This window comes from Vigna angularis, chromosome 3, assembly GCF_016808095.1.
Source record: "Vigna angularis cultivar LongXiaoDou No.4 chromosome 3, ASM1680809v1, whole genome shotgun sequence".
In the NCBI taxonomy this organism is placed as follows: domain Eukaryota; kingdom Viridiplantae; phylum Streptophyta; class Magnoliopsida; order Fabales; family Fabaceae; genus Vigna; species Vigna angularis.
The window spans coordinates 24,643,519-24,787,697 of record NC_068972.1 but is presented as its reverse complement, the minus strand read 5'-3'; the positions used below and the strand labels follow the sequence as shown (position 1 = coordinate 24,787,697).

The 144,179-nt window shown below is 34.9% G+C and overlaps 7 protein-coding genes across 13 annotated transcripts; 4 read left to right on the top strand and 3 right to left on the bottom strand.

Moving 5' to 3' along the window:
* Nucleotides 1-7,622: 7,622 nt before the first annotated feature.
* On the top strand, nucleotides 7,623-20,420 carry LOC108346138 (poly [ADP-ribose] polymerase 2). The gene is made up of 17 exons (XM_017585142.2): nucleotides 7,623-7,824; nucleotides 7,899-8,156; nucleotides 8,506-8,587; nucleotides 9,166-9,401; nucleotides 9,661-9,787; nucleotides 10,024-10,079; nucleotides 10,518-10,591; nucleotides 10,799-10,845; nucleotides 10,994-11,043; nucleotides 11,314-11,376; nucleotides 17,497-17,577; nucleotides 17,834-17,944; nucleotides 18,103-18,178; nucleotides 18,300-18,442; nucleotides 19,519-19,592; nucleotides 19,977-20,082; nucleotides 20,196-20,420. The coding sequence occupies exons 1-17, from the start codon at nucleotides 7,738-7,740 to the stop codon at nucleotides 20,295-20,297; spliced, it is 1,773 nt and encodes a 590-aa protein (XP_017440631.1). The 5' UTR covers nucleotides 7,623-7,737; the 3' UTR covers nucleotides 20,298-20,420.
* Nucleotides 20,421-61,082: 40,662 nt separating this feature from the next.
* LOC108345951 (gamma-tubulin complex component 4 homolog) lies at nucleotides 61,083-75,180 on the top strand. Its single transcript, XM_052875343.1, has 16 exons — nucleotides 61,083-61,439; nucleotides 61,571-61,838; nucleotides 61,899-62,035; nucleotides 62,396-62,494; nucleotides 63,490-63,610; nucleotides 64,225-64,491; nucleotides 64,669-64,749; nucleotides 64,842-64,925; nucleotides 66,056-66,142; nucleotides 66,261-66,316; nucleotides 66,414-66,611; nucleotides 67,278-67,503; nucleotides 73,088-73,176; nucleotides 73,450-73,603; nucleotides 74,477-74,599; nucleotides 74,678-75,180. The coding sequence occupies exons 1-16, from the start codon at nucleotides 61,291-61,293 to the stop codon at nucleotides 74,744-74,746; spliced, it is 2,208 nt and encodes a 735-aa protein (XP_052731303.1). The 5' UTR covers nucleotides 61,083-61,290; the 3' UTR covers nucleotides 74,747-75,180.
* A 1,734-nt stretch (nucleotides 75,181-76,914) lies between these two features.
* On the top strand, nucleotides 76,915-80,616 carry LOC108345929 (blue-light photoreceptor PHR2). Of its 3 annotated transcripts, none has more exons than XM_052875342.1 (4): nucleotides 76,915-78,023; nucleotides 78,121-78,347; nucleotides 78,436-78,537; nucleotides 79,501-80,324. In XM_052875342.1, exons 1-4 carry the CDS (start codon nucleotides 77,079-77,081, stop codon nucleotides 79,511-79,513), a joined length of 1,287 nt encoding a protein of 428 aa, XP_052731302.1. In that variant the 5' UTR covers nucleotides 76,915-77,078; the 3' UTR covers nucleotides 79,514-80,324. The 3 variants fall into 3 exon arrangements, with proteins under 3 accessions (XP_052731302.1, XP_052731301.1, XP_017440275.1); XM_052875341.1 differs by lacking the exon at nucleotides 79,501-80,324 and adding an exon at nucleotides 78,942-79,478; XM_017584786.2 differs by lacking the exon at nucleotides 79,501-80,324 and adding an exon at nucleotides 80,367-80,616 and having other exon boundaries at nucleotides 76,917-78,023.
* Nucleotides 80,617-114,894: 34,278 nt separating this feature from the next.
* Nucleotides 114,895-120,578, bottom strand: LOC108343913 (magnesium/proton exchanger). 4 transcript variants are annotated; one of them, XM_017582356.2, is made up of 10 exons: nucleotides 120,406-120,578; nucleotides 120,211-120,324; nucleotides 119,571-120,028; nucleotides 118,787-118,962; nucleotides 118,271-118,389; nucleotides 118,007-118,164; nucleotides 117,745-117,872; nucleotides 116,601-116,817; nucleotides 116,356-116,485; nucleotides 114,895-115,425 (listed from the first exon to the last, which is right to left on the bottom strand). In XM_017582356.2, exons 3-10 carry the CDS (start codon nucleotides 119,929-119,931, stop codon nucleotides 115,128-115,130), a joined length of 1,587 nt encoding a protein of 528 aa, XP_017437845.1. In that variant the 5' UTR covers nucleotides 119,932-120,028; nucleotides 120,211-120,324; nucleotides 120,406-120,578; the 3' UTR covers nucleotides 114,895-115,127. The 4 variants fall into 4 exon arrangements, with proteins under 4 accessions (XP_017437845.1, XP_017437844.1, XP_017437846.1 ...); XM_017582355.2 differs by having other exon boundaries at nucleotides 120,211-120,311; XM_017582357.2 differs by lacking the exon at nucleotides 120,211-120,324.
* An 11,205-nt stretch (nucleotides 120,579-131,783) lies between these two features.
* On the bottom strand, nucleotides 131,784-133,444 carry LOC108345090 (pentatricopeptide repeat-containing protein At3g62890). Its single transcript, XM_017583660.2, has one exon. It carries the CDS (start codon nucleotides 133,362-133,364, stop codon nucleotides 131,886-131,888), a length of 1,479 nt encoding a protein of 492 aa, XP_017439149.1. The 5' UTR covers nucleotides 133,365-133,444; the 3' UTR covers nucleotides 131,784-131,885.
* A 2,295-nt stretch (nucleotides 133,445-135,739) lies between these two features.
* On the bottom strand, nucleotides 135,740-137,212 carry LOC108345968 (60S ribosomal protein L22-2). The gene is made up of 2 exons (XM_017584847.2): nucleotides 136,914-137,212; nucleotides 135,740-136,060 (listed from the first exon to the last, which is right to left on the bottom strand). Exons 1-2 carry the CDS (start codon nucleotides 137,126-137,128, stop codon nucleotides 135,916-135,918), a joined length of 360 nt encoding a protein of 119 aa, XP_017440336.1. The 5' UTR covers nucleotides 137,129-137,212; the 3' UTR covers nucleotides 135,740-135,915.
* Nucleotides 137,213-137,264: 52 nt separating this feature from the next.
* On the top strand, nucleotides 137,265-139,997 carry LOC108345967 (outer envelope pore protein 16-4, chloroplastic). 2 transcript variants are annotated; one of them, XM_052875340.1, is made up of 6 exons: nucleotides 137,265-137,486; nucleotides 137,563-137,614; nucleotides 137,721-137,752; nucleotides 137,849-137,882; nucleotides 137,965-138,032; nucleotides 139,224-139,637. In XM_052875340.1, the coding sequence occupies exons 1-6, from the start codon at nucleotides 137,415-137,417 to the stop codon at nucleotides 139,356-139,358; spliced, it is 393 nt and encodes a 130-aa protein (XP_052731300.1). In that variant the 5' UTR covers nucleotides 137,265-137,414; the 3' UTR covers nucleotides 139,359-139,637. The 2 variants fall into 2 exon arrangements, with proteins under 2 accessions (XP_052731300.1, XP_017440335.1); XM_017584846.2 differs by lacking the exon at nucleotides 139,224-139,637 and adding an exon at nucleotides 139,644-139,997 and having other exon boundaries at nucleotides 137,328-137,486.
* Nucleotides 139,998-144,179: the final 4,182 nt, after the last annotated feature.

Below are 144,179 nucleotides of genomic sequence, written 5' to 3'. Positions count from 1 at the left end.
GTGGGGGAGATGAATTGGCTTGTTAATAAAAATTGTACTTTTAAAATATTTTTCCTTTTTTAAGATCAAAGTTTAATTAAAATTCTTTCCTTTATAATAACAACAAATTATTTAAAGAGTATAGGGAAAAAGATTACACAAGGTATTTTATACTAGTTCATATCAAAAGACTTTACGTGCAATTGTTAATCTCTAAAGAGGGATTAACTCAAACACTAAAATAAACTAAACTTATAACCATAGTGGGAAGAGTTCAAGGGTTAGAGAACACCTCTTTTGAAGACACGAGATATGAAAGACACCTTCCTTGAATCATACATGGAATGAACCACCTCTTTTTAGTCACACAAAGGATGAACAACTTCTCCTAACAATAACAACAACACTCAATCACCCAAGAACCTACTTGGTGAAAGTTATCGCTCTACCCACACTAGATTTTTCAAAGCCCCTTTTCACAAACACAAAGAGTTTCTCTAGCAGATAAAAAGTTATTTTGGAAAATAGGGTTCCCAAAAATATATAAACTTCTTACTTGAAATCTAGGTCATGAATCTAAAGAGTTAAGTCACAACTGCCATTGATAATTGATTATTCATAGAGATAATCAATTATCACAAAAAATCTTTTGAAAACATATTTTGGTATGAAAATTGATTACTAATAGTGATAATCGATTATCACAAAATCTCTTTTGAAAAACGTGATTTTAACTAGATAATCAACTATTACTAGTGAAAATCTGTTATCATAGAACTTTTCTGAAAAAAAGAAAAAAAAAATTTCGTAGTGATCTTCGTGCATGCTGCTTTTGTGACTTTCTAAGCTAAGTTCTACACACAAAATATTTACTAATATATTATTTATTACAAAGGCTTGATCATATACATAAATAAATTACAAGTTGATGGCAACTCCTTTAACGACTTTCCATCCAAAGAAGTATCAACTTAGCACTAAGGCTAAGAAAGGGAAGCAAGACTTTAAAAGTTCTTTATTGTTTTCCTTATCTAAGTCTTAGAAAGATTCACTTTGCTAAATACATTTGCATTCTTTTGTAGGTCTTAAATAAAGGTTGAAGACCATGGACAATCACCCAAAGAAGCTTGGTGAGCCAATGGAAGCAAATGAGTCAAAGAAGAGAAGGAAATATGTGTTTTCCGGATTGAAATTGGTAGCTTCCGGATTAGGATAACAAAGGCAGATGGCTTCCGGATTGTGTAGGGCACCCGGCCACCAACACCATGAGCCCAACCATTTTTGACAGCCTTTACACATTTAACATGTTTTTAATGTTTTTGCATGGAATTTGTAGCCCAAGCTTAGTAGCGTCTTAGATACTCTTCTTTGGTGATCTTAGAAGCTTTGCACATTCAGATTTAGAGCCCTCTCTTCACCTATAAAAGAGAGGCTTTTCTCCATGTAAAATCCAACTTGAAAGATATATTGAAGTATTGTTGACATTGCTCCAGACCTCTATACTTTGAGTTCACCTTCTTGTGCTTATTTTGCACTCCCTCCTCTAGCTTCCTTCCCTTTTGGAAGACCTTCTGAGCTTGAGACACCTTACACACTCACCAAACCTCCATTGAACCTTTCATCAAACACTTGGTGTGCACTAGAGAATTCATTCATCCTTCCATTCCGCTGCTCGATTCTGATGTGCGTGGTTGCTCTAGAATAAAGTGTGGAACTGCTTCCTTCACAAGTTTTCCAATATCTTTTGTCATTACTTTAAGTTCTTGACTTGCTTTTATCATCATCAAAATTTGCTCTTAAAGAATTATTTCCATCATCGTCTTATTTTACAAACAATTTTCATTTTTTTGATGATGATAAAAAAATTCTTTTAAAGCCTTTTGTAGTAACCTGTAAATATACATATTAAATAAGAGAAAATATTAAATAGTCATAAGATAGAAGCTTTATTTCTTCCCCTTTTTTGTATCATAATAAAGAAATGATCTCATGATTAAAAAGCTTCCTCTAAATCAGATAAAATGGAACTCCCCCTTAATTTGACAATCCATACAACAAAGAAACACAAAAAGAGATACCCATTTCGTCTTGTCTCAAGAATATTAAGGCCACATATTGGCGACTAATGGACAAGATCTTTCATCACCAAATTGGTTGATGCATGGATGTTTACGTGGATGACATGGTGGTTAGATCTCGATTAGTAGAGGAGCACATCAAAGACTTAGAGGGGATCTTTGATCAAATCAGACGCTACAACATGCGCCTAAATCCCTCTAAATGTATGTTTGACGTTATAGCAAGTAAGGTCCTATGCTTCATGTTCACCACACGAGGCATCAAGGCAAATTTGGAAGAGTGCGCGACCATCCTGAAGATGAAGAGCCCATAAAATCTCAAAGAGGTGCAGCGGTTGATGGGTCGTCTGACATCCATTTCTCGATTCATCCCTAAGCTAGTTGAGATAATAAAGTTTGTCCTAAAGACGATGAGGAATAGCTCTCCCACTAAGTGGGATTAATAGTGCGAAGGTAGCCCGTTCGTCATGGCACAAACAATAGTAAGGAATGAGTTACAACTCTACCCGGGAATCTCATATGAAGTGATTAGTGCAAATTTGATCCAAGAGGCCCTAAGCCAAAACTAATATATTTTGTTAGCTTTGTAGAATCCTAAGACATGTTATTAGCATATTGAAAGGGTGGCGTTGGCGATACTAACAACAGCCCGTAAGTTGAGGTCATACTTCCAAAGTCATCAAGTGGTCGTCCATACCCCACCCAATTGCGAAGATCTTGAGGAAGCTTGACCTAGATGGATGCCTAGTAAGACGATTTGTAGAACTTTCATAATTTGACCTTCGTTTCTAGTCGTGCGGCTAAGTTAGAGGAAAATACCTCAAAAATTTATTGTGGAGCTCCCATGACAAGACGACCGCCTAGATCCAACTTGGAAGCTATACGTTGATGGGTCATCTGATAAGAAGGATGGTGGAGCTAATGTCATGCTCAAGGGGCCAAACGGTACAATTATTGAACACTTATTGGTGTTTAAGTTTAAAGTTTCCAATAATTAGGTCGTGTGTGTGGCCTTACTTGTAGGTCTAATCTTGGCCAAAGACGTGGGAGCGCGACAAGTAGATTGTCGGACGAACTCCCAACTGGCGGTCAACTAAATGAATGGAACCTTCCAAATTAAGGACAACCAACTCCTTTAATACTTTTACAAGGCTATTAAGCTTATTAAGGGATTTGAAGTTGTGGACATCAAGCAGATTCCCCAAACGAAGAATGCACGACTAACACCATCTTTAAGCTTGCAAATGACAAGGAGAAGAGACAATTGTCCACCATAATAAGAGAAGTGTTGACGAAGCCAACAATGAATTGTATGACTACATTCGTGGCCAGACAAAAAGAGTGGAGAGAGGATGTCAAGGTGTTGATGAGGAAGCAAGATGAGGGCGATGCCATCAACTCAGCGGACACGAGGGGGTTTGATCGGTTCACCTTTGTGGGAGAAGATTTTTACAGAAGAAGGTTCTCCACTCCATTATTAAAGTTCCTCTTAGAAGAATAATCCCAAGATATGGTTAACGAACTGCATAACAGCATGTGTGGTCTCCATACTGGACGATGAACATTTAAAGCAAAAGCCTTGCGAGTAGGCTACTATTGGGCGATTATGGAGGAGTATTGCAAAATCTTCATCTACTAATTACCAAAAGATTTATGCATCAACACATACTTAATTCGTCAAGGGGAATGATACGAAATCCCATAAATTAGTTGCAACAATGGACACCCATCTCCACTGAGTAGTGATCCCATGGAATAAAGTTCAGTGGTAACAATGAAGTTGTTGTTGACTAAAGTACATCAGATGATATGAAACATGTTATGTCTCATTCTTATGACGAGGTGTACTATAAATTGTGGCAATAATAAGGCTAATGTATTTTTATTATTATGCCTAAAATACCTCTTAATAAACTCAATGAAAATTTTTGTAAGGGTGTGAGCCACAAACCACCCTCTGAGGGTTTACCTAGTGAGTGTGATGATGGTACCACCATTGTGAGACATAGACAAGTCTCTAAGTGACACTCATGAAACAAGATACATGCACATGGCCATAAATTGCAACCATTGATTCAAACATAAAATGAACACTAATATTGTATGTGTTATTTACTAAGATTCGATTATAGGGATTGTAGCTTAAGATAATTAAGTCTCATTGTTTTCTCAGTGAAAGTTTATAAGCACTAGGTGTAAGGCTGAAGCTCGAAAGGTTCCTTACACTAAAATACAATATTTTGTTTTTAAAAGATGATATTTTATTTTGTTTTTTTTTAAATTATGTAAGGATTGTTGGAAATATTTAATATAATTTAAAAAATAAATAATTAAAATAAAATCTTAATGTTGTTAATATTTTTATGTAATATTAAATATAAAGGTAAATATTATTTATGGCTGATAAAAAATTTAAACTTTATTACCAATTAATATTTTATTTAATCAGATTTATTATAATTAATTCATATTCCATTTCCTTTTATCTCATATTACTATTTGTACAAGGAAAAGATGCAACAAACAATCAATTTATAAAAAATATTTTTTGTCTTTTATTCTATATTGTCTTTAAGACATTGGTGTTCATAAGGTTTATAGATAGTTGGGAAAAAAATCAACAACTTTATTGTCCTAAGATGGTAGGTGTCCAAGATGAGAATAAGGGTTCTCTAGGTTCGGTTTTAAAGCTTGTGGTGGATCCTGTGGAGGAGCCTATGTTGAAGCCTATAGTTCAGTCTATTATGGTGCCTTCTCTTATGATACCATTTGTTCAGTCACGACATGAGCCAAATCATGATAATGTTTGTGTTGTGAAATGTATATTATATTATTAAGACTTTAGAAGTTTCTACTAGTGGTAGTGTGCTAGTAGATTCTTATTATTTGGTTAATATGTCTTTTTTTTAAGGATGTCACTTCTATTGTCAATAGTTTGCATGATTTACAACATCTCGATTCACTTCATAGTAATTATGAGACAACTCCTAATTTTTTGACTTTTAAGAAAACTGGTTTTGTTAAAAATTGAAAATTGCTTCCAACTAGACTAATATAGTTGATGAGATGGATGATTCTAATACCAAAGATAATGATGAACTAGTTCAAATTATAAGAAAATTTAATAGGATAGTTTAAAGAAAATTAATATTAAATCTTCTCAAGGATTTCTAAAAAAGTGTGTTATAAAAATCTTTTGGAATGTGAAAGAGTTAGCTAACGACAAATCTTGTGATATGATGATGAATTTGATTAATGATTGTTTAGTGTTGCATTGGTTTACAACTTTTCATCAATGCACTTACTTAATTTTTCTTTTTATAATAAGTATTTTTTCTTATGGGTGCAATGTAATTGATAGATTTGTTTGATTCTCCATGTTTTTTTTTAAATAAAATTTTTATGCAATAACATTAATATCAAACATGAATCTATTTAAAGAAAACAAAAATATTAAAATTATAAGTTTAAGAATTATATGTAATTAATACTTGAATTTCAATTAATAAAATGTGAACTGAAACTTATTGCTATACTTATTTATAAAAATATATCGTAATATCTTATAAATTAATGATTAATGTACCAAATCAATAAATTAATTATTATTTTTTAAATACATTTGTTACTAATCTTTTTGTCATGTTATTTTTAATTGAAGACTAAAAACCTATATAAAAACATCACCTTTAAATAAATGATTATTCATATCTTTAACTCATACTCATTTTTTTATATTATCAATATCACTCTTTTTTAAGTAGCCTTCAACAAGTATTCGAACGATCACTTTCAAAGTTAATTTTCTATAAATCTATAGCTTGATGTAAAGATTTTTTAGCATTCAATAGCTCATGCAGCAAGGCTCAAGGATGTAAGTAATAACAGTACATTTTGAAATATATTTATTTTAAAATGCTTCTGGAAAACTTAACTCAAACGTTTTTAATACATTCCTAACAACAACTTTTAAGCAGTATATAAATTTTAAAGTTATTTTCGTAAGTATAACATAGAGTAGGAAAAAAAATATAGATGGAGATCAAAATATCACCAGAGGCTTTTACTTCCTGCACACTTTAATTTCTTTGTACATAGCCTCAAACTTATGAAATGCCCATTTTACCCTCTGAAAAGTGAATAAGATTTTGAAAGCTTTTTGAAATTTTCGTAACAATAATTTCAGAACGAAATTTTCAGAACATTATTTCCGAAATAAAATTTCTGAAATATTTAAATTATGTTTCAGAATACATTTTTCAAAATAGAATTTTTGAAAAAAGCTTTTAGAAACTCAGAAAATGTATTCGTGATGAGTGTTTCAAAATATTCATATATATATATATATATATATATATATATATATATATATATTTATTTATTGAATATATTTTGAAAAAAGCTTCACGAAACAAATGGATGTGTTATGGAAAAAACATTTTAGAACAAGTTTTTTTTTCTCTCTTCTTCCTATGAATAGTGTTTAAGTTGTTTTCTAATATTGTGGGGCTGTAGTTAGTATTTGTGAGAGTGCAGAAAATAACAGCCCGATGGGGAACTTGAAAAGCCCGAAGGTTTTTACACTCAGAATCTACAAGTCAATTTCGATATTCACAGTCGAAAATACTACTGACGAAATTTGTTTCCGTGATTAAAATACTTCTTTGTTTCGATGATATTTAGTTTTACACGATGGTTAATAAAAATAAAAATGACAAAATATAATTTAACTGTTTTATACCCTTAATTTACCATAAAGTCTATGATGAAATGTTCACTCATTCTCCTGAATCTATTTATTGGTCTAGTAATATGTTAGGTCAAAAATACTTTAAAACAAACGCAATGTCATCAAATTTTTATTTAAATAATTTCGTTTTATTGATTTTTTGGAACAAATTGAAGTTTCTAACATATTATTTCAGAAACAACAAACTCACATTTTTCTTATTTTTTTATGAATTCATTATTGTTTTTAATACAGAGGATCAGAGGGAGTATCAATATCAATTAAAATCAAACTTATATTTTATGTTAAATTTTAAAAATAATAACTAATGTTTTTTTTGTTAAAAAGTAACATAATAATTTTCAAAATTAACGTAATAATACTTTTAAAATAAATATTCTTTCATTTCTTATTTCTATATATTTTAAAATCTCATTTCCACAATTATCTTTTCTTTCGATCTATTTTCTCTCCTTATTTCACTTTTAATCCAAACAAAACACTCATATTAAAAAGTAATTACCTTGAGTTTCTTAAAGTACACTTATAATTTATTAATTTTTTTTAGAAGTAAGAGAGCAGCATATCAGTTGAAATTTGACACTTCACCCACAAATTTTTCTTTAAGTATGTTTTTAATTACAAAATAATAAAAATCTCTTTCATTATTTGTTATTAACTTTTTCTAAAGTACTAATAAAATGAATCACGTTGTTGAATTGGACGAGAAAGAATCACATTGACCACGAACTTCAACCTTTTCTTTCTGAAGATGATTTGCAGTTTAGGCCTTGAATTTATTTGTATTTACATATTATTCCAGCGTGCGAAGCACACCTCATATGTCAAGCGCTGGTATAAAACCGGCGTCGTACGCTAACCATGGTGGGAAGCTTCAAAATTCAAAGCTGAGTGAGTAAAATTACGCTAACCATTCCATTTCCCTCTAAAATGGCGTCAAGTAAAATGAGGGTGGATGAGCTTCGAATGGAGCTTCATTATCGTGGACTCTCCATCACCGGAACAAAACCCACTCTGGTACTCTCTAACTAAAATCACACTCTTTCACTCTCTCTCTCTCCTCTCTCTCTCTGATACTTCCATAATTCCAGCTGCGTAGACTTGAAGCTGCTGTTCGCAAAGAAACTCGAAATGCGACGAGTGAAGCTGATGCTAGTTCCCCTCCTAGAACTAGAAAGAGAGCTAGGGATTCTCAAAATCATGATTCTAATCACTCCCAAGAAATCGAGATTGCAGAGGAGGCAAAAGAGGAAGCGGTGAAGATGGTGACCGCAACCAAAAAGGGCGTGGCAATTCTCGATCAGTATCTTCCGGATTCTGTGAAAACGCACTATCATGTTCTGCGACTGGTAAGTTTAGTAACAATTGTGAGGCTCAGTTGTTCTAACATCCACTAAAATTTTAGAGTAAAAACATATTTTTGACATCACTATTTCCTTGAACAATGTCTTGCTTCAGGATTAAAAACGTATTTTTTTAAAAAATGAGAATATATGTCTTTTTAATTTACGGAGCCAAATACGGTTTATTCAAATTTCAGATGTTAAAAACATAATTAAACCTGATTGCAATATTAACTTAGCAAAGTTGTTTTTTTGTTGTTATTGTCGTCTGTCATGTGCTATCATTTGCTGATTGGTGGTGGTTTCTTAGTGTGTTTGGGGCTCACGTGTTTTGGTACGCTTTTGAACAATGCAGGGTGGTGATGTCTATGATGCCATGTTGAATCAGACAAATGTCAGGGACAACAATAACAAGTTCTATGTGATTCAAGTTCTTGGTTAATTTCAATTCCATCTGCCTATTGATGATTTATGATAGCTTTTTGTTGATGCGTTGATGTATTGCATTTGTTCTTTATAGCTGTCGAATTTTGATAAACTTCTTTATAAGCATTTGCAGGAAAACAAAATTAGAAGTAAAATGTATTGAGTTTATCCATGAACTAAAAGCTCCTTAGTAACCTTATCTTTTCAAAAGTTAAACGAAAATGCTTTTATGAAAGTTAAGTACGTTATTTGATTTTAGCTTATGCAACAGTTCAGTTCATTTTATTTCTTATTCTCTTCCAGTGCAAGTGCTTACAAAAAATTTTATCCTAACAAAGCCAAACAATAGTTTGCAGGAGCTTCTCTCTCCCCCACAATTGTGGGATTGCTTTTTATCTTTCATTTTGGAATATCAGATGATTACTTGAGAGAGATATGAAAATTTGATATCAGTTATCTCCAACTCAACTAGTTATGAAAATTTGTTGCTTGAGTTGTAGAAGACTTGCTTTGTATAATGCTTAACCAGCAGCCTTTTCTGTTTATTGCACTGGTTCTTCTGACTGTGTATATCAAATTATTTTTTCAGAATCGGATAGTGGCGGTGAATACCTTGTTTACAATAGATGGGGAAGGGTAGGTGTAAAGGGCCAAGACAAGATACATGGTCCTTACAAATCATGTGAGAGTGCCATTCAGGAGTTTGAACAAAAGTTTTTAGCCAAGACCAAAAATGCTTGGTCCGATAGGGATAGTTTTGTTAGCTATCCTAAAAGTTATGTTTGGATCGAAATGGACTACAGTGGCAAGGAAAATGAATCTACTGTGAGTATGGGACTCTATTCCTCTTGCTGTATTTTCTTTTGCTTCATATAACTTTGGTCCACTTGCTACTGATAGTGAAGTTAGTTCACCGTGTCTTGTGTATAAAGGCATTTGTATAGACTAAACTTCCCTTTTTTCATTCTATGGTAAATTGTACTAAGTATTTTGTTTTACTTGGAGTGTTAATGGTGGATTGGGACCAAAAAGAGTATAAACTAACTTGATCGGTCATTTTAAACACTTTGGATCTTGTTTTTAGGTTACTGAAAATCCTGGTCGTGCTTTAGGAAAGCAGCCTACGGAATCTAAACTTGAACCACGTGTTGCAAAATTTATATCTCTTATTTGCAACGTGAGCATGATGAATCAGCAAATGATGGAAATAGGTTAGTTAGTTATTGCTTCTTTCCTTCAGGTCGGATGAGTTACGCCATATGATTCAAAAGCATGCTTGATATATTCTGTTGATTAGTTTAAAGCAATGATATGGTTTCCTTTGATTTGTTAAACAATTGACGGTCAACACTCATTTCATGCATTTGAATTCTTCATTCTAGAATTGTGATATAGCCTCATTCAATATTCTTGACGTGCATTATTAACTGTGACATCTTTTCATCAGGGTACAATGCAAACAAGTTGCCCCTTGGAAAACTTAGCAAATCAACAATTTTAAAGGTAGGCCTTTGGGCATGTAGTATTTGTTTATTTCATTTCATATTCCTATTAAAAGTCTATCACACACACTCATTTCTACTTTTGGCATTGTCATGTTGTTGGAATCAATATTTGTTAATATCGTTGAGCTTTTATTATTTTTCCTTTTATATTTGGGTAATTCAAGGTATTCATTTGTACAACGATCCTCAATTTTCATATATTGTTATTAAGAAGCCTTTGGACTTCAATTCGCTACATTTTTGCTTTTTAGAAACTAATAAATACTAAGAACATACAAAACACAAGTTCATTTACATCTTTACACCTTGATCATAGTGCAAAGTTCTCTTGGGCTGGGATTTGGTTGTTTTCATCTTTTTGCGAACTGCTACAGCATTTCAACTTTCATATCTTGTCTTCTTCAGAGATTAACTGTATATTTTGTGAACTATTAAGGGCTATGAAGTTCTGAAAAGACTTGCTAATGTGATTGATAAAGGTGACAGGAAAGTTATGGAGCAATTAAGTGGGTACGGAATTTGATGTTCGTTTTTATTTTCCTCGATGTCCTATGCTTTACTTTTCCTTTGGATGCTTGCATTTTTTATTTACTTTTGAATGAGATGTGTGCTGTTTACCTATAATATAATTCATTTTCTATTACTTGAGGTTGGAATTTCTTGCTTTAAAAATATTGGAAAACTATATTTTATAATTGGTTTATTTTCTTGTTGCAGAGAATTCTACACTGTAATTCCACATGATTTTGGATTCAAAAAAATGTGTAAGCTGTCTCTCTCCTTCTCATTCATCTTAAGAACATGTGCAAAGGTTTATTTCATAATGTTGCTAAATCATAAAAAGATCCTCTTGGTGGCTATGAACTCTCTTTTTTTTAGAGGAATACTAACATGAAAATATGAATATGGCAGCTGTTTTTGTAATTGACACCCCTCAGAAGTTGAAACGCAAGTTAGAAATGGTAATCCTTTTTTCCCAGATGCATTTGTTGATCTAGTTATTTTAGTTGTCTATAGATTATGATAATTATTTTCTTACATTTTGGATGGTGGATTCTCTTACAAGGATTGTTATATACATAAATCATGTACTTCCATTTATGACATTCCTTGGTACCTTCCTCTTGTCCTCTTAGGATCAACTTCTATCAACTCCTTACAATTTTTCCAGAAAAAGAAACTTATAACTTTGTTTGTTTAACCATTGACATTAATTGATTCCTTAATCAAAGGTTGAAGCTCTTAGTGAAATTGAGGTTGCCACAAAGCTTTTGAAAGATGATGCAGAAATGCAGGTATCTCTATTTAATTTTCTTCTTGTAGTTGTCCATATCTGGAATTTTTTAAGTCTTTTCAGTGTTTTTCCTGGGATGCTTATGTTAGTTATTACAGTTATGTTAGGCAATTAAAGGTGTACGTGCGAAAGAATAAGAAGAAGGGAGGAAATAAGTAGCGGGAAAGGTGGTTAGTTGTTAGAAGAGAGAGAGGGAGTATAAATAACAAACAGAATAGGAGAGAGGGGTATCAGATATTTTACTTTTGGGAATAGACTGGTTGTTAGAAGAGAGAAAGGGAGTATAAATAACAAACAAAATAGGAGAGAGGGGTATCAGATATTTTACTTTTGGGAATAGACTGGGCATTTTCCAGTGGAGGAAGGGAGGCTTCCTTGGGGATACTTACCTGTAAATTCTGTTTTTCCATACCTTACAGAATTAATGAAATACATTTACATTCATCTCTTTTCTATTGTTAGAGTGTTGTGAGAGAGGAGATTCTTCTGTTAAGGTTCCCTGCATAAAGGAACCTAACAGATTTGGTCCGACCTGCCGGATAAAAATCGGAAGAGTAATCGTAGCGCGTGAAGAAGAAGAATGGAGGGGAAACTGAACACACTTGAAGGAAGGATAGAGGGACGAATGGTGGCTATAGAGTCGACCCTGGAGGAATTGAAGGCAGGGATGCGAGCGATGACTCTCTCGTTTCAGCGAACTTCAGGACGACGATCCAGGAACCATGATCGGAGTTCCGAAGGAAGTCACGACTCCATCAATGCTGAACGAGAACGACGACCACTAGAAAGTTCGGAGGATGAAGAGGAAGATGACGGAGGAGACGTGCAACGAAGCTGGATGAAGTGCGTCGAACTACCAACGTTCGAAGGAACGGATCCCATGGGCTGGATAGCTAAGGCCGAAAATTTTTTTGATATCCAGAACGTAATGGAGAGGGAGAAGATGAAGTTGGTATACATCTGTATGGAGGGAGGCGCCAGTTATTGGTTCCGCTTCTGGCGGAAGAAGACCCGACACCCAACTTGGAGCGTGTTCACTGCCGCCTTAACGAGGAGGTTTGGGGGAGTAAACAGGGGTTCCGTTTATGAGAAACTGGCCGCTGTGCGACAAAGGGGAAATGTCGACGAATATATACAGGAGTTCGAATTCCTGGTGGCACAAGCAGCTGGAGTAAATGAGGAACAATTATTGGGTTATTTTTTTGCTGGATTGCAGGATGGATTGAGAAATCTAGTGAGGCCACATGACCCACGAGATCTGTTGACAGCGATGGAGCGAGCTCGCGATGTCGAGCAGGCGGGATTGGTATCGCGAGGTAATAACAAAACGGGAGGAAAAGGAGGGACGGCTTGGGGAAGATATGCTCCGAGTTTAGGTACTGTCGCGAGGAAGGAAACTTATCGCGGGTCGACGGAGGGGTCGGTGAATGCCGGTGGCGGGTCGGGAATGAAGAAAGAAGGCGTTTCCAGTAATTTAGTCTCCCGAGCAGGCAGTAGCGAAGGAGGGAATGCCCAAGGAAGAGGAGTAAGGACCTTGCCTTATCCTGAATACATTAAGAGGCGCGAAGAAGGGCGTTGCTTCCATTCCGGAGGTCCTTACAGCCCGGGCCATTGGTGTGCTGAAAGGAGTATGAGGGTGATGATTTTAGCAGAAGAAAATGAAGGAGAAGAGGCTGAAGAGAAGATCGAAATGGAGCAAACAAATATGGAGTTTTCGGTTTTCTCTGCAGGAGGATTGACACAATCTAATATCATGAAGTTACAAGGCTGGGTACAAGGAAGGAAGGTTTTGGTATTAATTGATAGCGGAGCGAGTTACAGCTTTATAGCCACTAGATTGGTGGAGGAATTGGGGTTGGAAAGCATCGATACACCTCCTTATAAAGTGTGCTTGGGAGATGGGCAGAAGAAGGTGGCCCGAAGGTGTTGTTTGGGAGTTCCAGTGATGCTGGAAGGTCTGGAAGTCAGAGATAAGCTGTATCTCTTTGAGTTGGGTGGAGTGGATGTGATATTGGGAGTAACGTGGTTAGCTTCCCTGGGAGAGATTAAAGTGGACTGGGGAAAACTCATCATGAAGGTGGAGCAAGGAGGGAAGGAGATGGAGATAAAGGGGGATCATATGTTGACGCGACGTGTAGTGACTCCAGAAGCCCTTTTCAAGGAAAAGGGAATTGAAATAATGACTCTAGTGTGGAGTTTAAGTAACACATAATTGATGGAAGGGGAGGCAGAGGAGAGCGCTTTAACTCGGGATAAAGAGGTGATGCTGAGGTGAATTCTGAGCGACTTTGAAGAGATATTTCAAGATCCTCAAGGGTTGCCACCAGAAAGAAGAGTAGATCACATAATTCCTTTGAAGGAAGGTACTGAACCTATAAATGTAAGACCATATCGCTATCCTCATGGGATGAAAACAGAAATAGAAAGGCAGGTGGAAGAGATGTTACAGTTGGGCCTTATTAGACCCAGTAATAGCCCCTACTCTAGCCCTGTAATTTTGGTGAAGAAGAAAGATGGGGGCTCGCGGTTTTGTGTAGATTATAGGGCATTAAATAGAGTGATCGTGGCTGATAAATATCCCATACCAGTTATTAAGGAGTTGCTGGATGAACTTCAGGGAGCATCCTATTTCTCAAAAGTGGATCTGAAGGCTGGCTATCATTAGATTAGGATGAGGAGTGAAGATATTCATAAGACTGCCTTTAGGACACACCAAGGCCATTATGAATTTCTAGTTATGCCTTTTGGGCTCACAAATGCACCGGCCACTTTCCAAGACATGATGAACTCGGTTTTAAGACCTTTTCTGAGACAGTTTGTATTGGTGTTCTTTGATGATATCTTGGTCTATAGTAAGACATGGGAGGAGCATTCACAACACCTAGTGCAAGTCTTGAAAGTGTTAGCTGAAAACACACTCTTTGCCAACCAGAAAAAATGTGAATTTGGCAGAAGACAAGTGCGTTATTTGGGACACAAAATATCTGCAGGAGGAGTGGAAATGGATAGAGAAAAGATTGCAGCAGTGTTAGACTGGCCGAAGCCAAAAAGTATCAAAGAATTGAGGGGGTTCTTGGGATTGACTGGTTATTATAGAAGATTTATCAGAAACTATGGGAGGATGGCAAAACCCCTTACGGAATTGCTTAAAAAAGGAAGATTTAAGTGGATTGCAACAGGAACCGAAGCTATGTAGCAGCTCAAAGAGGCTGTAACTACAGCTCCAGTGTTGGCCTTACCTGATTTCAATCAATTGTTTTGTGTGGAGTGTGATGCTTCAGGCTCGAGGGTGGGAGCTGTGCTGTCACAGAACAAAAGGCCCATACCCTTCTTTAGTAAGGCTTTGTCCGAATCCTCTCTTGCTAAGTCCATCTATGAAAAAGAATTGATGGCTTTGGTGCTTGCTATCCAGCATTGGAGGCCATATTTAGTGGGTCAGAAATTTGTTATCTACACCAATCAGAGAAGCCTAAAATATTTATTGGAGCAACACATTACTACTCAAAGCCAGCAAAATTGGCTAGCTAAATTGCTGGGGTATGAGTTTGAAATTAAATACAGAACGGGAGCTTCAAATCATGTGGCAGATGGTCTCTCTAGAAAAGGGGGCGAGTGGGAGGAAGAAGACAAGGTTCTACACCTGATATCCAAACCCTATTGGACAAATTTTCAGGAAATCATGGAAGAAGTTGAGAAAGATAAGGCTTTAAAGAAAGTGATGGAAGACATACGGGCAGATCCGAACTCCCATCCTGCTTATACCTGGAACATGGGAGATTACATTACAAGGGGCGGCTTGTTTTATCAGTACAATCCTCCTGGATACCGCAATTATTGGCAGAGTTTCATAACACGGTTACCAGAGGGCATTCAGGGGTCTATAGGACTTATAGAAGGGTGGCATAGTCTTTATATTGGCCCGGAATGAAGAAGACAGTCACTGACTATGTGGCTGCCTGCCTAGTATGTCAGCAACATAAATACTTGGCATCCTCACCACAAGGTCTCTTGCAACCTTTACCTATTCCAAAAGCCGTATGGGAGGATATAAGCATGGATTTTGTGGTAAAGTTACCTAAATCGCAAGGCTTTGATACTATATTAGTGGTGGTGGATAGGCTTAGCAAATATGGGCATTTCATTCCCATTAAACATCCGTATACAGCAAGATCTATAGCTGCAGTGTTTGTGAAGGAGGTGATTAGATTACATGGCATACCTCTGACCATTGTAAGTGACAGGGACTCAACATTTTTTAGTATATTTTGGCAAGAGATTTTTAGATTGCAGGGCACACAACTTAGGATGAGTACTGCTTACCATCCTGAGACAGATGAACAAACGGAAGTGTTAAACAGGGTGCTAGGAACCTACTTGCGCTGTTTTAGTTAAGAACAGCCCAAGAGTTGGAGTTTGGTGTTGCCCTGGGCGGAATACTGGTACAATACCAGCCATCAGGGGCCTCTAAGTGCACACCCTTTGAAACAGTTTATGGCATACTTCCCCCCACACTGACACGTTTCATTTCAGGGGAAACAGTGGTAGAAGCAGTCGCTCAAGACTTGCAGACCCGAGACGAGGCTTTACAGCAGCTTAGATATCATTTGACCAGGGCCCAAGCACAGATGACACACTATGCCAATAAGAAGAGAGTGGAGGCACAAATCAAGGAAGGAGATTGGGTATTTTTGAAAGTCAGACCTCATAGGCAAACATCTATGCCTACAAGACTCCATCCGAAGCTCTCAGCAAGATATTATAGTCCGTTCCTTGTGGAGAAACAAATAGGTCCAGTAGCCTTTCAACTGCAGTTACCAGCAACATCCAAAATACACCCTGTCTTCCTTGTGTCTCAGCTGAAGTTAGCTATTGGAACGCATACAGTTGAAGGTGATCTTCCTACTGAACTGCAGGATGACAGCCCTCGATATACCCCGGTGAAGGTGCTACAGCAGCGCAGGAACCAGCAATGCCACGGGGAGGAGATAACCCAAGTTCTCATACAGTGGCAGGAGAGTGGTGTTGAAGGCGCTACTTGGGAGGAGGAGCAATATATCAAATAGCAGTTTCCTAACTTCAACCTTGAGGACAAGGTTGATGTTGGGGAGGAGGGTAATGTTAGGCAATTAAAGGTGTACGTGCGAAAGAATAAGAAGGGAGGAAATAAGTAGCGGGAAAGGTCGTTAGTTGTTAGAAGAGAGAGAGAGGGAGTATAAATAACAAACAAAATAGGAGAGAGGGGTATCAGATATTTTACTTTTGGGAATAGACTGGGCATTTTCCAGTGGAGGAAGGGAGGCTTCCTTGGAGATACTTACCTGTAAATTCTGTTTTTCCATACCTTACAGAATTAATGAAATACATATACATTCATCTCTTTTCTATTGTTAGAGTGTTGTGAGAGAGGAGATTCATCTGTTAAGGTTCCCTGCATAAAGGAACCTAACAAGTTACCATATCCGTGTCTCTTTAAGCTACAAGGATAAATTAAATATCTAACGAGCTCCATGCCTATGATATAGGCTGTAGCTGAAGTTTAGTTATGGAAGATAATATACTCATCTTTTTTGCTAGCAATATAGGAGTTATTATTTATTATTATATCGTATTCAGAATCAAAACATAAATGTGTACTGCTGAGAAGAATTTTCTTAGGCGATTCCAAGTATTCAAACAAAGATTTCAAGTGCTATAATGGGTGCTGAAATTATGATGGAAATTCTAATTCTTTAACATCAAGATTAAACTAATTTACAAAGTATGATTAGGATATATTTGATTTGTCCTCGGTACCACATATTTTGAACAAGATATTTTATAGTTGTATTTTTAGATTTGGTGAAACGGCGACTGATGTCCAATATTTATCACATCAAACAACCTTTATGGACTTGCTTTCTCTGGAAAATATGTATTTGCAGTTTTGCACCCATTTCATGAATTTATAGATGTAATGTATTATTTAGCACAATTTTGTATATCCAGGAAGTGCCCTTTTGCAAATAATATCCACTTCGCCAATGAATGAAAGGCATTCTTGTTTTGTTTGTGCTAAGTATTTCCTTCAATTTTAAAAAGCCACCGTTTTAGGCTCATTATTGTAACTCTGGATTTGCTGTAGGGAGATCCACTGTATGCTCATTATCAATGCCTTCATTGCGAACTGGCACCTGTTGAATTTGGTTGCGCTGAATTCTCCATGGTAAACAACTATGCCGTCTTAGGGCTTTGTTGGAAAAATTAAAAGGTTATTCCTATGATATAAAAAAGCTGAGAAAGGAAAAGTGAATTCTAAATGGTGATATAATTTCTTTCCATCTGACATGAAATATATTTGTGTTCCTTAGCGTAAAAATCATTCTCCAAAATTGCTTACTTCAGTCCTTAAATTTGACCTGTTGCTGGCGCTTTAGTTCTTGATCCTGTCAATATCATCTTGTCCCTTTTGATGTCACTAGATTGAAGAGTATATGAAGAACACTCATGCAGAAACACATTCAAACTATACTGTGGACATTGTTCAAATATTTAGGGCATCAAGGGAAGGCGAGGCTGAACGATACAGAAAGGTGACACTTTGGCTAACGATACAGAAAGTTGTGGATCTTTCTCAAATTTTTTTCTACTAGGAATATATTTTTTATTTAAAAGTTTGTTTCGGTTTATGATATAACGTCTATATTTTGACCTTGTGCATTGAGAAAATTGCTTTTTGATTGTGTGACAGTTCGCTAGTACAAAAAATAGGATGCTTTTGTGGCATGGTTCTCGGCTCACAAACTGGACAGGAATTTTATCTCAAGGTCGTTTCTTCTCTTATTTGTACAGTAGTTCTTTGGTTTGTGAGCATGTGCATATGGAGTATGGATGTTATATGTTTTGATGCATCATTATCTGAGTCTGAGATGAACATACCATTGTCAGGTTTACGCATAGCCCCTCCTGAGGCACCTGTAACTGGCTACATGTTTGGAAAGGGGGTGTACTTTGCTGACATGTTCTCAAAAAGTGCAAATTATTGCTATGCTACTCGTACGGCTAAAGATGGCGTGCTCCTTTTATGTGAGGTTGTTTCTTGTTTAATGAAAGCGTTGCTACATTACTAATATATATGCTCCCAGAAAAGAGGACTGAAACTCCAATAATCAATTTAACCAATTGTTGTTACTTGTCAAACATGATTTGACAATTATAACAGCCCAAGTTCGAGAAATTTGCGCTCTTTTTTATGGTATGTTTCTGGAATATAATGAGAATATATGCAAGGTTCTATTTAGAAGATCAATCTTATAATATATTTACCATGACTTAATTAGCAATTTAGTCCTTTTATCCGAGGCTTTTGAATAGTTTTAGTCTCTATATTTGCTTTTGACTCCTAATATTTGTTAAATAGAGTCAACGTGATCCCTTTCATTAATTTGGTTTTAACGTTGTTTGAAAGATGACCACATGGCAGTCTAATAAAAGGCTTAATTTATAATCTGATTTCTATAATTAGGCCTATAATTCATTTTTTTTCCTATGTTTCTCTTTTTACTCAATTGAATCCGCAGATTGTTTAAATAGAGATAATGTTGTTAGTTCCTTGAAATCAACCTTAAGGAGGTGATCACATGTGAGTCTAAACCCTCTTCTCTCTCTCCAACACCTTCTTTGGTGACACAATTCTACCAAGATCATCTCCTTTATATCCAAGTTTTTGTTTTTGTCTACTGCATCGTAGGAGAGATGGACATATGAACCCAATTGTGGTTTTTGGGTTCATTCTTAAGATCTCACGCTGATAGAAAAAGGACCACATTGTTTTTATGTAAAAAATATAGGGATTTAATTGAGTTAGAAGAAAAATATATGAACAAAATTACTGTGTAAGCCTTTTATTGGACTGACACGTAGTCATTGTCGAAACGATAATAACGCCAATTTAATGGAAGAGACCATAATGACTTTATTTAACAAATGTAGGGACCAATTTGAATCAATGGTCTAAATATCTGAATCAAACTATTAACTATGCCTATTTACTATTGATCAACTTCTTCAAAAAGTTTGATTTATATTAACTTCTTTACTGTGCTGCAATATGTCAATATTGATCCAATTATCTAGTAAATATTCTCTTATTTGCTGTATTTTATAGGTTGCACTGGGAGAGATGGCTGGGCTTCTAAATGCCTGCTATGATGCCGATCAGTTGCCTGAAGGAAAACTGAGGTTTGTTCTCCAATTTTTCAACTATCACTCCTCTCTCATACAGGCACATTTATTATTATTTATTAAAATTAGTTTAAGATCAACTAAATTGATTATAAGACCACTAAATAGGGAGCGGTACCCACGACTTTCGATGAGGCTGGCATGGATTTCAATCAATGATAGTGTGTAACAAACATTTTTCATTGTAATTCAATGACAAAATCTATATTGATCAATTGGCTTATGTAGTTGACCAAAATAAAATGAATATTTATGCCTTCATCTAAGTTCAGTTAGTATAACAAGTTTCCAGGGATCCTAGATCCCTTTTGACCCCACAATAAATGCACTACTTTTTGCTTTACTAGTTAAGTTTATATACTTTGCAATCTCATCCTGCAGCACAAAAGGATTAGGAGCTACTGCTCCTGATCCCTCAAAAGCACGGGAACTTGAAGATGGGCTCGTAGTTCCCGTAGGAAAGCCAGAAAAAAATTTATGCCTCAAGGTATGCACTTTAACATGAAAGTTTTTTTTCTTTTTTATTAGCGGGGAGGTTTGTTGTTGATGATTGTCATGATTTAATGCTTCATATTTATTCTCTATCACTTTGTATTGCAGAGCGAACTACTGTACAATGAATACGTTGTTTATAATGTAGAGCAGATTAGGATGCGATATATTGTTCACGTAAATTTCAATTTTAAGAATAGAAGAAGTTAGCGGCTAAATGATTACAATGTTGTTTGTGTATTTTATCATTTTCTGGTTCGCCTAGCCAATCAACAATCATTATTGATGTAAATTATTCCGAGTCAAAGGTTAATTGGTCGCTCCTTTCTTATCTTTAGTAATAGTTTAAGCCAAAAGAATCAAATGGAAATTAGGATGACAAAATTAAGAAAGGTAAGGGATACAAATAAAAACACTAAATAGAGACAGGTAAGGGATTCTTCAATTTCTTTGCCAGTTTTAGTTATTGTATTCTTTTTATAAATAATATGCTATTGGGTGATGATGTACACCTCCTTTTCTGTCATAAAAATACACGCTTTGCTTCTATCTACTTTTTTACTTTACTATGTACAACAACTTTCTACTCTTACTAATTGTTTATCCTCACGTGCATAACATATCTACCACATTTATATTATATACTAGACATGGCATTTTGTTATTATATATGTTAACTTCTTTTTGTACACTACACAGCTAAGATATTAATTTAATCCTATAAAAGACCTTTTTTAGGATACTACATAAGCAAGCTAAATATTAATAGACAATAATAATTGCTTTTATTTTCAAAACTTATTTAATATGTAGATTTTCAAAGGGTGAAGTTGATAATGTATTTTTTTCTCCATATATACTCACTTAATTTTACTCATTTAAGTTTGTAATATTTAAGTTTGCATCTCCTTTGAATTGGTATTTGGAAAAGGAAAATTTTTAAATCAAGTTTTGAATGACTTTCTTATTAACTTTATATTATTAAACAATACTTTACATGAACCGCGGTTTGAATTGTTCTTACAAAACAAAAATCTTCAGACGTTGATGATTATTCAGACATAAACTTTAACCTTTGTAATTTGTGCTTTTCTGATTGTTCATCTTTTGTAATGAGATGAAGTATTTTTTTCTTAGTTCTAATATTTCACAAGTTCACGTCTCGTTTAAGTCTAAACCAAACCCTCCAAAAAAAAAAAAAGTGGACTTTAAGTGAATGAATAATGTACTTTTGCGATCGTTCAACAAAGTTCCACAGTCAATTAACATTTTTATTATACTAAATTCATTTTTCAATTATTATAATTACCTATTATTTATATTCTACATTGTAATGTAATGGTTTCTTAAGGGAAGGTAATATTTACACCCATTAGAAATAATGGTAAAAGAAATTAGTTTGAAGTTGAGTATTTGCATAAACACGTTGGTAAATGACAAAAAGAAAATCCGATAAAATATTTAGCATAAGATTATAATATTTACTTATATTCGTCTTTTCATTTTTCCAAGTACTTGATTAATTTAATGTTTAAATATCCTTATTTTAATATCTGAATATCTATATTTATTAAAAGTTTCATTTCATAGTCTAATTTTTATTATTTTAAATTTGTGCTGGTATCTTGGTGTATTTAATTGATATTTTAAAACATTTATTTTATAAAAATGTGTTGTAGTATTCAATTGCATTTTTTAAATATTAAAAATTATTTATGATATTACTTTTCTTTTAGAAAATTAAAACGACGGCATTTAATTGAACTTTTAAAATACTTAAAAAAAATAAAAATAATGCAAATTTCAATAGATAATATTGTTAATTGAATTTTTATAAATTTAGTGTCTTTCTATTTGTGTGTATGAAAATCTTTCCAATAAAACAATTGTTATTAAAAATTCTATGAAAAATAACAAAGGAAAAGGAAAAAAATAATAGAAAAATATGTCAATTATTTTTGTTTTTATTTTAAAAGTAAAAAATTGTCGATAACTTCATTCTTTTAATGGATAAGAAAATGAGTGTAAAAATTTGTACGTGAAAATTCTTATTAAATATTTACATGAAAATAAATCAATATATAAATTAAATTTTATAAAGCAACTTTTAAAATTAAAATTTATAAATATGTTTTTATTAATGATTTGATTAATACTTTTTTATTTTTTGTTCATATGCGTTAGTAATGTCCTTATTACTTTTGAAATATACGACCTGCCTTTTGATTCTTATATGAAAATAAAATTTTCATTATACTTTTTCTATATCTCCTCACATATAATATACAACCCATTCATCTTTTTCTTTGATAGTTTGAGAATCAACTTAGTTACTAGTTATTATAAACATAGCCACTCAAACAACTTTTTTCTAATTTTTCGGTGTCACTTTTTTTCTAGTTTAGTGAAATTGTATTATATATAGTTTAGTGTAAAACACATCTTAAAAGTCATTTATTGAAGATTACGTGTTGTTTACCAAGAACTATGTGTTGTCTATAAGGACTAGGTGTCACTTATAGAGAGTTATTTGTTGTCTACTAGGACCATGTGTCGTCTATTAGAGTTAATGGTGAACCACCTACTAAGTGGCCTAGTCGAGTACTTATCGATCTATTTGACTACTAAACGGTTTGTCTGACTATTTGTTGGCATGTAGACTTGTCCAACCACTTATCGACCTGTCTGACCACCACTATCCGACTACAAGCTGGCCCGTCCTACTATCACCCTCCAACCACAAGCCAGCCCGTTCGATTACCTCTTAGACTACCAAAGCTAATGAAGTACTAATATATAACTTAGTAAGATCTAGGTCAAACAACTCATGAGACAAATGAGCCACTGGGCCGACTCAGACCCATCTAGGTGATGACCCACAAACGTCATAATTATCCTATAAATAATACAATCGCCGAGGAACATAATTTACGTTCATTATTACAACAATAACTATTATTTGACTCACTCGTCTATCTTGGATGTAATGTCTTTTACGGACACACCTTCTCTCGATCTTGAAGAGATTAGGACCTAGAGCATGTTGGCTTCAAGGTCTGAAGTTGGAAGCACACCCCTTCTCGGTCTGAAGTTACCTCCAAGTCTTAGAGCAACTCAATTTGAAAAGTAATGAATTTTTGCTAAAAATAGTTCAAAAGGTCTCCAAGGAAGTGTACTCGACATTGTAAGAACAATTTGTTATAATTATTTTTGTTTAATTCATTATCTATTGATTTTATTATTTAAAGGATACGTTGATTGTAACTCTCGTAATTGACATGGTAATTTATTTTTCCACTTATAATTTGCATATTAACGTGCCTTTTATAATTTTATACACCATTATTTTTATAAATAATTTATATAAAAGGAAAAATAAGCAACTTACATTATAAATGTAATTTTCTTCATCAAGAAGATACATGTTTTAAATGGAATTGCAGTTAACTTCTACTATTAAAATCAATTTGATCAATTTTAGTGTGAGTTTGGAAGAGTTAATATAGAATTAGAATTTTCTTTTAAATTGTGTTGTTCATCTACTTTATCTTTATAATTCATTGGACATCGATGTTGATGTAGTAAAAATATTAGTATTGTAAAATATAAAGCTGGTAATAAAGAGAAGAAAGAATGACTAATTTTTTGTGTCAACTTAATAAGAGATAAAAAATTCAATCAAAAGGATACAAATACAGGGTTACACATAATTAATAGAAATAATTAAATTTCATAAAAACTAATATGAGTAACGGTAGAAAAATTAATTATTAGAGAATATGTCTAGTTAAAACCTTAGTAGGAAAAACCCTTTGAAATAAAAATCTATAAGGAAATATGTATCATTTTTATTATAATGGTCATCAAATATTTTATTTCTCCTCCTTATCTAAACTCACATCATTAAATCACAGAGTCCAATCTTGTGAACCAATTACTCAAAAGTTCTCTTTGGTAAAGACTTTGTAAATACATATGCCAGATTTTCGTATGAATGAATCTTTTGAATCTCTATATCATCTTTTCTTTGAAGATCATGAGTAAAAAAGAATTTTGAGAGAATATGTTTTGTTTTATCTTCTTTAATATACCTTTCTTTTAATTGAGCAATACATTCTATTGTCTTGATATATGGTTATTGATTCCAGTTTTCCAACGATAAATCACAAGTTTGTTGCACATGTTAAATTATAAACCTTAACCTAACACATTCATGACTTACCTCATGTAATGCTAAAATTTCTACATGATTTGACAATATTGTTGTTATGGTTTGTTTCATAGATCGCCATGAAATCGTTGTGTCACCACATGTGAACAAATATCCTATTTATGATTAATCCATTAAATCATTATATCTGATTTTGAATCATTTGGATAAAATATAAGCTCATATTCTCTGTACCTTTAAGATAACGAAGGATATGTTTTACTCTAATAGAATGTCTTGTTGGTGAACAAGTATATCTTGCTAACAAATTTATAACAAATGTTATATCAGGTCGAGTATAATTAGCAAGATACATTAGTACTCCTATAACACAAAGATGTGACACTTACGTTCTTCATTCTTTTCTTGAGGTTTAAAAGAGTCATTTTCAACATCTAATGACCTCACAACCATTGGAGTGCATAATGAATTTGACTTGTCCATATATAAGTTTGTTGATGTATAAAAACACCTTTATTGAAATACTTAGTTTGTAATCTCGAACGAAACTTTATCCTTCGAAAATCTTTCATCTCGAACGAAACTTTATCCTTTGAAGATCTTTCATCTCAAATTCTTTCTTTAAGCAATCAGTTACCTTTGTGAGCTCATTAGAAGTTTCAACTATTCTTATGTCAACTACATGAACAAAAATAATGGAACATTCATTTTTGATCTTTTCATATAAATATAAGGACAAATAGGATAATTTCTATACCCTTCTTTTAACAAGGACTCACTAAGAGGATTATACCACATACATCGTGATTGTTTTAATCTATAAAGGGTTGTTCAATTTTATTAAATAATCCTCTTACGAATTTTCATGGTTGGCCAAATTAAATCACTCAGGATGTTTCTGTTGGGTCTATCGAGGAGGAGGTTCCTTGTGGGTTATACAAACACCAATGGATTCCCAACAGTTTCATATAAATATCATTCTCAAGATAACCATACAAATAGGTTGTAACAACATCCATTAGATGTAGACCTTCTTGTGCAATCAGGCTAATAAAATATCGAAATGTTGTTGCATCTAATATTGATGAATACGTCTCTTTAAAATCAATACTAGGTCTTTGTGAAAAATCTTGAGCAATTAACTGTTCTTTGTATCTAACAATTTCACCATTCTCATTTTGTTTTTGTACCAAATTTCATTTGTAACCAATGAGTTTTACACCCTTAGGTGTGCGAACTACAAGTTCAAAAACCTTTTGTTTAGCAAACGAATTTAATTATGCTCCGATTGTATCTTTTCATTTTGGCTAATCATTTCTTTGTTGACAATCTTCAATGATAATTAGTTTTTGATCATCATTGTCACTCATAACATTCACCATTATATTATATGCAAAATCCTCTTCAATTTTAACTTTATTTTGTTTCCATATTATCTTATTTATGACATAATTTATTGAGATCTCATCATTTTTTTAACAATTTGAGGTTCTCTTGCAACCAAATCATTAATTATATCAAATAAATCTTTTAAGATTCCCACCTCCTCAATTAAGTTAGCTTTCCTTTTAGATCATTTTCTCATTCGAGGCTTTTTATCTTTGGACACTACAAACGTGTAATGATTAATTCATTCCAACATATATCCTTTTTCCAATCTTTACTTTCTCCCCTTGATGTTAGAAAAACTAATTCATCAAAATGTTAGTCGACAAATCAAGTTGTAAATAAGTCTCCTATTGATGGTTCAAGATATTTTATTATTGATGGATAATCATATCCAACATATAATCCTAATCATCTTTGAGGACTCATCCTAGTCTTTTTTGGTGAAAAAATTGGAACATATAGAACACACTTAAAAATTCTTAAATGAGGAACATTAGGTTGTTGACCAAAAACCAACTATAGAGGAGTGCATTTGTGATATCTTGTTAACCTGATGTGAATCAATACTGTAGCATGCAAAATTGTATCTCTAAGTAGCCATTAGAAGATTAGCTCTCATAAGTAATGTTTTTGCTATCAACTTTAGATGCTTTATTAATGATTTTGCAAGTGCATTTTGAGTATGAACATGTGCTACTCAATGTTCAACTTTAATTCCAATTGACATACAATACTTATTAAAAGCATGAGATGTAAATTCACCATCATTATCAAGACGAATATTTCTTAATTGGATAATTTCGGAAGTGAACTATTAACTTGATTAATTGAGCTAATAACCTTGCAAATGCCTGATTGTGAGTTGATAATAAACAAATATGCGAGCATCTAGTTGATCCATCAATTAAAACCATGAAATATCTAAATAATCCATATGATGAGTTTGTTCTAAAAATGAGATTGACTTATATCTTAATTTTTCTGATGATGGTCTTATTATAAACTTTCCTTGTGAACATGAAGTACATGAAAAATCATTGGACTGAAGAAATTTTTTACTCTTAAGTGAGTTTTCACTTGAGTTTTCAACTATTTTTCGCATCATGATAAATCTAGGATGACCCAACCGATCATGCCAAACAAGAAATTTTGATTCTTAAACTTGTGGTTTACAATGACATTTGAATATCCTTGAAACTTAATAAGATTCTATTATACTTAAGAGAATAAAATTTACTTTTAATGTGCAACCTTGTACCTCTTGAAAGTATCGTATCCCTTCTAGTCTTTAATTATATTTATAGTACCCAAAATAATGATAACATTCAACATTTCTTGAACTTCCAATTATATTTGTAGTACCAAAATATAAAACCAAGAAGAAGAAAAGAAAAAAAGAAAAAAAGAGAAATAAAGATTAATTTTCTGTGTCATATTACTAAAAGAAAAAAAAATAGTATTTATAGATATAAAACATAATATAAAATATGCAACTCAAAATTTTCAAATAATTAATATTGTATAGTATCATTGTCTGGTAAGCCACTAACCAAACGGTCAATGGCCTGTGGTCCCATATGAGCCGGTCGGTGAACCGGTCGATCGGATTACAAATATAATTAACGTCAAGAATAATTACATTAACCATAAGCTAGATTATCACTGTTTGGACTGTAATTATGGTAATACTAATAAAAAAATTATCCCAAAATCTATAAATATAAATTTAATATTCAGTCAGTTTGTTACATTGATTGGACATCTATTACCAACTATATCAGACAAACACTCACTTTAGCATTAAAATGCTTTCTGTATAAATAATTAAATTTCATATAATTGATACTTAACGTAGAAAACAATGAAGAACCATTCTTTTATAAGAATTAAAATCCTTTTTAACGTACCAATCAGAACATTCAACCATACATTGATTACATACTATTGTCTAGTATTCAGGAAATTCATACCTTATGATTAGTTTCAGCATGGACCCATGGTTGGCCAAATGGCCCACAATCATGAACCATTTTTAATTCAAGAGAATTATTCTTAATCACATTAATGAATCTAGGGTTGGGGGAATGAGAATAATTCAAAGCATTAAAATCACAGTGGTAATAAATGTGATGTTTTCTTAAAAGAAATATAAATCTTTAGGGTAGTAATAAAATTAAAGAGTTTAACATGAGGTTTTTCTTTTTTTTATTGAATCCTATTTGAAAAATTTACTAATTTAGCTGGGTTGAAACATAACATTATGTGATATTTGGAAAATTTGATAACTTTGGTACTCTATTAAGAAATTCCGTGTCTATCTCTTTGTTAATATGCTTAATATATTGACCAAAAATTAGAATAATTATTTTTAAATTTTTAAATAATTAAGAAAATGTGTGGAAGTGTGGGGGTGAAAAGGAAAATAAAGGATGAAAAAAATGAGATTGTTTTACATTTTATTGGAAAATTTAAAACACTCTCCTTTTTGCTTCTATAAAAGTTAGATCAGAGAATTATAAAAGTTAGATTGTTTTGTTTTGTTCATAAAAAATAACCTAAACTAAAATTGCTATTGAAAAACAAAATGAAAAAAATCCCAGAAAATGGTATTTAATATACATCTATTTGCCTGATTAGAAAAGAATCTGAATGAAAAAAAAATTAGCAATTTTTATTTATATGTTTATATTCATATTATGATGCTTTTTCCTAGTTGGTTTTGGTAAGAAAATGAAACCTTCTGAAAGAGTTTGTCGTTGTGTTTGGAGCTGGAGATAGACTAAGTTGTAACCTGTACTTATGCGTGATGGAAGTGATAAGATAGAGCAAAGTCTTACCTATTGATACATAACCTTCCTTAAACGATATAACTATGAAGATAGGTCTGAAACCTTACGTATGATGAGTAGTGTAGGTATTAATTCCATACCTGCAAATTATTGAAGAAAGGTGTTTCACTCCCACGTTGAAACATTTGATCATGTCCGAAACATAAAGGGTAAATAAGGAATGGCTTGTTTTGTTATGTTGCTGTTCCTTTTTCCGAAGCATAGTCAAACACATACATCAAGTGCAGTAGAATTTTAGCAGCTCAGGAGCATGATTGGGTTTCAAAAACCTAAGAATAGTGGTAGTGCCTCACCAAATAAAGCATTTACCACATACCAAGTGCAGAGTGCACACGCCAATATTAAAGTCTGTTACTTAGATTTGATAATTACCTCATCCAGAATCTATGTTCTTCTCCCACAAGATATAGATAAAAGCATGGCCAATTTCTTAAGCCATAACTGCTCCAATCCCCCTACAACCACTTCATTGCTTATTCAATGCATTAGACATTCCTACATGCAAAATTTAGAAATCCACTCTCACATACCACCCTGTTTTACTTTTCCCTTCAACCATTCTGCATAATTAATTCATTTGACCCTGCAGTGAACCCAACAGCAAAGAGTAATGATGGACTGCGTAAGTGTGACCTATGGAGAAACTCATCTAGGATTTAAACCATTGCCGCACGCCAAGGTTCTCGCATGCTTTTCGCTAGACTTTCTAATGTTTCAACTTCCTCCCCCTAAGGCTCAAAAGCCTCTCATAACAGAGCTTTTAGGATTCTTTCCTGTGAAAACTAAATACTTTTCTACTACCTTTTGATCCACCGTCAAGTGCTAAAGACAACACAAACTTTGTTATGAATTCAGGATGGTTTTACTTATGTTCTGTCTGAAACCAAGTTTAAATTGAAAGTCATACCAAGGTTATTTGTGCAAGCTCAGAACACAGATGCAAACTAAACAATCTGAACATGTTCTAAATCATTGTTTAGATCAGGCTTTTGAGGTACGGCATTGAATTTGAAGTACTATTACGACTCATGCTTGCTGAATGCAAGCTTATTATCAGATAAGGAAGTTGTGTAGGACTTTTGTCAGTCGGGTAATGAATAAGTTCTCAGTATCATGTCCTTGATGGGCAGTTAATGTTAGCCATTGAAATTGGAGTGTAGGGTGTGTTAATTAAAGGAGCTAAGAGCTTAGGGAAGAAAGGGTAAGGGTCTATTAGGTGTAGGGAATGATACCAGGCTAGGAAGCTCCCAACTTTCTCTAAAACTCACACATGGCATGCCATGCCATCCCATACTCAAAAACTTGCGGCCAACACGCAAAGCCTACGTGCACTCATACATTATTCTTCTCTATCTCCCTTCTTTGCAAACCAAAAGGGTAACCCAACATGGGGGTGCCCCATATGGATACATGTGGGCCCCAACACTCTGGATCCAAAGCCTGCCATTAGTACTACTCTCTCTGCTGCAGTGAACCTCAAATGAACAAAGGGGTTCCTCACTTTTTTATGAAATTAAGGCAGACAACACTCCAATAGCCTTTCCTTCGATATCCCCTTCTTTGAATTTCTGTGTATACACTGCCACGGTTTCCACTGCCACACTTCTTTTTCTTTTCTTCATTTTTCATCTCCACTCCAAATCACATCATTACGTCATTCCCTTCTGTCGTAATCACAACTAATCTTTTCATAACATGCAATACAAAGCTTTTACTTTTCGAGGAAAATGTTATCAGTTCTCTCATACAAATTGAAAATTTTCACATGAATATTAAGTATAGGACTATAAACATGTAATGCTATGTTACGTCCAAATTAGGATTGAATCACCTTCTGATGTCTTTTACATTCCCTTGTTGCTCATGCCACGTTGCATACATAAATCTCTTCTGTCTCCCTCTTTCTCTCTCTCTCTCTCTCTCTCTCATACACACACACATGCACTCAAGTTGCTACCTATAAATAGTGAGGCTCCACTACCACCCTTTCATACTCACTCAAGGTGTGCAGTAATTTTCGTTCATTGGGTGAGAAGCTCCTTGTTGGAGAAGCAGGGCACGTGCAAGTGTGCAATTCTTGGCTCTCCTAAACGCCATTGAACCAATTTGCACGTGCTCCCCTTCTCCAACACGACTTCCTCACCCTCCTTGCTCCTCTTTCTCTGTCACTCAACTGAACCTACCAACACTCACAAGGTAATTGCTTTCCCTCTGTCTTCTTTGTTAATTTCCCACGTAAATTTAGTCCCGAATTTACACCATGATTCTTGTTGTTATTGGAAAGTGTGTGAAGGATATCAATGCAACACTGTGATCTCAATGAAGGAAAGATTAGTTACCGTTTCATCTTACTACCCTATAAACAGTAATTTCGTTACATCACCAAGTTATCATACACCATCATGCTGAGGAGTAATAACTAGAAAGTGTAACTCTGGATGTTTAAGAAAGAACTAAGAAAAGATATTTTTCCTGCTACAAAGGGTGTGAATTAATTTATATCTTGAAAGTGGATGTACATTATCTGCGCTTGTAAGCATTTTGTGAAGTTGATCATATATATTTGGTTTATTCAACACTGTTGAGTCTGTGAGTGAAACTTATCAGGAAAATGTAACTGAGGTACCTGACACAACAGCGGGGCCATGGAGGAGGAGGTTGTTTTGAGTGTAATAGAGGAAAGTTATAATTTGCAAGGCTTGTATGTAATCCGAAATGATGAAACATGTTAATGACTCGGTGGTACGACAGTCTAGTTGTACAAATGTTTTCGCTGTCAAAGAATCTTTTATGATTTATTTAGGCTTATGGTTTGGTTTGTTTGGAAGATCTTAAACCATGCATGGAAAATTTGATAAGAATGAGGAGTTGAAATAATAAAGTAATGACTATTTGGTGTGAAAAAAGATTGAAGTAGTATTGAAGAACAAGTAGGGGTAAGTAGGGGCAGGTAAGTGGATGGTTCGACCAGTTTAAGATTTGGTAAGTCTTTCCAAATGAGACAGATAAGTCTGATATGTGAAATGCATTTTAAGTCTTGTACATAAACTAAACCGATTAAAAAAAAATTAAAATATCTTTTTCTATTAAAGTGTATCAAAGAAATGTTTTTTTTTTCTTTTATTTTTATAGCTAAAATTTCTCGTTCTAAATTATTTATATTTTTAACTGAAATATATCATAATTTTTAATATCAAAATTGAAAATCAGTATCTTCTTTTAAATAGATATATTATCTACCGTCAAGTGTAAGAAATATGATTAATTAGGTCTGGGTCAACTGTTTTGTCTTGTGCCTGCGCTATTCATTTGCAGGAAAATTCTTCTGGAAAAACAACATGGCTACAAGGTTCGGAAACCACACTTCTGACTGAAGATAGGAATGATTTCTTATGGTTATGTGAAAATGTGCATGTACAGTGCCATTTCTTTCTATAGCGTGAAATAAATAAAAATAAGAAGACGAGTGTAGGAAAATATAAATGACCATTAAAAACAGATAAAATATTCATGACAATATTTATTTGTTTTTATCTGTTTTTAATACTCGTAATCTAAAATAATATTTTTTTTTCAAATGCATTAAAATGTAAAAAAGAAAGTTATAATTTTAATTGATAACTAGTTGTAAGTCTTAACTTGAGCATCACGACTAAGTCCTTTCCATATTTATACCTCATCTTTTCACATCTTTATGTCTTTATGTCTTCTGCTGAAATATGAAAATATCCTTAAATGTTTTTTTTAAACAACAATTTATATGTATTATAAGACTAACATATCAATAATACACTTTATATTTTTATATTTTCAAAATCATCACTAACGCGAGATATGACTAAATATTATTTCAGAATTCACTAAGAAATGAGAGAAAAGATTATATTTTTCTAATATGCTTTGGTTTTCAATATCGAACAAGTTTAGAGAGCTTTCAGTGTATCAGATTTATAAATTCTTTTATCGTCACTAAAAAGATCAATGTAAAAAATATTGATAGCTTTGTAAATAAATTGAGAAATTAGATATAGGAGTCGTCTAGTAACCCACGTCATATATATTTTGGACATCAATTTTATGGATTCACCGATGTTATATATAATTTTGAGTTGTCGAATTTATTTTGTCAAGCTATCGAGCTTGGACTATTATGTAGAACTTATCCTATGATGTTCCACGGTGAATAGACTGACATCATATTTCATTAGACATCGAATGATAAGAGGGATCGACGTCTAATGTTATTTAAATCATTAAAAAACTTGATCGAAAAGACATGTTCCTCTACAATATGACGTCAGAAAGTCTAGGGATCAACGTTATATTGTATTAGACATCGGATAGTCAAAGGGATCGACATCTAATTGTGTTTAAATTATTAAAAAATACAATGCAAAAGTCATTTTTCAGTATCCAATAGACGTCACCTCCCTACTTGTTTGACATCTAATTAGGTATGACATTGACACTCCAAGGCATCTGACATCATATGTTATTTTATGAAGTAAAAAATCAGTGCAAGAGACCATTTCCCTTCAAATGTTTCTTCGCATTCTCTGTTTTTTGCCTTCAACGACTTTTGCGACCACCATTAAGGGTAATTTTTCAATCATTTAATGCATATGCATGTTTGAATGTTGCTTTGGATATGATTTTATAACGTTTTCACCAATTGTTTGTGTTTTGAACACCTTTAAGCACGACACAAGTTCTCTTTTCTCCTTCATTGGTGACGACTGCTCCATAGCGGCGACAACATCACCCCTCTACTTCGTTCAAGCTTTTTGGTTGGATACACAATTAGTTTTTTGTTTCCAATATACAATGCATAATATTTGTCTCTTGATTGGTTCCTAGATGTGATTTTGATGTTTCCCATATACTTAGCCAATTTTGAAGATAGAATAATTTTCATATACTTAGTCAAATTTTTTAGTTCCTATTGCACTTTGTTTCTTGTTCCTTGTATGTGGCATTGATTGTTTTATCTTCACCATTATGTTACCAATGTGGAGCATTGATGTCATGAAGATAATAATTTTGATGATGTTACAAGTGAAGAATATGAAGACCCTTGTTGTCTTAAGTTTAAAAAACACTCTTGTATGTTGGTCCACGAGGAAAGGGAACAAGAGCCCAGCTGCAAATCGAACGATGTATAATAGTTGAAGACTGAACGGTCACAAACACATTTGAAGACCGAACAACGTATAGCAGAAGAAAGCCAAACACAGTTGAAGGCTGAACATAGCAAAAAGGTTGAACGGTAGCAGTTGAAAGCCGAATAAGACAGAAACACAACACATGTACATGACTGAGACTAAGTAAGGTATGACCAAGACCGAGCGGTTAGGACCGAGAGTGGAAGGCATGAACGAGACCAAACGGTTGCACAGTGAAGTGGTGGTAGGAAAAATTGAGTCCTGACAACCGAGCAAAGGCATGATTGTGACTGAATGGTCACTAATAGATGAAGGCTGAACGCTAGCTGAACACAAGCCGAATGATATTAAGTCCAACTAACATTGTAGAATAAAATGTTAGAAATTGGAAGGCGCAGAGAAGTTTAGCTGAACGGTGGACAGCGATAAGAAAGAAGAAAAAGAGCACCGAATGATGGAAAGTTGTGAGAAAGAAGAAGAAGGAAGCCGAATGACAAGAGGCTGTAAGGGCTAAAGCTGACCGATAAAAGGAATTGAAGAACTGAAGCTGACTGGTTTGAAGAGTCATTATTCAAACTATTCCAAGTCTCGCAGATAATCGATTATCACTTACAATAATCGATTATCACTGGCAGTTGTAATATGACGTTTCAGTTTCAGACTGGTAGGCTATATACACTCTTTACAAACCCTTCGAAATTAACTTTGTGATTTTGAGAATACAGTGCAATCTGAGGAAGTTCTCAAGTGCTAGTTCTTGCTCTTGTCAAGTCTTGTGAAAAGGAGAAGCTCGCGCTTTGTGTGTCAAAGGTCGGAGTTGTTCTCTTCAAGTTGACTGAGTGTTCTTGCTTCCGGTTCGTTTATCGAAAGAAGTTGCTTCCGGTTTGTTTGTCGAAGGAAGATTGTTCAGTTCGCTTGTCGAACGAAATGTGTTCTTGTTTCTTAATCTTCATTCACTATCTTGTAATCTGTACAAACTGTTAAACTGTTTTTAGTGAAAAAGGTTAATCACTATTCATAGTGATTAACGACTGGACGTAGAATCTTTTGATTCGAACTAGGATAAAATTCATTTGTGTGATTTTTCTACTCCCTATACTCTTTACATTTTTTGCACATCAATTGTTTGATAAAACGTTTATAAGAAAATTAAAGAAATCGTTGTTTAAATTGACTAAACACGTTTTATGCTATTTTATTCCGCTGCGCGACTCGACGATACTGATTGGTGGTACCAACACATTATTGTTTTTATCTTAGCATTTTTTTATTTGGTTTTTTTGACATTTTATTCTTAATTAATTTTTTAAAATATTTGTGGTATGAAATTTAGATTTATTATTAGATGATGCATGTTTAAATAATTTTAATTTTATCAAGATTTATTATAATTTTAGTTAAACACTAAGTGAAACTCAATTCCCATTTGAGATTTAGTACAAATGATTAAACTTTTAATTGTTTGTATTAAATCTTGAATTGTCTGATCAAAGAGTTTGAAAAAAATTAATTTTCATAATTTGTTATAATGTGTACATTAAAGTTTATGCATAAATTTGATAAGATTTTGGTTGCAACCATTTTGTGTTGTTCTCCAGATGCATACATGATTGTGATCATGAGTAAACAGTTTCATTTTGTGTATTTCAGATATCAATGCGAAATGTTGCCAAAATTTTGTTAAATTTATGATATTAGACTTCTTCGTATACATGTTAGCAAATTATAAAAAAATATTTTTTCTGAAAGAGTAGGGCCTAACCTTGTGAGAGTTGAAAGTTTAAGATTAATAGAGTTTGTTACGAACATAGTACGAATTGAAGTTGGATGAATGAATGCCACATCAATGAAGAGTATGAAAAAGGGGTTTCTAAGTGATAGGCTGTCGTTGAAGCTATCAAATTAATACTACTTTTCAAGGCAACTTTAGTATTGCTAAGTAGTATTCAAGAAAGTAGATAGAGTTAAAGTAATCTTGAGTCGTCTCCCAACGAATACGGAATTTCCTTTTAATATTTGAATCTTATGAATGCAATGCAATGTTCAAGAATAAAAATGATGTTTGGAGAAGGTTTAAAGAACAAATAAGAAACTTAAAAACGATTATAATGAAATAGGCTAATTCCACTACTTTTTCAAGATAGATTCATCATCGGTTATTCACAGATAATTGTTCAATTGATTATTATTTAAGTTTCAAATTAATTAAAGTATATTTTTAATTAATTTGAGGGCGATCATGCACTTAACCAAAGTAAATTTTCAATCAAATGCAAAACCTTTCTAGATTATTCACAATGAATTCAACCAAAGTACATTCTCAATCAAATCCTATTGTGTTTAATCATGTCTATTCTTAAATCGCCTAACCAAATTAAAAACTAATCAATCAAAGCAAATTCTCAATTGATTATAGTTGAAATTATTACTACCAATCAAAGTACATTCTCAATTAATAGTAAAAACCATTTAATCATATGAAAGTTCCTAAATTAAATCATAGTAGATTCTCAATTAAACCTAGAAACCCTAGAACTCATATAATCAATATGCATGTAGATTCAAATACATTATGATGCCAGAATCTTTGCTTTTAATTTGATAGAGAGATGAAAGACATAGAGAGAGAACAACTTAAATCAATAATCAAAATAAACAATTTAATTAACTCAATCTAACCTCAGAATCCATAATGAAATTACAGCAGAATAGCCCTAGATGCTTAACTCTCCATGAATGGAATTGAATACAAGATGAAATAAGAGAGAGAGAAGTGGTGAATGAATGAATGAAGTCAAGTCCTTTCTGTCTCCCCTGGGTCTCTTTATATAGGCTGGATTGGGCTTGGACTTTGAATATTCAGTTGACAGAATCTTTTATCTTATATCTTCCAAATAACTAAAAGATTTAGATAATTATAACATTATTTGGAAGATAATTTCTGTTGATATTCCCAAAAATTCCCAAATTAAACTAATTCAACAACTGAATTTTATCTTTTAGCTTTTCTGTCTTTCCAAAATTATACAAATGCCCTGAAATTTTCTCTATCTGCGCTTTAGCCCCAACTAAATTTCCCAAAATTGCAACAGAACCCCTATTTGACCAACCTTGACCAGATTCAAATCTGTTGACCATTTTTGACCAGAGAGGGCGTGGCCAATGAGAGCTTGCCACGTGGTAGCCCTCTTTCTCACCCAATTAGGGTTTTGCAGATTGGGGGAAAGGGCTTGCCCCTGCGAGAGACTTCTGAAGGAGACGCTGCGCGTTCATGGTTGAAGACTCGCGGTGGCTGGCGCGATTCCTGATAGCTGCAATCGCGATTTTGGATTTGCTCTGGCTTCTTCTTGGAGGTTTGGTTACAGGTGATGGAAAAACTGATGTCGTAGTCGCGGCGCGCTCGCGTTGATGGAGGCGCGATGGTTGATGATGCGGCAATGGTGCGAGGAAGATGGTGGGGATGACGGTCTAGGGTTGGATTGCGTGACCTGGGAATCGCATTTAATGGTGGCGCGGCATGGAGATGGAGGTTTCAGAGCATAAGAAGTATGCTTATCTTGAGAGGGATGGGAAACGCCCTGTTATTATATCTGCATTGCTTACTGATGAGCAGGAAAAACAGCTATTACAGGTTATCAGAGACCACAAGAAAGCAATAGGCTGGACTTTAGCAGATATTCCTGGTATTAGCCCTTCTTTTTGCATGCATAGAATATTGTTGGAGGAGGATGCTAAACTAGTGAGACAACCTCAAGGAAGACTAAATCCTCAACTGATGGGGGTTGTAAAGAAAAAGGACACCAAGTTGCTACAAACAGGTCTTATATATTCATATTATGAAAGCACTTGGGTGGGCCCTATACATGTGGTTCCCAAGAAATATGGAATCACAATGGTCAAGAATGAGAAGGACAAGTTGGCTCCTATTCAAGACAGAAGTGGGTCACATAATCTAGTAGTTGACCATCTTAGTAGGATTGAAAAGGGAAAACATAACATTCCTATCGAGGATGACTTTTCCAATGAAGTCCTACTTGCATTCCTTCCACCATGAAGGATGTAAGTTCCCTCATACTTTTTCTTTGCATTTTATATATAAGGCATACATTGAGGACAATGCATAGTTTAAGTGTGGGGGTGTGGGGAAACAATTAACTTTGTTCCCTAATTAACTTTGTTCCCTATTTTGTTTGTTTTTTTTTAAAATAAATATTTGCATTGGATTTGAGAGTTTGAATCAGTAACTGAGATGATCATGAATTCAAGAGAAAAAAATGAGTCATGTTGATATGAGTGGATTGCTTCTATGATTTGCTGATTGAGTTGACTTGAGAATTTCTTGATTAAATCTTTTGTGAAAGAAATTTAAAACCATGTGAGTTTTGGGCTTAATGTTAAGGATGCACCACCATGTGCCATACCTATTTTTCTTGTGTGATTTGCCCATGTTTCGTTGATACTGTAATAGTTAGCTTGATTCTATGTTGTGCAACTGAGGTGAATATGCATGATTTGATATGATTGAGGCATTTCTTGTTTTAGCTACTTGGCCAAATAAACTTGTCCTAACATTAATCCATTGGAACCCCCATTTTTCTTGTTTTCAGTCATTGTCAAATGAGAAAAGAAGAAAAATCACATGTTCCTTACCTTAGGAAAGAAGAAGGAGTAATGGATTCTGTTAGAAGTAAAGTGATGAATAAGTGTGTGGGTGAGTACCTCACCCACAAAATGATAAAAAAAAAGCAAAAAAAAAATGAAAAGTTGGAGTTTTAAAAAAAAAGGAAAAAAATCTTCCTTAAAAGAGAAAGAAATAGATTTGTTTTTGAAATCAAGTATCATTACTCTTTCTATATCAATTTCAAAAACTTAGAAATTCCACAAAAATTCCCTACCTTTGCCTTGGGCATGGAGATGGACTTAAGCCTTCATAAAAGCTTAGAATAAAATCTTCCATTTGGAGTTGAAGGAATGAAGCACATGGTTTCTTGAATCTTTCCCAATATTCACTAAGATTCTTTCTATCTCTTTGTCTTATATCTTGAATTTCTCTGCGTATGACAGATAATCTGGATGCAGGAAAACACTTTTCAAGAAAGAGTCTTTCAATAATTTCCCAATTTGTAATTCGTGCAGAGAGATAGTACCACCAATCTTGAGTTGCTCCTTGAAGAGTAAAAGGAAAAGCTCTCATTTTAAGGCTCTCTATTGTGATCCTGGGAGATCTAAAGTTTTCACACAACATGTGAAATTGTCTCAAGTGCTTGTGTGGATTCTCCCTTGATAACCCATTGAACTTTGGTAAGGCATTTAATAGGTCAGGTCTCAACTCCCACTCCTTATTAGGGTATTCAATGTTACTTCGGATAACTGTATTCTGGGAGGTGGCTAACTGTCTGATGGTTCTTTATGCCATATTGTTTGGGTTAGGATCACATAAAGGATTAGATGGTATGTTTATAACTGGAGATAATGAAGGTGGTATGGCTTCAGATGTAAGAAGTGTTCCCTCAGTAGAACACCCAAATTTCAAACTTCTTCGCAGCTTACGCAAATTCTTTTCAACTTCCGGGTTAATTTGATAAAATTCTCCCGGGTTAGCTCTGGTCATGCACTATGCAATCTGCTTGAAGTTGTTTCTCTGTTCTTGACTTCTCGTTTTCTTTTCTTTTGATCTTGCTTTTAGATAAAGATTTCAAATAAGAGATAAGAGAGATTTTGTTTGGGTTCACTCCCAGGAAAGAGAGGTGCATCACAATGGACAACTTAAGTACCAAGTCTTTCTTAGCCAAAGTATATTCAAACTAGCCTCAAGTATTTCTCAAACGAAATTCTTGATTAAAACAAGAACAAAGATTTTTGCTAAAACAAGAATGACTAAAGGCTACAAAATAACTCAAACCACATTAAATGTAAGTGCGTTAAAAAAATTAAAAAAATAAAAATTACAAATAAAAATAAGAATCAAAATATTTAAAATACTAACCGTATTCCCCGGCAACGGTGCCGAATTTGATAGGTTGTCATTGAAGCTATCAAATTAATACTACTTTTCAAGGCAACTTCAGTATTGCCAAGTAGTATTCAAGAAAGTAGATAGGGTTAAAGTAACCCTGAGTCGTCTCCCAACGAATACGGAATTGCCTTTTAATATTTGAATCTTATGAATGCAATGCAATGTTCAAGAATAAAAATGATGTTTGGAGAAGGTTTAAAGAACAAATAAGAAACTTAAAAACAATTATAATGAAATAGGCTAATTCCACTACTTTTTCAAGATAGATTCATCATCGGTTATTCACAGATAATTGTTCAATTGATTATTATTTAAGTTTCAAATTAATTAAAGTACATTCTTAATTAATTTGAGGGCGATCCATGCACTTAACCAAAGTAAATTCTCAATCAAATGCAAAACCTTTCTAGATTATTCACAATGAATTCAACCAAAGTACATTCTCAATCAAACCCTATTGTGTTTAATCATGTCTATTCTTAAATCGCCTAACCAAATTAAAAACTAATCAATCAAAGTAAATTCTCAATTGATTATAGTTGAAATTATTACTACCAATCAAAGTACATTCTCAATTAATAGTAAAAACCATTTAATCATATGAAAGTTCCTAAATTAAATCATAGTAGATTCTCAATTAAACCTAGAAACCCTAGAACTCATATAATCAATATGCATGTAGATTCTAACACATTATGATGCCAGAATCTTTGCTTTTAATTTGATAGATAGATGAAAGACATGGAGAGAGAACAACTTAAATCAATAATCAAAATAAACAATTGCATTAACTCAATCTAACCTCAGAATCGATAATGGAATTACAGCAGAATAGCCCTAGATGCTTAGCTCTCCATGAATGAAGTTGAATACAAGATGAAATAAGAGAGAGAGAAGTGGTGAATGAATGAATGAAGTCAAGTCCTTTCTGTCTCCCCTGGGTCTCTTTATATAGGCTTGAATTGGCTTGGACATTGAATATTCAGTTGACAGAATCTTTTATCTTATATCTTGCAAATAACTAAAAGATTTAGATAATGATAACATTATTTGGAAGATAATTTCTGTTGATATTCCCGAAAATTCCCAAATTAAATTAATTCAACAACTGAATTTTATCTTTTAGCTTTTCTGTCTTTCCAAAATTACACAAATGCCCTGAAATTTTCTCTATGTATGCTTTAGCCCCAACTAAATTTCCCAAAATTGCAACAGAACCCCTGTTTGACCAATCTTGACCAGATTCAAATCTGTTGACCAGTTTTGACCAGAGAGGGCGTGGCCAATGAGAGCTTGCCTCGTGGTAGCCCTCTTTCTCACCCAATTAGGGTTTTACAGATTGGGGGAAAGGGCTTGCCCCTGCGAGAGACTTCTGAAAGAGACGTTGTGCGTTCATGGTTGAAGACTCACGATGGCTAGCGCGATTCCTGATGGCGAAAATTGCGATTTTGGATTTGCTCTGGCTTCTTCTTGGAGGTCTGGTTGCAGGTGATGGCAAAATTGATGTCGTTGTCGCGGCGCGCTCACGTTGATGGAGGCGCGATGGTTGATGATGCAGCAATGGTGCGAGGAAGATGGTGGGGATGACGGTCTAGGGTTGGATTGCGCGACCTGGGAATCGCATTTTATGGTGGCGCGGCATGGAGATGGAGGTTTCAGAGCGGAAGAAGTGGTAGTCACAGTAGAGGCGCGAGAAGCGGTGGTGTTTCGCGAATGGAGGAGGAGCTTGCGGGTTTTACGGTGGCGGTGCCTTCTGCGTGCGGCGTGGTTGTTTGGATCTGCGGCATGGTTGACGGTAACGGCGCAGTTGCGGCAAGGTGGTGGCAGAGTGGTGCGGCGGCGTAAAAGGGTATTAGGGTTTCTGGAGAAGGGTTGAAGAAGATGATGATGTGGCAGAGGGAGGTGATGTGGCAGCATGTGGTTGGATAACACTTGGGGTTTTAGATTGCCACATGGTATGATCTAGTGGAGTCTAGTTTAGGAGGGGTGTGTATAGGAAACTTAAGGAGGTGTAGTAGAAAAAGCTTAGTGTTTGGGATTGGTTGTTGGCCTGTTTCAGAAATAGGAGTTATGTAGGGATTTTAGGAGGTACAAGGGTAAAGTCTGTCTGTTTGGCCCATCTGTATATTATTTTGCAAATAAAACCTGATTTTGGGCCTTGAATTGCCATTTGGACCAATATAACTTATAATTTCAACTGCACAAATAAACGTAAGAATTTCCAAGTATAATTTATGCAATTAAAATCACTTTTTAAGTCCCTTTTAATTCCAAACACAATATATCAAATCATCACAAATCCTCTTTAAATCAATCATTCAAGCACATGAATTTCATCAAAAATTTAATTTTAAAGCATAAATGTGGGCATAAATATGCACTCATCACTGAGTTCTTGCAATATGTTCGTGAACACACAAACTCTATTAATGAGACATATTTTTGTTCTTGTGTTTGTTGTTTTAATCAAATACGTCAGGACTTAGAAAACATGTGTGATTCTTTACTCATCTTCGATATTATTAAAATAGAATGGCTATATTTCTCGCACCAAGAGAGGGTGAATTGGTGAAGTATAAAATTTAAAACTTTTAAAAAAAATTTCACCAAAAGAGATGCCTTTATACTTTTCTTGAAACGCAAGTTAAAAGATTTTCAATGTAGCGGAAATTTAATCGAATGCATGTAAAGTATAATCGATTGAATGTAACAGAATAGGGATAAGAAAGATAAAACACTGAGTTTTTATACTGGTTCGGCCAAGCCTACATACAGTGTCCTTCCAACTAGAGGAAGCCAATGCACTATAATGATCAAGGTTTTTACAGCAAGGTTTTTATAGAGACCTCACGTAAAAAATATAAAACACCTCTCTAACTCTCTAATCAAAATATAGGCAGTATACAAACAGACTAGCAGCAAGAATCCCCTCTCCTACAATCCAACCCCTTTGAGACACCCTCAAAGTCAAGAACGCAGCACGTCATTCTTCTTATAATCACAACAGGGAACTCAACCCAATCTTCAGCAGATTGTAGAACCTGATCTTGCAGTAGACACCCAAATGTGCAGATAGATCAGACTTTAAAAACTCAGCAATTCTTGCTCTTCAAGAAATCACAAATTAGTTGATCACCACGGTCAAACTAGTTTCTTGAAGCTTTTTCTCTTTCTGTAAACTTTTCATTTTTCTGCAAAAGAATATGAAAATGTTAGAATCACAAAAGTCTTTTTCAGAAATCAAATTCGCGTCAATATATAGATGAACTCGTATCAGACGCAACATAATCGACTTTGCTACTAATGGAGTCGAATACACCAATTCATTTATAACAGATAGGAGCACTTGAAGCAATTAATTGAATTCCCAATTAATGCAGTCGAATAGCATTTAATGCTTGGTCAACACATTTTAAAATATAGTCGTTATAACAGTTATATCAAGCATTAACAGATTTCAAAACAGTAACAAACTTAATCGAATACATATCGCATGCAATCGATTATGCAATAGTGTTATGCAAAGTTTTGAAAACTTTTCTCTTTGAAAAACTCTCACAGCACACTTGAAAAAGTTTGTGCAAATACACGAGTTTTAATCGATTCATCCCATAATGTAATCGATTTCAAACTGTTGTTTTGTCACATATTTAAAATTCAACTTTAGGGCTTGTGGTTTTTAATCGAAAAACTCGTGTCATGAATTCATGTATTAAATCACATATATAACATAGTGAAATGAAATGAACAACATAGCAACAACACAATCATGTTCTCATATACGCATATAACATGTAAGCATAGAACATGTAACACATAAAACCACATGTGTTATTAATTATGTGTTGTCATCATCAAAAACTCAGATATTACTGAGATTTTGGTTCAGCTAAACCAATGCTCCCCGTATCAACAATCGCAACAGGTATAATGAGGAGTTATGCAGTTTGGACTTGGCATGGAGAAGTATCATATAAGCCTAAAATGTCATGATGAACAAATTATGTGGACGAATGAATAAGTGATCATTTAGAGGACATGGTATGTGATTTTGGCGAAGAAAATTTTGGAAAAGCTCATTTATATGATTGATCGAGGTCGTACCCGAATCAAATTAATATGCAATTAAAGTGCAGTATAAACTAGGAAGTGACTCCTAGGTTGTCTCTTTAGGACCAAACTTTGGTTCAGGCAATAGGTCGAACACGTGCTTGAGGGTGGTTTTGTGGACAATTTACGACTTGAAATTAACAAACTAAAACACGAAATCAAACACTAATTGAATACAATTGGTCACCAACTCAATTGCAATCCTTCCAATCATAGATTAACAACAATTACCCAATCCTATAACCCCTAATCCAACACAAGCTAACCAACTAAGAGAAGACTGACCATGTTTTCATAAAAGCGAATTAAGCAAATGCCATGCTCATATTCAATCAATTCTGCACCACACAGTTTCATCAACTAAGCGAAGATTAAACACTAATTAGCCAACTAAGCATGTACCCAATTGTAAGTGCACAAACAAATTTAATATCAACCAAGTTAGAGCATTAAAAACACAATTACAATTTAGAAATATCATGAAAACGATGCAATTTCACTGATCACCAACCAAGCACACTTAACCTACCATTAAAATGAAGTTAAAATAGCAAAATTGAATCGAATTCATTAAACCACAGTAACAGTAGAACCAAAAACGCAATTCTAGAATGAAAATGCAAAGCTAAACGCAATTAGAAAACGAATGCAAAACTGGAACAAAAATTGGAAACGAAACTGAAATTCAATTTGAAATGGGCAAAACAAAATGCAATGGTAAACGAAATGCAAGAACAAAAAACATAAATTGAAGCAAGAGTATAAAACGAAAATGAAATTGAAATTAAAAACAAGATTCAATACATAAAAAGGGAAAGGAAAGAAAGAACCTAAAACCTTCAGGGGGGTTGGAAACGTGAAAAAATGGAGAAGATGAGAAGACATAAAATCTGATTTTGGGTATTTAAAAACCCCTTTGGACGAAAAAGCCCTCCATATGGGCTTCTCCTAAATTTGACCAAAAATAGGCCTCAAACTCAAATCTGGTCCAAAATTAAAATAATAAAAATTACAAACGAAATTAAATGATGTGGCAGCCCTCTTGAAGTTCTAATTATAATTCCAAAATTCTCCTGCAAATAATAATAGGAATAATTAAGCCCAAATAATTGAAATTAATTAAAATAAGAATTACTAGTCAAATTAAGCCCAAATAATGAAAATGATACAATAATGGAGAATTAAACACAATTTACTAATACAATTCGATTCGGAAAGCTAAGTGAATAGTACAAATGATTCATCAATGATTCTCTCAAGTTTTATTTAGAGGAAGAGTTGTATCTAGGATGCTTTAGCTTTACACGATTGTCAACAACTTTGAAATTGTTCACTTTAAAAACATGGAATTGATGGACTGATAAAAGTTTCACATAATTTCTTAAGGACATGTTTCAAAAAATAACACGTTACCTATCTGTAATTACGATGGAAAGAAAATTCTATTTCCAATGAGTTTGGAATATGAAAAGATACATGCATGTCCTAATGATTATGTATTGTATAGAGACGAGTTTTCTTCTCTAAAGGTGTGTCCAACATGTGATTTATCACAATTTAAAAAGAAAGTTGATGGAAATAATAGTGATGAAGACAAAGATGGTGCACCTGCTCAGGTGGTGTGATACTTGCCTACAATACCTAGGTTGAAACGATTGTTTTCCACTAAAGAAGATGCGAAGAACCTGGAATGGCATGTTGGTGGAAGAAAATGTAATACAAGACATCGAAAATTCCTTCCTCGAAATCATCCTTACCGTAGAATGAAAAAAACATTTAATGGATGTCTTGAGGATGAAGTTGTGTCGAGACCTCACAATAGTGAAAAAGTATACAACCAATGAAAAATATCTACATTGTGTTCGGAAAACATAAAAAAAAGACGACTAAAAAAACATTTCGAAGAAACAATCAATATTATTTAATCTTTCAAATTTGTGTAAATTTGATGTATGACATTTATGGACGTGATGAACATTGAAAAAAACATATGTGGTAATGTCATTAGGACTTTACTCAAGGTAAAAGGAAAGACAAAATATGAAGTAAAGTCAGGACAAGATTTGACTGACATGGACATCTATTTTGACTTACATCCATAATCAATTGGAAGACACATATACCTTCCCTAGCCTGCACATTCTTTCTAAAAAAACAAATTTTTTACTAGTGTTTATGTAGTATGAAAGTTCCACAAGATTACTCTTCAAATATTAGTAGTTTTGTTTCCATGCAAGATTTGAAGTTAATTGGTTTAAAATCCCACAATTGTCATGTGTTGATGAACAACTTTTACTAGTAGTTATTCGAGCCATCTTACCGCTTCTGTTAGAGGTATTCTAACACGTTTGATTATGTTTCTTAATGCCATTTGCAAGAAAGTTATTGACCATTGAGTGTTAAATGATTTGGAAAATGAGACCATCAGACTATTGTGTCAATTGGAAATGTATTTTCCATCCTTATTTTTTAATATCATGATTCATTTGATAGTTCATCTAGTGAGGGAAATTTGATTATGTGGGCTACTTTTCTTGAGGTGGATGTATCCAATTGAGAGATACATAAAGATCTTAAAGGGACATGTCAAAAATCAATATTGATTGGTAGCTTCAACTATAGAGTTATACATTACAAAAGAAGCTATTAAATTTTGCTCAAGTTATATGCCAAGTTGTGAACCAATAGGTGTTCCTAAAAGTAAAAATAAAGGTAAATGTGAAGGTAAAGGTGTTTGAGAGTGAAGATTGAAATTGTTAGTGAAAAAGAAGTTGTGGTGACAAGAAATATAGTAAGTTGACTATGTAAGTTTTAGAGTTCCAATTTTCAAGTGTAAATGGGTTTATAGAAATTCGAGTGTGGTGACAGATGACCTCGGGTTCACTTTGGTGGACCTTACCATGATGAGTTATACGGATGAACCATTTATTATGACTAGTCAAGCAAGACAAATATTATATGTCATTGATCCAACCAATCAAAAGTGGTCAGTCGTATTGTAAGGAAGAAGCATGCATGGAAATCATGTTGAAGACTCTATAGATATACTTGAGAAAATGTCTTTCCCATCAACAACCATTCAATATTAGGTCGATGATATAACCAATGACATCCATGCAATTCGGAGTGATCACAATGAAGACATATGGGAGAAAACAATACCTCAATAGGTGTTTTTGTTGCTACATTTACGATTTTTTATTTTTCCTGTTCTAACTTTGTAGAGATAATTTGTTTTATTTCTCATATATAATGTACTAACAATGTGTTTTCATGTATGACGAGCTCCAGATTAGGAAAGAGCGGACATGGTAGATTTGTGACTTAGTTGCTAGTAGATTCTGGTATGTTTACTTAAAACAGATATAATGTTTAATATGTGTTACTTAATTCACTAACATTTTTTTGGTTTTCAACAACAAAATTTTGACATTCCAAACATTGTGCAAATTAGGAAGAAAGTCTTATCTCACATAGCCATTAGATAAAGGGACTCTAAGACAAGGTTGAAACATCTCTATGTGTTAAGAGACAGGCAACATGACGTTCCTTGTGGCAAGTACAAAATAACTAAGGAGGAGTGGATGTAGTTTTATACGTATAAAGAGTTTATGGACTGGCAGGTTTGTTTCTTAATTTTTTTATAGTAACAAAAGGGATTCATTTATGATTTATTGTTATAAATTTATGTAGTGCAACAGGAAAAAAGGATAGCAACCCAACAAAGGAGAACATAATGATACACCACATGTACTCTCGCGAGGCTGTTATGCATTATTAGAGAGACGAATGAGAATGTCTAGTGTAGAGGCTTTAGGACTTTAGTTGTCTGACATAGTACCTGCATCTTCTAGGTACGAGATGTGGAAGGTTGCTCAAACTAAGTTTGATGGGCACATGACATCAAAATCAGCTCAATTGATATCTAAAAAAGTTATAAGTACAAACTCGAAACCCAAAACCATATTTCATATGAAGTGCTTTATGTAAAAATTTTGATTATATGGTGCAAGATGAGTTAGTTGAGCAATAAACTCAGGGTTCCTTTGTTGGTCAAGGTAGGGACAATATACTCATAATGACCATTGGAAAGTCATAGCATTCAGGTCGTATGTGTGGCATTGGAGGTGCAATTGGTCTTCAAGACTACTTTGGCCTTCTAAAAAGAAGTAGTGAATCCTTGAGTCGTGAGGCATTAAGGAAGATGGAGCTTCAAATGGAGGAAAGACTCAACCAACACATGAGTGTTATGGAGCAACGCTTCATGGAACAACTATAACAATAACAAGAAATACAATGAGCACTTGAAGAAAAGCTTCAGTCCATCACCTAACAGAACATGAAGTTACCCACTAAATCTCCAACAAAACGTTGTGTGAGCACAAAAGGCTCGTGCTATAATGTAGATCATATTGACTACACTTGTTAGTATGAGCTACTGGTTGATGGAATAGATTCAGGGTTCCTTTGTTGGCCAAGGTAGGGACAATATACTCACAATGGCCTTGGAAAGTCAAAGCATTGAGGTCGTGTGTGTGGCATTGGAGGTGCAATTGGTCTTCGAGACTACTTTGGCCCTCCGCAAAGAAGTAATGAATCCTTCAGTCAGGAGGCATTGAGGAAGATAAAGCCATAAATGGAGGAAAGACTCAACCAATGCATGAGTGTGGAGCAACACTTCATTAAACAATTATAACAACAACAAGAAATACAAATAGCACTTGAAGAAAAGTAGTCCATCACCTAGCAGAACATGGGAGTTACCCATTAAAGCTCCAACAGACCGCCATGTGAGTATAAAAGGTTCATGCTCTATTGTAAATCATATTGACTACACTTGTTAGTATGAGTTATTGCTTTATGAAGATTCCTCGTGCGTAGTGGCCATAAGACGAAAACTTGAAGAAGGGCATGTGATGATTGATGAAATTCGAGATCCCCATGCTTGAGTGCTTGTGCCAACTTCAGAAATCCAACTCGTGGGGGAAGCCTTATTCATATTATAGCTTGTCATACTTTGGCCCATTACTATATTGTTATTTTTAGTATTTTAATGTAACATTTTATAAATAAATGATTCATAACTTTGAAAATCTTTATTTTAGTTCTCCCGTCCTAAGAAGCAAGTCATGCGTTAACCTGTTATCCATGAAGATGGTGATATGGCAGAAGTAGAGGATAATCTCTAGGAAAGCTCATGACGAAATTACATAGGTTGAATAAAGGACCTGGTAGAGTTAAAGTGAAAGTTAAGAGTATTGGCCTCTAGTGTCATGTGCTAGTGTACATTACTCTAAATGATGCACTAGAGGTCATTGATGGAGACAAGATGTTGAATATTTCAAGGATACAACTATGGTGCATGTAATATTTTTTGTTGTCTTCAATATTTAGGTTGTGTTTACTTTGAAGGAAAGATTTGGGAGATAGTGAGTGGATCGATTTAAGGAGATTTGATGGTGAATTAATTGTTGTTTATTTGAGTGGATTTGGATGTGAGTAAGAGTGGATTTGGAAGTAAATTTTGTGAGAATTAGTGTAGGATTTGATCGATGTGACAAATAAAAAAAATGATGTAACTTGTAGAAATTGAAGATTACTAAAATATCCTTAGTAGTAAAAGTAATATAAAATGATAATTGTTAATATTATATATAATTATAAAAATTATTATAAAGAGAGAAAAAAATAAAATTTAATTTTTAAAATTTCATTATTATTATTATTGTTGTTATTATTATTATTAATATTACTATTTTATTATATTATTATTAATAAAATTAATAAATGAAATTTTATATTTAGTTGAGACTAATACTTCTTTATTGGAATTCAATCTATCATATTATGTAGTATGCATTTTTCAAAATAAATATCAGAAGAATATATAATTTTACAAAGACAAAATTTATTTTTTAGATAAATCCTCTCAAATCTCTGTTGGATAGAGAAGATTGAATTAACCACCAATCCTGCAAATGCACTCCTTTCTTTCCTTTTAAATGCCTTAAAGTGAACACACATAAAATCAAAAATCCATCTATGCAAACAATCGTGAATAGTAAATTCTTTCAAAGTGAACACAACATTAAATATTGGAATTGTTACTTTTTAGTATATACTTAAATTTCTTCTTATAGGTACATGGACACAATCATTGTAGACAAAGGTTGGACTTCCATGTATGGATTTATTGAACCTTAGATCATTCAACCTTTTGGAAACACAATTGATCACAAGCAAACATATTGGCAAACATGAATGTTTGAGTCAAAAATAGAGATCTACCTTATGTCATGCATTGATGGTTATATGTTACCGAATGTAATCTTTTATGAAGGTTTACTTGATTAATTGACTAACTATTTGTGATTCATGATAGGGTCCATTGGCAACTAATGGTCATCATACCAAAACAATGCATAATTGTATGATTTTATTCCCTGCACAAAAAGATGAAACCTGACTTGAAATCCATGTTACAAATATACGGGTTACTTTTTTTCATATCATCTACTTAATTATATCAATATTAACCTATATTTCAAATGTTTCGAATTTAATTAGAGTTGTGGATAAGCCTAGAGCTTAATAAATTCAAGTATTATATCCAATGGTTGGAACTCATTGATCATTAAGTTATTAATTTTTGAATGTCAATTTATGTCCTTGATATGTGATTATTTTCTTTTTCACGTTTGATGTTGTAACAAGCAGTCAGATTCATGGGGATGTGACTATTATGTCATGTCTAGGATAAAAAAAAATCATTTTAGTATGAATTAGAGATGATTGGACTAAGGTAATAATATATACATTTAGCATATTACAAATTAGATTAAACTTTAAACATTAGTATGCATACATAAGGAAGTTGTGTTATTTTTGCAATGCTTCAAGAATCCATTACCTATAACAGATGACACAATGGAGAAGATACGACAAGAGTGGACAACATATCTTCTTAACCGATGGAGTTAAGACCCACAATAACAATTGTATTTTGCTTCAAGACTTTATTTAGTTTAGTGTTAATACTTTAAGTTTTGATAACTTTAGTTTTAGTGTTTTTTGTTTTTAATGTTTGGGAAAATTGTAAAAAAAACAAAATTTTAAAAAAGAGGGAACAATTGATGTTGTTAGTGTACTAACAAACCTCAATTGATGTCAAAATATACCACAATCAACATCAAATGACGTCGGATAGTGTACCAACAAATGTTCATTGTTGCATTTTTGGTTAAAAGGTGCGTCAATTGGACGCCGGTGTGTTGTGTAATCCTTCGTCAATTGACGTTGGACTTCCCCCAAAGCTGACGTCCTTCAATGTCTGTTTTTAATTCCGATGTCAATTTGACGTCTTTAGCTAAGACGTCAAAATATTTTCTCACATTAAATGTCAAAAATAATGGATGTCAAAAATCGTTTTTATGGTAGTCATATAGTAAAAAGATGTATTCCAAAATATAAGAATTAGTCTAAAAACTCTTTTATGTTAATAATGTATAAATATAATATGACTTGGAAATTTTAAATAGATTGATAAATAATTTTATGTATTCTTGTTGAGATTGTTGACAGGGGAGCACAGAATTAGCTAAACGCACAATCTAAGTGATATCTGTGTTTTTGATGATGAAAACACATAGTTAATGAAAACACATGTGTATGTACTATGTTACATGTTACATGCTTATATGCTTATTGTGTTATATTTGTATAAGCATAACTGTGAACATATAGTGTTGATTATTGCATACTATTGTGCTAGAAATGTGTTTTTTCTTTGTGTATTCATAATATGAGTTTTCGGAAATGAAAAATCCCAAGCACCTAGCTTCACCTATTTTGAACTTTAAAGTGTGGCAAAACAACAAGTTTTAAGTCGATTACATTATTGGTTAAATCGATTAAAACTTGTATTTTTGCACAAATATTTTTCAAGTGTGTTGTGATGAATGTTGAGAAGAAAATTTTTCAAATATATGCTAAGTGTTTCTACTTAATCGATTGCATGCATCTTGTATTCGACTAAGTCTGTTAAAGTTTTGAAAACTGTTTAAATGCTTGACATAACTGTCACAACGGTCATATTTTTAAATATGTTGACCAAACATTTATTACAAATCGATTACATTAATTGCGCTTTCAATTAATGCATTTGACTGTTGTTAATATGTTATAACTGTGAATTGTATTCGACTAGATTAATAACGTAATCGATTAAAACGCGTCTGATTTGTCTTATACTATATATAGACGCATGATTTGATTTATGTAAGAAGAATTAATCTTGACACTTTCATATATTTTTCAGTGTGTACTTTGAGATCTTACAGAAGAGAGAAAAGCTCCAAGAATTAAGAATTACTGTGGTGATAAAGTCTTGAGTATTTCTTGTGAAGCAAGTGATTGATAAGAAAAGACTGATCGTTCTGCACAGGAAGGTATTTCTACGTGATCAGGAAAAGCTTTGGCAAACGCTGAGTGTTGCTGGTGTTCCTTGTGGTGTATGCAGGAAGAAGAACGTGGTTCTTGACTTTGAGGGGTATCTCAAAGGAGTTGACAGCAGAAGATGATTGTTCTTGATGCTTGTCTATTTTGTGTATTGCCTATACTTAGATTAGTGAGTTAAAGAGGTGATTTACATTTTGACGTGAGGTCGTTGTAAAGTCGTTAGTGTAAAAACTCAGATCTTTATAGTGCATTGGCTTCTATCTCGGCTCGAGTGGAAGGACACTGAATGTAGGCTTGGCTGAACCAGTATAAACCGCAGTGTTTGAATTTTCTTATCCCTTATTAAGTCGATTATACTATCATTGCATTCGAATACGCTTACTATTTCATTGCATACAAATTAGTTGCGATTCAAGAAAAGTTTAAAGACTTCCTACTTTGCGAAAAAGTTTTTAAAAGCAATCATTTTTACACATCACCAATTCACCCCCCTCCCCTCCGTGTGTGAGAAACGAAACACTTCATTTTTAACAATTGACACCAGAGCTGGTTTTCAAAAGATATTTGAAAAACAAATTGATTAATATTTTGTCTAATTGATTCGATCTTGAAAATGACTTTTGTTTCTCAAACATTTGGTGAAGGTGCATCAACAAATAGACCAGCTCTATTTGCTGGTGAAAATTATGCTTTCTGGAAAATTAGGATGCAAATTTTTCTTGAATCAGTGGATAAATGTGTATGGGATGCTGCACTCAATGGTCCATTTGAAACTACTCATGTTGTTAATGGAAAAACTTGTTTAAATTTTTTTTCTGAGTGGACTCAAGATGAGAACTGGAGAGCACATTATGACGTTAAAGCTCGTAATGTAATTTCCTCTGCTCTGACAATGGATGAGTTTTTTAGGGTTTCCCAATGCAAGATAGCAAAAGAAATGTGGGAAGTTCTTGGGGTAACACATGAAGGAACTGATGAGGTAAAACGTGCTAGAAAGAATTCTCTTGTGCAAGAATATGAAATGTTCAGGATGAAGGCTGGAGAGACTATCTATGATGTGCAGAAAAAATTCACACACATCATAAACCATTTAATGGCTCTCGGCAAGATGTTTGACAAGGAAGAAATCATCATCAAAATCTTGAAGAGTCTAAACAGAAGCTGGCAGCCAAAGGTAACTGATATATGTGAATCTAAAGATTTGAATAACATGAATATGGCAACCTTGTTTGAATAAGGCGACATTGATTTTGAAAGCAAACCAATTGAGGTTAAGTACGACTTGATACTGGACGCCTTTCAAGAGATACATGCAGAAGCCATGCGACTTCAGTACAAGGTAAATCGATTAAGCTTAGAAAGAAAAGACTATGAATATCAAATTGATAACCTTGTAGAGGAAAATGATAAGCTAAAAAATAAATTAGAAACTACTTTACTATCTACAAAAACTGTTAAAACTGAAATTAAGATTGTAGAGAAAAATTGTGAAAATTGCCCTGTTCATCAAGAGAAAATCAATTACTTAACAAACACTCTAGAAAAATTCACTTAAGGAAAAGATAATTTAGATGTTGTGTTAAGATCTTCAAGGACAACAATAAATAGACAAGGCATTGGTTATAAAGCAAAGAGTAATAATTAAGAAGTTTATTGATATGAGTAAACCTATTACAAATGTTTGTTTCTATTGCAATAATATTGGTCATAATGTTAGAAATTGCTACTACATAAAGGTTGGAGTTCCTAAAGAGAAATATAAGTGGATTCCTAAGGGACAACCTCTTGCATCTAACCACAAAGGACCCAAGTTTGTCTGGGTACCTGCTTCAAAACCAATAAATTGTTTTGCATGAAAGTAAGCTACTGACTGAAGCAGTACAGTGCTCAAGGATGAACTGTAGTGGAATAAATCACAAGTTCTTGAGTATCTTGATGTGGTAACTAAAATTGTTATTTTCATGCATGCATGCATCATAAGTATCTGTATGGATGATTGTTATGTTCATGTTTGTTGACTGCTTATCTGGTTGATCTGTTTATATGAAATATTGTTTGCACGACTTTTAATCGGTTAGGTTAATAATGGAATCTATTATGATTTGTGTGTGTTTGTCTATTTTTGAGTGAAATAGTGTTAGACACAAATTCGATTCTAATAGTAATAAAATCGATTAGACTTTCTCTGTCATGGGTTTTCATTTTTTTTATTTTTTAAATGGGCTTGATACTGTATACTGTGCGCCCTTATAAAAACTAGGATTGAGAATTTTGTATGCACTGTATTGACTTCATATTGCACGACACTAAACCCTTATTTGTGCTAAGACCTCTCTAAACACTTCAACATCTGATATGGCATCTTCATCTTCTCGATGAGGAAAGCGCCCTGCTCTCATGGTAAGAGAGGCAAACCCATTTGAATGGTTCAGTGATGATGAGCAACGTACTGACTTTATATGTAAATGGGGATTCAAAGAGATCATTCAACACAAGTGTATTGTTAAAATAGAATGGCTCAATTTCTCACACCAAGAAGGGGGGGTGAATTGGTGAAGTATAAAATTTAAAACTTTCAAAATCTTTTTCACTAAAAGAGATACTTTTATACTTTTCTTGAATCGCAAGTTAAAAGATTTTCAATGCAGCGGAAATTTAATCGAATGCGTGTAAAGTATAATCGATTGAATGTAACAGAGTAGGGATAAGAAAGATCAAACACTGAGTTTTTATACTGGTTCGGCCAAGCCTACATCCAGTGTCCTTCCAACCACAGGAAGCCAATGCACTATAATGATCAAGGTTTTTACAACAAGGTTTTTATAGAGACCTCACGTAAAAAATATAAAACATCTCTCTAACCCTCTAATTAAAATATAGGCAGTACACAAACAGAGTAGCAACAAGAATCCTCTCTCCTGCAGTCCAACCACTTTGAGGCACCCTCAAAGTCAAGAACACAGTACGTCCTTCTTCCTGTAATCACAACAGGGAACTCAACCCAATCTTCAGCAGATTGTAGAACCTGATCTTGTAGTAGACACCCAAATGTGCAGATAGATCAGACTTTGAAAACTCAGTGATTCTTGCTCTTCAAGAAATCACAAATTAGTTGATCACCACGGTCAAACTAGTTTCTTGAAGCTTTTTCTCTTTTTGTAAACTTTTCACTTTTCTGCAAAAGAATATGAAAATGTTAGAATCACAAAAGTCTCTTACAGAAATCAAATTTGTGTCAAATATATAGATGAACTCGTATCGTACGCAACATAATCGACTTTGCTACTAATGTAGTCGAATACACCAATTCAGCTATAATAGATAGTAGCAGTCAAAGCAATTAATTGAATTCACAATTAATGCAGTCGAATAGCATTTAATGCTTGGTCAACACATTTAAAAATATAGTCGTTGTAACAGTTATATCAAGCATTAACAGATTTCAAAACAGTAACAAACTTAATCGAATACATATCGCATGCAATCGATTATGTAGCACTGTTATGCAAAGTTTTGAAAACTTTTCTCTTTGAAAAACTCTCAGCACACTTGAAAAAGTTTGTGCAAATACACGAGTTTTAATCGATTCACCCCATAATGTAATCGATTTCAAACTGTTGTTATGCCACACAATTAAAGTTCAACATTAGTGCTTGTGATTTTTCCATCCAAAAACATGTGTCATGCATTCATGTATAAAATCACATATATAACACAGTGAAATGCAATGAACAATACAACAACAAAACAATCATGTTCTCATATACGCATATAACATGTAAGCATAGAACATGTAACACATAAAACACATGTGTTATTAATTTTGTGTTGTCATCATCAAAAACTCAGATATTACTGAGATTGTGGGTTCAGCTAAAGATCAAAGACTATTAACTATAGAGGTACCTTATCTTATATCTTATATCTTTAAACCTTGCCTGATTATATGTTAACTAATTATTCAACTTATATCTCTGTGTTGATATGCTGTGAATATGTTTTGAGATTATAAGTGATAAATTTGTTTTGTTGATTCAACATGTATCAAATTACTCTGATGTGAAGTGATTCAAATTGCTCTGATACATTGCTTAAATAGGCTTGATGATACATGCTCTGATATATCTATATTATGCTCTATGATTTAATGTTTAAACATGCATAATGACAGGGTGAGCGTTGTATATGATTGATTAGTTCACATGTTTTCCAAAAGGGGAAGAAAATAAATAAACTCATGTGAATATCATTAATAGGGGGTGCATCACATTAATTTTATTATTCTGAATGATGCATCTCTATATGCTTGATTATCTGTGTTTCAATTACAGTATACTCTCAATACCTTTTTCTAATGCCCAAAGGGGGAGAATAATTTGATGAAATTGGGGAGAATTGTAATTGTGGATAATCTGTGTTTAATTTGTGATTGTGACTATACAACATGGTTTTATTAATCATGATTGTGAATCATCAAAAAAGGGGGAGATTTTTGAGATTGTTGATATAGGGAACACAAGATTAGCTAAACCCACAATCTCAATGATATCTGTGTTTTTTATTATGACAACACATAGTTAATGAAAACACATGTGTATGTACTATGTTACATGCTTATATGCTTACTGTGTTATATTTGTATAAGCATAAATGTGAACATATTGTGTTGATTATTGCATACTATTGTGCTAGAAATGTGTTTTTTTATCTGTGTATGCATAATATGAGTTTTCGGAAATGAAAAATCACAAGCACCTAGCTTCAACTATTTGAACTTTAAAGTATGGCAAAACAACAAGTTTTAATTCGATTACATTATTGGTTAAATATTTTAAAACTCATGTTTGCACAAATATTTTTCAAGTGTGTTGTGATGAATGTTGAGAAGAAAAGTTTTCAAATATACGCTAAGTGTTTCTACTTAATCGATTGCATGCATCTTGTATTCGACTAAGTCTGTTAAAGTTTTGAAAACTGTTTAAATGCTTGACATAATTTTCACAACAGTCATATTTTTAAATATGTTGACCAAACATTTATTACAAATCGATTACATTAATTGTGCTTTCAATTAATGCATTTGACTGTTGTTGATATGTTATAACTGTGAATTGTATTCGACTAGATTAATAACGTAATCAATTAAAACGCGTCTGATTTGTCTTATACTATATATAGACGCATGATTTGATTTATGTAAGAAGAATTAATCTTGAAACTTTCATATATTTTTCAGTGTGTACTTTGAGATCTTACAGAAGAGAGAAAAGCTCCAAGAATTAAGAATTACTGTGGTGATAAAGTCTTGAGTATTTCTTGTGAAGCAAGTGATTGATAAGAAAAGACTGATCATTCTGCACAGGAAGGTGTTTCTACGTGACAGGAAAAGCTTTAGCAAACGCTGAGTGTTGTTGGTGTTCCTTGTGGTGTATGCAGGAAGAAGAACGTGGTTCTTGACTTTGAGGGGTATCTCAAAGGAGTTGACAGCAGAAGATGATTGTTCGTGATGCTTGTCTATTTTGTGTATTGCCTATACTTAGATTAGTGAGTTAAAGAGGTGATTTACATTTTGACGCGAGGTCGTTGTAAAGCCGTTGGTGTAAAAACTCAGATCTTTATAGTGCATTGGCTTCTATCTCGGCTTGAGTGGAAGGACACTGAATGTAGGCTTGGCTGAACCAGTATAAACCGTAGTGTTTGAATTTTCTTATCCCTTATTAAGTCGATTATACTATCATTGCATTCGAATACGCTTACTGTTTCATTGCATACAAATTTACTTGCAATTCAAGAAAAGTTTAAAGACTTCCTACTTTGCGAATTTTTTTTTAAAAGCAATCATTTTTACACATCACCAATTCACCCCTCCCCCCCCCCCCCCCCTCTTGGTGTGAGAAACGAAGCACTTCTTTTTTAACTATATTCTAATTTAAGCTTTGCATGTTTTCATAATTGTATATTGCTTGTATCAATTATTTATTATGGGTATTTGTAAAATAGGGAAGAGATGAAATTGTTGTTTCATAGATGCAAGATGAATAATAAGTTAAGACTCTTACACTACTTGATACAGACTCTAGTTGAACTATGTGGATGACACGTCAAACAGTTGAATTTCAACAGGTTAATTTAACCCTAACAAGAAATGGAGGTTATACAAGAAGCATAAGACAGTTAGATAATTTGAATAAATCTCTTGGTATTTCTTTGGCTAAGCACATCTAGATGTCTACACTACTACAATGAGTTCTTCAACAATATTGATATATAGAGAGGATACCTTGTCATTTGTCTATATTTAGTACTTGATCATGTTCGATTAAGTAATTAGATGTTTGATAATTGCACTTTGCAAACTATTTGGATGTCGGTTAAACCACTCCTCAATTAGAATGTGTTTCCAAATATATGAAGTGTTTTAGTAGGATTTCACATCTTTATACAATCTAGTTGGTTGAGGATGACTCTTTGGATGTTAGACCACTATCTTCATTGCAAGTGGTCGATGCTAGGCATGATCATGACACCTAAGAGGAAATTGATTCTTTATATGTAAGTATTTTAATCATTGTAGGAAATATGTAAGTGGTGTATCTTGACCAAAAATTTTGAAGGGACAAAATTATATATGTGTAAAATTTATATATTTGATCATTGTCACTAATACAATAAAAGTACATAATTTAGTATTGAAAAAAACTTTTTGGATGTTTCTCCCTAGAAAAATGATAATTTTGAAGTTGTAATAATAATGCATCTACCTTGTGGGCTACCTTTGGAGCCATCATGGAGCATGGATTGAAGAGTAGTGTAGGATATCTATGCCATTGTATTCGACCATGTAGTGTAGGTTTGTTTAAGGCTTGTATTAAGGCCTAAGTAACATGGGGTTTTTCTTAAGTTAGACATCTAAACCAAGTGGAAAGTGTGTGCCATGTGTCATGCTTCAATTGGAGAGAATTTGCTTTTTAGAAGTGGTCACATGACACCCTAGGAGAGGAGAGGATTTCTTTTTGGTAGTGGTCACATGTCCTTCCACCATTGGAGATGATTTGCTTTTAGTAGTGGTCACATGACACTCTTTTTGCCAATGAGAGTAAAGGTGAGAGATCATGCTTTTAGGGTTTAAAAGAGACACTCTTGGCCTATAAATAGAGGTGTCTCCACCATTCTATTTCATCTTGGATTAATGTAATGTTATGTTGCCAAATTATGGTCAAACACTTCCTAGATAAAGACTAGAGCAATCCTAGAGGCCCCTCTAGTCACCTTCCTCCTTGAGTTGGCCTCACCTCTCTTGGAGCCACCAAACACTACACCATCACCACCATATCCTAGAGGTCATGAGCTTCTATACCATCCACACCTTAGCTCATCATACTTGGACCATTTACCATCACTTTTTCGCACCATCCATCCAAGGAAACACCCCTCTATGCACATCTCCTAGTTTTGGCCCAACCTAGCGAAGGAGGTTGCCATCACCTATAACCTTCTAGGCATTGTGAATGATCTAAAAACACATTTCTAACTCAAAGTAGCTACCCTAAATCAACCTGACTACTCCAAACTACTTAATCTCACTTCTACATTTTTTAATCACTAAGTTAACAACCTAGGAGTCTAAACCAGTCAGAAATGATCCAACTATAGACCCCAAACCATTTACTTCAGCCCAAACCTACTAATTTAGAATCTCACTAGCCAAAACCTCTAAAATTGAACCTAAAACCTTTCTAAACCACTTCATTGACTCATACCTATTTCTATATCAAATTTCTATTAACTCAAGGTGCCAAAAAGTTTCAAATAACCCTACAACATGTTCTATATTACAGTCCCTCCCCTTAGACCCTTACTTTTAACACTCACCTATCAAAACCTCCATTTTTAACTAAGAATGACCTATAACTCTACTAACTCATTTCTCTTAAACATTTCACTCAACTTGACACCACCAACTTCACAACACAAAATTCATGACAAATTACCAAGTCCAAACAAATCATCAAATTACACAAATATCTTTCAACCAAGTTAATTCATTCAAAATACTAAGAATATTCAATTTAAGCATAACAATCAACATGCATTAATCTCACACACTGTCAAATATCCATTAAAGAAAATACTAGCTTTCATTACCTTAACAGGAATGCTACCTCCCTTTATGCAGTGCATTATCTTTGCTTCGAGCTTAAGGAACTCTAGAAAAGCTTAGAAACCACAAAAACATTATCAGAGCAAGTCCTTAGAACCTCTGATCGATGAAGAGCTAGAAAAGAGAAGTAGACGACACATGCGAGAAAAGTCTGGTCGCATGCGTCTTAAACTACGAATTAAGAAAAAAAGAGCAGAAACTTACTTGTTCTAAAATGAAAATTGATCAGTTAGGATTGAAAAGTTCACTGCCGTGATATTCTAGACGCTTCCTGATTGTCAAATAAATGAGTTAGGAGTCATAAATCTTAGAGAAAAGAAAAAGAATCTCAAAAAACGAATTTTAGAGAGATAATGATTATTTTAAATAATAAGACAAATTTATGAAATTCTATTTATATTATTGAATTATTTTAAAATTAAAATACTCAGTCTCATTATTTTAACAACTCCTTAAATAAGGAATTATTCCAAAAATTGTAATTTTTTATTTTTTTACTATTATTTAAAATACCTTTTAGAGAATTAGCAAATAAAGTTTTTTATTTCCAAAGTAAACCAAACTAAAATCCACATGTTTAGTTAAAGAAAAGCAAAAATTAAAATCTTATACTGGATACATTAATCAGAAAATTTTATGATATTTTTGTTTGTGTTTTAAAAGATACAGTAAAGCTACCAGCGGTAGTGTTATGGGAGTGGCTTAACAGGAAAAATAGTCCTCAGGCTGCTCAATGCTTTTTGAACTTTCGCTTTGAACTTGCTTCACACTTAAAACAGATTTTCAAATCACTCTGATCCAATCTAACCCTTGTTCTCCAAAAGTTCCAATTTCCTCAACTCATGTATTTTCTCCGCAAGCAATAGGTTAAATTCTCAAGAGACAACAATGTTGCATGAGCTTTTGCTAGCGTTACTGGGCTACACCGGAGACTTAATCGTCGACCGGCGGGACCACCTCACCGCCGAAGCCCCCATCTCCGATGAATGCACTTTCAAGCTCGCTCCCGACATCTCTTTTATCGACCCAAGTGACAGGTTCTAACTCCATCTTTTAATTTATTCGTTCTTTTTTCTAAATCCCAGAGTACAATTCTTTTACTTTGGAGGGTAATTTTTTATGGGTACGCTGAAAATTGAAACTTTCTAATGGATTGTGTTGGGTGCAGAGAACTTATTGAGAGGATCATCGTGTTGGGGTTTTATTATAGGGAGATGGAGCGGTTTTCAGCCAAGTGCAGGAACTTAAGTTGGATAAGGTCTGCGAATACGAACCCTTTGGAGAAAAAGGAGAAGGAAAGTGTGTATCGTAGGGCCCTAGCCAATGGCATTGTTGAAGTGCTCTCAGTTTATAGGTCTGCGGTTCTGCATATTGAACAGAAGTTATTGTCCGAAACCATGCCTATCTTGGCGACAGTTACTCAGGGCCTTAACAAGGTAATTTTTTCTGTTTTCTCTTTTCAGTTTATTTAGACATTGATTTGATTTCTTTTCCAGTTTTTTTGCCTTTTGCCTCCTCTGTACGAACTGATCCTGGAGATTGAACGTGATGATATTCGTGGAGGTCAACTTCTTAATCTTCTGCATAAAAGATGCCATTGTGGAGTGCCTGAGTTACAGACTTGCATGCAAAGGTATGCAATTCTTTTGTTGCATAGTATTCTAGGTAGTGTTAAGATGCAGGTTATGTCATTCCAACTATGTGATTATTAGCCTCTAAATTTTGTTGTCTGTATTAGACTAGTAGTCCAAAAACATCTTGGGTTTTTAATTGTTAAGTCATGAATGTTTTATTTCTGTTAGTCACTACAAATCTTTAATGTAGTATAAAAAACATAGGTGTGAAGTAAAAATACTTGTTGGGTAGGTTAATGGTGGATATTATTTGGGACTAATTTGTTTTTTCTCATCCTTAAAACATCGCGTCAGTCTTCTGCTTACACCCGTGATTAATTCTTATTAACTTTTTTCGGCTATTCTTGTCCAAAGCTTAGGCTTCTTTGGCATGGACACCAGGTCATGTATAACCAGCTTGCATCGTGGATGGTCTATGGGATTCTTCAAGACCAGCATGGAGAATTTTTCATTAGGAGGTAACTCGGTATTAATTTTTAGTATGTCTACGGTTGATATGCATGTAACTGTGTCTCAAAACAATTATAGGGGTAGACTGATCTGGTGGTGTTATATTGCAAAAATGGTGTTGAGAGTAAGATCTATTTTGTTAATTATCCACGACATCCAGACTTTTTGAAGGCCGTTGTTGAAAATATTTTATTTCCATGATTGATGTATCACACTATTAAATTGGTTATAAGTATTGATAATAGTAATTATTACTATTTTATTATTATTATTATTAACATTATTATCAAGCATTGTCATAATTTATATAAACGATTGTAGCCTCTGCTATGTTTCAATAGTTTCTGTTATATGCTATTGTCACCATGACTGGATATTGACTAAATAATACTTATTTGTTTCATATGTTATAATGTATGGAAACATCTTATATCATCTTGATCATATCTTATAATATATTGGATTATCCTTTAGGATTAACCTATTTTCTCACTAACTTTTAGGATTAGTTGCCATATTGTATCATCTTATGATTGGTCTCCTGTTAGTTGGAGTCTGATTAGTATAGATAAAGGGTTAGTACTCTACTTTTTATGATCATATCATAACATTATGGAACATCACATCATACCTGGTGAATATCAGTTTCATATTAATTTTTTTTCTTTTATTTTTACTGTCTCCACACTGAAAAGCCCCATAATTCAACATTATCCATTATATTGTATACCTGAGACAACCCATCACCAAAATCATCAAAAGCTGAAAGGCTTTATCACCTCTGATTTCTCCCTTCCAAACAAGAAGAAAACTATGCTAGTAAAATATATGATGTGTTTGGTACATGAAAACTAATTTATCTGGATATTAGTTCATCTTCTTCACTTTTAAACTTTGTGATTAATTTGGTGGTATTGATAATTTCTGGTTTCTTAGGTTTAGAGAACTCTTATTTACGATTCCTTTGTAATTATGTATTTGACCTCATTCATTTGCTTTTCAGGCAAGAAGATAGAGATGTAGGAAGCAACTCATCTCATCCAGACATCTCGGAAAAGTTGGCACGCATGTCAACCGATGATGCATCATTGTCTGATTGGCACTTGGGCTTTCATATTTCTTTGGTATTGTTAGCTAATTCTGGTCATGTCATGGCTATTTCTTTTGAGTGTGTTTGTTTCAATTTTTAAGAATTTATTGCTGAGAATGTGAACTTTGGAATGTAATATTTCCATGTTTGTTATAATCCATAAAAGAGTTTTCCTATGTCCTGTTTCAGACCTGGAAAGTAGTAATACCTTGTGTTTTCTTCATTTTTGTTCCTATACTATGGTTGGGAAAGTAATATTTCCATTGGAATTTGGAAAATTGTTTTCTAACCCAATTATAGCTTCTGTTTCTACTCTTAATGATTTTGAATTTTAAAAGATATTCCCAGGAATATTAAAATCTAACCCAACATATTTTTTAATGTACTCAGGAATAGCATTTTTTGTTATAGTATTCTTGGGAATGTCATTCATTGGTATGCAATATTCCTTCAAATAAACGTAATTTTTTTTCATGAATATTGCTTAGTGTTTGTAAGCTCACTTTTATATATCAATGGATTCCATGTTTCATTCTTTAATTTTTGTCCAGTTCAGTTCAGGAGTTCTAATTGTCCCTAACTTTATATTGACAGGTTACTAATGGTTGTTGTATACAAATTTTACTATTTATACATTTTGTTTTGCAGGATATGCTGCCAGAATATATACCTATGCGTGTTGCTGAATCAATTCTTTTTGCTGGAAAAGCTGTTAGGGTTCTACGAAATCCAAGTCCCTCCTTCCAGTCTGGGGATGCTGTGCATCCTCAAATGCCTAAAAGTTTTCAGAAGATACATGGATTAGCGGGGCGTTTTCATTTTCATAGGGAACCTGCAATTAATATGGGAATAGGAGATGATTTGCTTCCACAATCTGAGGCAGATAAGATTGAAGCAATGCTTCTGAACCTAAAGGTTTTCATGTCCTGCATTTAACTCAATCTCATATGCTGATTTTCCAAAGCTGTTTTATTAAATAGTTGGATTGTTGGCAGCCTTTTATGTGTCATAGTTCTTCATTCTAACTAACTGACTAATTAATCATTCTTTACTATTGACATTTTAGACAAACTCGTTATTGACTTTTCACAGGAATCATCTGAATTTCATAAAAGATCATTTGAATGTGCTGTGGACTCTGTTCAGACTATTGCAGCCAGTCATCTCTGGCAGGTGCTTAACATAAATCTTCTGTTCATGTATTTATTAATTTTTGAACCATTTCTGTTCGGAGCCTTCAATTTCTATTCCATTCATTTCTGCAGCTTGTGGTTGTACGTGCTGACTTGAATGGCCACTTGAAGGCATTAAAAGACTATTTTCTATTGGCAAAAGGAGATTTCTTCCAGGTAAAGCTAGAAATATTATCTAATCCTAGCATTTTGAAAGGGAGTCAGTGTGTCAACATGAGAATTTTGTTTTTGTTGTGTTAGAAAAAAACTGTTTATGCAATGAAAAGTTGAGGTTGGGGCAGGGAGGTGATATGATCAAGACTGCTTACCTTATCACCATGCCAACTCTGAGCTCACAACACCCTACATCTGATGGGCATCTTTCCTATTTAAACCATTGGACATGGACTCTGTTGGGTTGAACTTGGCCCACAGACCCAACATATATCCCATGACCCTTTGCACATATCAGGGGGAATAGGAGTTTTGAACTTTTGATAACTATCCATCCATCGAGTAGTGATGTCAATGATATGTTTTCTCCTTTTCTGCGTTTTAACCCTTGAAATTGATTATGGGCACATTTATTTTAAAAAGATAATCACTTTTTTTGGTTTGAGTTAGTTACAAATAATAATTTTTTTTTATTGAAATCAGAAGTTATTTAAAATAACTTCTCATAAGATCAATTATTTATTTTTTTCAAAAATGATTTTTTATTGTAGACAAGCATAAATTGATTTCAGCCTTTTAATTGCTAAATTATTGTATATCAGAATCACTTCTTTTCAAATCTTTAATAAACTGGTCATATATTGGTTTTTTCATAATCATTGTGTGTGCGCTTGTCTCCATGGCCAATTTATATGACATTATGTTTAATCAGCAATGTTAAGAGAAATTTATGGTAGATCACTGATTATTTTTGAATTTTGATAGTTGCTTGACTAATTTGTAGTTGATATATTTCGGTAGGTAGGTGAGTTTCTCCCTGTCATTTGTGGCTGTCCAACATCTGCATTGTTTTTCATTTTGGAATTATCTATTTTGTGAATGGTAAAATAATTCTTTCAATCTGTATATTGGTTTGATTTCTGAACTACTAAATAATTCAGTTACAAATAAGATGTTGCAAATTGGTTTAAACTTAAGCTAGAAAATTAGCGTTGGGAAGTGTCTCATTTGTATCCCGTGCCTTGGATATGCATCAATTACTCACTGAAGTTCAAACTTCAGTTTGTCTTGAAATTTTAACTTTAATGAAATTATACTGACATCTTTGATCTACTCATTATTTTCTATGCAAGTGTTTCCTTGAGGAAAGTCGTCAGTTAATGCGACTGCCGCCACGCCAGTCAACAGCTGAAGCTGATCTTACGGTCCCATTTCAGCTGGTCTGTTTACTTATGATATGAATATTTTTTTGGCTTCATGCCATTCACCAGTTAGTTACATCAACATGTTCATATTCTTAGATTCACGAAGCTTAATTGCTACTCCTTTGAAATGCAGGCTGCATTAAAAACTATTGGTGAAGAAGACAAATATTTCTCTAAAGTGTCCCTGCGGTTAGAATCCATATTTGTTATTTTTCCTTCCTTTTTTCTAGCTTCATGCTGAGCTGTTACAAACATCGGGCACTAATATCTTCTCTTCCTCCTTTAGGATGCCTTCTTTTGGAATCACAGTTAAACCTTCACTAATAGATTTACCAAAGCCAACCTCTTCTGTGGATGGTGGCACTGGTGCTTCACTTTCAAATGCTTTGTCAGAAGTGTCAGTAGATGGTTGGGATGGTATTGCACTTGGGTATTCTGTTGATTGGCCTTTACATTTGTTCTTTACTCAAGAAGTCATGTCTAAGTAAGTTACCACTGCTAATGTCCTGCGACCAAGGGCTGATTCTTTTGTCTTGCTATTAATTTTAGCTATACTAGTTCTTCTAACTGGAAGCCCTTTACGGTATAAAACTTCTTAAAATGTGTCATGGCTTCTTCATATACCAAGTGTGCAGGATGTGCAAATATTACATTATAATAGGGGCCACTGGTTTAAGAGATATACATATTATTTATATATAGGGGATATATCGTGTGAGACCACTGATTTAGTTTAGACATGAGGACCATTGGACACTCTCGCTTAAGTGGTCCAGACTGAAAAAAGTGCTTATAAAAGTCACATGACTTTGTGTTTAAATCTTGACTTTTAATATTCAATAATCACTTTATCAGGATTTGTCCCTCCCTCTCATACGAAAACAATGCTTTGATATTATGGCCTTGTGTGGAGTTAAAATAAACTCATGCACATCATATTGTAGAGAAGCTACATGAGAGCATTAGTAAAAGTTGAAGTGCATGAGTTAACTTCAACTAATGGAGAAACTGGTTAATTTTAGCTTTATATTTTTTTTCTTTCAGAAGTACTTAAGGAGAACTTTATTCAAATAGGCCTATATATCTTAAATAAACTTATTATGTTAGTTATAGTTCAGTAAATTTTCTGCACAATTAATACTTTTTACAGGTACATTAGAATATTCCAATACCTACTCCGGCTCAAAAGAACACAAATGGAGTTGGAGAAACTGTGGGCATCTGTAATGCACCAATATCATAGTGATTTTGCCAAACACCGAAATGATCAAGAGAAGAGCTCAGAAACACAGCAGAAACAACAGAGATTTCGACCAATGTGGCGTGTTAGAGAACACATGGCATTCTTGATCAGAAATCTCCAGTTTTATATTCAGGTTGTCGTTCACATCTTATCTTTGATGTTAAATTTTGTTAGGACATGGAGAGTCTATGAGAGGAGGAAGAAACATAACACTTAACTACTTAACTGCTAATCAGTTAAGTGAGGGGGCGGGAAAAGGGCCTATATATTAGGACCCTTAGTGTTTCAATAAAGTAGTTGAGTAGTTTGTATGTGTAGACCGGTCTTAGCACCAGGTGGAGGAGGTTAAGCTCCTAAGATACATTGTATTCTTGATTCATTGTTGTGAATACCATTCATACTATTCTTTCTTCTCCTATTCTTGATTGTGGTGTTTGAGTTAGAGAGAGAGCTGGTTAGGAATTCCTTTCAGAATCCCTAACAAATTTGTTCTATGGCTACTACAAATATTATTTGAACTTTGAAGTAATTGTGGGATTGATAAACTAGTTCAGCACTGCTATATTTTTTTTTATTCATGCACTCGGGCACAATATGCTGAATATACTAACAAAAAGTCATCTGAACATGTAAAAACCTGTATTACAAAGCATTCACAGTCAATTAGGAAAATACTGTTAGGTATCCGAGTAAGAGATGTAACTAACCACGAAAGTAGGTAGAAAGATAACCCTCAACTCTCACAGTAAATCGAAAGAACGGCAACTGAATGAACTTTTTTATTGATAGAAATATCTGAATAAACAAAAGTAAACAATAATTGGGACCATAACCTCCTTCAATTATTTGGGAGCATAACCTCCCTCACAGGACGCATAACTGTCTGTCAACAAAACTCAATAATCAAAAGCATAACCCTAACAATAGCCTCTAGCTTTATTTATACTAATTATTTCCCGCTCATCTCATAGTAAATATTTCCTAGAATATATCTGCATTTAATATAAATATCCCTATATTTAATATAAATATCCCCCTATATTTCCCTGACATATATCCTTAATTATAAATATCTTATATTAAATATTTCCCTGGAATATATATTTATTTACTCTAATTAACTTATACTGGATATTCTCCTCGAATGTGGCTCCCTTTTACTGTAATTAGTTCCCGCCCATCCTAACCGCTGCGACAGTTAGGATGGTAATTCTTCAACCGTTCGGCTCAGGTCCTTCACTGCTTCCCACCGCTCGGCTCGAGCTCTCACCATCTTTCGTCGTTCGACTCGACTCCCCACAGACTACCACCTTTCGGCTTGACCTTTCTCTGCTTCCCCCCTTTCGGCCTGGTCGCTCCCCATTGTTCACCGTTCGGCCTGCTCGCTCCCTGTTGTCCACCTTTCGGCCTGATCGCTCCCTGCCTTCCACCGTTCGGCCAGCTCGCTCCTCGTTGTCCCCCGTCCGGCCTGATCGCTCCCAGCCTTCCACCGTTCGGCCTGGTCGTTCCCCACCATTCGGTGCCCTTCTCCTTCTCTCCTATACCTTCTTCTCTCATATACCTTGTACCCTAACAAATACTGTCAAATGTAACATAGCCAAAATGTCCATTGTCCAACAAACACAGAGAAGCTAGTTTATAATTGTTGGAAGTCCCACATCGACTAGAGATAAGACCAATTCTTAGTTTATAAGTGGGTGCAAACCTCACTCTACAAGCCGGTTTTGTGGGGTTGAGTTAGGCTTAAAGTCCACTTCTAACATGGTATCAGAGCCATGGTTAGAGCTTATCCTAGCGAGTTCTAAGTGGGCATTCTATTCTTCTATTCCACCTGCTATCGGGCCGTTATCGGACCACCCAATTTCTACTATCACGCACGAGATGTCTATACCTCGGCGTGAAGGGGGGTGTTGGAAGTCCCACATCGACTAGAGATAAGGCCAATTCTTAGTTTATAAGTGGGTGCAAACCTCACTCTACAAGCCGGTTTTGTGGGGTTGAGTTAGGCTTAAAGTCCACTTCTAACAATAATTATAAAATAGGAGATTTATATCTTGTCCAAACTTGTTGGGATCTGTGAAGAAGCATGAGACACTTTTATGAATCTTGGGGAGTACTACTACACCCCAAAAGCTTAGCTAGGCTAGACATCATAGTTGGAGATTCCAAGATCTTGTAGATTCCACTCTAGAATTCCATACTCAAGTCTTGTACCTTGCAATTCGATCCTAAAATCCCATTAAGCTTTGTTCCCTTGTTCCACAAGAGTTGACTATGTACTATCCCTTTGCTACCCTTGTACAAAGACCACACTGCCGTGTCACCACTTGTTTGCGGTTGAGAGACAGTGAAAAGCTTTGATATAAATTCATAAAAACTTAGGGAGAACCACGCCACAAAAGCAAGCCAATCTAGCTATAGTAGTAAGAGAGCCTAAGGCCTTATAAATCCCTTACTTTTGATGTGAGACTTGAGTTCTTACCTTGCAATTTGATTATAATAGAGAAATGTCTTTTTGTTTGTGTTGAGCACAATTTTAATTCTTAGAAGTGGAATTGGTAATTGTTGTAATTTGAGATAATATCTTTAGAATCTTCCTAATTAGAGGAAATAGATATATAATCTTTATTTTATTTTACTTTGTTAGTTTCCCTATTTCCCTTTACTTTCCTAGTTTCTCTATTTTCCTTTTTAAGAGAATTAGATTATTACAAATAGAAAGTATCATGTATTTTTTATGATTGAGAATAATAAATCAGTCTTATTTTCTACATGGTATCAGAGCTTGTCTGATCCGCTTCCGCTGTCTTTGCTGTCTGTCGGCGGTCGGCCGCCATGGCCGCCGGCAGTCCCCTAAAGGTCTCTTCTTTAACATATGTTTTTAATGGGCTCCAATTGCCCTAGTCAAGTTCTGCCTTAGAATTCTGGCCTTTCTCCAATATTACCAAATACATTTGTTTTTTTTTTTTTTTTCTAATAACAGCTACACAAAGTTGTGTTGTGCTTCCATAATCTGGCCTAGCTATAAGCTATACTTCCAGTTAAAATCTGACCTAGCTATAAGCTATACTTCCAGATTTTAATCTGACCTAACTATATGCTATACTTCCAGAATTTATCTCATAATTTATCTTAGAATGGGTATTTTAAGTGATGCCCAATCTTTTTTGGCATTCTCATTGGGTGCCAATCAAAGACCGAAAGTCTCTTCTTCAGGGAACCACGAAAGGCCATTGCTTTTATTGATAATTACGTTGTGCACCACTGTCGTCCTCCATCCGCCGCCGGCCACCATCTGCCGCCGGCCACCGTCACAGTTTCAATTGGTGACCAGCGGATCTGGATCGTCTCCTCGAGCGACGGTCAACCCCGCCGGAGTCAAAACCAGACTCCTCTCAACGCGCCTCCACGTGCCGCCTTTCTTCAGCTGGTCTTGGGTGCGTGTTTGTCACGCGCCGCTGTCCCGGTGTTGGAATCACACCGCGCCGCTTCTGGTCGACTCGCCGGACCTCCTCCTCTCTGTTCTGACCCTCCATAGCAGCCATTGTTGTCATCTTCATTGTCTCCACAACTACTTCCTTCAAAAACGCAAACTCTCGGGTTCGGTTTTTATTTCTCTTTGTTCTGCGAAACCCTAGGTCGTATTTCAGATCAATTTTCGTCTCTCCTTTCCGATCCTCTTAATTCGTCTTCGATTAGCGATTAAGGATGGTGTCGGACGCTAGCAAGAAGAAGGCTGCTCAGAAGAAGGCCGCTGCCTCTGCCGTCGCCGGCGCTGTCGTCACTTGTTGCACGCTTCTGCATCGCCGGACCTCCCTTTCGTTTCTTTGTTCTGGTTTGGTGCGTGCGTTTTGGTTTATGCCTCCACCAAATGACCAGGACCTTTCCTCCTCCTATCACCAATGGGTTCTCACTTCGTTTCTATTTCTCAAGTAATAGTGCTTCGTTTCGCTGCTACCACAGTTGGTGTAGGGGCAATCAGCCGTCGGCGCAGTCAGTCGCCGTCACCGTAGTCAGTTGTTGCAACCTCTGCAATTTGTCGCTGCCGCCTCAATAAGCTGCCGCATTTTCTTTGATCAAGAGTTTCCGCTGTTTGCCGTGAGGGGAAATATTTTTCAGCCCTTGCCGAGAACTTTCTTCTTGGGCAAGAGTTTAGCCCGTACTTTTGTGATATAGTGTAAGTATCACCATTTGGGAGTAGTCCAATAGAGAACTTATGACCTCCAAAGTGTCTTCGATATTTGGTGTTTTTTTGGTTTCTACCATCACTAATGTGAAAGGCTCTCTTCACCGTCAATGCTTTGTTATAACAGCTCACTTAGAGTTATTCTTTGAGACCGTCCGCTGAATTGACTCTTTCGAAGTTATGGGATTCAGATTTGTCCCTCGTATGGATCAGGTCTCACCAGTTCTTCCACCTTTCACGTTCTGTCATTGACGTGCATATGCCGATCAGTCGTGAGGGGAAGAAAAGTTTCAGCCGCCGCAGGGTAGTTAGTCCCTGAAGGTTTGTTGCTGTTTCAGCCGCTGTAAGGTGGTTAAGTCCCTATGGGTTTGTTGCTGTTAGCCACTGCAGACAGTTCAGTTCCTGCAGGTTTGTTGCTGTTCAGGGCAGTTAAGTCCCTAAAGGTTCGTTGTTGTTAGGGCAGTTAAGTCCCTTAAGGTTTGTTGTTGTTCAGGGTGGTTAAAGTCCCTACAGGTTTGTGGCTGTTAGCCTTTTAGTGCCGTTGCAGGGTAGTGTAATCCTTGCAGGTCTGTTGCTGTTTAGGACAGTTAAGTCCCTGAAGGTTTGTTGCTGTTTAGGGTAGTTAAGTCCCTATAGGTTTGTGGTTGTTAGCCTTTGAAGGCCTCCCATATGTTACTCATGGAAATCATGTTCTTGAAGTTTTGTTGCTGTTCGCCACTGGAGGCCCTTCATTTGTTCTTGTAGTTTGTTGCTGATTGCTGCAGCAAGTCATCATCCATTTTTGATGGAAATCTCCCTCGTCCATTGCTGTCCAAGTTGAAGTATCATGGTGTTAGTTCGCCCTCGTCCATTGTTGTCCAAGTTGAAGTTTCATGGTGCTAGTTCGCCCTCGTCCATTGCTGTCCAATTTGGTTTATTGACGTTCTCTACAATTGAGTTTGACTATTCCAAGCTTGGTTCATACAATTTTGTATGATTCAGCTTGAGGGGGAGTGTTGTAATTTGAGATAATATCTTTAGAATCTTCCTAATTAGAGGAAATAGATATATAATCTTTATTTTATTTTCCTAGTTTTCCTATTTCCCTTTTTAAGAGAATTAGATTATTACAAATAGAAAGTATCAGAATGTATTTTTTATGATTGAGAATAATAAATCAGTCTTATTTTCTACAGTAATCTTTTAGGCCCAGTTAAGAATTAGGAATGGACTGGGCTGGTTATTTTTGTGATTCCATGAAATTACCATATAAGACTATGATTCTAATTTTAAGAAGGTGCAATTGTTAAAATTAGAATTTGCAGGCCTCAATTTTAGTTCAAGTATTCAATTTCATGTTCAAAATTCTAGCTGCCAAATAGGTACTAAATGAAAGTTATTAACTATTAGCAAAAAAAATTCAATTTGTGTCTGGTTTTAGCGAAAGAAGCACGCTGATGGTATCCTTATTACAATTTTCTCGTGTGTACTGTACCTTTTTACAACAAATTAAAGTCTGTTTCACATTTAAAATTGTGCTCTCTTTTTGCAGGTTGATGTGATAGAGTCTCAATGGAATATTTTGCAATCTCATATTCAAGAGTCTCATGATTTTACAGAACTTGTGGGCTTTCATCAAGAGTAATAATTTTTGTATTGCATGCTTTTAGTGTTTACAGTCTTGCTTGCTGAGCTATTTCAACATGCATACTCTGAAAACCAGCACGATCGTGGTTATTCATATTAAATACAGTTCTTTGTGACCATTGACTCAGTAGGGCAACTTTTATACTATTGCTCACATATAGGGATCATCTTTTACTTTTTATGGTCAAAGATAACTTTAGTTTCACTCCGCTCCTGTGCTTTGTTTTATTCCTTCTGGTGGCTATTTGACTTTTATGTCTCCAACAGGTATCTGTCAGCCTTGATTTCACAAACTTTCTTGGATATTGGTTCTGTGTCGAGGATACTGGATAGTATCATGAAGCTTTGCTTGCAATTTTGCTGGAATATTGAGAACCAAGATAACTGTTCAAATACTTCTGAACTGGAACATATAGCCGAGGTGATATGCATTGCTGGTTTTGTTTACCAAATAATTGTACAGGAATAAATCTCAATAAAGCCATTATTGCCATCATACAGTGTTATATATTAAACGTATAGTAGGCTCAATTAATTGAGCATTTTTAATTAAGAGAAAAAAAGATACTAATTTATTATCATCTATCTTATTCAATCTGTCGTGTAAATGCCTTATTCAGGCTGTAATATTATGATATATTTTGTATAGCAGAAATATACTCTTGTTTCTCCATATAATTCATGATGATTTAATAATCAATGATGAGGGTAAATGTTATGATGATAAATATGTGAATTCTTTAGCTGTACCTTTTAGGTCTACCATAAGACAGGCTAAATTGGATTTGAGGAACTTCAGAATGGACTTCTAGACAATATTATTTATCTGCTCTTGAACTTGTCTAGTAGTAGTTATGCAAAGTACAATATAGTTGCTTCTTTAGGTTCTGTTCACAAACTACCTTTTTTAATGGAAGGTGACAAAAATTTATATGGGAATGTTCGCTTGAGACCTTCTATTTCCCCTCAAATATCTGAAGTTCTACCTCATTTGTCATTTATTCTCTATCTTATACTGTCAAAAATTGAATTTTCTCTCTTCACTTCAGACTTATTCATAGAAATTTACTCTACCTGGGGATAAATTGCTGAGGCGGGTTTGTATTTAAAATGCAATCTGTTTGTAAAGAATAAGATCATCCTCTTTTCCTCCCTGTTTCAGTTGATTGGGCCTTTCCAAATAACTGGTTTCATCTCTATATTTTGTATTAGATCTCCATCCTTTACTGAAATCTATCGTTTGTTTTGATTGTTTACTTATTGTTTGCTTTCTCTAATCTAACAACATATATAGGAATTCAACAAGAAATCAAATTCCTTGTACACTATACTGCGCAGCAGCAGACTTGCTGGAAGTCAACGAGCCCCGTTTTTGAGACGATTTCTCTTGCGATTGAATCTGAATTCCTTCTTTGAGGTAAAACAACCGGATACATACTTAGTCAGACTGCTTAGATCAATATTTCTAACTGTTTGTTATTTTGTTCCTTAACAGTCAACTGCAAGAGGAGTTCTGAATGTTGTTAGGCCACGCCCTACACTTCCTGCTTTAAACCAACAGTAGTATCAGTATCATTCCACCACACAATTGCAAAGTTTCTTGCTTCTCGCCGTATTTGGCATGTGAGCTTCAGTGGAGTGGCAGAGTTTAATTTTGACATTCAAGTCGCGATTGCTGTTTTACCATCATGCAACTGTCCTCTGAAAGTCAATTGCGTATTCCACTTGCTATGTGGTTCCTGATCCTAGCTTATTTTGATTGATTTTAATGTAAAAACTGGTCAGTTTGGTTGTTGTTCTCAATCCTAGCTGATTTTGTTGATTTTAATGGAAGCACCGGCCAGTTTGGAAGGTGGTTCGTGCTTGTGCTATTTGGTGGCTGGTAGAGATGGCTGTTGCATTTTGTAGATGTAAGCAGTGGTATTTGTGTATAATGCAATTGATTTTTAATATTATTACTACATGCTAAACGTAGGTGATCCCGCGTGGTTTTTGTTTGCTCCAAGATGTCTTTCACCTTCAAGCTTCTTGCAATTGGCCAATGAAGTCTGGCATATCATTCGACAGAATTACTTCAACTGTTAGGAAGATCCTAGCAAGCTCAAATTTATCTCACTCTATACTTAATGCGCTCAGGTACTACCAATATGGTTCACTTTACGAATGAAACTATCGATCATAAAAAAAACTTGTTGGCAAGACAATAGCGGTTCAAACCGGAATTTGACTAACGGCTGTGTTCTTTTTTCAACAAACCATAAACAAAACAAAATAACGTGGTTGATCAAAACGTATAACTATATTTTAAAAAATACAAGCTAAAACTGTTTTGTATGCGGAATATAGCTTCGTGTCAGAATGTGGTTTACGAAATGTGCTCTCGAAGCTGCACTGCATCTCGATGGCATATTAGCATAGATAGTGTATTGATCATACATTATCATTCTCAATGCCTACGGATGATTCATGCACAAAAAGCATTGATAGTTGTTTTTGGCACCTTGCATTCGTTCCTAAAACTTTTTAAAATATCCAAAAGGAATGAGAAGCTCACAAGAAAGTTTGGAGAGCAGAAAAAAAAAGGAAGCACCCTTTAACCTTTGCTTTTCAGGGCTTTTAGACCCCCTTTTCCATTAAATAAAAACTTACTTTGCTGAGACTTCAAGAAGTGTTGAGGAACACTGGCAGTGGCTATGCAGATGTAACTTTTGATTATATTTTGTTAGCTAACAGAATTGACGAAAACAAGTTTTGGAAAAATATAAAACTATTCTGCTTAAAAGTTGGAAAGAAAGAAAAACTTAATGATTTTTGTTTTACACATTTTATGAGATCCAAGATGAATGGAAATTAAAACAACGACGTAAATTAAAGAAATATAATGAATTATTTAAGAGAGGCAAAAAAACATAAAATGAATAAATAGGTGTGAAAAATAATAATAAGTAAAATTATTGGACTAATATTGTGAAGATAAATACCAATTATCGTCCATTTATTATTTTAGTTCAGCCCAATTTTTTTTAACTTATTCTGCATCCAATACACCTTTATTTTTCATTTTTTAATGAATTTTTGGTCGCACTAAATAGCAGCTCGCAAAAATGAACACCAGAATGTGATTCCACGTTTGTGGTTGGTGTGTGGGAAAATCATGATGAATCTCAAACTTTATGTAAATAAATTGCTTTTGCATAAAATGATACAAATTGTTTTTTAATCTTTCCTACCACAACTACATCTAAATTTGCGCAAGAAAACGCTCATTTGAACAAGCTGAGAAAATACAAATTCACTCAAACTTCTATTTTTTTTTCCGTATGTTATTAATTGCAACTTCCATTTTTAATTTTCTCTTTATCTATCTTTTCGTTCTATACCTAGTTTACGATGCACATTTTTCAAAAGTGTAAGTTTAGATACAAAAATTATCTAGAAAGTTAGAATGCAAGAAGAAGAAAGAGGTTAGGTGAAGGGTGTAGGTGGATCCTCTTCAAAGACTAAAATATCAAATAGCAGGTGGATGCAGAGATAAACTAAATATGATACATTAACAAAATTACTTCCAAATACCATATTTATAATTTAACAAGGCAGAAAGAAACTCAAAACAATTTTGAAAGCTAAAACATACTTTTATTCATTGAATTAATTAATTAATTAATATAGGTGCATAAAATAAAATTGAGAGATGAAAGAAAGGAAAAGGCATGATGATGGTAAAATCCAAGCCTCAGAGGGTGAGAGAGAAAGAAGTCACCACCAACCAACCAACGAAACAAAGCAGAGGTAGGTAGCAGATAAGCCACCTCAACACAACACAACATAACATAACATAGCTTCCACTCTCTCACACATTCAACCAAACACCTTCACGTTATCGTCATTCTTCCAAAATGGATTCAAGTCACCAAATGGAAAAAGAGAAAGAAGAAGAGAGACAGAAGACAGCAGTCTCCACAGAACCGGCATTTGCAGTGGCATCACTATCCCTCTCTCTCCCAACCGTTTTCCCCTTTCGACAACCTAAGATCTCATCAACCCCTCAACCCAACAAGGTCAAGGTTCCAACCCAAGCTTCATCCCTAACCCACCTTTCTCTCTCAACCGCTTCCCCAACTCCTTCCAAGACCTCCTTCAAATCCTCCCTCTCCGCCACCCCCATCCACGCCCCTCTATCCCTCGGGCCCAACCGCCCCCGCGACCCCTCCAACTCCGCTGCGCTTCGCCGTGCCTCTGTGGTCTGGTTCCGCAACGACCTCCGCGTCCTCGATAACGAGTGTCTCGCCTCCGCCAACAATGAATCTCTCTCTGTCCTCCCCGTCTACTGCTTCGACCCCGCCGACTACGGAAAGTCCGCCTCCGGCTTCGATAAGACTGGCCCCTACCGCGCCACCTTCCTCATCGAGTCCGTCGCCGACCTGCGGCGGAATCTCCAGGCTCGCGGCTCCGATCTGGTGGTGCGCGTTGGCAAGCCCGAGACCGTTTTGGTAGAGCTGGCGAAGGAAGTCGGGGCCGACGCGGTGTACGCGCACCGGGAGGTTTCTCATGACGAGGCGAAGACGGAGGAGAAGGTGGAGGCAATGATGAAGGAGGAGAATGTGGAAGTAAAGTACTTCTGGGGAAGCACGTTGTATCATGTGGAGGATTTGCCTTTTAAGCTTGAGGATATGCCTTCCAATTACGGAGGGTTTAAGGATAGGGTTCAGAAATTGGAGATTAGGAAGACAATTGAGGCTTTGGATCAGCTTAAGGGAATGCCTTCTCGCGGAGATGTTGAGATTGGTGATATTCCTTCCTTGATGGACCTTGGTCTTAATCCATCTTCCACAATGCCACAGGTTTGTTTATTTGCTGTTCATGCATATTGGTTTCAACTGTTATCATCAATGATCTTATTGGTTTTAACTGTTATCATCAATGATATGTATTGCGCAGGATGGGAAGGCTGGTGCTAATGCTTCTATGGTAGGAGGGGAGACTGAGGCACTGCAGAGGCTGAAAAAATTTGCGGTTGAGTGTGAAGCTCAGCCACCCAAGGGGTATAAGGATGGAACACACAGTATATATGGTGCCAACTTTTCCTGCAAGATTTCTCCGTGGTTGGCAATGGGATGTCTCTCCCCTCGTGTAATGTATGAAGAACTGAAGAAGACTGCCAGCAGGTGTGTTGTTCTTTGTGTTCTTCTGTTTAAGGGGATTCTTTTTGGTATGAATAGGGTGTTTACTAAGTGGTGAATTGTGTTACTGCAGATCCATTTCTGCATCGTCGAACCGGACTGATGGTGGTAATGGCTCGTCCAAAACTGGAACAAATTGGTTGATGTTTGAGTTGCTATGGAGGGACTTCTTCAGGTAACAATGCTTTGTGCACGTCGTTTTACTTGGCTTGGAACTTTAGTGTACATATTTTCTTTGCATACGATATACGGGAATGGCAATGGAGCACTCGTTGGGAGTATTCCTCCCACCCCCATCCCTCATAAGCTAAATGTTAGGGATTAGCTTTAATTAAGTCTCTTTCGAGAATTATGTTAGGGATTAGCTTTAATTAAGTCTCTTTCGAGAATTATGTGCGACTTTTTTACTTTTCCTAATGCAAAAATAAGTAACTTCTATATTTAAGAAATTGTAATCATAGTAGTCAATACCACACTATTGGGGATAGTGAATTGGAGCAGCCTTGTGCACTATGGGATTAAAATAGTTGGGTGCTTTTTCAATAACGGCCATATATTGTGGCTGCTACTGTGACACAGGGCTCAGAAACCCATTTACCCCGTCAGACTTGGGCTTTAAGGTAAAATATTTCATTAAAGGTTGCGTCCGTAAAACCTCTATTCCTTCGCACGTTAAAGGACTATTTTTTCTTGTGTTCTGCTCTTCCTTTAAACTTCCCAGCTCACATTCTGCTATTCCTTTCATTTTTATTTTTTTTTTCTATAAATTTAACCGCCTTCTTTGAGTTTTTGATTTCATTACTATGTTCTTATGGGTCCTATGGGTTAATGGTGATTGTTTGTGTGCACAGTATATAACCTATAGTTGGATTTTTTTTTTCTTGTTTTTGCAGTATTTTTATTTGCAGTGTGAGTTAGTTTGTATTATAATATTTAAAATAGTGGTTGTCCCAATAGCGTTTTCAGAGTTAGCTCTGGCTAGCATCTATCCGAAACTCATAACCATGCTTAAAGTATTACTCTTATTTTTTACTATTTTCAAAAGGATGGAGTTAGTGCCAATGTTAAAAATTATCGTTACAGAGCAGCCATAACAGCGTAATGCTATAACGTTAATGTTTCCCCAACCCCTTCGCAGAGGCAAATTCTGAAGGGAGACCCACTTTATCAGCACCATTGGATGCAATGGCTTGTTTAGATAGCGGAATTTTGGCCTTCTGCCATGTTCCACCGTCTGTTATTGGTAACCTTTTAGTGTACACAGGAAAGTTGCAAACAACTCATCTAAAACATTTTAAAGTTGCAATTTGTAACTATTGCTCTAAATGTGGTAAATCCCTAGTGAATGAACTTTTCATTTTCTATATGCTCACCACGGAACACCCTTAATACGTATATGTATTGAGGTTTTAAAAAAGGGTATCTATGACTGCAATCGTAACCATGTCAAGGCTTTTAGGGTTTTTGCAATTGCAATTGCAATTAGAACTGCATAATATTGTAATTACAAAGTTTCCATGCCTGCAATTGTAACTACAATGTGAAGGCTTTTGGTGTTTGTCCCATTGCAATTTCAATTGCGGCTGCTGACATGGATGATGGATTTGTATTTGTGACTGAATTTTAAGTATTGATATCAGCAATTTGTCTTTCACTTACAGTTTTTGAATGATTTGCTGGCCTTATAAGTTTAAAGTTGGAAATATATTCCCCCTTTCCTTGAAATGTAAGGGCCTTGTGGCTCTTGAAAAACACAACAATTCTGATTCAGGTTTCCTATTTGACCAATAACGATCATGAAGTTCTGCTTGAGAGATTACTGAAATAATTATTTTTGTTCCTCCAATTATCTGCTTTGTCAATAGTTATAATACAGAGGGATAGTATTGAAAATAACATGTATTGCTGTGTTATTTGTTGGCAAAACATTATATATGAATACTGTTTCTGGCAAATAACATATAGTATGATTTGTGAAATTTTCATCTCGTTGGATTTGTCCAGGTTTATAACAAAAAAATACAGTTCTGCAAAGAAACAGGTGGAAGCTGCTCCAGCTACTGCATGTGCAGGTGCTTTTGCTTAAACTAGGAGTTCTAGTGGACATGTGAAAGTTTGTTTCAGGATGTGAGTTGCTTCCCTACGCAGACGTGGCAGTAGGGGGCTGGATATGCAAGATTTGGTTGCCCATCTGAAGTTCTGTTGTAACTGGCAGATACATTATTTCAATATGGAAGCTTTACATTATTTTTTCGATGGCAAGTGTTAGTTTTCTTAGAGTAGCATTTCGTCTGCATCGGGCATCGTTTGACTAGATCGTTGAGTTCCAATTCATGCCCGACCTTCCCCAGTATCGATATTTTTGGAGAAATTCGAAATTTAAAAATGTAGATCTGAGTCCCAAATCCTTGTTTCTCTGGCGTTCCCCCTAATAATGATATTTTTCGGAGAAATTTTAAATTTAAAAAGGGATGTAATTATATATTTTTAATAATATCAGGGTGAACTTTCTGTCCTTTTATTTCAGTTATCAAGAATAAAGGAAGTGACAGTTGACTAAAAAAATTATACCAACAAATTTGATGAAAGTTGGAAGATTGTGAATCAGATAAATTGAAGATTGTTTTTTTAATAATGGGTGCTTCAATATTTTCATGATGGATTGTCATCCGAGGACAATTATTATAGGAATTTAATTTCGATATGTTCTTACTACCTTAAGTGAGTTCTCGTGGACGAGAAGCAAGCACTACAGAGCAGTCTTTTACAATGTGTCTCTCGAGGGAGAACTCAGTTCTTTGATTGAAGCATAACCAACACTAATGCAACATCATTCAAGTGGGTAAATCAGAAAAGGGAAGAAAATGTCAAAGAGGTATAAGAAAATCAATAGGAGTAGATTTTCATTTCCAGATCAAAGCTCCTTAACAAAGAAATACATATGATTTTCTATATCCCAAAAACCTTCTCTCCTCTTTCTCTCGCTCTTCCAATATATTCTATAACGACATTCCTTCTTCTCTCACAAACAACCTCTAACAATCTTAAGAGATTGACCCTACTACCCTTGCCAGCTTAGCACCTTGCGTAGTGCCTTTATTCCTTCTTCTCACATACACTTTCCATTTGCTAGGGTCCATATTCTCCCAATAGACCAATGGTTTTTTAGGCTTTATCATCACCTTACGGGCCTCATCACTGCCCCCACCTATAGCAACAGCTGAGACTAAGAGTGGGAAATTGACTCTTCAACACCACTTCATCTTCCCAAGTAACCTCATCAACCACTCTTCCACTCCATTGCACGAGCCATTGATTGACTCTTTCTTCACCTTTTCAAATGCTATGAGTAGCCAATAGCACTATGGGTGCCCATTGCATTTCATTGTCTTCCTCCAATCATGTGGGTAACCCAGCTTACATAGAATAATTTCTTACTGCCTTCTTTAATAAAGAAACATGAAAAATGGGATGAATCCTTGAAGTTTGTGGAAGATTTAGTCTATAAGCCACAACCCCAATATGCTCCAAAATTTCAAAAGGTCCATAATATCTTGCTGACATAGGACATATTCTCGTCATAACTAAATGTTGACGTTGAGGTTTCAGCTTTACAAATACCCATTCTCTCCCTCCTCTCCCCTAAAACTTCTTTCTTTCCTGTGTCCGTCCGCTTGAGCTTTCGTCCTATCTTGAACACGTCATAAATGAATTTTTCATTGTCTCAAAGCCTCATCATAGTCCAGCAATTTCCTCTGGACTAATTCTACCTATACCTCACCTTGTACACAACGAACCAAATAGGGTGTTTGAGACCATATACAACTTTAAAGGGTGATGTGGCTGTGGAAACATGGTACGTAGTATTATACCAGTACTCTACCCATGGAATCCAATGCACTTATTCTTTTGGTTTATAAAGAATGAAACATCGTGTGCAGGTCTCGATACAACGATTTACCACCTCTATTTGCTCATTCGTTTGCGGATGGTAAGCAATACTCATTTTTAGAGTAGTCCCTTGTATTCTAAAAAATTCATTCTAGAATTAGCTCATAAACAAGGGGTCTTAGTAGCTTATAACTGAGTTAGGAATACTGTGCAAACGAACTATCTCCTTCACAAACACATATGTAATTAATTTAGTTGTGTATGGGTGTTTTAGAGATTTAAAATGACCATACTTACTCAAACAATCAATCACCACCATAATTGCTTCGAAACCTTGTGATTTTGGAAATTCCATGAGGGGCTTGGCCACTTTCCCATACTCCTTAATGAACTTCCGGTAATAACCTGTTAACCTCAAGAACCCACACACACCTTAAAATACGTGAAAAACACTAGAAGGGGGTGAATAATGTTAATGAAAAATTTCTTTTTGTAACCCTTCTGATATAGCATGTTTGTCAAGTTTTGAATTTATCAAATAAGTGCTTAGACGCTCGAATTAATAAATACTTGTAAAATATGGTTGCTCTTAACGTGTTATTCAGAATGTACGCTACAATGTTTGTAAGAACTTCCTTAGTTGCATAATAAATGTTTAGTGCGAAAGGTTCTTGTATGTTATCCTCTTGATTCTTCATCTGAATGATCTTCTATTTAAAGGCTCTTGGATAAGTGTCCGTTAGACTAAACTCTTGGGCTTGATTCTTATGTCTTCTCTTCCTTCGTGTACAACAGTCGTTGACTAAAGTCAACTTGTCAGAGTAGGCATGTTTTTTCAGTACTTTGCTTGAAGTAGGTTGTACTTTCTTTTAGACACCTCTTTAAGTGAAGAACATTATGTGAATATCTCTTTTGTCTCTAACATTCACTTTTGATATTTTAATTTGAAGCTTATGAATGTGTGTAGAGTAGGTTATCTACAAATAATAGAGTAGATTGTGCATGCAACATATATGTCTTTTCTCTTATCACTTTTTTTTAACGTTGAGCATTTACTATCATTTAATGCTTGCTCAGAACAACAAAGTGCTTTATGATTTTCTACCATTAAGGTAGCGTTTAACAGTTTAGCTTTTCTTCTAAAGATACCAAGCGTTGAGTAAAGACTTCATCGTTGGACGAAGTAATAGTTTAGCTCATGGTATTGTTTAAACTTATATAAACTCTTTTTATGATACAGCCTTTTTAGAGTAGCAACGTTTTTCATTGTTTATGTTTTCTTTGGTGTTTTAAGTTTTGGTCTTTTAGAGTGTTTTTGTCAACGACATTGTCTTGACATTGTTTCACTTTTTTTATAGTTAAATTGAATACCCCTTGAGTATAGTAAGTTTTATGCGTTTAGCTTCAACTCTCTTAGACGTTTTGACTTAACAGTCATTTAGCATAGCATCTGGGTGTTTTAACTTAGTTGTTTTTCTGTTTCGTAAAATCCTAAGTGTTTTCCTAAGGTTTTTCTATGTTGGGAATTTTGAACCTAAGTATTATGTTTCTTCCTATGGTATTTTCATATTATTATTTTGTTTAATATTATTTGGTTAAACTAGAAAACATGAGAGCGTTTAGACGTATAGACGATTTTGTCTTAACATACCTTTTACAGTTTTTGGAATAGGACACTCTAAACCTTTGATAGGTCTACTCCTATGCCTTCTTCGAAAATAATATGGCTTAAGTATTCCATGCTTTTTTGACCAAATAAGCACTTCTTTTTATTAGCATAAAGTTGGTGGGATCTCAGGAAGTTCAGAATTTCCTCCAAGTGGCTCAAATTTGTTTTCCAATCCATTATATATTATAAAATATCATAGAAGTAGACTAGAACATACTTCTGCATCTACTGCATGAAATCTTCATTCATGAGGTCCTGAAAGATTGAAGGGGCATTCATTAACCCGAAAGGCATTACCAAGTACTTGTAATTCCCCTCATGGGTTCTGAAAGTTGTTTTAGGGATTTCCTCCTCCTTCATCCTCACTTGATGGTATCTAGATTCCAAGTCCAATTTCGGAAAAAAACGAGACCCATGTAACTCGTCTAACAATTCTTCTATAACCGGAATCGGGAACTAGTCTGGTATAGTGACCTTATTCAGTGCTCTGAAATCAACAAACATATGCCAAGAAGCACATCCTTTTTATTTACCAATAATATTGGACTAGAGGAGGCACTCTGACTAGGCTTAATATGGTCATCATCCAATAATACTCAAACTTGTCTTTCTGTCTCATTTTTTTGGTGATATAGATAACGATAAGGGTGCACATTAACTGGCCCTTTCCCTGGCACCTACGTGATTGCATGTTCCTTTGATCGCACTAGAGGTAATCCCTTGGGGTCTTGAAAGACAGTGTCAAATTTACCCAACAACCTGATGGAAGCAACTCCACACTTCAAGTGAGAGCTCTCCCAAACTCAGAATGGACGCAGCGGAATGGAGAAGTGAGTGAAGTTTCTGGTGCACGCCAAGTGTTTGATGAAAGGTTTAGTGGAGGTTTGGTGTGTGTGTGTGAGGTTTCTCAAGCTCAGAAGGCCTTCCAAAGGGGAAGGAAGCTAAAGGAAGAGGTGCGAAATTAACACTAGAAGTTTTAAACTCTGAAGATATGACTAGAGCGAACTCAACATCATTTCATTATCTCATCAAAGTTAAGATTTACATGGAGAAGAGTCTCTCTTTTATAGGTGAAAAGAGGACTCCATTTCTAACTTTGCTAAGCTTCTAAGAATCACAAAATGAAGTGTGCTGGAGAAGCTAAGGAGCTTGGGACGCAAGGCTCAGCCAAGCACACATTAAAAACGTGCAAAATGTGAAAAAGCAGTCAAAAATGGCTGAGCGCGAGCTACTGGTGGCTGGGCAATTTTACAATCCGGAAGCCAATTCTCTTTGTAATCCTAATCCGGAAGCTAATGGTCCAAATCCGGAAAGCACTTCAATTCTTCTCTTTTTTTATTCCCTTTCTTCCTTTGGCTCACCAAGCTTCCTTGGTTGATTCTCCATGGTCTTCAACCTTTATTTAAGGCTTACAAAACAATGTAAATGTTATTTAGCAAAGCAAATCCATATAAGACTTAGATAAGGAAAGAACTTTAGAAATCCTTATTCCACTTCCCTTTCTTTAGTCTTAGTTTAAGTTGTTACTTCTTTGGATGGAAAGTCCTTAAAGAAGTTTCCATCACAACCTTTGCAATATTTCACTTTGCTTTGGAGAGAGTTTGGACATGTATTTCCCTTGTACCTTAGATTCGTCCTCAATCATCACCTTTAACGATGTGAGAACAACTTTTGAATGCATCACTCCTTTTAGAATACGAATGCCCTCTAAAGTGTTGATCTTCATGATTGGAACTCCCTAATCGACGTGCATATCCCCAATGATGCTAGCCACAATACTCTTAAGTATCATATTGATGTCCTGCAACTCAAATAAGTAGGCATCCAATTTCAAATTTCCTCCCTCGAGCTCTACCTTCAAATTGCGACACAACCCTTGTGTTTGAGTCAAATGGCCATCACCCATCAAGACATTCATGTTCCTCACGTTTTCACATTCTTAATCCAAAGATACCATCAATTTCTAAGAAATAAAATTGTGGGTTGCCCCACTATCAACCAAAATTCAGAATCGGAACCCCTTTAATTTTACCTCTCAAGTTCAGAGTATGTGTATGGGTGGACTTATCCTTAACTAAATTTTGGAGGCTTAAAACATTGTAGTTTCCTTTAATTCCATCATCCTCAGTCTCATCACCCTTAAGTGCTGACATATCACCTTCCCCTTATGTATTATCCTCTTCCACTACCATTATCTTTATTTGCTTATCTAGAAATATGTGTGAAGGATGGTAAGGCCCACCACACTTAAAACATAATCATTTTTGTCTTCTATCAATTAGCTCTTGATATGTTAAATGTCTTATGCCCTTATCACATGGCCCTTGTCTCCCTTTGTCCACCATTTCATTTTTTGGGCTTGGCCCATTAGATGTCCACCCTCCTAAGTTCCTCTTAGCATTCCTTCTGAAATTCCAGTCAACACCTAAATTACTTTTTCCACCATATGACTCCTACCTTTGGCTTGACTACCCAACTCAAAACGTGAGTCTTGATGACCCATCCCACCATAGCTCTTGCTTCATGAACCATTTCTATTTCCAACATTCTAGCCGCATTCAACATACGTCCATGTTTCAATGGAATCACTGATTGTATGCTTCTAATATGTGCCCAATATCATCATTCAATCCCGACAAGAAATAGGCAAAATATTGATTGTTTGGAATACGAGGTACTTGAGCAACCAAGTACTCAAAACTCCTAATATAGTCTTCTACTTTCCCACGTTGTTTAAGCATGGTAAGTTGCTCATAAGTGTTTCCTTCTCCCCATCCTCCTCCGTATCTCTCCAACAAGGTTTCCTTCAATTGTTTCCAAGACAAATCTTCACTTTCATTCACTAGAGAACTAAAGAAATGAATGGTGCCTCCCTCTATGCACTTTTGCCAAACTGATCTTCACCTCCTCATTAGTTTCTTGGATTCTGATATAAATTTTAGCTTTAGTAATCTAGCTAGCAGGATTGTCACCATTAAACAGGGGCAACTCAATCTTCTTGACTGACTTTCGAAATTCCTTCATTGCCTCCCATGTAAGGCGCGCAGCCCAGACCCAGAAACACTCTTGTTTTCCTTCTTCTTCTTTGAACCCATTGACTCGTCTCCTTCCTCCATTCTTTTCTATGACACACTAAGGGAGATTGCCTCCATAAGCTTTGTTTGTGCCTCTGCTTGAGCCTTCAGCTCCTCAATCGAAACTCTCATCCGTGATAGTTCAGCCTCCAACCAATTCACTCGCGACTCCATGTTATCCTCCTTTGCCACTAATTCCTCTATTTGTACGACAATTTGCTTCTTTCTCCCTTTTGGCATCCACTAAGGTCACAAATCTGGTAGGTCAGACCAAAATGATGAGAACCAAGAAGACAGAAAGAAAATATATCACACAAGTAATAGAAAAGTATATGATATTATTGAAAGTATAGGAAAATCAATAGAAGTAGACTCCTATTTCCATAGCAAAGCTCCTTAACAAAGAAATATAGATGATTCTATATATCCCAAAAACCTTCCCTCCTTTCTCTCTCTTTCCACATCCCTTATAACAATATTCCTTCTTCTCTCACCAAAACATCCTCTAGAGATTGACCCTACTACCCCTGCCAACTCAGCACCTAACGTAGTGCTTTTTGTAAGAACCCAGAAAATAGCCTGTTAAGAGTAGATAGATGTATTAAAATAATGAGACTGAGCAATTTGTGTTAAAATAAGGCAATAGTATAAAAAGAAATTTCAAACACTCGGTTCATTATCTAAATACTTTTCATCTCTCTAAAACATTATTCTCTACTCTTCATCTCCCTTATCTATAGAAATTCTCACTGGTGGCTCATCTGTTCGACAATCAGGAGGCACTTAAGTGATTCTGGCGTCAAGGGCTTCCTGTTTCACCATTTGGTTTAGCGTTTAGAATTGGTAAGTTTCATTCTCTGGTTTTAGTGATTTTTGGTTTTGCTGCATGCAAGGAACAATCCTGTTTGCATGTGTTCCATATTCTCCTTCTTTTTCTGATTTCATTTTGGTTCTACGGTTGGTCTTCTTTCACCAATCGGTGGTTCATAGGTGCTCTTAGGATTTTCTTGAGGTTCAAACTAATTTTCTAGAAGGATAGAAGTTGTTCGGTTCAGTTAAGAGGTAAGGGAAGCTAGTTAATTTGATTATGATTTTTTATGTATGAAATTACTGTTTGGATGGTTGCATGTGTGTCACTTGAATGCTTGATTGAATTGTGTTGAATATGTAAATGCTGGAACCTATGAACTGATTGGGGTTTCTCTACATAAGTGTTCAGCCTATTCTGATCTTGAGGAAGTGGGTAGGTGAAAATGAGAGTTTGGGGTTGGAAGTGAATTTGGTCAGTGAGGAGAGTCTGAGAAAGTGTAATTGAATCTGTTAGAACCTTTAAGTTCCTCTAAAATGTGTAAAAAGTAGAAAAATGGATTTTGGGTCATTGAGTTGTTGATTATGCTTAATTTGGAGTGAAATCTGGTATGGGACTCTGTAGAATGATGTTAGGAACATTTAAGTACCCTTGGATAGGTGTAAATTGGTATATGATTCATGTATGGAAGATTAGAAGTTGGGAAAAATGTTTAGTTTTGGTAAAGTCTAACGTGTTCATCATTCTGCAAAAGTTCTACAGAATTATGCAGAAAGCTGATCACGCGCTGTTGACCGCTCGGCCATGCGCTGATTGGCCGCTCGACCATGTTCAGGTACTCGGTCATTAATTGGGTTCGGTCCCTTTAGAGTCTTACCCGTTCATGACCGTTCGATCTTAGGTGGGTGAGTGGTCTCTTAGTAGTGCTCGATCTTGTACTAACACTCAGTCTCTTAGTAGTGCTCAGTCTTGTTATAGGGTTCGGTCTAACTTTAGTCCTCGGTCTTACATTAGTATTCAGTCTTGCACCATTGTTCGGTCTTGTAATAGTATTCGGTTTAGTCATAGGATTCAGTCTCGTAATAGTATTCGGTCTTAATTGTGTTCGGCCTCTGATGGGCCTTACTTGTTAATGACCGTTCTGTGATATTTTACTAATCGGCACTAGTGGAAAAACAACATATAACGTCACGCCTTCAACGTTGTAGCACTCAATATCCAACATTAAAAATGACCGGTGACATTGTCGTAAATAAATTGATTCGCTCCACGTCAATTACTAAAGTAGTGCGCCGTCTAAAATGTATTAACGTCAAACAAGAAGCATATCGACGTAATCTAAAATGTATTAACGTCAAATAAGGCCAAGATCGACGTAAAACAATGACCTTAGAATCACATAACGTCAACTTAAGAAACATCTAACGTTCAATTTAAATTAAAAAAATAACGAAATAGTGGTTTGCTTCCAACAGTATTACTCCTACCCACATTTGACGTCACCAATGACAAATATTTGACGTTTTATATGCCAGCATGAAGCCAAAGAGTAAATCCCTTAATTATTCTTTATTTCTTTTCTCTTATAAACCAAACAGAACGTCCCACACTTTATGGGGTCGATGTTTAAAATAATACAGAACGTCGAACAAGTTGGGGTTGAACGTGCTTGTCGTAATCACATAACGTCCATAAGGAAGCAGTCGACGTCCAATACAAAATAAATAAATACTAAATATTGATTTAATTAATATGACGTCAACCGTAATAAAAGAAGGACGTTGTATATTACAGCTAGCAGTTATTTGTTTATTTTTCATTTAAATCAACCCATAAAATGTCAGTTTTAAACTGGCTTAGACGATTTGTTATTTAGTTCCTTTTTTATTATTTTTTCTTTTTCTTTTAAACCAACCACAGAACGTCGAATTCTTCTTCACGTTGGACGTTGTATATTCCATAAATTATGTTTTTAATTTTTTCTTCTAAACCAAAAAATGTCTTTGTACTCGTGGCTTCGACGTTTTATTAAGCGAAGTCAAATTATGTGGGTATTTGGCTTTGACGTGCCGTACTCGCATATAACATCAAAGTTCAACGTCCCATAACAGAACAGAGAACCATTCCAATGCCTTTCACGTCGAAGTCCCCTAAAGTTAGACGTTATATGGGACTTTAAAAAGGAAAAAGAAAAAAAAGAGCGACCTTTGCCTTAGATAACGAATAATATGTCAGATACCCAAGGAATCCGACGTTTAGTGTTGGATTAAAACAAAAAGAATTAAACCAAAAAGACACTTTGGAAGTCTGAAGAAATTGACGTCAACCTCTTCGTTTCTAGCAACAAACTGCATGTTCCCATATATCATTTAAGTAGACTGTCTTTTATTATTGAAGCCCATATCAGGCCTTTCCCAACAGTAATTATTTATGTAGACATTCATTTATAAAATTTCTCGTAACAACTCCAAGGTTTCTTTGTGTTAACTTGTAACAACTCCAAGGCCTTTCAAAACGCTACAACTTTCATTCATAAAATTCCATTTAAAAAACGACTTGTTATTGGAGGTTAAAAATGAAAAAGAAAAAAAGATAAAAATAAAAAAAGGAACGACAAACGTCACGCGTATAACAACGTTTTTTTCGCCAGAAATTGTGTTTTTAATTTTTTTTTAAACCATCCGATAAAATGAATTATTCAAAAACGATCAAACTGTGCAATTGTATAGAGTTAAAAATTATATTTATTGAGTCAATTCAAAACCTCTGGTAACAACACAAAATGAATTCTCACAATCCTTTCACGTCGAAGTCCCCTAGAGTTCGACATTCTATGAGAATTTAGAAAGGAAAAGAGAAAAAAAGGAGCGACCTTTTGCCTTCGGATTGCCTTTTATTATTGAAGCCAAAGGTCACCCCACATCAGGCCTTTCCCAACAGTCATTCTTTTTTTCTATAAATACAGTTTTGCAGCCTTAGATAACCTGTAGAGATCTATTTATAAAATTTCTGCTATGAACTCCATCTGTTAATTTTTTCTGTGTTTTTTGTCATCTCCTTCAAGGACACAAAAAAACTTGAAGGAGTATAGAAAACCAAAGGAAAAGGTTGAAAGATTTGGATTTCGCATCCTTTCAAAACACTACTCCTCCTTCACTAAACTATAGAACTTCCGTAAACAAATTCATGTTAACCCTTTCAAAACGCTACAACCTCCATTCACCAAATATCTTGTAACAATCTGTTAACTTTCTTCTCTGTTTCTCTATCATTTCTTTCAAGTTCACCAAAGCGAGTAATTTCCTTGTGGTTTGATTCTTTGTCATGGCGAATAGCTTGAAAGAGTGCGTCATGGCGAAGAGCTTGAAAGAGTGATAGAAATCCAAAGAAAAAGGTTGAAAGATTTGGATTTTGCACCCTTTCAAAACGCTACAACCTCCATTTACAAAAATCCTTCTACATTTTAACAATCCCGCAAATCTTTTCGTCGTTTGATTTTCATTTTGTTTGCTATGTTTAGTGTTATTATGTTTTTCCTTTGTTTCGTTTCCATTTATGAACCTACGTAAAAATGGATTTCTTTTAGAAATCCTTCAAATAATTTTACGTCGAATACTGAAGGAAAATGACGTCCCTATGTATTTCCCAAATAACGTGGACGTCCATATGTATTTCCCAAATAACGTGGACGTCCCTATGTATTTCCCAAATAACGTGGACGTCGAGTGGTGTCAATATTGACGTGTATCTCTTCGTTTTAACGTAGCATTTATCATGCCTTGCCAATAGTCTTTTCCTATATACCTGGACGTCGAGTGGTGTCAGTATATGATGTGGATCTCTTTGTTTCTAACACAACATTTATCAAGCCTAACCAACTTCGTTTTCCCATATAAAGTTGGACGTTCTATTTGAATTTAAAAAGGATAAATAAAAAAAGGGAGCGACCTTTGGGTTTGGTTAACGAATAAAGGAAAAAGAAATTGGACGTTTATTGTTGGTTTAAAGGAAAAAGAAATAAAAAGGGAGTAATCTAGCTGACAATAATATGTCAAAGACTGAAAAATGATGTTAACCTCTTCGTTTCATAACTTTTCTATTAATATGATGTCGAGTAGCTTTACTAATCGACGTACTATTGCAAAAAGAGTGCAATGGTATATTCAATGTAATGATGTAACATTAAAAATTTCAATTACAATCATAAAAGTGATTTAATCAATTTAAACAATTCAATCACCATTCACTAATGTTATTGCCAAAAGAGAATTTTATTAATATTCAAAAGATGATTACAACCAGCAAAACAAAAGATGGCTTAAGAAGCCACTAATTACAAAATTAAAATCAAACAACGAAAATCCATATTCTTGTGTTGTAGAATTATTTTTGATCCCTTTCTGGTTGTTCACATCACCTTACTTTCCATTTTGTCGGTGATTTTTCAATCCTTAGAGTCTTTTGTCAATGACTGTGTCAACTTTCAATTTACTTGAGCCCCAAGAATCTTTTTAGCGATTCTGACATACAAAAGATTATTACAACCAGCAAAACAAAAGATGGCTTAAGAAGCCACTGATTACAAAATTAAAATCAAAGAATGAAAATCCATATTCTTCTGTTGCAGTCAGCTTTCAATTTACTTGAGCCCCAAGAATCTTTTTAGCGATTCTGACATACAATCTATTTTCACTGTCGAATGTCTTCATCACTAATCCAACCTGTAGGATTAGCATTCCTTGCAATCCGGACAACCTTCCATTTTCTTCTTGATGATGATGAAGAAGCCATTTCTAATAAGATTCTTGAACGTCTTTCACATTTCTAGGGTTTGTAACTCTTTAGTTTAGAAAACACTGAGTGCGTTTTCAAATCTAGTATTTATAAAGTTGTGCATCAAATCTTATCAATTTTAGGCCCAACTAAAATTTTCAATCTTATATATCCCAATAAAATAATTTCAGCAACGACGAGTTTCTAAAGGGTTCGACCTTTTATTATGCGGTTGAAGTTGAACTCTAACAATATAAGGATTGACTTGATGGGCGACAAATTTCTAAAGGGTTCGACGTTTTATTATGCGGAACTCTGACAATATAAGGATTGACTTGATGGGCACTAGAGTAGTTGGGTGCATTAGTGGCTCCGAACATTTTCTTTAAATACAGTTTCGGATCCTTTGGAACTACCCTTTGAAAACCTACACTACAGAGCTTCCGTAACTAAATTCATATTAACTTTTTCCTTAGGGTTTCCATTTGTTCCTCTACTAAACAAAGACATTTCTTTGTTAACGATGAAGGCATGGTGGAAATGCTGAGGAAAATGTTAACACTTATGAATTTCAAAAACATTCTCCATTGTTTTTCTGGTTTTTTTTTTATTTAATTCCTATGTTTTTTTATGTAGTTTCTTGTTCATGTAAAAGTCGTCATATAGTTTGATTAAATCTATCATGTATCATTGTCAGAAACAAAATTCTTAAACCCTTCCTGTAAATGTCTAAATCCTGTTCTCAAATGGCTTCTTCATCTTCACGGCGTGGAAAGAAGGCTGCACACTTTGTAAGAAATGCTAGTCCAAATGGGTGGATCAGTGATGATGAAGAACGATATAAATTTGGATGTTATAGAAAACTCTTCAAGGTGGTCCCTCACAAGTTCTTGGATGTGGAATTATTCAGAAGGGAGGGGTTTATCTTTCAAGAATGGCTTGTAGATGTTGGTCTTTTAAAATTTGTAGAAATGACCGGTGATTGCTATCCTGACCTGGTACAGGTCTTCTACCATAATCTGAAGGTTGTCGATGGTGTTATATGCTCTTAGGTGAAAGGTGTCGATATTAAAATTGATGATGAAATATGGCTATCTTTTACTAGTCTCAATGCAGAAGGCTTCATGTCTCATGAAAGAAATTCTTAACTCAACCAATGGACCAACAAGAAGAAAATTTATAAGGAATATCTGAGAAGTCTAACAAGGCTAAAGGTATACAAGCCGTATCTACTTGATGGTTTAAAAATGGAAGAAAAAATGTGTGCTTTTGTACTTACTTGGGTAATACTACCTGGAAGATGTTTATGTGATCGTCTAACTACTGCAGATTTATTTTTGGTTCATACCATAAAAACCCAGATACCAACCAACTGGGTTGCTGTTATGAGTGAGCACATGATTGAAATTGCAAGTAGTCATGGACATATTTTGCCATATGGTGTTTTTTATGAGCAGTGCATTGAAGCATCATCAAGTTGATCTTACTGGTGAAAAAATATTTGGTGCACCGAATCAAATGAAATAAGAAAAGTGGCATTGAGACATAATGGTCTAAAGAAAACAAAAGATGGCTGGGTATTCAAGGATGTTGACGAAAGTCCTTCTACCTTCACTCCACAGACTGAGTTTGAAAGATTTGTTGTGGATCAATTTCGAAGGCTTTCAACAAGAATTTCAAAAGTTGAAAAATCTCTGATCATGATTCACAAGAAATCAGATGAAGACAATGCTCTCATAACTCCTTCAGCAAGTCAATCTGATGATGAAGACGACACAACAGAAGATGAGTCCATTTTAGTTAATTTTTCTAAAATTAATGTAATATTTTAATATATTTTTGTATATTTTTGTATGTTTGAACTCTGTTTGAAATTTTAATATATACTTTTCGTGGTTATATTTTCATATTTTTCCTTTGGTTAATGTTATTATGGGTTATTTTTTAAAATCCTTGAAGTTTTTTTATGTCGAATTCTTAAAAACGTCAACGTTTTAAAAGATAAAAATAGGAAAAAATGAATGTTACGTCGCATATTGTAAAAGTTGACGTCAAAGATCAAGTCCATTTCTATAAATACAATTGCGGATCCTGGATCTAGTCCTCTACTTATAAAATTTAGTCGTAACTTGTCACTTTGATATCATATTTTTTATGTTTCCTCATAGCTCTTCCAAGGTCATCACAAAAGTTAGGGTGACGCATGAAAGAGCTATAGAAAACATAAGAAATAAGTTAACAGATTTGGATTTCGTTTCAAGTAGTACAATTTCATTCATATTCATAGTGATTACAATAAGATTAGAAACAAAACAGACATAGAATAGAAACACAAAACCGACTCCATACTAAAATTCTAAGCCTCTATTCTAATTCAGAATATTTCCATTGAATCCTCCTCACTAGACTCTTCACTTGAATCTTCAGTTGGAGAATCAGTTTTATTCTTTTTCTGATGCAGAGCGTCTATCTTTTGTTCGAGTCTCCTGAGTTTTTCAACAACAAATCTTTCAAAATTGGTTTCAGGGACGAAGTTGGTGCGATCTTCATTTAGTGTAGGTGTGCTTCCAGAACTTTGAACCATATTCTCTTCATCCTTGAAGCACCATCCCTTTGTGGTCTTCACAAGGCCAATGGAAGTCAAGGTGTTTCGATTTATCACATTTGAGCAGTTACAAGAGCATTTCTTTTCACCACTAACATCCACACCTTGAAGGGTCAGGATTTTGCTGATAAACACAACATATGGTAGATGTCGTGCATGTTTGGTTCCTGCATCAACCATATGATCTTTTATTACGTCCACCCAATTGGTAGGAACATCATTCTTGATGGCATACAATAGAAAAACATCTTCAGTTGTCATTCTGTCTTGTACTTGTACATGTTTAGCAGGTAAAATCACCCAAGCAAAAATGTGTGTTGTTATATTTTCTTCTTTATTCAGTCACTCATGCACATATAATCTTTCAATTGTGTATCTCCTAGGAAACCTTAACCAGTTATTGTACACGTCCTTTTTCTTCAACCATCTGTTTGTTTCTGAGTACCGTAAGTGAGAGAATGACCCTTCGGCTTTTAATCCTCCAAGTTGAAACCAGACATCATTGTCAATGTGAACATTTACTCCTTTTACTCGAGAATGAAGGACGCCATCTATGTTTCTCATATTGTTGTAGAAGACCCTTACTAAGTCAGGGTACCAATCACCCTTCATCTAGACAAGTTTAGAGAGACCTTGAGTTTCAATCCATTCCTGGAAGTGAAATCCCTCTTTTTCAAATAAGTCGAGGTTCAGATATTTGTGAGGAACAATATGTTTAAACTTCGTCCACCTCAGAAACTCTAGACGAGTCTCCTCATCACTGATCCACCCGGAGAGATCAACATTTCTTGCAGCCACAACAACCTTTCCTCTATCTGTTGAAGAATGTTATGAAGAAGCCATTTGAATTTGGATACCAGATAATTTTCCTCATTATTAGGGTTTACCAATATAGAAACAACTCAATGTACATAAGATTTTCAAATTCAGTGTATATAAGGGTGTGCAATGTCACGCGTTCAACGTCAAATAACATAACAACCAACGTTAACAATAACCGGTGGCTTTGTTGTAAATAAATTCATTCGATACACGTCAAGTGGTATCAATAATGGACGTGGATCTCTTCGTTTCAAATATTACGTCAACTGTGTAACTAGATTCGAAATTTAAATTCTCTTGAAGTTGTTTCCATCATAAGAAATCAGATAGCTCTGAAATATATCGGTAGAAAACAACTACAAGACAATTTAAAAAACGATTCATACATTGCCAAATGATGAAGTTAAAAACTTTTTTATAAATATATTTTAGTTCTCAAAATTGTTTCAGCATTATTCATATTGTGATCCATATTTCTGTACTATAAAAAGCATTTTGTTGACTTCAAGTTCAAAGGCCACCTTCATATGAAATGAGGCCTGAATGCGGCACTTTGAAATTCAAGTCAGCAAATTGCAATTTGAAGAACAAACATGTTCGGAATCTAAGGAAGAAAAAGTGCTCAGGAGATAAAAAGACACAAATCCTAATATATTTAATACGGAAACATGAAGCAAGACATTAAGTGAAATGCAAGCTATATTTATATATGAACCGATGACGTACATTAGATCGTGTAATTATGCTCAGTATCTTGTATGAACGTCGAATCCCGGCCGAATTCGACGTTCAAACATCATTAAGTGAAAAAGGTAAAAAAATCTCTGGTGCTTCTGACGAAAAAAATGTCGAAGATCTATAAGGCTTGGACGTTAAAGTGAGAGTTTAAAAGGAAAAAGAAAAAATAATAAAAAATGGAGCGAACTTTGGCTTTTGGATGAATATTAAAACGTCGAATACCATCCGAATTTGACGTAACATTCTGGTCACACAATTAATCTTCCCAACCACTCAAATGCCCTTCACGTTGATAAATAAGTAGACCCATTGAAAACCTATCCTACATAACTTCGGTAATCAAATTCATGTTAACTTTTATCTTGTGTTTTCCTATACTAAATGAAGATATTTCTTTGTTAACCATGAAGGCATGGGGGGAAAACACAGGAAAAAGTTAACACTTATGAATTTCAGGTAGACCCTTTGAAAACCTATCCTACATAACTTCGGTAATCAAATTCATGTTAACTTTTTTCTTGTGTTTTCCTTCATTTCCTTTACTAAACAAAGACATTTCTTTGTTAACCATGAAGGCATGGGAGGAAAACATAGGAAAAAGTTAACACTTATGAATTTCAAGTAGACCCTTTCGAAACCTATCCTACATTACTTTCGCAACCAAATTGATGTTAACTTTTTCCTTTGGTTTTTTTTTTACTTCCTGTTTTTGGTTATAATATCTTCCATCATCTTTGGTCTTCATTTTAGATGTTGTGTTTTGTAAAAGGAGATTTCTTTTTAAAATCCTCTAAGATATAGGACGTCAGTGATCCCAAAAAGAAGACGTCAATCACCAGGCCTTTGCGTCGAATTGACTCAATATTCGACATGAACTTTATAAATTTAACTTGTCTTGGAGTTGTTTCCACCATAAGAAATCAAATAGCTCTGAAATCTAATGGTAGAAGACAACTCCAAGACAATTTAAAAAACGATTCATAAATTGTTGAATGTTGAAGTTGAACATCTTCTTTATATAATTATTTTAGATTATAAAATTGTTTCAGCATTAAACATATTGTGAACCATTTTTCTTTTTCCTAAGCGCTTCCCTTTCAGTAAGATAACTAATCATTTTTGTATTATAAAAAGCGTTTTGTTGACTTGAATTTCAAAGGCCACCTTCATATGAACTGAAACCTGAATGCGGCACTTTGAAATTCAAGTGAGCAAATTGCAATTTGAGGAACAAAAATGCTTCGAAATCTAAGGAAAAGAAAACACAAAGGATATAAAAACCATGAATCCTAATATGTTCAACAGAGAAACAGAGGGTAGGGATTACGCGAAATTTAAGCTATATTTATAGATAAAATGATGACATCAGACTGTCTAAGAAATATACGTACATTATATCATGAATAATGCTTAGCAACTGCCACAGTCCATCATCTATAGCCACGTCGAAGCCAGCCGCAGTGGACGTTCAAACATCATTTAGTGGAAAGTAATACATCTCTTTTGATTCAGATAAGAACTAATTGACGCCCAGCCCCCAATAAAAGACGTGAAAAACATCGTTGGAAACAACACACCACTAATGTCCCACTACTCCACAGAGTCGGACGTGCTATTGAATGATTAAAAATTAAAAAGAAAAAAATATTAAAAATTAGATGATCCGCTGACGAAAATTAAATCATTATAAAAGTAGTACATCGTGTAATTATGATTAGTAACTGCCATATTGTATGAACGTCGAAGCCCCGCCGAATTCGACGTTCAAATATCATTCACTGAAAAATTAAAAAATCTCTTTGGATTCTGATATGAACTCCTTGCTGACTAAATGAAGACATTTCAATGATGAATAATGATATAGGACGTCATTGATCACAAATATTTGACACAATCTCCAGACTTTTGCATCGAATGCACCCAACATTCGACATCAACGATATAAATTTAATTTGTATTGCAGTTGTTTCCACCATAAGAACTAATTGACGTCCAGCCCCCAACAAAAGACGTTAAAAACATCGTTGGAAACAACACACAATTAATGTCCCACTACTCCACAAAGTCGGACGTGCTATTGAATGATTAAAAATTAGATGATTCGCGGACGAAAATTAAATCATTATAAAAGCAGTACATCGTGTATTTATGATTAATTGTTTGAACGTCGAAGCCCCGCTGAATTCGACGTTCAAATATGATTCACTGAAAAAGTAATAAATCTCTTTGGATTCTTATGAACTCCTTGCTGACTAAACGTAGACATTTCTATGATGAATAATGATGATATAGGACGTCATTGAAATGTATCTAGGAAGATGATCCACCATGCGGAAAATACAATAAAATTGAAATGTATCTAGGAAGATGATCCACCATGTGGACCAAAATGACGACGGAGATACCCAATGTCGTGCTTAAGATGCTCAACTCTAGCATCAATTGTATCAAACCGGTCACCAATGTTCAACTCTAGTTGTTCAAATCTTGCATTCATGATTTCACTCATAGTATTGAAGTTGTCCCCAACAAATGTTCAGAGATCATTGATCCACCTCATGACGTCATCAAATGAAGTAGTTTGTTGTTGAAGAAGGGGTGGTGGTGGTGGTTGTTGTTGAGGACGTGCTTCATTATGGCATTGAGGAGGAGGAGGAGGAGAATTTTTGTGCACCCATTTGTTGTCAGCGTTTTGGGTCAATCCAAAGGATTCTATCGCTGTGTGGCCTATTGTCATATGCCTGTTACGTGGGGCAGGTATTTCATGATCCAATTAAATTTGAAAATGTTGGAGGATCCGGGTGACCAAAAAAGGATATGGTAAAGGAGCATCTAGCCTCAAAGCCTTCTTCGTCCTATGTCGGATGAGATGGCTCCAGTTTATCTGCTTTGCCGTCAGTATAATCAACATTAAGAGTATACCTTCCTCGGTAGCCTGTGCAAAGTTAGAAACATGTGGAAACAAAACACGACATATAACATAATGTAATATTCTAGCCTCAGCTGTCATAGAGCCTGCTAGAATTCTACTGGTACAAGGTTTATATGGCAAACAAATCAAGTCTCTTGTTATGTCCATACTGTATTGATCCTCCCATTCCTAAACTAATTTACCTTCAAAGTTCAAGCCAACAAAGGGAGGCTTGCTATGGAATCTAATAGGCTGGGTTTGATAATCATTTTAACATTTTTGACCTTAGTCTTAATGGTTCCATTATCAGAAAATTTGAGGTTGCTATAAAAGACACGTACTAAATCAAGGAAGTAATCAACACCATCACAGACAAAATTATCCAAGCCCAGATTTGTCAGCATGTGGAAAAATTTGAAATTATGATTGATGAAATTATGATTCGAAAAATTAAGATTTTTGTGTGCTGGAGTCGGTGAGGGTGGTGGTGAGGGTAAGGGTAATCTTTCAATCGGTGAAGGTTGACGGCGGCGACGTCCCGCAGCTGTAGAAGATGAGCCCCTAACCCTTTGCCTCTTTGAAGATTCCACCATTTGAGATTTCAATCGGTGGAAATTGAAGAGAATTGAAAGGAGAGTGGGAAAATGTTGTTTAGAAGTGAAAAGAGTAGAAGAATGTATGATTTCTGAGGTTTGGGAGCTGTTCTAATGGTGGAGAGGCGCTATAGATTGAGGGGAAAGAGTAGGTGTTCGTGAGGAGAGAGAAAATGTTGAATTTATAGGATAGGGTTTTGCTGGTAATCGATTACAGGATTTCTGTAATCGATTACCAGTGGACCTCGTAATCGATTACAGGGTTTCTGTAATCGATTACCAAGACCTTTTGGTTTAAAAATACATTTGTTTGTTATTTTAGTTTTAGTTGAAGTCATTGTACAATATATTTGATGTATATATTTGTTATTTTTTGCATGATGTAGAATACAAATTAAAATCTTTGTACACAAATATTAAAGTAAGGATCTAAATTTAGATTGATATGTAGTATTTACATATATAAAAATAAAAAAGAAATCAAATGATAACACTAATTATAAATATATTAAAGGGGAACTTCATTACGAACTTAAAAATTATTACAAAACATAACATATTATTATTACAGTCATCCAAGTTGTAGTCTTAAAGAGTTGTAAACAGTTTAAAACAATATAAAGAGTGTTAAACAATACAAATTATTATGACATTGGAAATATGAATCTTCTTCTTGTTTGTCCGTGTTCGTCTTTGTAAGTTCAATCTTTGAGATCCTTGTAGTGCTCAGCGTCAGTTGGAGGATGAATATTTATTGTTTGGACGAAGAATTCAATATACTGAGACGTGTTTGGACGTTTAACAGATCTGTCAATAGTTTGTGCTTTTTGCCAACGTCCAATCATCTGTGCAATGTCATTATCACATTTAATGGAAGTTGTATCATGAATGAGGTGGTTGTTACATACCTTTATTGGACGACGATAATCAATACACATGACAACCTTTCTGTCTCCACATTGGACAAGTTCACTTATTTGAGTTAGTGATAATAGTTGAAAAACTGTTATTTTCATGCTTAAATTTGATACTAAAAGCAACCTTTAACACTTAAAAACTAGCTTGAAATCATGCTTTTGGTTATATTTTTAGAAATAAGAGAGCTGGACAGGTTTATGCTTGATTTCAGTGTTTTATGCAGGTTTTAAGGTGAATTTGGTGAAAGAAGTGAAGAAGAACAGGAATGGAATCAGAAAAGACATCAAAAAGTGCAAAAAGAAGAAGCCGCAATCACCGCTCAGCGGCAGTTTACCGCTGAGCGGCACTCAGTAACTCGCGTTGGCTCCGCTGAGGGGTGAAATGGCCGCTGAGGGGAAGAATCGAGCTCGCGCACTTACCGCTGAGCGGTAGTTTACCGCTGAGCGGCACTTTTATGGGCTTGGGCCTAATTTTCTGTAATTTACGAATAGTATATAAGCTTTAGGTTTTCCTAGGGTTTGTATCTTTGGCTGGGACGAAGCAAACACTCTCTCTTCCACCCCTTTGAAGGAGGATCTTGGATGCTCAGGCTACCTCTTCACCTTTTTAGGGTTTTATCTTTCATTCTTTCATTATTATTCATCTAGTTTCACCATGAATATGGTGAACTAAACCTTGTATTGTTGTTGGGGAATCAATGTAGACTTGTGAAACTCTCATATATGGAATTTGTTTTTACATCTTATATTTAAGACCTATGCTTTCTTTCATCATTAGTTAGGGTTTTTCCTCTTTGCTCAATGCTTGCTTTGTTTAACTCATTCAATGCATGATTATTGATTTTGTCGATACGGGAACGTACGGGGAAGTCTAGATCCGGGGAATTTCTCCCAATAGTATATTGGTTGCCATTAAGCTCCTGCACTAAAAGAACTAATTATTAGGAATGCTAGGAATCGTATGAACTCGTAATTAGGGATAGGCCTTCTTGCAAGGTAATTTAGAGAGTGGCATTAACAATGATGAAAAGAATGTTGAATTCCTAAAGTATATGAGAGTGGATAAGATGAAATTGATAACCCCAACAACATACTTATCCATATATTCCATTGAAGTGTTTGTATTTTGTTTTAGCCATTGATAAAATTCATGCATACATGTTTATTTTATGTTTTGCATATTAAACTCCACTTATTTCGTTCTTAAGTCTTAAATAATCAACGAATCACATAACTAAACTAGGCCGTGAGTCCTTTGGGAGAACGATACTTAGTCTTACCGAGTTTATTACTTGAAACGATTCGGTCACACTTGCCGATTGTTAAACAAGTTTGTGGCGCCGTTTTCGGTGTTCATAAATTTGTCATCAAGTTTTTGGCGCCGTTGCCGGGAACTCGTGGTTTAACTAGTTCATTTGTTTGATTATTGATTATCTTTGACTTGTTTTCTGTTTTTATTTTATTTTATTTTATTTTTCTGTTTTTATTTTAGTTTTCTGTTTTTATTTTATTTTATTTTTCTGTTTTTATTTTATTTTATTTTCTGTTTCCTATCTTCTTATCTTTTCAATTATATCCTTTGATTTTTTTCTCTATCTTTTTGTGCTAACAAATATTTTCTAGAGTTTTGTGCCTAATGTTTGCAGGATGCAATTTGGTCAAGAATTTAACTATATGGGCACTCAATTCTACCAAAGTAATCTCAACCACTGGTGGGAACCTCACTCAAGCATGGATCAAAGCCAATTTTGGCAAGCTGTCGGACAATTTGAGAACCAACCACAACAACAATGGCAACAACAAAGCTTTAAAATCAACAAAGGGAAGCAAGAGATCTCTTCATTTAGACAAGGCATGGAGGAAACACTAGGTCACGCATGGGACAGGTACAAAAGCCTATTAAGAAAGACTCCCACGCATGGATTTAACGAAGGAGAAGTAGTCCTAATCTTCCTTGGAGGTCTTGGTTCACAAACCATGATGATGCTTGACGCCTCAGCTGGAGGCAATATCAAATGGAAGACTCTAGAGGAAGCCACAGAAATAATTGAAAACATGACTACTAATGACAATAAGTGGAACAGTGAAAGAGGAGCTCCTATTCAACAAAAAGGAGTTCTACAGTTGCAATCCAATGATGCCTTGCTAGCACAGAACAAAATACTAATAAAACAATTGGAGACTCTAAAAAAAACACTTGCACAACTGCCATAAGAGTTAAAGATTGTTGCACAGGTTCAACCACAGATGTGTGAATTGATGTGTGAATTATGTGGGGGTGACCATATCAATGGTCAATGCGCCTTTCCAGTGGAAGCTTTAGAGGATGTTAACTTCATGGCCAATCAATTTCCATACTGTTAGGGAAACTTCAATGAAGGGTGGAAATCACACCCAAGTATTGGTCAAGAACAAAGTGGGCAAGCTGGACAATCAGGGCAATTTAACAAGCAACAACAACAACCCGTTCTATCAGGAAGTTTGGATAGTTTGGATGAAACCCTTCAGCGATTTTTGAAAAATTCTGACGCTACTCAGAAAAGCATTGAAGAATCATGTAAAAGGATGGAGATGCAACTTCGTTACATTAGTCAGAGATTGAATGATGAGGTTAATACTGAAGTTAACCTTAAGGAAGAAGGGCAAGCCATTGTCACTCAAAGTGAAAAGATTCTTGATGAGAAAAAAATAGGGGGAGATGAGGAAAAGATAGAGAGAAAAGAAAAAGAAGAGTTGAGTGAGAAAAATAAAGATGAAGAAAAAGAGAAAGAAGTGGTTGAGAGAGAAGAGAGAAAGAAAATTTGTGTGAAAATAAAGAAGTTGAAAAGAAAAAGAAAAAGGAAGAAAAAAATAAAAGAAAAGAAAAAGAGAAAATTTAGGGAGAGAAAAAGGAAGAAAAAGAAGATGAGAGGAAAGAAGAAGAAATCATATGAAAAATCCTATCCTCATCTAAAGAAGAATCATAGGAAGGAAAACAAATTTAAGTGCTTAATGGAAATCTTCAAGAAATTGGAGATTAAAGTTCCTATGATTGAGACACTGCAACAGGTTCCTGGTTTTATCAAATTTCTGAAGAAGTTCAGTAGAAAGAAGAAAAGGAAGAAAGAACATGAGCTTTATTGGGTCAAGCTAATGACGTTAAAAGAGCGCTTGCTGGGAGGCAACCCAGTGATTTAAGAACTTTTAATTTTTGTTTTGGTCATGTAATTTTGAACTTTTGGGTATTTTTGTTTTTGTTATAAGTTGTTACAGGGTTTACATCTACTGATGAATGTTAGGCGGAAGAGTATCTACTGAAGGATACTATGTTTGTATACACTTACTGATGGGTGTTGGTAAGAAAGATTTGCACCTACTGATGGGTGTTAGTAAGAAAGATCTGCACCTACTGATGGGTGTTGGTGGATTTTGGGTCAGGTTCGTGACGTTAAACAAGCGCTACCTGGGAGGCAACCCAGTTGATTAATTTTTCTGTATTTTTTGTTTCGATCCTGCTTTAGTTGCATAATAGGGTTTTGCATGAGTGATCTGAGAATTTTATTGCAGGGAGCCAGTGAGGGGTATGTTTAGGACGCATCTAGGTCAAGTTAAGAAGAAGAACACTTCCCGTAAGTGCCGCTGAGTGGCAAACTACCGCTGAGCGGTAGTGTCGCAGACTGGGCTTGGGTTGCTCCTTAGCGGAACCCGAGCCCATTAGGGTATTTTTATACCCTAAGTTGCGCCTTGGCCTCTCTTTTCACACTTTTCTCTGCACACACACTCCTACATACTGTTTCAAAGGATCTCTACAACTTTTTCCTCACCCCTCTTGAGAAAATCTTCCTTTCACTCACTTGCTCACTAGTTTTCCATCTAAGTTTGGGGTTGGGAGAGAGCATCATTTATGGGGCTGAGTTTTTCAAAGCACTAGAGCAGGATTTGTTTTATTATTCACTTATTTGTTTTTGTTTAGGGTTTGATGTACTCAATTGGAAACTTTATCTGTTATGATGGTTTGCTGATGATTGTGATTGTTTGTTAAGTAATGCTTGAATGATGCTTTGATATAGATTGATGTTGAGATATGCACATTACATGCTTATACAGGTGGTTCACAAGCTTTGTGAACAAATGCAAGTTATTATGATTGTGATTGTGAGATTAAGCAGGATGTGTTTGTCAAATGTGAATGAGCTTATATGTGAGGTTTTGAGCTCCAGAGTTTTTGTGATTGAGTGTTATTACTTTGGAAGCATGAATAACTTTGCCCAGGTTTTATATGATTGAATCAATTGCTTGTTTGCATTATATGATCAAGGTCGTTTGTTGAAAACCCTTATATTAGCCAAAATTCATGAAATTAGCTACTAAAAGAGAACACTTTGTGTTCTATACTTTGAACCCTTAGCCTTGAACATGATTTGAAAACCCTTGTTGAAATCTTTACCTTGAGTTAAGTAGAAAATATTATGTGGTATTGAAAAATGTTCAAGTTTGGGGTTGTTGGAAAATAGAAAGGGAAATTGAAAGCATTGAGCTAAGAAGTAAATATGTGAAAAGCAAAAGAAAAAGAAAAGAAAAGCAAAGCTCAATGCAAAAGAAAGTTGGGAAAGTAAGAATGATTGTGTTTAGATGATTCTCTTAACTCAAGGGTTTTGTGATCTAGAAAAACCAATTTTCTTGTTAGCCCAACCACATTATAAGCCAGTGAAAAAGTCCTTGTGATGATGCATGCTTGTGAATGTATTTGATTGTGGTTAAATGAAAGGCAAAGTAAATTCTTGTGACATTGTGGTAGTAGAGTGAATGAGTGATTACCTCTTATACACTTGTGTTTGAGTGAAACACTTTACCTAGTGAGGAAATATTCCATGAGCACATGAACATCCATGCTTAGTTGATTGATCATTCATGAAAAAATAGCATTTGTTGGATATTAAGTGATTTTGTGAACACCCAAAGCATGTGCACATCTTGATTGAAATCTTTGTCATGAGTTTGATTGAAGTTTTTACTTATCTTAAAAAGAGGATTTTTGAATGAGTGAACCATTGTACAGATTGGTAGAAGATTGAGTTACATTTTGTTTGCTTGAGGACAAGCAAAGTTCTAAGTTTGGGGTTGTGTTAACAGTTGAAAAACTGTTATTTTCATGCTTAAATTTGATACTAAAAGCAACCTTTAACACTTAGAAACTAGCTTGAAATCATGCTTTTGGTTATATTTTCAGAAATAAGAGAGCTGGACAGGTTTATGCTTGATTTCAGTGTTTTATGCAGGTTTTAAGGTGAATTTGGTGAAAGAAGTGAAGAAGAACAGGAATGGAATCAGAAAAGACATCAAAAAGTGCAAAAAGAAGAAGCCGCAACCACCGTTCAGCGGCAGTTTACCGCTGAGCGGCACTCAGTAACTCGCGTTGGCTCCGCTGAGGGGTGAAATGGCCGCTGAGGGGAAGAATCGAGCTCGCGCACTTACCGCTGAGCGGTAGTTTACCGCTGAGCGGCACTTTTATGGGCTTGGACCTAATTTTCTGTAATTTACGAATAGTATATAAGCTTTAGGTTTTCCTAGGGTTTGTATCTTTGGCTGGGACGAAGCAAACACTCTCTCTTCCACCCCTTTGAAGGAGGATCTTGGATGCTCAGGCTACCTCTTCACCTTTCTAGGGTTTTATCTTTCATTCTTTCATTATTATTCATCTAGTTTCACCATGAATATGGTGAACTAAACCTTGTATTGTTGTTGGGGAATCAATGTAGTCTTGTGAAACTCTCATATATGGAATTTGTTTTTACATCTTATATTTAAGACCTATGCTTTCTTTCATCATTAGTTAGGGTTTTTCCTCTTTGCTCAATGCTTGCTTAGTTTAACTCATTCAATGCATGATTATTGATTTTGTCGATACGGGAACGTACGGGGAAGTCTAGATCCGGGGAATTTCTCCCAATAGTATATTGGTTGCCGTTAAGCTCCTGCACTAAAAGAACTAATTATTAGGAATGCTAGGAATCGTATGAACTCGTAATTAGGGATAGGCCTTCTTGCAAGGTAATTTAGAGAGTGGCATTAACAATGATGAAAAGAATGTTGAATTCCTAAAGTATATGAGAGTGGATAAGATGAAATTTATAACCCCAACAACATACTTATCCATATATTCCATTGAAGTGTTTGTATTTTGTTTTAGCCATTGATAAAATTCATGCATACATGTTTATTTTATGTTTTGCATATTAAACTCCACTTATTTCGTTCTTAAGTCTTAAATAATCAACGAATCACATAACTAAACTAGGCCGTGAGTCCTTTGGGAGAACGATACTTGGTCTTACCGAGTTTATTACTTGAAACGATTCGGTCACACTTGCCGATTGATAAACAAGTGTGTGGCGCCGTTTTCGGTGTTCATAAATTTGTCATCAATTAGGAGTTCATTGAATGTTAAATTGTGATTGATTAAGGTGTTGACTTTTACATCTAATCGAAATTCTAACCTGTACCCAAACCGACTTTCTATGATTCCAACACCTTTTAGTTGACCTCCAAAATAGATTATTGCAGGTGATTTCAGAGCGTCAGTTGTGGGTGTTGCAGATGAAGATGATGCATTTGTTGGATTCATAAAGTTAAGGGTATTATGAGGTTCAGAGGATTAGAGGCAGGGTTTTGTATTTTTTATGATTCTGAGTTGAGGAAGGTGATTCTGGAAGAAAGTTGTAAGCTACGTTGGCATTAATGAGTACATGAAGAATTCTAAGTGATGTGGCATTTGTGGAGTCGATATAAGAGCTCAGGTTTGAACTCTATAGGAAGTGATTTCTTGGCAAGGAAGGAAAGCGAGGGTGATGCATCAAGTGTAGTTGAGCAAAAGATGGTAGCAATTCTTATGGGAATCCAGGATGTCTCATGAACGCAAGTGAAGAAGATATGATGTTGTTCTTTCCTAGGTTTGAGGTGTGATCATAAGAGAGGTTTGATTGTTTCAAATCGTTTTTAGGTGGTTATGGCCTTCAAAAGAAGTGTTGTGTTTTAAGAAGGAGAACCAATGGTTATGCTTTAGAAATGGATCAAGTTATAAATGTGAAGAGAAAGGGTTGTGGAAGTCAGAAGAATTTAACAAGGATAACTAGAGATGAGAAGGTAGATATTTTTGGTGTAAGGGTTTCGATTGGTGTTCTGCAATAAGTGTGGGATTTTTATAATTTGGTGAAGTAGAGTTCACTTTAGAGTGGTGTCTAAAATATAGCCAGTGTTAGTAATATCTTTATGGATGGTTCCTGTTGAAGTTGTGTAGTACAAGAGGAAGGTGGAAGTTTTGTTAGAGCGTAGTGTTTTGGACTCAGTGTAATTACAAAGGAAAGCTACAAGTTTGATGAATCTCGGGAGAGGAGTAGAAAAACAATGGAAACGATTTAGTATGAGTTTTGGTAGAATGAATTGGCTTTTGGGAGTACGTTTTCATAGAATAGAAACAAGGTTGAGGAAATAAAATGATAAGGTTATTGCGGAGGAGAAGAGTTCTAAGGGTTTTTACCAGATCATAGCAGTTTTGAAGGAGGTTCTTAAGAGGGATCGTTTCGGGTTACAATTGGTGTGAAGAGAGTATCTGGTAAACAGAGGAGTAAGGAAGTATGGAATCAGAATAGCGTAGCGGATGTTAGTGGGCAGGTTCTTATTAGTAAGTGGCATGTGAGAAGCGCTTTCTTAAACTTGGGTTAGTGGTTTATGAAAAGTGAGTTTCGTTAACAAGGTAGTGATGTTGTTGTTTGTTTTGAGTTAAGAATGTGTGGTGATCTTCAAAAGTTCTAAGTGAAAGTATATGGAAAAATTTGGTAAGAGGCAAAGAAGACAAGTGAGCCTACAGTTTAATCTGCAATGTCAACTTTGAAATGATAAAGTGTTATTGGACGTTGAACAAGGAAAGTGGGTCAATGTGATGAAGAAGAGAAACTGAGTTTTGGTTTCAAGTTGTAGCGTCAGTCTCGAGGTGAATAAGCATTAGCAGTGGTTGGAACAAACAAGAAGGTTTAGGTTGTTGGTTGATAAGGGTATAGAATAAGAGTTGCTTGAAAAAGTGTGAAGGCTAGTTGTCTAAAGAGAATGTGGTGAAGAGAACTCATTAGTATAGTTGAAGCATTATAACTGGTGAGTTTCTCAAAGTGGTTCAACTAGGGCGGTTGGATAAATCCTAGTTTGAGAGGTATCTTAAGGTGGATAATTACTGATCAAGCTAGTGATTTTAAGTTGAGAATGATATAGATCCAAGTATGGGCTGGGTTGGCAAGTTGAAGAACAAAAGATGGAGTGCTCAAGATGGTTTTCTCACGACAATGGATAAGAGTTCTAGTTTGGTAATACGATAGCATAGTTGGAAACTATGTTACTCATGAGTGAAGATCAGGAAAGCAATGTGCAGGCATCAGAATGGTGGGGATTAAGGGTGATCAAGAGTGTTAACAGTTGGTAGAAAAATCAGAAGTTGTGTTGATCAAGCCAGTGGGATAGTGGTTCTTAAAAGAAGCAAGAGGAGGTAAAAGAGTATCAGTCAAGAGTTGAATTGAATTCAAGATTAGCGGAGGATAAAAGCGGGGTTAGTAATGTGGCAGACACAATAGAATGGATTATGTGAAGGAAAGATTCTTAATTGAGGTTTAGAGATTCAGATTTGTTTTGAGAATGATGGCTAGACCAAATCTACATTATTGATCACAAGGGCATTTTAACACAGAGGCAAGGTTTTCATGTTAGTCAGGTTATGGGGAGTAGTATATTTGTCAAAATAGGTGGTTGTACTAGAGAATGTGATGAGAATAGGTTGTTCCTTCTATCTGATAAGCGAATTTTCAAGGACGAAAATTTTTTATGTTTGGGAGAATGTAAGAACCCAGAAAATAGCCTATTAAGAGTAGATAGATATATTAAAATAATGAGACCGAGCAATTTGTGTTAAAATAAGCCAATAGTATAAAAAGAAATTTCAAACACTCGATTCATTATCTAAATACTTTTCATCTCTCTAAAACATTATTATCTACTCTTCCTCTCCCTTCACTCTAAAAATTATCACCGGTGGCTCATCTGTTTGACGATCAGGAGGCACCCTAAGTGATCCTGGCGTCAAGGGCTTCCTGTTTCACCGTTTGGTTTAGTGTTTAGAACTGGTAAGTTTTGTTCTCTGGTTTTAGTGATTTCTGGTTTTGCTGCATGCAAGGAACAATCCTGTTTGCATGTGTTCCGTATTCTCCTTCTTCTTTTCCTGATTTCATTTTGGTTCTACGGTTGGTCTTCTTTCACCAATCGGTGGTTCATAGGTGCTCGTAGGATTTTCTTGAGGTTGAAACAAATTTTCTAGAAGGATAGAAGTTGTTCAGTTCAGCTAAGAGGTAAGGGAAGCTAGTTAATTTAATTGTGATTTTCTATGTATGAAATTACTGTTTGGATGGTTGAATGTGTGTCACTTTAATGTTTGATTGAATTGTGTTGAATTTGTAAATGCTGGAACCTGTGAACTGGTTGGAGTTTCTCTGCATAACTGTTCAGCCTGTTCTGATCTTGAGGAAGTGGGTAGGTGAAAATGAGAGTTTGGGGTTGGAAGTGAATTTGGTCAGTGAGGAGAGTCTGAGAAAGTGTAATTGGATATGTTAGAACCTTTAAGTACCTCTAAAATGTGTAAAAAGTAGGAAAATAGATTTTAGGTCATTGAGTTGTTGATTATGAAGAATTTGGAGTGAAATCTGGTATGAGACTCTTTAGAATGATGTTAGGAAGATTTAAGTATCGTTGGATAGGTGTAAATTGATATATGATTCATGTATGGAAGATTAGAAGTTGGGAAAAATGTTTAGTTTTGGTAAAGTCTAGCGTGTTCATCATTCTGTAGACGCTCGGCCATGCGCTAATTGGCCGCCCGGCCATGTTCAGGTACTCGGTCATTAACTAGGTTCGGTCCCTTTAGAGTCTTACCCGTTCATGATCGTTCGGTCTTAGGTGGGTGGGTGGTCTCTTAGTAGTGCTCGGTCTTGTACTAGCACTTGGTCTCTTAGTAGTGTTTGGTCTTGTACTAGCACTTGGTCTCTTAGTAGTGTTCGGTCTAACCTTAGTCCTCGGTCTTACATTAGTATTCAGTCTTGCACCATTGTTCGGTCTCGTAATAGTATTTGGTTTAGTCATAGTGTTCGATCTCGTAATAGTATTCGTTCTTAACTGTGTTCGGCCTCTGATGGGCCTTACCTGTTAATGACCGTTCTGTGATATTTTAGTAATCGGTCTTATATTAGTATTTGGTATCAACTCTAAGTGTTCGGCCTAAGCCATAAGCGTTTGGTCTAACTTAGTACTTGACCTGGTGGTAGTATTCGGTCATGTTGTGGTACTCGGAATTCTCTAGTTCTCAGTCATTAATAGTGGTCGGCCCTCTCTTCAGCTGTACCTAGTATTGACTGTTCGGTCTCCAACATTCACAAGGTGTTCGGTCTTATTCATATGTGTTTGGTAATTTTTGTTCGGCCTATATTTATATTTATTCTAGTGTGTTATTTTAATTAATTGTTCCAATTGCTTTGATGGCTTATGTATGCATTATCATAATGGTGTCAAGTGAAAGTATGGTATGATAATTGTAATATGGATGTGAAAGAGAATTCCAAGGAGGAATGTCTCAGTAATTGGTTATCAAGGTGGTGGTAAAGTATGAATATGGACAGCGAAATCCATGGCGTTCATCCTAACATTCTAATGGTTACCAAGTCTCAAGTAGAGATGGGTAGGTCATGTGGTGAGAATAGCAGGAGGTCCTAGCCTATAGGGTGTTGTATGTGAGTTATAACGGACTAACCCCGGGTGGCAGCTGAGGGTATCCAGTTACTACATCACCCGGGTGCACGAATGGCCCCAAGTTACATATTCATACAATCTGGATGGTCAAGTCAAGTGTTCGATCATTGCCTGTAATGTATTGTCGGTCATTGTATGCTTGAAATGCTCGGTTGACACATGCTTATGTATTTGTTTATTTTCATGATTAGTGTAATCAATTAAATTACTCTAGCATACCCTTCTTTTCTATCTTGTTCATGTTTCCCATTCGGTATTCTTTATTTGCAATGATCACCTTGTGGGTGTGAGCAGAGGGAGGCGAGGGTTCTCTGGAGCAGGCGCTGGACGGTGAGGACCCAGTGGTTTAGTCTAGGATCGTTCAGTCATATAAATATATTATGTATAGACCACTCGGTCATGTACATAGTTTTGCAGCTAGGGTAGACTTTTGTAAAGTTTAAATTTATAGTTATTTTGTGGATAACTGTAAGTTAACTTTTTTTACATAAACTGTTCTACAATATTATGATGTGATGACTCTTAGATATATAGATTTAACTATATTTTTGGGATGTTACACTTTTCTTCCTTCTCCTCACATAAACTTTCCATTTGCTAGGGTCTGTATTTTCCCAATAATAGTGGACCAATGGTTCTTTAGACCTCATCTCTTTACATGCCTCATCATACTGTCTCTAAATTTTTGGTGCTAAAATTTGTCAATATTCAAACTAGAAAAGATAGAGTGATTTCATTTATGGATGTGATATGGAAAGTTGTATCCGCTAATTGGCTCAAGATAAATATCGATGGTGCAGACTTTTATTTATGTTAAATTTATAGGAGTTATTTATGCTTTGGAACATGTTTGAAGGGAAGGTTTTGAGAGGGTTTGGTTAGAGATGATTTTTAGTTTGTTTGGATCAACAAATGGTTTATTGGAGTCATAGAGGAGATGACATCAATGCTTGAATTTTTGTAAAAATATACAATTCAGAGTTTTTCATGTTTTTCGTGAAGAAAGTCATTGTCTTGTTAAGTTAACTAATTTAGCTTTAATTCATAATGAACAATATAAGTGGTTTAATATTTTATCTCCATGTATTTATTTTAAATTTTTCATAATAAGTATAATTTGTTTATGTTTCATGAAATGTAATTTTTATCATAAGTTTGGTATGATCTTCTCATGTTTTGTATTCTTTTTAGTAAATTTTCAAATGATTAATGAGCTTTAACACGTCAGTATAGCTGATATATCAAAATTTATAGTAATGCCTAACGTGACCTTATTTGAAAGTCTTTAAAAATTTATCTAAGATATAATTTTTTTATAAGCATTTGATATTCAAAATACGACCACATTTTCTTTATATTTGATAAGGAAAGATTCATATTCAGGAAGATCAAAGTTTTTAAAGACTCATTTGTATAAATTTTTTAGGTTTAATCCTTTCAAACATCCCTATTTGTGTAGGGTTGTCTCAAATAGGTCCTCGTATTTATTTTTATCTTAATTAGGTCCCTATTTTTGTAAAATTGAGTCAATTGGAACCTTGCCGTTAATTTCAATAGACGGCGTTAAATTTATTGAGTCGTGGCATGCTGACGAAGCAAATTTTAATGACGTGGCGCACTGAGATTGTATTAGGTGGAATTTAATTATGCATTAGGTGAAATTTAAAGCATTGTCTTCTTCCTTGGTGTCCTCTTCCTGTTAGGGTTTTTGAAGTTGCAGTGATTTCACACAGATCATTCAAAAAGTATTTTATCTTTTATATCAATCAGCAACCAGTGCCTCAATTCCGTTCATTCAATACAACATAAGGGGTTTATATATTCCAGAATCTTCAAATCTTAAACAGTAAATCCTCTTCATGTTGGGTAATTGGAAAGTGCATCCCAAAGAATTGAGAAGCTCAACCAGACAGAGAAAACTAAAAAGAATACACCTTTCAAGATGCCTTTGGAGGCCAAGAAGTGGAACTTGGGGACAAGCGTTCAAGAAATTAGGAACAAAGTACACAAATCCCATGTCACACTACACATTTTTAACACTTAACTAAGAAATTAGGAAGAAAGTATATGACTTTCCTCTTCCCAATTCCTCTGAACCGCTTCCGCAATCGATCAATGTTCATTCTCTGATTCAATTCCAAACCCTAACCCTATCAATTGCATTGCCCTCTTTTTCCCACCCCTTCAATGTCCAATGTCTCTGTCGTTGGGGAGTGGCAGCTCCTTTACAACCGCTACTACCAAGGTCGTCGTTGCGCCCTTTGGCGGCCCGGTCGCCGTCATCAGTGACGACTCCAAGATCGTCCAGCTACACGCCGAGTCTGCCCTCCGCAAGCTTCGCCTCTTCTCTTCCTCCGGCGGCCGCCTCTTCTCTTCTCTTCCTCCGGCGACCTAACCTCTCTCTAGGAAAAGAGTGCTTCGAGGACAACGTTGCAGATTGCGCGTTTTGGGGGAACGACTTGGTTTGCATCACCGAGGCTAACCAACTTTTCTACACGCAGATTTCAAGAACCCAAGGGTGGAGTTCATGGATCCCCTGATCAATGAGATGCCTCATTGCTAGGCGTGAATGATGTTGTGATGCTTGTTGTGGAGGAGGATGGCGTGCAGAGGCTCGGGGAGGGAGTTCTGCGTGGACCACTGTAGAAGATGGTGGTTTCACGCGAGGCTGTTAGCGGAAGCGGAGCTGGAAGCAGCAGCGGTGGAGAAGGTGCTAAAGCTGGTGGAGGACGCAGCGTGCGTGACGAAATGCTGAACAAGGTTCTGAAGGGGTGTGGCGACGAAGATTAAGGTTAATTATTTTGTTATCAGTCATAGTATAAATTAGGTTTAATTATTTAAAACTTGAAATAAAATAAGTTACACAACCACGTGCCACGTCATTAAAATTTGCTTCTTCAGCATGTCACGACTCAATAAATTTAACGTCGTCTATTGAAATTAACGGCAAGGTTCCAATTGACTCAATTTTACAAAAATAGGGTCCTAATTGAGATAAAAATAAATACGAGGACTTATTTGAGACAACCCTACACAAATAGGGATGTCCGAAAGGATTAAACCAATTTTTTATTCAAAACCTATTTTCGAAGGCACACACATCTTTCATATATCAATGTGGTGTTGACTCAATATTTTTATATGAAATTCTAAATGAATCCAGAAACCTTGAGTGAAGATAGTACAACAAAGATAATCCACAACAACATGAAGAAAGCACACGTAATCCATGCCCAGAGCCTAGGCCCTCCTAGCTCTGCTCCAAAAATTATACGCCTGAAAACCAAAACTGATATACACCCAACAGAAGTGCAAAAGAAAACAATCAGTGAAAAGCTTAATCCCCCTGCACTTTGGATTCTGAGAGGTTCTCGATATGCTATGAAGTTGTACAAAGTATCAATAAGCCATGGAACACCAATTCCAACATATATATTCACTGAGTTGCTGCAAAAAGAATAAATAACGAAGTCAGTGACCAACTTTATAGAGGAACTTCATACAAAAAAGATTTGGCTAGCCATAAAAGAAAACGATATTTCACCTATGCTTCATAAATACAGGATTCAGATGGGTGTAAAAATAGAAGAGAAAAAACATATAACAAACTAGTAAACTTTCAATCTGAAATCCAAGAAAATATATTTTTTTTAATTATTTAGAAGGCAATACAAGCATTACTATATTAGTATGCAAGATTTCCTAGTATCCGGAAGGCTTTGCAAGGACAAAGTGAATAAAGAATATGTATAACTGTGATCTCTGCTCTATTGGGTTATTCCTTGTACATACTGAGTTATTTCTAATTGTCATGAAAATGGATATCTAAGGTTTTTAATTTATGAAATTAACTTCATGGGAAAAATATGTTATGTTCAAAAGATTTATTCATAGATAGACATTTGTCAATTAAGAAACATGTGTTGGTGCCTTCGATCGAAGTTTTTCTCAGAAAGTAACTCTACCTATGTTCATAACCCTCAAGAATTAGAGGACACCTTTAAGATAATCTTTTTTTTTTTGCAATTAACATTTCAATTTTCATCTATAGCATGACATGATGCACACATATTTCATGAACTTCCATAAGCCAGTCCACAATATCAGTACTAAAAACATAATCAATATCAATCAAATTATGTTTTAAATCTGATGAGATGCTAGAAACACATAATCACACGAATGAGGAGTTGAACCTCTTGAGATAATAACATTCTTTTAGAGAAATCAAGTTATAAACTACTAGAGTGTAAAATATCAAAAGCATCCAAGAATAAGTACTAATGTAAATTCAAGAAAAGTGTTAAGGCAATTCATGATGTAATGATGACATGTGAACGATTCTTAAAGATAGAATGAGGTGAATGTCGCAATGACCTGCAAGTGATATTTGCAATTGCAGAATCAGCAGTTTTTTGACGTTCAGCGGCAATCTTGCTTGCCACTAGATCAGGCCACGAGGTTCCACTGGCTAGGGCTGTAAATGCTATCACGTAACCATTTATTCCTGTCAAAGAGGGAAAAAAACTTAGAAATGCAAAACTGAGAATTGTAAAGACTACTTTGGATCTATAATGATCTGCAAAGAAGAGAACAGGAATATCATCGAGTGAGAAAGAAACCTGTAACACAACTTATAAGTTCTGTGATCTTAGTCACAATGTAAGCTATCCCGCTGATGAAAAGCAGGGAGCAAATGAAGGAGATCCATCCATGAGCAATTTGGCAAGGAGGAACAAAAGCAAAAAGAAATCTCCATGGTAAAAGCAGCAATTGCCAGAAAATTCGAGCTAGGAGGAGATACGTATTTTTTAATTTTTTTGCTTCTGGGTTCTTCAACTGTTGAAATCAGAGATCAGACTTCAGATATTGATAATATATTGTTCTAAATTTTCATAAGCAGTATTTGTTAGTACATTAAGGTTCACAATATTTTCTGCAATGCATTAATAATCATTTTATCCAAGTCCTAACTTCAGCATCAAGTTCAAAGTTTAAAATAATGTCTAAAATTTATGACTACATAAAGTAACAATAAGGATATATCTACTAATATGCAGCTTGACTATTTAAGAATTTTCATTTTATAATTTTGCATGTCATTTGATAGTGCAGGATCATAAAATGATTCAAGGAATCTGAAAAAGCGACATGGGAGGATGATGGAATCATAATTACGGGAATTATCAGGTGGAAAAACATAAAAGTGTGACATAAAGACAGGAGGCAGGCATGATCTCCAAATTGAACTTTTCTTTGAAAACCTTGAGGGTCATTCATCATTTTTTTCCCCTGCTTATTGTTGTTTTCTTTGTGCTTCAGGGCTGGAAATAATTTTATATTCAATTGATTTTCAATAAAAAGAGTGAATTTATTGACAGAAAACAAGCATATAATTCATTCATTGAAGAACACATTAGAACATAAAGGTTAAACTTAACTATGTCAAACAAAGTGTGTTTGTTGTGACATTTATGTGGGTATATCTGAGAATATCAATCGCACTATCGCAAGAGAATACAAGAGGCCCATATCCAAATCTTTCATATCCAAAAAATCATAGAAATTACCTGATTGACCGAATCAGTTAGTTACAGCTTCGGTAACAATGTTAGAATAAGATCTTGCTCTAAATAGTTTTATGAAAAAAATGGATCTTCAAGATCTCAACAATGTCAAATTGATAATGTAGTAAGGCTAGGCTGTGGTTCTTAATGACATCACCATTTAACCTTAAAGATACACTTGCAACATAAAATAAAGTACCCTCAGTGCATCCACAAATTGCTGTCTCCAAATTGTAAGCAAGTGGGTATCCTCCAACATTGTTTCCTTAGCTTTGTCCAAAATTTCAGCCTCATCATCTGTTTGAGGTACTGTGACACACAATGGATCTGCAAATTACAAAATTTGGACACAAGATGGCTGACATTTCAGGATGTTTCTAATGCTGAACAAGCTGCTTCAGGAGAAGAAAGCATTTTGATAAGTCAAACCAAACTTTACTACATTTAGGTGGGAGAACTACCAGTGGGGTTTTCTGAATGAATGGAAAAAATATCAACAGTGTTGCGATTTTCATCACTAACATGCTTTATCTCAGAGGAATTCATCTTCTGATAGACTTCCTGTTGAAAATAAGGAGTCTCCTCTGGTACCCAATCCTCTGGCCTCTCATCTCTTGCACTTTAAATGAAAAACAAGGCATCAAACTAGAAAAATTCAAGAGAATTATGAATTTTAAGTCCTTTTAGTTAAATATAATAAAAAAGAAGCAAATAGAAACACATACATGGGTAGAGAAATATAGGGCCAACGTTTATCTTGAGCATAAGCATGGATCAATAGTAATCCATATTGTAGTACTGTCAACAAGGCCTCCCACAGAGTCACAACGTTTGGAGTCCATACCTACATTCATTTTCTTGATGATTATTCCCACAAGAAGTGTGTTGTTTTTAAACTTATCTAACCTTAAGTATCAAAAGTAATAATTATTCTGACTTGCTGATTGGAACACATGATTGTAATTAAGTGCTAACTTAGGAAATGCAGTTGCAAATGCACTTATAAACATTGGGCATGTAAACCTAAGAACCACATCTAACATTCTTGGAAGCGCAAAAGGCTAAGAACTTTTCTCTCTATCTTTCTCTAAATTTTACACAGGTTAAACTACAGTTTCTATGGTGAGAAGTCTTTTAGCGAGGAATGTAGGCCAGGTCAGAGTTCTTAAACAAACAGAAATAAGTTAATGAAAATAAAAAGGAAGCAAACAATGGCTATTTATAGAATTTTGGAACATTACCTCCAAAATTATGTATAACCAAATGTAAGCCCAAAATGACCAAAACAGCTCCACCAGCCATACCCCTAGATCAGCAATCTTCTTCAGCTCTCCTGCTTTTGGAACTACTACACAAATGGCGTGGATGGGGAAAAGATCAAATGCAGCAGAACCAACAAGTGTTCCGGGCCCCAAACCTGAATATTCAGCAATTATAAAGCTTTTATTTTATTGATTAACAGTTTAAGGCCCCTACGCAATTCCATAAAGAATTTAAGCTCATAATAAAACAAATACTGCACCATCAAATATTATTCAAAACGAAGAAAGTCACAGTATGCACCCAAGTCACTCATTAGAACAATCTATTAGTCATTGTGTGGATGTATGCGCATATATATGCATACATATATATGTATATTAACATTTATTTAGCAATTTGAACAGGGAAAATAGCCACAGGTGAACAAGGAAAATAATGAGAAATCATTTGCTTGGCCTATTAACATTAGTTTAGAAATTTCAGGGAATTACAAGGGAAAGAAGAGAGTACTTCAAAATATACCGAATCAGTATTCTATATAGTCTAAAACTAGATATACAATTTAAGCTTTAGAAGGACTGTCTGTCAAAGTAGAAAGACATAGGATTAAAAACATGAAAAATAATAGCAAAAATTTATTACTTATTGAAATATAATCCCCAAATTTTAAATTCACCAAGATGATAATCGAAAAATAAATCAAGCTTGATTTTAATATTCCTTGGTAAGAAAGGAACAGGACAAACGCTTTGGATAACAAACCTCCAGCATAGAGCTTCCCCATGTTCTGTATAGCATCAATGGTGGCTAATGATATCTGGGGAAAGCTAGTCCCAAAGGCCAAGAGGCTAATATCCGCAACAGTGTAATTCCAAACTTTTTCATGTCTAATGGTTTCAGTTTTAGTAACAGGATCTACCTCCACTACCTTCCTTGTGTGCTTGACCACATTTTCCATCGATTGAAAGAAGCGAGCGGTTATAGCCGACAATCCGATAAAGCAGTAAGCAAGGCCAAGAAAATACAAAAATGCTCGAAAACCATCCCCAAGGGCAGATTCTCCACTAAAAATTAAGTATCTGTCACACTTTTCGTACCCCAGGATGCTGGAAAAGGGAATCATTCTTCTTCCCTCTTTTGGCTAAGTGCCGGAGAGTATCTCAGTCACTACAAATCGCAGTTCAATTTTGGGATTTGACGCAAGAAAACATTCACACGACCTGATAACACCAAGTCCGTAATTAGACGACATACAATAAAATAAATCGAGTAACTTCATTGATTCGATGACAAGAGATCCCTTTTTAATTTAGATATAACAACCATTCAACTGGCAGCATGAAAACCTTCAAGTAAAGTCAGCATATGTAAATTTGGATTCAAAAGAATTAATATTTGTTACTCTTTTTTTCTGAAGAAGTTGTAAAACTAATCAAGAGCTGGTTTCGAGTGCACGCAGTTACTGAGTTCATTCAGTAGTGAAGAACATGAGCTAAAAAAAATCTGCAAATGAAAACTATGAATTTTGAATCAAAATCAGAAGTAAAAACTGAGAAAGAGAAGTAGTAGAAATCGTGAAAAGAGGAAAAATCAGTACCGGCGAAGAGCAGGAAACCTTTTTATTTCTGGCGAAACGTTTTGTGTTAGTTGAAAAGGAAATGTGAACAGAATCTGGATTTGGGAGTGGCTTCGCAGAACGTTGTATCGAACGGTGGAGGAGCTTCAGTTCTGGTTTCTGTCTTCCGTTGTCACCTTCGTTCGTGAATTATAAGCATGAATAAATGTAACTGGTGTGACGCCATTTAACTCACATTAGAAGTATTTTATTTTCATTATTTTTTATATTATATTAAAAAATTAAAAGTAAAAAAAATAATAAATAATTTTAAAATATAAAAATTAAACAATGAAAAAAATGATTAAGAATATAAAGGTTAGACAATAAAAAATGTAAAGAAAAGATGATATAAAAGTAGAATACTAAATAATAAAAAAATTAAAGAAGGAAATTACTACAAATAAAATAAATAAATAATTCAAAAATATAAGTAGACTTTATAAAACTATGAAAAAAAAAATAGACTCTATAAAAATGCAAATATTAACTCATAAAAGAAAAGTAAATAATAGACAACCTAAAATTACAAATGATATTCCTATACCTTACACAAAATTAAACGATATTCAATTATTTGTTAATTAACATATAAATAATTTCTTATTTCTTTTCTGTTTTCTTCAAGTCAAACACTTTTAAAATTTAATTCATTTTTATCTATGCTTTGTTTAGATGGTGAATCAAAACAGGAAGAAGAAAACATACTGATGACAGAAAATTAGGAGAACTACATTATAAACTCATATTATTTGAATAGATATTTTAATTTAAAAACATATAAAACTTTATTTGGTTGAAAATGGTTGTTGTTAAAAATCGAACTCAGGCAATTGGCAAAAGTTTGACTTTATATTGAACACAGTGCGAAAAGTTTGTGGGTCCATATTTTGCGTGATTGATGAAAGAAATAATATAAAAATATTTATCACAATTAATAATCACGTGGAGTTGAATTACGTGCCATCCGATATAGAAACAAGAATCACGTGGCCTTGGATGTGTAAATAAATAATAAACTTATTTGCCATCAATTTAAATTAAAACTAAGAGCATAAAACATTTCTCCATTTTTTTTCTTTTAAAACCAATATCCTTTCATGTTCTCATGATCATTAGCTTCAAACTCACATAAATAAAAGAAATAGCTTCAATAAAACAAAAATCCTTAGTTTTTCTAAAAAGGAAAAAACTATTTTTATCATTTTATAAAATACTTAATAGGTATAAAAAAAAGTATGTCCTAATTCTTTTCGGAAAACATAAATCATACGGAATTAAATAAAAAATACTTTTCAGATTATAAAATTTTAAAGAATCTTTTAACATTTTGGAAGAGCCATGTTTCTTCAATAAGCTAGCCTACTTCGACTTTGATTAATGATAAGGATGTGAAACCGAATGTATTAACATTAATTGTCAATATTTAAAGTAGAAAATGAAATAGAAATTAACATTCATATCTTTAAAAGAATATTTTATCTCTAATGTCTTCTATTTAGAAAGAGTGAAATAATACTTCATTTTTACTACTTCATTTACATTTTGAATCCTTGAATTATAAAATTTCTACTGCTTTATAGTAATTCCGTTTTATTGTTCCCACTTCTTACTAATAGTTTAAATATAGTTTAACAGTCACAATTTCAATAGATACTTTTGTCTTGTATTCTTCGGCTATACTAGTTATAATGCAGGCTTCTTATATATTTTTTTTAAAACGTTTTAATGCAGGGGATTTATATTTGCTACTATTAAGTGAATAATGCGAGATATTTATTATTATCGGAGAATAGGGCAATATATTTTTCTAAAAAAGTATACATATTACATCAATCATAATCAATTAAATTATCATAATTAAACAAGGTGGCATAATGAATTGCTGACAATTTTGGCAATATCAAATTGTCAACATTTTGTAGTATTTACTACCCCACCACGTCATAAAAAAATAGTGTAAATGATCTTGTATCCCACTTTATAAGTTATTAGTAATTTAGTTCTTAAAGATATAAAAATAAAACTTGATTTAGCTTTTAAATTATAAAAATAAAAACCACGTCTTATATAATTTAACTCTAAGTCTTACATTATCTAATACCATAGAGATCCTTAAACATTGCAATTTAATTTAATTTAATAATAAAATGATCATATAAACTTGGACATGATATAACCATTATTCTTTTTACATACAAAAGTTATTCTCATAAAAGCTAAATCAATACGTATTTACATAATTAAGGACTAAAATCTTCGTTTATTTAGGGAAATAGTTATTAATTCTTTGATGCTTAATTAATTTTTGTACTCTCCGTGATCGAAGAGCCGTCACAACATAAGAGTTAAAGATCGAATAATTCTCATTTTCGGATCTTTTGATTTAGTGGAGACAGACACTGGCAAGAAATTTCACTTAGAGCAAAAGACGAATTCTAAATTTCACCATAATATATTAATCTCATAATAATCTTGTCATTATAGATTGTACTCGTAATAATCAATGTTTTATAAAGTTAACGTATAAATGTGAAATGCATGATCTTAAATTAAGTTTTGGCTTCACCTTGGTGTAGCAACGGATCCAACATTTAACTCTCAAGGATGATAAACTACCAAAAACGGAAGCTTACGAATGAACTTTTTAGGTAAGATATAATATTATATCTGTACTGCACAACCTTCTAACAAATGTATTTTTCTGTCTCTAAAAATCTTGTCTTGACTGCTCCCTTTTTCTAACGTACAACATATACAATATTTTGTGTTGCAGTTATAGATTTCAGTTGCAGTGCTTGAATGAAAGACTACTGATATAGGAAGCTCAGTTCTTGGGCAAGCAAGCTTCCGAGACAACATAGACTTAGCAATGATCCAATAGGAACGTTATTTTTAAATCATACAAATACAAGACGGACGCAATGATTTTTATTTCTCTATGGCAAACAAATGATATTATGTTTGTTCCGACCTTAGTGTCATGGTTAATCATTACATAAACTATTGTCTGATTGTTATCTTTAAAGTCAATAACCAGATTTAAAGTATTGTTCAAATATAATCTAAATTATTTTTCTAAAATTAAGTTAATTAGTAATTAATCTTTTATAATTAAATTAATTAATTTTTTTAATTATATTATTAGATCTTCTGTAATTATGTTGTTGTACATGATTATATATATATATATATTTATCTCAAATTTCAAATGCGACATACATTCAATTTTTTTTTTCTTACATAGTATCACAAGTCTCTCTCATATTTAGACATTGTCTCTCTCATGTTTATACCTCGTATCTTTATGTTTAACGTTGTGCTCTTCTTTTCTTTTTTGCAATGTTTTAAATTGTTTTTTAGTCGCTTAAAACAGAATAAAATTGGTCCTCACTAATGTTGCATAGGGCAACCAAGATATCAATTCTTGGACTTGGCTAAATCAAGTCATTAGTTCAGAAAAGACTTTAGACGTCTGTTATTTTGGCTTTTTAACGTCTGATTTCTGTCAGACGTTTATATAGGTGACGTTAATGAGACGTCTGACCCAATAGGTCAGACGTCTATATAGACGTCCAATCCATACATGTCAAACGTCTATATAGACGTCTGACACTATAGATCAGACATCTAAACCGTTGTCGTATTTGATTGGATCTTTTTTCTGCTTGAGGCCTCTCGGGTTGCTCTTGGCTCATGGTGATTCGAGTTTACAACTTTATATTTTAGTTGAAGAGAATGTATTGTACGTTTTTTTTTTTGTATTGGGTGGTTTTAAAAACGTAGTGGAGAGAATTGGAGGAGTGCAAAACGCAGGAAATCACCGCCCAAGAACGCCGCCCAAGGACACGAGCAAAACTACACCAAAACTCAACGAAAACGAATTTTTATCGGTTCAAATGAAAGATAATGCATCAAAGAGTGATTTAATCAGAGTAAAATTAATTTAAAATGGTGCAAAAGTGAGAAAACAAACCTGAAAAACGTAACCCGTAGAGAGAAAACGCGAGGAAGATGATGAACATTAAGTGCACGTAACTGCTACCTCGCGTTCACAGTGTTTTAATGCAGCCATATAAAAGTCGGTTTCCCCCACATTAGACGTCTATATGGCTGTAGAAGTCGGATTGGCGGGATCAGACGTCTAAATGGAGTTAAAAAGTGACTTTTTAGATTTCAAAAATGAGTATATAGAAGTCGGTTCCCCCACATCGGATGTCTATATGGCTATAAAAGTCAGATTGGCGGGATCGGACGTCTAAATGGAGTTAAAAAGTGACTTTTTAGATTTCAAAAATGAGTATATAGAAGCCGGTCCCCCCACATCGGACGTCTATATGGTTGTAGAAGTCGGATTGGCGGGATCGAACGTCTAAATGGAGTTAAAAAGTGACTTTTTAGATTTCAAAAATGAGTATATAAAAGTCGGTTCCCCCCACATCGAACGTCTATATGGCTGTAGAAGTCGGATTTGCGGGATCTGACGTCTAAATTGAGTCAAAAAGTGACTTTTTAGATTTCAAAAATGAGTATATAGAAGTTTGTTCCCCCACATCAGACGTCTATATGGTTTTAGACGTCTGTTCCCTCCAAAACAGACGTCTATATGGTTGTTTTATTTACAGAAAATGTCATCGGTCATTTTTTACGTTGGATATTCGAAGGTCGGACGTCTAAAAGATGATGTTAAAGGTCTTTTCTGCACTAGTGTGTTTAAAGTGTTGAGTATAGTCATGTTATTATTTACTATTTATTATCTAAACTAGGTGGGAAGAGAAAGAAATGAAAATTTAAAAGAAAAAGACAACAAGATAAAATTTGTTTAAAGAAAGAAAGAAAATAAAGTGAAATAAAAGAATATGAAATATAAATCTAAACTACTGTGAAATGAAATGTACAATGAAATGTGATATGAAACAAAAACCGAAACAGTATTTAAAATTAGACAATAACAGAACCTAATCAATATCTATACAAAATAAGATTCATTACTCAAAAAGTCATTCAATTGAAAAGAAAATATGAAATCATTACCTAAGATAAGATAAGATAAGATAAACTAATATAAAGTATATTCATCGATTATAAAAGCCAAGAAACTAACTAAATATAAAATCAGAACCCGAAATCAGAGGCAAATGCACATTAGTTTGGATGAAAGAGTCACAAATGCACACTTACAAGAAGACATCTTGTTAAAATTAAAATCTAGTCTGGATATTTTTTATTCATATTCCAGAACCTAAATTAGCACTTTTCAACCATTCATCCAACCAATATGCATCACACCTAATTCGAAATTTTGATTGAAGAAATAGTAAAATCAGCAAAATATTAGCAACATGATCTAAAATACAACTATCCAGAACAGAATCAAAGACACATTCCTAATTTCACTTCAAAATACACCTAAACTAAATCAACTAAAGCATCAAATCCTATCCTAATCTAGGTAAATGTAAAAGCAATGGCCAAATCTACAAGCACTACTGTGACTAATTACAACTAGAACCATTAAAATTAGAAACATATAGAAATCATTATTCAATCATAAAACCTAAATGCATCACGAAAGAATCAAAAGAGACATACCTCTACCTAAACTAATTTCAATTCAGAAACTCTAAACAAATATGCATATCATAAGCTCAAACACTAACAAAATCATCATGAAAACTACAAAAGTAAGGCATGGAATCCAAAACATACATCAAAATTAAATTCTGAACGTTGTTAGGGACTCTCAAATATTTATAATTAGTTTATGAATCTTGGTGCTCTTCTTATCAGTCATCCTTTGGTGCTACAACTAGTCTTTGGTTTGTCTGAATCCTTTTGATGTGAACCCCATTTACACCAGAGCTGATTTAGGATCTTCAAGGTTAGAACCTTGGACGAAATTTGGAAAAATTAGTGAGAAGGTTGACAGTATTTTAGAAACGTTAATATCTCAAACTATAGAATTGGAGTGATTCTAAAACGAGGTGAAAGTTCACATTTCGAACTTCAAATTAGGCTCAAGAATCACTTAATTTGGACACGTAGAACGGAAGTTATAACTACAATACAAAACTAGGGAGGAAGGAAATAATCACTCTTTCTAAGAGAGGCAACACACAAAGGATGAGAAAGTCCTTTGATACAACCAGGGATTCTTGAATCACTCAAGAACTTAAGAGAATCACTCCCACTAAGATAAAAGAGATAAAACTTTAAATTTTTTTTTCTTCATAAAACTTCACTTGTTTCTTTTATGAAAATGGTTAAGCTTATTTAAAAGCTTTAGTCATCAGAATTACAAAAGAGTTAATGGTTGATTGTAACTGCAATTGTGGCAACCAAAAGTCACCCAAAAGCATTCAACTATGCATCATTTTGTTCTCACCAAAGGCTGATAACTAAGTTGTCAATTGGGCCCTTATCACAACTTGAAATAAAACCAAACTAAAGCCCATTAATTGATTAACCCGAAACATAATTTGGTCAGCGAATCTTACAAAGGATTGCACCATTATTTAAACAAACTAATTACTTAAAAGCAGCTTCAAAGTGGTGCTTTAGTCTTCCTCCATTTGGACCATGATGCAATTCACCAACATGGTCTTCTCTCTTTGAAACTTAGGCGTTCAACTAATATAGACAATATTTGTTTGAGAGCTTCCTTTGTTTTTCTTGCTTTGACCCTTGTCATAGGTTCTCCAAGTCCTTCAAGTGGATCATTTTTCCCTTGCTCATGGTCACGTCCCTATAATTCATTTGTCGAAGACATCCTACAATTAGGTCATGATGCAATTCACCACCTTGGTCTTTTCTTCTTGAAACTTGGGCTTTTTTTCAATTAATATGGACAACACTTGCTGAAGAGCTTCCTTTGCTTTCCTTATTCTCGCCTTTGTCATAAGTCCTCCAAGTTCTTCAAGTGGATCATTTCCCTTGCTCATGGTCACGTTCCCATCATTCTATCTCTCTTGAGAAGGGTCCTCAAATAAGATTCTCCATTTACCTTCAAAAAGAGATAAATCAGACATATTGAAGGTGGAACTAACATTATACTCATTGGGTAGATTAATTTTGTAAGCATTGTCATTGTTGAGATTGTTGATAGGGGAGCACTGATTTAGCTGAACCCACAATCTCAATAATATCTGTGTTTTTAATGATGACAACACATAATTAATAACACATGAGTATTTTGTGTTACATGTTCTATGATTACATGTTATATGCTTTTGCTTATTGTGATAAATTTGTATAAGCATATTTGTGAACATGATTGTGTTGTTCATTGCATATCATTGTGTTTAATATGTAATTCTATATATGTATGTATGACATAAGGTGTTGGAAATGAAAAATCACAAGCACTTTGGTTGAACTTTAATGTGTGACAAAACAAACAGTTTTAAGTCGATTACATTATAGAATGAATCGATTAAAACTCAAGTGTTTGCACAAACTCTTTTCAAGTGCGTTGTGAGTTATTTTGAAGAGAACTGTTTTCAAAATTGTACTAAGTGAATTTACTTAATCGACTACATGTTATCTGCATTTGACTAAGTTAGTTATTATTTTGAAAACTGATTGAATGCTTGACTCAACTGATTTAATGGTCATATTTTCAAACATATTGACCAAGCATATATTGTGAGTCGACTGCATTAAATGTGCATTCAATTAATAAGTTTGACTGATGTTAGTTTGTTATAACTGCAAGATGTATTCGACTACATTAGTTACTAAGTTGATTAAAATGCGTCTGATGTGTGCATAACTATAAATTGATGCTGATTTGAATTCTATAAGAACTTTTGTGCAATTAACACTTTCATATCTTTCAGAAAACGTTGTGATTTCTTACAGAGAAAAGAGAAGCTCCAATAACCAGAGATTGACCATGGTGATCAAGTCTTAGAGGTTTCTTGAGAAGCAAGATTTGCTGGGTTTGAACGTTTGATCTATCTACACAGAAAGGTGTAATCTGCGTGATCAGAAATTTCTGCAATCGTGAAGATTGGTTGGTTTCCCTATCGTGATTACACGAAGAAGAACTGTGTTCTTGACTTTGAGGGTGGCTCAAAGGGTTTGACAGCAGAAGAGGGTGTTCTTGCTGCGTGTCTGTATTATTTACTGCCTATATTAGATTAGAGGGTTAGAGAGGTGTTTTACATTTTTGACGTGAGGTCGCTGTAAAAACCTTGATCTTTATAGTGCATTTGCTTCTTGTGGTTGGAAGGACACTGGATGTAGGCTTGGCCGAACCAGTATAAAAATCAGCGTTTGAATTCTCTAATCCCTACACTCTTTTATTAAGTCGATTATGCTATTAGTATATTCGATTAAGTTTACTGCTGCATTGCATATCTTTTAACTTGTGATTCAAGAAAAGTGTAAAAGCCTCTAATTTTGTGAAATAGTTTTTGAAAGATTATATTTTTTACACTTCATCAATACACCCCCCCTCCCCTCCCCCCCTCTTGGTGTAAGAAAGTAAACCATTATATTTTAACCGTCATTGATTCGTTTAAGCACTTGGAATAGACTATTCCTCCTTTGTTGAAGCTTTGATTTCCTTTGTAATGAAAACCTTTCCTTTCTCATGTGTACCAAACCTAATCTCCTACTGGAAGACAACCTTCTTTCTACCCTTTTTAGCTTGGCTTGTGATAATGTTAATTTTGACCATTATCTTAGTCACATTTTATGAACAAAATCAACTCTTCTCTAGCTTGTAACCTTCTTAATCCTTACTTTTATCTTGTTTTTGTAAATAATTACATTTTAGGTTACAGTAAACCAATTATACCACTAATCCCCATTTTTTATATCTAATTTTGTGACAGGAAGATCCTATTTCAAGTTAAAGAGTTTGGCAATCTAGAGAAGTAGGAAGAACAAAAAAAAATGGGATTTCATGAAGTCCAAGTGGTGCTAAGTGTCACCTCTTTATCATTGAGCGGCCACATTACAAAAAGCAACATAGCAATCCACTATTGAGTGCCACATCTACTGTTGAGTGTCAACATTATGAGTAAACATAGAATTCCTAAATATAACGTTAAGCAACAAAGTCACGACCCTAAGTGGCATTTATGATGATGTGTCAAGTTGCACCATATTTCTTCTTGTTGCCTGAAGGAAGCTGGGTTTTTGGTGGTTGAAGGCATGAAAACACATTTTAAGAGCACTTGGAGGTCTACTAGGGCTTGTGGGAGCAATCTTTTTTACCTCTTCATATCTCATTCTTCTTCCATCTTCCATTTTGTAAGCTTGAGTTGTCCATGACAATGGAGAGCTAAACTCATCTTGTTGGGGATAGATGTAGCCATTAAACTCTCTTGTATTTTATAAATGCTTTGAATATATATATATATATATATATATATATATATATATATATATATATATATATATATATATATATATATATATATATGCCTCTTCCATTAAATGCTAGTATTTGTGTTTCTATTCTTAATGTTTGCTTTAATATAGCCATTGATAGCTTGATGATTGGTTCATTAGGTATTGGAAAGTATGATTTGAAATCTAGACTTTGAATATGATACCTAATGGAGCTTGACCCATTAGTTATCTTAAACCCTAGTTCATAAATCAAGTTTGTTTGTTAAGGGCTCAAGGGATTAACCCTTAATAAGAAAACCTAGGCTCATTCTACTAAGGGAAAAGGGTTTGAGTAGGTTTGTGGGTTGGCATTAGTATCTTAATGGAGAGGATGTAAGTTCTATATGCATGAGAGTGAAGTTGGTGAAATCTAACCCCAACAATATCGATCTATACCATTTCTACTCTTTTTCATTTCCTATGTGTCTTTAACTTCCAAAGCTCAACTCTATTATTTTTGCATCAATTTACGTTATTGCATATAACCTTAAATTATGGAACTATTCTTTAGTCTAGATTAATTATTAATTGTATGACTATTTAGTGTTACACGAGACGCTTGCGAAACAATACTTGATCTTATCATCTTTATTACTTGAACGATTTGGTACGTTTGCCAATGAGTTAACACCTTGCATAACCCTCATTTTTCTTTTCAATTTCAGCCTTCACTTGCTCATGTAGCTTCTTCATATACTTAACTTTAGCCTATGCTTTTTTATGCTTAAACGTAGAAATGTTACGCATAAGGAGTAAATCAAGAGTAGTCAAAGAGTTAAGTCTATATACACAATCTCAAAAGGTGAAAAATCAGTTGTGATATGGAAAACCCTATTATAAGCAAACTCAACATGAGGCAAACATGTTTCCCACAACTTAAGACTTTTCTTTAAGACAATTCAAAGTAATGTGCCTAAAGTCTTATTGACTACCTCAGTTTGACCATTAGTTTGTAGGTGACAAGTAGTAGAATATAATAATTTAGTACCAATCTTGCCCCCAAGGCTCTTGACTTTGACTGGAGTCGTCCTTTGACATAGGTCAAGTTTGCTCGATCTTTAGTTTAAGTTGACTTGACTGAACCTTTTGATTTAGCTGACTCGGCTAAGCCTTCAGTTTAGGCCAACTCGACTCGACTTTAGACATCTTGGACCAAATCGTCTCACCCTTCAACATAGGTTGACTCGTCTCGAATTTCAACCCAAGTTGACTCGCTTCAAGCATCCTAGATTGACTTGTCTTGACCTTCGCCTGACCAACTTGTGTTTTGGGCCAACCTAGCAAGACTTTCGGTTTAGTTTAACTCGACTCGATTTTTGGTCTACAGTAAGTCGTCTTTACTTCGGCTTGAGTCGACTTGACTCGTTCTTTAACCTAGGTCGATTTGGTTCGATCTTCAGTTTAAGTTGACTCAAGCGAACATTTTGCTTTAGCTGACTCGACTAAGCCTTCAGTTTAGGTCAACTCGACTTGACGTTAGACATCTCGGACCAAATCGTCTCGATCTTCAGCAGAGGTCGACTCGTCTCAAATTTCAACCAAAGCTTATTCGCTTCAACCATCCTACATTGACTTGTGTTGACCTTTGCCCGACTGATCTGTGACCTTGACCAACTTAGCAAGACTTTCAGTTTAGTCTAACTCGATTTGATTTTCGCTCTAGACTAACCCAACCTAACGTTGGTCCAAGTCAACTTGAGTCGTCCTTTTACTTGGACTGACTTTGTTCGACCTTCAATTTATGTTGCTTGAGTGAACCTTTTGCTTTATCTGACTCAACTAAGCCTTTAATTTTAAAATAAATAATAATCACTTAGAGACTTGAATCTTCATTATAAAATTATATCAATAATTTTATGGGAAAAGTATTTATTACATATATACCAACATTTATGATAGTATTCATATGGAGTTTCATAATAAATTGAGAAAAAAAATAATGACTTAATATTAGAAAATACTATATCAATTACTATAATTTTATTTAAATATATTTAAGCATCGTATCACACTAGAAAGTTAAGAAAAACAGGATCTAATGAGATGGTGGCCTCAATGGCCTAGCTTTCCTCATCCAAATCAAGCAATACTTCCCCAGTATTATGTGCATAACCATACTTTTCCACCCTCTTCATGATCTCATCAAGCATTCTATTTATTTCTTGCATTTCTGGATGAGAATTATACCCCGCAAAAAACTCACGAAAAACGCCATCTATCTCAACCAAACTACACCCTGGAACTTTTTTGATACCCCTAACCTCCATAAGCTCTCTTAAATGCCGCGCTTCCTTCCTCCGTTCAAGCTTGACATACACGTTAGAAAGAAGCACATAGGCACTACTATTTGTGGGGTCCAACTCAAGAAGCTTCGTTATCGATACCTCACAAGTTTTAATGTCCCCATGCATGCTAGCCCCACTGAGCATAGCTCCCCATATCATCTCATCCGGTTTCATAGGCATTGATTTCACTACATTCCAAGCATCTTCAAAACGACCAGCTTTGCTGTATAAATCCACCATGCAACCATAATGTTGAATCGTAGGACTAACACAATACTGATTCAGCATCCTCTTGAAATATTTCTCTCCTTCATTAACCAATCCTCCATGCACACAAGCACAAAGAACACCCACAAACGTCACAGCATTTGGCCTCACTCCATCATTTACCATCCTTGCAAACAGTTCAAGGCATTCCTCCGAGAGTCCGTTCATGGCAAAAGCAGCAATCATGACACTCCAAGCCATTACGTCCTTTTCACGACCCATTTGATCAAATATGCATTTCGCCCTTCCAATGCTTCCACATTTGGCATACATGTCTATCAAAGACGTCCCGATCACACCACCGATTTTCATCCCACTTACGTAAACGTAAGCATGAAGCCAATTCCCATGCTGAAAGGCACCTAACCTCGCACAAGCTGAGAGCACTGATGACAAGGTGAACTCATTGGGTCTGAGTTTACTTCCTTCCAACGTGTGGAGCCTACGAAACAGAGAAAGCGCCGTCTTGTACTCGCCACAGGTTACGTAACCGTGAATCATGCAGCTCCACGAAATGACGTTCCTCTCAGGCATCTGATCGAACATTTTCCGCGCAATGTGAATCATTCCGGCTTTGGCACTGGCGTTGATTATGGCGTTCCACGAGGGTAGGTCGGGTTTCGTAATTTCGTCGAACACTTGGCGGGCGAAGGTAAGGGTGGCACAGGAAGAATACACATTGATAAGGGAGGTTTGAACAAAAGGGTTGTCAGCAAGGCCAAGAAGGAAGATTTGAGCGTGAAGTTGGCGTCCTTGAGTAGGGTTGTTGATGGATTGGAGAAGGAATGGGAAGGTGTGAAGATCAGGGAGCACGGCATGCAGGCGCATGCGAAGGTAGAGTGAGAGTGGTGGAGGAAAGGCTGAATTTGCAACTCTGCTTCTGAAGCTGGCTCGAATGAGGTTGTTCCACACGAATGATTGAATGTTGGGGTGGGAGAGGTGAAGACTCGGGTGTGTATATGATATCGCCTTCCTCCAACCATGCATTATTCGTTACCTATTCAAACCATAATACTCCTGCGGTTTAAAGGACCACCATAGGAGTCATTGGATAGAAAACCGATATACTACCCGTAATACATGCATTTTCCTTAAGGAAAAAAAATGATCCTAATAAAAATGATTTTTTGTATTTCTAAAAATAATAATAATAAAAACTAGTATCAAATGAGAGTAAAACCTTTATTAGTTTCAAAATACTATTGTTTTTTCGTTAAACTAATTTATTACTCTTTATCTTAATATAATAATTATTAATAAAAAAAATCAGTATTAATAAATGTTTTTTTATGTACACAGCTTATTATAAATTTTTTCTTTGTTAATATAAATTATTTTATTTTCTAGAGTTTATAAATATTTGTGTGAATATAATTTTTATAAATTTAATAACATCCTTTTGGTTCGCTTTGTGAACATTCTTCTCTATAAACCCAACAACAACTTCAATTATTAGTCACAAATAGTATGCGGGAAACAAAACAACTAATAACTTTGTTGAAAATGTTAGCATTGTGATGTACGACTAATATATAAATCGTAATACTTTTAATATCTTTCAAGTACGATAATAAACTATCCATATAGGAAAACAATATTATAGGAAAATACTAAAAATATTCATTCTATTATATTGACACATGTCATAAACAATGATTTTTTATCATTTATATTTATACACAATTTACAATTTTACTCTTGTCTTGTGATTTGACACAACAACACTTCACTTCGATTAAAATATTGGAATGTTGAACAGTTCCCTTCCGTCTTCCACTATTTTATTCTCAGCTCATCTCATCTCTGTGAGCCTAACAAGCACCACCACAACAAATAGGTCAACGTTAATCCTCTCTATGCACAACCCAACATGATTGCAAAAATTGGAACGTGCCCGCAACACAACACTTCACTTTATTTAAGGTAAGTACTTTTTGCCTTCCTCAATTGCATCAACCTGACATCATAAGGAAGCCCGTCGTAGAAAAATCAAAAACCAAATATTACATTTTGGGTGACAGGAAAAAAATCAAAATTAGTTGGACTGGATGGCCAAGATGGATCGAGCTTGTTGAGATGGACAAGCTGACGGGATACTCGAGATGAACCAAGTTGACATGATGACCATAATGGATGGGCTAACGCAATAGCCAGGATATATGTGCTAGTTAGGCTAATGCGATGACCAAGATGAACAAGATGGATAGGTTGCCATGATGGCCAATATGGACAAGTTGGTTGGGCTTGCCGAGATGGATTTGATGTCCGAGATGCACCAGGCTGACGAGATGACCGGAATAGGCGGGCTAGTGGAATGGATGTGTTTGACAATATGGTCGGGATGGACCGAACTAGCAAAGATGGATGACCTGACAAGATGGGCAGAGTTGGCGTGATGATTGGGCTGAAGGAAAGGCTAGAATTAATGAGCTAGCTGGGATGAGCAGACTGACAGGATGGATTAGATTGACAGGATGAGCATGCTAATAGAATGAGCATGTTGGTCACGCTAGCATGATGACCAGATTGGACAAGATCGACAAACTAACATAATAATCGAGATGGACCGATCGAGTGAACAAGATGAGAACAGATTGACATAATACACAGGATGAACCAAACTGACGACTAATAGACTAACCAGATTGATAAATGATTGATCGAATGACTGAATACCTACAAAATTACCACAATAACCAATTGGACATATTTACAAATATTAAACTTATTTATACAAATATATTATGTTTTAAATTTATTATTATTCAAAAAATAAAATTAAAAAAAAAAAGACCCGTTCGTACACAAGCGTCAAGAGACTTGATTTGATAAAAAAAAACCATGTAAAATAATAACCAATATATTTAATTTTAATAATAATTACAAACAAATAACTTTTATCTTTTTTATTTTAGGTAAAAGTGGACCAAATAAGTATAATCGAATATGTTTCCACTCATTTATAATTCAGCAATTTCCTACCACGACATCTTCAATAAACTAGTTTATTACAACCCATTTTCAGCCACGTTTATACGGACCCAATTTCTGCAACGTTTTTACGGACCTTCAATTTCTTTTTCTAAACTACAAAGAGAAGTAAAACTTGATTATATGAAGATTAGCACTAAACGTGCATCGATTACAAAAGCGATCCATCAAATGATTTCTCCTCCTTTTCAGTTTCTTCAGCCTTTTTGTATGGTATATATCATTCTGCATCGATACTACCAGCCATTTCTACTTTCTATGATGGCTCTGGATATATTTAGTGTTGTCCAGCAATTACACTCACATTCGAGGAAGTACAATGCTTAAGATGGACCAAACATATTGAATCCTTAATCTGAAAAACTAAAACATTTTAATGAAAACCTCTCAAATAATCACTATAAAACTTAATATGAAGGCATAATAAAGTCGATTCCAAATTAAACACAGGAATATTTAAACAAGTAACAAGTCAAACAACACATGATAAAATGAGACTCCACAATTACTAATCCTAATGGAAATGCCTCAAGACAGAATTGGATCTTCAGTCTTCCTCTTCACCCTCATTCTCAGCAATGTTGAAATATCTCAACTCATAGACATTCCTGTCCTTGTTGGATGCAATCACCCGAAGCCAATCCCTCACATTGTGCTTTTTCAAGTACTTCTTGGTCAAATATTTCAGATACCTGAGAAAAGTTTTGATGAAATGAAAAAAATATAAGCAAAGGAAATTACTAGCACCCAAAGAAATTGGGTTACAAAGAAACGAGTTTAATTCATGCGGGGGATTAAGGGAAAACAAATTACAGCAAACTAAGCAAATGGACGGGAAGATTGAATTTTTCCACTTTAAACATTAAAAAGCAAAACCACACTATCACATACTTAATCACAATAACATCCCAAATCAAAACTGAGGCTTCACGCTTATTACCATTTTCTTCAAAAGACTCTCACAAGTCACAATATTGACGCTTACAGTGAGACATGATAGCAAGGCAATCCCTGTTGTGAACTCAAGGCAATATTTTCAAAATACAAACAGGATAGAGCGTACATACAACAGGTAAGCAATCTGACTATTCACAATATAAGCACTAAAAATAACACCTTTTGAATCGTACACGACTAAATAATACAAGCATACAAATAACTGAAGCACTTCACAACATTATTACCACATTCAGCATTAAACCCAATTACCAATCTTTCAGTACAAAAATTACTAACGCATATGCTAGAAAACTTGGTTGAAAAACCCAAAAACACATGAAGCTTTATGCTAAGTACTTTAGCACTTTTTCTTAATACGCTTATCTCAGTGTCAATAACAGGTTGCTAGATCTATTCTCTCTAAAATTTAAATATCTCAGCTAACTAAACAGTGACATAAACTAACCATGAATAACCACACGAAAAAAATACAGCCCCAAGATTTTGATAAATGCTATGGCGGGTTAAAAATCCACTCCCACGAAAGAAAACGCATACAAGAGCAGCATGATGAATAGGATATTAAAAAGAAAAAGAAGAATGAACCTTTTAGAGAAGTTGCTGTCAGAGGTAACGGTGATCTTGCTCTTCTCCCGTGTGACAGTAACGGAATCGCCGAGTGCACCGGCCTTGCCGCCGACCTTAATCCTCTCTTGAAGAAACTTCTCGAGAGAAGCAATGTCCATAATCTTGTCCTCAACAGGCTTCGCGCAATCGATCACGAAGCTAGCTCCCTTCTTCTTCCCCTTTGCTCCGCTCATTTTCGCTTCTCTCTCTCTCCCTCGGCCACACGCACAGTCTCTCTCCCTCGTGACGGTGATAAGCAGCAGGGGCACAAACACAGAGAAACTAATATAAACTAGGGTTTATGTCCTGTAAAACGGCAGCAACACCTGCCGTTTCAACTGTTTATTATAAGCCCAGTCCAAAATATTTGGGCAGAAAAAATTATTGTGGGCCGAGACCCAAAAAAGCAGGCCCAGTTGTGTAAAACTTTCCCCTCCCTTGCTGTTCTATTCTACACGCCTACGTGGCGACGGAGAGAAAATGGAAGAAAACTTGGACGGCGTCGCTCCGTGCTCCTCCCTCGCCGTCGAGGCTATTATTCGTGTCGGAGCGGTAACATCGTTTATTCCTCCTTGCTTCAATCGAAAATTAATAGAACTAATGAAAGAAACTCTGAATTGTTCTTCAGGCCGGTGCAATCTGGGGCTTGTGCTCTGGTCCCTACGACGCTCGTCAACAGGGTAATTTTCTTTTATACGTGGGTACTACTAATGCGGCTTTTTTCCTACTATGGATCCTCCTTCGATTTTCAATTGCTAATTCGTGACCATCCATTTATGTGTGCAGGTCTAACAGGCATTGCTAAAGCTTCTTTTGTGGTAAATGATTATTTTTTTTGTTGTTTATCAAATTTTCAAAAGCTGGTGGTAGGGTTTTTTGTGAGTTGATGACATATTTTGGGTTGCCAATATCAGGCAAACTCGGTTCGCAGTTTTGGGATTCGATGCGGTAATCTATCTATGCTCAAGATGTGTTTGGGCTGTGTAAGAATCCTATTGTGGCGTTAACGTTGCTTGATTTGGGGTTTTAGGGTTTGTAGCTGGCGTTTTCAGCATTACGCGATGCGGGGTTCAGAAATACAGGGGGCGGAATGATTGGGTTAGTTCACTCATTCTTTCTCTTGAGCCTTTTGCTTTAGTTACCAAATGATAAAGAAAATATTCAATCGCCATATGACGAAATATAGATTTTGTATTGGGCAATGCAAGTGGTGCCACAACACTACAGCGTAGCATTTTTCAATCATTGTAGACGTGTAATGAAGCTTAGATTTTGCTCTTTAATGATAGTGTCAGGAAATCGAGTGCATGCTTCTTGTAACGACAATGAATGATGATTTTATGCTTCTCTTGCTAGATGGGTTTATACGTTGCTTCAGTCATGCCAGTTGTGTTGATATATATAAATATCAACACTGCTTGGTGATGACCGAGAGCTTTCTCACAGTTTATAAATATCAAGATTTATGGTTTAGGGTTTAGATGCACTGGGATGTCTACAAAGACAATATACTCTAGTAACCAAAGACGAATGAGTATATGCAGAGATATGAATGTTCCTACCTATCCAGCCCATGTAGTCTAAAATTGGCAAAAAATATTAAGGTTGCACATGTACAATGCCTAGGTACATATTTTAGACACCTGCTCTCTTCTCATCCTTAATGAAGCTTAGACCTGTAATTTTTTCGACAATGCAAGACCTGTAATGTAGCTTGGACTTTGGTCTTTAAGGACAGTACAGAGAAATAGTATGTGTGCTTCTAAGAATGCCAATAAAAGGGCTCCGATTGGTTTAGACATTCCTTCAGTTTTGTCAGATGTTTAGATATCTGTAACTTATTCTTGGCTATACTTGATGGGCTGCCACAATACTGCTTCGTGCTGTCAGCATCTTCCCAGGTTAGCAATGTAGGAAACAGGATGTATACTTTCAAAGACACTCCATTCAAGTAAGCAAAGATGAATAGGTGTAGGCAGACAGATGAATATCCTATTCCGCCCAGGTAGTCCAAAATTGGCAAACAAATATTAGTGTCGCACATGTCCATTCTTCCTAGATACATACATATCCTGTGAGTATCTCGAGTTTTAACTTTATAAAATTTAGTTGATAGATACATTTGGGGTACTGCTTTATAGAACTTGCCTCACAAATACATAATTTTCCGAAGATGCAGTACCATGGTTATTTTCAATTGAAATGGTTGTGTTTCAATATTAACTCCAATGCTTCTGTTACTGTCTTACACATAATACTTCAATAATAAAATCCACAAGGACTATGCAGGTCTCACATTTCATATTCTGCTGCTCTTGCAAAGCTCTATTTTGTTATGGGTTTCACATTGCCTATATCTGGTCTCATATCCTCTGGTCTCACATTGCATTTGTTAACATCCTCTTATCGATTGTTCAAGTATGATCTTCCTGACCCATCAAAACAAAAATCGGTTGTGGCTCTAGTGTCTTTACAGGTAGAATCATACCACATCAATTTCAATATATAGGATGAAGTCGTGCACCCACCAAACGTTTTTAGGCTCTAGTAATTGATTACACAGTACCAAAGTCGTGTAGGGAGGCACGAGTTCAATAATATGCTGGAAATAACTGTGATGTGATGAACAATGTAAGAGGAACATGGTTCAATAATATGCTGGAAATTACTTTTAAATGTCCTCCTTTTCTTTTTAAATTTCCCCGACAGGTCAACGGTTTGATTGGTGGTGCTGTTGCTGGCGCCGCTGCTGCTGCTGGAACGCGAAATTGGACACAGGTGATTGGGATGGCTGGTTTGGTTTCTCTTTTCTGTGCTGCAGCCGACTATTCTAGAACATCTTAAAATACATAAGTAGCCTGGACAAAGAATATTAGAGACGTGTAATTTTCTCTAATGGCATCAACAGGCAAAATTCTGGTTTTTGGCAAATTTTGCATATTGTATATTTAGGAATGTATTCTATTGAAATTTTAGAAGATACCAAATTTTGTGGATTTAAAAAAAATTATGTTGAAGTATAACTACTTATCAGAATTTTCATAATAAAAAAAGAAGGTTAAATATGTTTTAGTCTTTAAATTATCATGCGATTTTAATTTTCGTTTCTCTCTAAAACTTTGATCAATTTTCATTTCTCTCTTTGTAAAATGTGTCATATTTAGTTTTTTCATGGTCAACGACAATAATTTTTTTCTCTGATGTGGTTAATAGTGTGCTATGTGTAAGATCAATTTTAATTTTATTTTTTATTGTAATTAAAATTAAAAGAAAAAACATTAAACTATAGGGTCAAAATTGGAAAGTCTTTTCTTCTTCGTGCATGGTTCATTCTCGTTAGGACACTCTTTCCTTCTCCATTTTTAATACAAGACCAACATCAAGTCTAACTGTCGTGCCACCTCTATCCAAAGCCACCATCTGCAAAGCTGACATCACCTTCACCCTACTTCACGTGACATCTTCCTCACTTCTAGATCCACAGCAGTGTCAACTAGCGAGCTTCCACCAACGAATCATGTGACTCCAAACAACCATTTTGCTTCACCTTTGTCATCACTATTTAGTTCAGATTTGCTGCATAAATCCTCCAAAAGCTCACAAAACCTTTGAATGTGGGCACCTAGAAAAAATTACAAATACCAGTTGATTACGCATGTAACAGCAACAACACGTTTATCTTCATAAATGTGATGACAAACATAGAGATAACAAACAGACAATAATAAAAAGTAAGATTTCTAGGAAACAAGCATGCACCAACCTTGAAGCTCAGTAGAATTAGGTGCTATAGATATTTTATCCCGTCTCTCTTTTTTAATTTCGATTGTTTAGAAGACAACGTGGAAATATCTTGCCATGCAATTTTGAAAAATTAAAAAAGAAAATCAAATATCAACTAACACTATAATATATAATATATTAATACATTTGTGGAAAAATTATCAAGCTGGCCACTATGTGTTGCATTATAGTCTTTCTGAGTCTGACTTGGGAAAAAAAATTGATTCCGATTACCTTTTTTTAGGTACTGCACTGCCAGAGATCTGCTCATTAAGAGGACCTGAGAAACTTGACCAATACAATAAACAATAAGCAAACATTAAATTATTTAATGGAAAGCCTAAAGAGCAAAGTAAAACATAAGTTTTAGGTGGAAAAGGTAAACAACTTTATAAGTTTGACATCACAAAAACAAATCACATTAGCCATCTTGAAAGGTACAAAAGGCAGTAATTTGTCAATATGAAATCAGACTTCATTCTATTACGACAGTTTCTCTTCATAATAAATCTCAACATGACTAAACTTTCCTAAGTGCAAAGAAATCACATCATCAATTTTTGTCACACTATTATAGAACAATGAGCAACAACAAGTCCATTAGATTTGAAACAAAATCCACATTAGTGATATTCGGGGCAGAAACCAAGCACTCTTTTAACTCCAGTGCTGTATTCAAATGCTTCAGGATTGCACTTGAGAACTTCATCATGGAGTTCTAAAGGCTCAACATATATATAAGGAACACCTTTGGCTTCATCTCTTAAATTCCTACATAAGAAAAAATTAAACAGAGTTGTATTAAATTCAATAATAAATACAATAGTTACAACATAATCAACATTGAAAATGATGGCAACAATATGTATCCCTATACTGAAACATCCAATTTTAACAAAACAAGAGAAATTGGACACGTGGAAACAGCTTGAATGAATGTCGTTTCTTACATTCAACCAAAATGTTCGAGTTCAATGATGCATATTTCTAAAAATGCTTGTTAACTTTAAAATTTTGAACTTTAGAGCATATGCAATCTTAGATTTTTTTTCTTTGGGATACAGATAAGACATAAAATATATGACCCAGTTAAAGAATTCATTGGACTGTAGATGTTACAAACAATCAGTGACTATTTCGGTTAGAATTATTTCAGTCGAAAATAATCATTAAATTACTCTTTCGTTCATATGAATGACTGCAATAAGCAATAGTTTGGTTTGTTGATTTGGGATTGATTCCATTGAAGATAAAACGGTTGTTCGGAGTCGCATGGTTTGCCGATAGGGTCTCGTAGGTTGACATTGTCGTGAATATTTGAGTGTTTGAGAAAAGAGAGAAAACAAGAACTCGAGAGAAAGGTGAAAAAATGTGAATGAATTCAAGAAAAAGTATTTTGGGTTACAGCGAAAGCAAACTATATATACAAAGAAAAAAGGAAAAACAGAAAAACAAACTATTCAAAAATACTATAACACTACAACCTAATGGTTTCCATGTTTCCACCGTTTGGTAGTATAAATCCGCTCGGCAACCTCACGCCTATAACCGTTCGATAGCCTTCAGTCATTTTGCCATCAGCCGTTCGGGAGCTTGGTAATCTTACTGTCTACAACCGTTGGGTAGTATAAAGCCACTCGGCAACCTCATGCCTATAACCATTCAGTAGCCTTCAGCCATTCTGCCATCAGCCGTTCGGGAGCTTGGTAACCTTATTGTCTACAACTGTTCTGTACTCTTCATCTCCCTTACCGCTCGGCATGTTCCTACTTTCTACCGTTCGGTAACAACGGAAGAAGCGATTTGTGAAGATCTCTATCACCCTCCCTCAAGATGAACATGGATATTATGCATGTTTAGCTTGGAAGTAATAGTGTTAAAAGGAGAAGGATAAAGAGATTTGGTGAAAACGCCCGCAACTTGATTGGTAGAAGACACATGGAGAAGCTTGATGAGATCATCTTGAAGCTTTTGTCTAGTAATGTGGTAGTCTATGTCTATATGTTTGGTTCTTTCATGAAAGGTGGGATTCTTGGCAATGTGAATAGCATAATTGTTGTCATAATAGACTGAGTAAGGAGTCGGACATGGTATATGCAGATCTTTTAAAAGATATTGCAACCATTGCAGTTCACAAGTTATAGAAGCTAAGGACCTGTATTCGGCTTCAGAAGAAGATTTGGAAATGGTGGTTTGTTTCTTTGACTTCCAAGAAATAAGAGCAGTTCCAAGTAAAACACAAAAAACAGAGATGGATCTTCTAGTGGTAGCACAAGTAGCCCAATCAGAATCAGAGTATGCATGAATGCAAAAGGAATTATCAGTAGCATATAATAGACCAGAACCAGGAGCATTCTTTAAATATCTAATGATCCTCATGGCTTGTTGCATATGAGGTTGGCGAGGAGTAGAAATAAATTGGCTAAGTTGTTGGACGGCAAAAGCAATGTCAGACCGCGTATTAGTGAGATAGAGTAATCGTCCAATAAGACGCCGGTAAGAAGAAGGATCTGTGAGAGGGATACTGTCATCAGCATGAAGTTTGACAGAAGGATCAGCAGGTGTGGGAGCAGGTTTACATCCTAACATACCAGCTTCAGAAATCAATTCAAGACAGTGTTTTCTTTGATTGATACATATTCCAGCTTGAGATCTAGCAATTTCGAATCCCAGAAAATATTTGAGATCTCCAAGATTTTTAATGTGAAACTTGCTGTGGAGATGATCTTTGACAGTAGTGATTTCAGACAAGTTATTTCCAGAAAGAAGGATATCATCAACATAGACCATAATAATGGTGATAGTAGAGGGAGAATGTTTGATAAATAAGGAGTGGTTGGCAAAGTTTTGTGTATACCCGATAGAAAGTAATTTTAATGTGAGTTTGTGATTCCAATTTTTTGTTGGCTTGTTTTAAACCATAAAGAGACTTTTGAAGCTTGCAAACAAGATCAAGAGTAGACGGACAAAGACCAAGGGGAGGCTTCATGTATATTTCTTCAGTTAAATCACCATGAAGAAAGGCATTGCCAACATCTAATTGATGAAGAAACCATTTGTTGATGGCAGCAAGAGCAAGAACAAGACGAACAATGGTGATTTTAACAACAGGGGAAAAAGTTTCATAGTAATCCGATCCTTCAGTTTGAGTGAAACCTCTTACCACTAAACGAGCTTTATATATGTCAATAGAGCCATTAGCTTTATGCTTGATACGATATACCCAACGACAGCTGATGGGTTTCTTACCAGCAGGGAGATTCACCAAAGTCCATGTTTGATTTCTTTCAAGTGCAGAAAGTTCAAAATTCATAGCCTGCTGCCAACATTCAAACTTGTTGGCCTCTTTAAAGGAAAATGGTTCAACAGAAATATTATGACAAAAAGAAGCATGGTTAGAAGAACAATTATCATAAGAAAGAAACAAATGCATAGGATACGGGGTAGTATGGGATGAGGTAA

Bases quoted from the DNA above. Each gene is read 5' to 3' on its own strand.
- LOC108346138 (XM_017585142.2), top strand. From the start codon at position 7,738: ATGGCGTCAAGTAAAATGAGGGTGGATGAGCTTCGAATGGAGCTTCAT. The intron at 7,825-7,898 runs GTACTCTCTAAC...CCATAATTCCAG, and splicing joins CCGGAACAAAACCCACTCTG to CTGCGTAGACTTGAAGCTGC. The intron at 19,593-19,976 runs GTTTGTTCTCCA...CTCATCCTGCAG, and splicing joins TTGCCTGAAGGAAAACTGAG to CACAAAAGGATTAGGAGCTA.
- LOC108345951 (XM_052875343.1), top strand. From the start codon at position 61,291: ATGTTGCATGAGCTTTTGCTAGCGTTACTGGGCTACACCGGAGACTTA. The intron at 67,504-73,087 runs GTTGTCGTTCAC...CTCTTTTTGCAG, and splicing joins ATCTCCAGTTTTATATTCAG to GTTGATGTGATAGAGTCTCA. The intron at 74,600-74,677 runs GTAAAACAACCG...GTTCCTTAACAG, and splicing joins ATCTGAATTCCTTCTTTGAG to TCAACTGCAAGAGGAGTTCT.
- LOC108345929 (XM_017584786.2), top strand. From the start codon at position 77,079: ATGGATTCAAGTCACCAAATGGAAAAAGAGAAAGAAGAAGAGAGACAG. The intron at 78,024-78,120 runs GTTTGTTTATTT...TGTATTGCGCAG, and splicing joins CATCTTCCACAATGCCACAG to GATGGGAAGGCTGGTGCTAA. The intron at 78,538-80,366 runs GTAACAATGCTT...GGATTTGTCCAG, and splicing joins CTATGGAGGGACTTCTTCAG to GTTTATAACAAAAAAATACA.
- LOC108343913 (XM_017582356.2), bottom strand. From the start codon at position 119,931: ATGATTCCCTTTTCCAGCATCCTGGGGTACGAAAAGTGTGACAGATAC. The intron at 117,873-118,006 runs GTAGTTCTCCCA...TGTAATTTGCAG, and splicing joins TCATTCAGAAAACCCCACTG to ATCCATTGTGTGTCACAGTA. The intron at 116,818-117,744 runs GTACTTTATTTT...TGATTTCAACAG, and splicing joins AATTTGTGGATGCACTGAGG to TTGAAGAACCCAGAAGCAAA.
- LOC108345090 (XM_017583660.2), bottom strand. From the start codon at position 133,364: ATGCATGGTTGGAGGAAGGCGATATCATATACACACCCGAGTCTTCAC.
- LOC108345968 (XM_017584847.2), bottom strand. From the start codon at position 137,128: ATGAGCGGAGCAAAGGGGAAGAAGAAGGGAGCTAGCTTCGTGATCGAT. The intron at 136,061-136,913 runs GTTCATTCTTCT...AACTTTTCTCAG, and splicing joins GACAGCAACTTCTCTAAAAG to GTATCTGAAATATTTGACCA.
- LOC108345967 (XM_017584846.2), top strand. From the start codon at position 137,415: ATGGAAGAAAACTTGGACGGCGTCGCTCCGTGCTCCTCCCTCGCCGTC. The intron at 137,615-137,720 runs GTAATTTTCTTT...TTATGTGTGCAG, and splicing joins CTACGACGCTCGTCAACAGG to GTCTAACAGGCATTGCTAAA. The intron at 137,753-137,848 runs GTAAATGATTAT...TGCCAATATCAG, and splicing joins TTGCTAAAGCTTCTTTTGTG to GCAAACTCGGTTCGCAGTTT.